The sequence below is a fragment of the Mustela lutreola genome, chromosome 2 (genome assembly GCF_030435805.1).
Source record: "Mustela lutreola isolate mMusLut2 chromosome 2, mMusLut2.pri, whole genome shotgun sequence".
NCBI classification, from domain to species: domain Eukaryota; kingdom Metazoa; phylum Chordata; class Mammalia; order Carnivora; family Mustelidae; genus Mustela; species Mustela lutreola.
Window position 1 is genome coordinate 39,948,986 of NC_081291.1, and position 144,179 is coordinate 40,093,164.

The 144,179-nt window shown below is 42.1% G+C and overlaps 1 protein-coding gene, 1 non-coding gene and 1 pseudogene across 2 annotated transcripts; all 3 read right to left on the reverse strand.

Moving 5' to 3' along the window:
* Positions 1-25,025: 25,025 nt before the first annotated feature.
* Positions 25,026-106,036, reverse strand: RYBP (RING1 and YY1 binding protein). Its single transcript, XM_059161510.1, has 5 exons — positions 105,868-106,036; positions 104,994-105,119; positions 29,687-29,863; positions 29,490-29,588; positions 25,026-29,083 (listed from the first exon to the last, which is right to left on the reverse strand). Exons 1-5 carry the CDS (start codon positions 105,897-105,899, stop codon positions 28,831-28,833), a joined length of 687 nt encoding a protein of 228 aa, XP_059017493.1. The 5' UTR covers positions 105,900-106,036; the 3' UTR covers positions 25,026-28,830.
* On the reverse strand, positions 93,506-93,655 carry LOC131826243 (small nucleolar RNA SNORA62/SNORA6 family). Its single transcript, XR_009351495.1, has one exon. It is a non-coding gene; the product is annotated as a small nucleolar RNA SNORA62/SNORA6 family (small nucleolar RNA).
* A 12,310-nt stretch (positions 106,037-118,346) lies between the features above and the next one.
* On the reverse strand, positions 118,347-118,934 carry LOC131825518 (threonylcarbamoyl-AMP synthase-like; annotated as a pseudogene).
* Between the last annotated feature and the right edge of the window lie 25,245 nt (positions 118,935-144,179).

A 144,179-nucleotide genomic window follows, 5' to 3' on the forward strand; every position in this document is an offset into this window, starting at 1 on the left:
AGAAGGTGACTGATGCCACACTGAAGGAGAGAGAGCCCACTCTGCAGGAGGCCTGCAGGCTTTACCGAAGAGGAGGCCTCAGTCACTGCCACCGCAGCGATCTTTCAACTGCGTGCACAGACATTTCAATCAGCCGCCAAGCACCCCAGTGCCAGCACTTGGTGAACTCTACTAACTCCATGTTTTAGAGCCTTTGCTTTACAAACACACTCATACTGGATCGATGTCATAATAGGGCCGCTACGAGCGGACGACCAGCACCTCCCAGTAGCCAGGGCTCTGCGCTCAGCACTTTATCTCCAGTAAGACTCAGCAATTTCACAATGTTTCTGTGAGATAAGGTGCATCCATTCTACGGAGGAGAAAACTGAGGCTGGGAGAGCTTAGATCACTTGCTCTGAGCCACAGTGCTCTTCTCATTTGTGCTTTTGTCCCCCTGCAAGGGGAATCAGGAAACCACTGCCTAGAGGCCAATCTAGTTGCTGCCTGTTTTCATAAAGTTTTATTGGAACACAGCCTTTATGTGGTTGCTTACGAATTGCTTCTGGCTGCTTCGTGCGCTATAGGACCGGTGCTGATTAGTCACGGCCCCACAGGCCAAAAATATTTACAATCTGGACTTTGGCAGAGAAAGACCACAGCTTCTGCTTTATCATCTATTCTCTGCCTGTTCCCCCAAAGGGACCCTTTGTAAAGCTAACTCAAGTCATGCTGCAAACTGTTTAAAATCTTTTGAATAGGATCCAAATTTCCTTCCAAAGCCCATGGGGTCAGCAGGATTTGGCACCTGCTAACCTCTCCCATTCTCACCCCCCACTGACCACATTCTAGCACCTGGGACGTTTTTCCATTTACCTAATGTCCTGGGCTCTTTTTGACCTCAGGACCCTTGCCCATGCTGTTCCTATGTCTGGAATGCTTCACCGCCCCTCCCGCCCCACTTTAAGTCTTAGCTCAAATACCATTTCCTCTGAAAGGCCTCTCCTGCTGTTACTCTGAATCCCCATACCCAGTCTGTTTCTTTTCTAGAGTGGTCATAGTTTGTCATTTTATCTATATGTTCACTTTGAATCTCTCTCCCTTTTTTTAAAAGATTTTATTTATTTATTTGACAGAGAGAGAGAGAGTGAGAGCAGGAACACAAGCAGGGGGAGTGGGAGAAGGAAAGTAGATTCCCCACTGGACAGAGAGCCCAATATGGGGCTTGATGCCAGGACTCTGCAATCGTAACCTGAGCTGAAGGCAGACGCTTAACAACTAAGCCACCCAGGTGTTCCTAGTCTCTCTTTTGCCCTAGACAGTAAGCCCCAGGAGGGCAGGGACTGTCCCTGTGTTGATGAGTGCTTTATCTTCCACTGGCCCCTAGGAGATGATCTATGAATAAATCTATGAACATATGAGTAACCGCAGCACATGCGTGTTGGCCCCTGGGTCCTCAGGCCTCCCAGCCCCCTTCCTAAGCAGACAATCCTGTCCTCTCAACCCTCCCACAAGCACTCAGAAAGCAAGACTCGTAAAAGACTGCAGAGGGACTAGGTAAGTCCTGAGACGTGGACAGCCAGGCCCTGCCCCCAGTGAATTCCCCAGGGACCAAATCCCAGCACCTGAACCTCTTTCCTTCTGTGGAAACGGCTGGCCAGAGAAGAGTCGTCCCCTGGATGGCTGCTCCTCACTCAGGCCCCACCAAGTGCTCCCCAAGATTCCCATCCCTTGAGAGGCTTCAGGACACAGCTGGGCTTCCTTGGAGGCGACCACATGGCAAGACTGGGTTTGGTGCTGAATGGAAGAGGGTTGGATGGGGACCACTGAAGAGATATGTCCATGTCCTAATGCCTGCAGCTTGTAAATGCGACTGTATCTGGAGAAAGGGTCTTTAAAGATGCAGTTAAGGATCTCAGGATGGGATCATCCCAGCTTACTGGGGCAGGTTCTAAATCTAATGACAAATGTGCTTTTAAGAGACAGAAGAGAGGGGCACCAGGGGGACCCAATTGGTTGAGCATCTGCCTTGGGCTTGGGTCATGATCTTGGGGCCCTGGGATCGAGTTCCGCATGGGGCACCCTGCTCAGTGGGGAGTCTGCCTCTCCCTGTCTCCAACCCCGCACTCCTGCTCTCTCTCTCTGATGAATAGATAAGACTTTTTAAAAAGAGAGAGACAAGAGATAAAGAAGCAGACCCAGAAGAGAGCCGATGTGCAGACGGAGGCAGAGGCGGCCACGTGCCCCAGAACACCTGCCAGAAGCCGCCAGAAGCCGAAACCGGCAAAGCAGGAGCCTTTCCCAGAGCCCCCGGAGAGAGTGTGGCGCTGCCGCCACCTTGACTTCCGAGGCCCAGGCCCCCGAACTGTGAGAGAACACAGCTGCCCAGTTTGTGGCTAATTTGTTAGGACAGCCACCGGAAACGAATACACCTGAGAAGGGCAGCCTCCCTTCTTGCTTTGGCCCATGAAGGACAAGCTTCCGGAATCACAGCATCGTCTGCTGGAAGAGACGCCCGGGCCCAGTCACCCGCCATTTGCTGACCCCGGGCACCCCGACTCCGCAGGACCATCCTTTTCACTTCCACAGGCCACTCTGCTCTTCTCTTAGTATTTTTCTTCAGGGGACCCGACTGGCTCCCTTTTCGAGCGTATTACCAGAGAGCTCTTCCCTGATGGGGAAGGGGTCGGCACCCCTTGGAATTCATCGCATCCAGCCTCAGTTCACGTCTGCAGTCCACAGAGCACTTGTGAAACCCTGAGCGCATACTGGACAGCATTCAAGGCTCCAGAAACACAGCAGGGACGACGCAGACGGGACACCCCATCCTGTGGGCCCGGCCACCTCCTGCAGAACAGGTTAAGGGATAATCGTCCAGAGAAACACAAAGCTGTCAAAATTCATGACCTGTCGTGGCATGTCCCCTCAAACTGTGTGTGACCCCCATGTGGGGAAGTGCTGACACAGCCCTGCCCCTGCCCCACAGGGAAGGAGTGGAGGGTGGGGAGCAGGGTGGAGGCAGAGCCCCGGCTTTGAATTCTGGCTGTGCCATTGCTTGGCTAGAGGCCCCTGAGAGCCTCAGTCTGCCCCCTCTCTCTGCCCCACCCCTGAAGCAGAAGGGGTCCAGTTCCCGGGGCTCATGGTCCACTGTGGTCAAGAGCCTGTGCTCCAGTGAGAGCGAGGGGCCTCTCCCCCAGCCCCTGGGGTACGTGGGGGTGTTGGGGCGGAGCAGGCACGGTGGCATTTCCCAGGTGCTGAGCCCGCTGGGCCCAGAAGCTGGCTGGGAGGGCAGGCGAGAGGCAGGCTCTGGGAGAGAAGGCACAGCCTGCCAGCGCTCAGAGCGGTGCCAACCCCATCCTCCCACGGGCGACAGGAAGGGGTGTCGTGTGACTTGTGGGATCTGTGGGCAAACAAACCGTGAAGCTGGATACTCGCCCAGGGAGGACAGGAAGCCTGCTTCTGAATCCTTTGGTTGTAATAAACATCATGCATCGAGTATCTACAATTTGTCAAACCCAGACGACCTGTTTTATATGGTTTACCAGCACAGCAATCCCCAGCTTTACAGAGGAGATGGACACAGCACAAGGGGACATGGCTCTAAATGACAAGGCCAGGGTTTAAACCCAGAGCTTGTCTTAGCGACCTCACTCTATCACCTTTAACTCTGTTTCTGAATTAGTAAGGTGTTTTTGATTGCAAGGGACAATTATCCAATTCACACTTAAGCCCACCTCTATCCCCAAAACAGATTTATTGTAGAGTTTAGGGCTTTCAGGCACAGCTGGATCTAGGTGCTCAAACAATGTTCTCACATTCCTGTCTCACCCCTTGGCTTTGTTTTCACCAGGATCAGCTTCACCTTATGGTACCAGAGGCACAAAGATGGCTACCTGAAGCTCTTGGTTTCTACTCTGTTTTCCAGACTCACTGGAAGCGGGAACTTCTAAGAGTTCAAGCAGAAGTCCTGAGCATTATTCTCATTAGCTCAGCTTGGATCACATGACCAACTGGGAACCAATCATTTGGTCAAGGGGTTGCTGCATTCCCATTGGTTAGAAGTGGATCAGGTGTCCATTCCAGAAGTGAGTAGGTGGGGACAACAACCCCCATCCCCAAAATCACAGAGAATGAAAGGCTCGCGCGGGGGGGGGGGGGGGGCGATGATTTACCCAAGAGAAATCAGGAATCATGTCCCAGCAGAATAGGTTCTTGGCAGGCAGAACCAACTGGCATCCTCTACTGACTGTTTCTCCCTTCAGTCATTGTTGAAGTGGTAAAATCTCCAATTTCATCCTCATGAAAAGAGAAGGTAAGGGCTTCTCCTAGGGCAGCAAGGCAAGGTGGCCTTGAGGTGAGCTACCTTTGTGTGGTAGGTTGGATTGTAGAGGAAGTGGGTCGCACCCTTCTCTGAACTCAGAACCTACCTTTGTGTGGTAGGTTGGATTGTAGAGGAAGTGGATCACACCCTTCTCTGAACTCAGCACCCTTCTCTGAACTCTAATGGCTCAGCATACCATTAGAGCCTTTGGACAACAGGGAATAGGTGAGTGTGTGGGAACACAAGCTGTCGATGTGTTTGTTTCATTTAGTTCGATCTTCGGTGCTTCTGCCATTTTGCCATAATGTCTTACTAAAATTTTACCATAATATCTTACCATGAGACATCCTCTGGATAAGTACAGATCACACAGCAAAGAAATACATGGAACATTCCTGATCATAGACCCAGCCTAAAGCAGAGGTACCCCAGATGACCCACAGTCCCAAGAGCAAGACACATAAATAGTTGTTTTTGTTAAGTTCCTAAGATTTGGGGCGAGTTGCTGGTTAGGTGGCATTCTAACAGGAAAATCTGGAGGTTTCTATGTTGAAGGAGACCACCATTCTTTGAAGTCAACAGTCTCTCAGGAAGTTAGTATTCTGAGCTGTGGCAGTGTATATTCTGCCAACACCCCCTAGGAACCCAGAGAGCCATCATACTTTAACATGGTGGCCATATTTCAACTCCTACCCAAGAAAGGCTCCAGGGGTCAAAAGGACTTCCAGCATATTTCTGGATGGGGTCTCTCAAGATCTTTACCAGCTGTGCTACCTTGGGCAAGTCACTCTGAGCTTCAGTGTCCCCATCTCAAAGAAGGAATAATACTAAGCCTTGGCTGTTGGTGGGGAGGGGACTGATTGAGAGCATACACAAACACAGCTATAGTGCCTGGTGTGGTGAGATGAACCTGGGACGAAAGGAATCTGGAACTTGGCAAGGCAGGTTTTTCTCTTCTGTTTTGTTTTGTTTTGTTTCAGTTACTTGAAATCACATAGGCGATTTATTTACTTAGATGGTTCATCACACAAATAAAAAATAAAACAAGGACATGTGAACAGCGCCAAGCAATTGCTACAACTTGAACCTTTGGGGAGGAACGCCGGCTGGAGGAAAAGTCACAGTTCCATGAACTGGGAAGACCTCGAACTCTCACCCTTCATTTCCACTGGGAATTTACTATCAGGTGGGATTTTAATGCCTGTTGGCCGCCCAGCCCCTTGTCCAGCCTTCTTTGGGCTCTGCCTCTCTCTGCCCCTTGTCCCCAGCCCTACTGTGTGGACCTGAGTGAGATAATGGCCCCAGACCAATATCCATAGCAAAGCAACAGCTAATCCAGTGCCCAACCGGGTGCCAGGCACTGTGTTAGACAGTTAGGCAGAACCCCCTGAGCGCTCACCACATCCCTGCGAAGCCGCTATCCGCTTCACATCGGATGAGAGCTAGGCTTGGAGATTTCAGGTGACGCGTCCACACCCCACGTCCCTATTCTGGGCTGTACTGCTTGGTCCTGGGTGCTGCCAGCCCCAGAGGATGCTGGGTCAGCAAGAGTCACCTCCATCTTGCATGGAACCTCAGACAGAAGTTCAGTGTCAGGGCCTTCCTTCTCCTCATTCTGTACTTCCTGCCACAGTCTGCGAATCTGGCCCTGGCTCCATCGCTCTGCTGGGAGGGATGGACCCAAAGCTGCAGCCTCTTCAAGCCCATCACTGGGCATATCTGGAAAGGGCATCTTTGAAACTCGAAACTCTGACCCCACAGCAAGTTCCCCGTCCAGGCCTTGGTGGCAAGCAGACATCTCCACGGCAAAGCCCACTGGAAGGGGCTGCAGAGCCCCGTCCTGCTCTTGGCATGACCTCTTCCCAGCCGCATGGCCTCAGGCATTCACTGATCTGCCTGGGCCTCAGTTTGACCATCTCTATGGAGCAGCACACACAGTTGATTCAGGGGTTTCCGGTTTTAGGCGAGGATGCCCTTGGAGAAAGCACTGTTGGAGAGCAGCTGTCGCAGGAGAGGCCTGGGCCATGGCTCGCCTCTGTCCTCACGGGAGCAGTGGGAACACTACTAACCTGGCTCACCCCGGGGGCCCCACCCAGCTCCAGCATCCTGTGTGATTCTTGGATCTCAACACGAGTCCCCCAGAAAAGTTTTTCTTCCCAAATGTGTTAGTTGAGACCCTTGGGATTCAAGTGACAAAAACTCAATTCAAACCAAGTTAAGCAAAAGGGAGGGCTCTAAGGGCAGAGTCCCTGGAATTCCAGGGCGGCTTTTTTCAAACTTGGCACTCCCTCGCCTAAAGCCCCTTTGAGTGGCTTTTCCCAGCCTCCCCACCCCCACCCCCGAGAAAATGTGAATGCATTCCTTTAGCTTCTCAGTCTGTACCTGATCTGGCCCCTGGTTCTCACTCCCTCCTGCTGAGCCTCCCCCTCCCTCGTCCAGGCCTTTGCACATGCTGTGCCCTCCACCTGGGATGTTTCTCACCAAGCTCTTTCCTATGGCTCACTCCCCCCCTTTAGGCTTCAGCTAATTTGTCACCTCTTCAGAGAGGCCTTTCTTTTCTCCTCCAACTTCAGCAGCGCCCCTAGCTCCCTTTCGCCTGACCTGGGCCGTGTCTTTGGTCAGCATCGTCTGCAGGGAGTTACCCGCGCTCATCTTGCTGTCCATCTCCCCGCTAGACTGTCCACGGTGGTGTAAGACTCTCTGACTTGCTTCCTGGGGCATCCCTGATGTCTGACACTACTCGCTGTGCACGAGGGCTCCAAAAACATGTGTGGGATGAATGAATCAACAGTTGACAGTAGCTCTTCAGGCTTTATCAAGTCCAGATTCCTTTGCCTCAAATTCAGCAGATTTCTCCTTCTCCCTCCTTCTCCCTCCGGGACAGGTCTGGAAGCCACTGTATCCTTGGTACTTTCCTGCCCCCTCCCACCAAACCATTCCCCCGTCCCCCCTACCACCACACCCCCACCCGGCCACCACCCAAGTCTCCCGTTAATCTTCCAGAAGCTAACCACTTCTGCCCATCCCGTCTCCGCTTCCAGACCAACCTGCCATCTCTCCCCGCAGGGCTCCTGCTGCTGCTTCCCAGGAGTGCTCCCCTTCTGACCACACTCCCACCTCACCCCTGCAGCTCGGCTCTGATTGCAAAGCTTTCCCAGCATCGTCCTGACACTCAGAGGAAGCTCACCGTCTTCCTGTAGGCCCCAGAAGCCCCCCATATGCCTTCTTGCCAGTTTCTTCCTGCTCCAGCCCTGTGTTCACTGGACGCTTTCCCCAGCTTAACAAAGCACTCTGCACTGTTGTCCACACACTTGGGCCAGGGCTCCTGGAGCAAGTCTGCCTCCTCTCCCTCTTTCACACCCCAGGGGCAGAGACACAGCCTGACGTTGCACACGCAGCCCAGCCCTGTTCCTGGCTTTTAGTGGTGCTTGATAAATACTGGTAAATCAATGGTTGAATAAACTCAGTTGAAAACCTATCATATGCCAGATGTTAATCTAGACATGTAAATAGGTTATCTCATTTTCTCAGCAGTCTTGCAATGTAGGCACTATTGTGTTTGTTGATTGAATACATGACTGAACCAAGGAAAGAACTAATGGGGGCAGAGCCACAGTCCACAACCACACAGAGGCCAGGAGGAAACAGCATTTGTGAAAGGCACGGAGCATCAGGCATGAGCGAATGAGAGAGAGACTGTGGCAAGATGCAGCCCCATGGCGTCTATTACCGGTTGAATGGTCTTCCCTTGAAATTCCTATGCTGCGGTCTCACTCCCAGGACCTCAGCATGTGATCTTACTAGGAGGCAGGGTCTTGGCAGATGACATTAAGATGAGAGTGATAGGGTAGCTCGAATCCAATGTGACGGGTGTTCTTATAAAGAGAGGAAATGAGGTCACGAGGTACAGTCACGTGGAGAGGAAAAGGCTCGGGAGAGGGGGCCTGGGACGGATCCTTCCCCCACAGCCCTCAGAAGGACCCCTGCCAGTACCTTGATCTTGGACCTCCAGCCCCATACATAAAATGTATATGAAACCATACATTTCCACCCTTAAAGCCCCCCAGCCTGGGGTACTTGGTTACATACAGCGTCCCTAACCAACTCAGGCGGCCTCTGAAGGCACTGACATTCAGACACACTTTCAAGCCCGGTGGGCCAAACGAGATTTGTCCGGAGGCCGCATCGTGTGGGAGGAGGAGCAGGGAGCCAGTGCCGTGGCTTCCCGTGTCCCGGCCACACTCCGTCCACTGGGAATCAGCTCTGTGGGAAGCTGAGGTCAAGCCCATCAAATGGGAATTCAGTTACGGTTTGGAGACGCATCCTTGAGGTCACAGATTAAATGAGGGCAGGCGATGAAGGCAGGGCCTCCCTGAGGCGCTGGTGCCCCAGGCTCGAGAGGCTGGGCAGCGGCCCTGAGCAGAGCTCAGCGAGGCCGGTTTGTCAAGCATAGGAGAAAACCTGAATTAAAAAGAAGAGGTAGACTGGATTAGTTTAGACATGTCTGTTGACTAAGATCCCCAGCATATGGTAATCAATGCTCTGTAAAGCACATTGAAACTGCCGTTTACACGTATCTGTTTACTGTAAAAATGGAATCTATTTTTTTCCCCTCAATTCAGAAATCTCATGTTACATGGAAAGGTTAATTACAAACCGACTTCTAAGAACCCTTTGTTGGAAGCTTCTGTTTCATTTTCTCCAAGAGGAGTCCTTGAACTCCATATTTGGGAATGCAGACTCAGGCTGGCTTCGAGAAGTCACTTCCTGCTTCTAGCGGCCCCCAGATGCAGCCAACCTCTCAGATGGCCCGACGGAGTTGGGACTAACCAGAAACCACTTCAAATCATCCACAACCGTCTAAAATGTGGTTTTGTTGCTTTTTCCATTTAGGTTGAAGACCACCATCTCTTCAGCATGTTGTTCTGGTTGCAAAAGTAAGAGGGTCTCAAGTTCTGGGACCACAATGAAAGACATACAATACTCCAGTGGCTACACCAATTAGGTCTGTGTGTTCCCAGCGCTGGGGAAGGTAAACGGTCTATTACTCTGTGGGTAATGCATACCACATGGCATTCCTCGGCCTCAAGGAAGCCCAAGAGGCCTCGTTTTCCTAGTGATAACTGCAGGGGCCTGGCACAGAGTAGGTCCCCAGCTCTAAGATGGAGCCCCTTCACCACCATCAGCTTCGCCGTGAACTTCCCAGCTTGCCATGGCCCCATTGCAGCCTTCCCAGAAGGCTCATGTTTTCTGCAGCCGTGTTTGGAAACTTCCTTACAGCAGGTGTGGGCAAGGCTGGTTTTTGTCTGCTTGACCATTTTCTGCTTCCTCTGGTAATAGGTGTCCATGGGGTCTCACCAGGCAGTCATGAAGGTACCCAGCCAGCCCCTGGGTATCATGGCTGGGCCCATCAGAGGACTACATTCCTCTGTTTGGGTCCGGGATGGGCACGTGACCCAAATTCCCTGGGAGTTACAACTGGTGTGCAAAGTAGTCCTCCTCTTTAAAAGAAAAAAAAATTTATTCTGTCCTATAGGGATATACACTTAAGCTTCTAGCAACCAATATTCTTGCCTGATGGAGTGTTCCTGGCTACAGCAGAACCACAAAATAAATCACAATGATAATAATAATAATAATGGTCAAATACTTATGTAGTATTGACTCTGGCAAGCACTATTCTAAATGCATTATGTTTATTACCTCCCTGAATCCCCACAACTTTCCTCTGAGGTCAGCACTCTTATCCCAGATGAGGAAACTGAGGCATAGGAAGGTTAAGTAACTTGTCCAAGATCACAGAACAAGAGAGATTCAAATCCAGTCAATCTGGCTCCAAAGTCTTCACTCTTATTGGCTACCATAGAGCTCACAAGGGAAAAAGAGAAAGATGTCATCGGTTAAGGCCCTGCATCTTGCCATGCCTGAAGCTACTCCTGAATCTCCCAGCATCACAAGCCAATTCATTCCCTTTGGTGCTTAAGCTACTGTGTTTTGTTGTCTGTGTCTTGCAACCAAAGGAGTCCTGCTTCATACATCCCTCTAATACATTCTGCCTGGGTAGAAGACAGACAAGAAGCATTGCAACGAATTTTCTATAGTGCATTTAACAGGGTTCTGACTATGAACACGAAATCCTTTTTTCTATTTCTATTGTTAATCTTTTTCCACAGACTATGAAACAGAGGCTGGAAGAGGTTGAGTCACTCCTCCAAGACTACATAGCTAGTAAGTGACAGGTGTGTCTGAGTCCCCTCAGGTCTGCCTGACCCCCTGTCCATGACCCTGACTACCTCCCTACAAATCCGTAGTGTCATTATGTTTATTTGTTTCTTAAAGATTGATGAATTCATTGATTGATTTTAGAGAGCAGAGAGTGTAAGCAGGCATAGGGAGTGGCAGAGGGAGAGGAAGAGTCTCAAGCAGGCTCCTGCTGATTGGATAGCCCGTTACGGGGCTTGATCTCAGGACCCTGAGATCATGACCTGAGCTGAAACCAAGAGTTGGATGCTTAATTGACTACGCCAACCAGGCACCCCAACATTATGCAGATTTTTTTAATGCACAGCCCAACTGCTCCCAAAATTAACATGAAGGGTCATAATAGAAATGCAGATGGCAGGACTGTTAAAATTGGTGTTTTTTAAAAAATAATCTCTACTCCCCTCCATGTGGGGCTTGAGCTGATGACCACAAGATCAAGAGTCACATGCTCTACTAATTGAGCTAGCCAGGCACCCCTAAATTTGGTGTTTTTAAACAATAGTTTTATTTATATATAATTCCCTAATTCCCATATTACATGATTCAAACATTTAAAATGTACAACTCAATGATTTTTCCCATATTCACAGTGTTATGCGAGCATCACCAAAATCAACTTCAAAACGTTTCATCGCCCGCAAAGAAACCCTGTATCCTTTAGCAGTCACTTTCCATGTCCTACAAATTTGCCAGTTCTAGAGATTTCAGTGCTTTCTTTTTACTGCCAACAATGGAAATTCTATGGAAATATTGCATTTTATTTACTCATTCATCAATTGATAGATATTTGATGGGGTTTTTGTTTGTTTGTTTTACTCTTTGGCTATTCTAAATAATGCTGTGTACATGTTTTTCTGTTTTCATTTCTTTGGCATAAACCAGGAATTGCTGGGCTATATGGTAACCCGATGCTTAACCTTTTGAAAAACCTCCAGACTATTTTCCAAAGTGTCTGTATATACCATTTTACATTCTCACCAAAAGTGTCTGAGGGTTCAGGTTTCTCCACATCCTCAACAACACTTTTCATAATCCTTGTTGTATTATAGCCAGCCTACGAGGTGCATCTCACCAGGGTTTTGGTTTTCATTTCTCTGATAGTTGATGATGGTGAGCATCATCATGTGATTATTGGCCATTTGTATATGAATATTGGAGAAACATCTATTCAGATCCTTTGTCCAATCGTTGTCTTTTTGCGATTGAGTTGTAAGAGATCCTTATATATTCTATAAAGTCCTTATCAAAACAAATATAGGATTTGCAAATATTTTCTCCCATTCTATGAATTGTCTTTTCACTTTTTTGATTGTGTTCTCTGAAGAATGAAAGGTTTTAATTTTTATGGAATCCAGGTTATCATCGTTTCTTTGGTTGCTTGTGCTTTTGACATCAACTGTCATTAACTGTGGATATCCAGTTATCCCAGTAGCGTTTGTCAGAAAGACTATTCTTTCTCTGTTTAGTTGTTTTGGCACACTTGTCAAAAATCAATTGACTGTATTTCTGGACTCTCAATTCTACTCCATTGATCTATATATCTACACTTATGCCAGTATTACAATATCTTGATTATTGTTGCCTTGTAATAAGTTTTTAGTATAAGAAGTTTGAGTCTTTTGGGGCACCTCGGTGGATCAGTGGGTTAAGCCACTGCCTTCGGCTCAGGTCATGATCTCAGGGTCCTGGGATTGAGTCCCACATCGGGTCTCTGCTCAGCGGGGAGCCTGCTTCCCTCTCTCTCTCTGCCTACTTGTGATATCTCTCTGTCAAATAAATAAATAAAATCTTAAAAAAAAAAGTGTGAGTCTTTTAATTTTGCTTTTGTTTAAGATTGAGCTATTCTTTCCATATGAATTTTAGAATCAGCTTATCAATTTCTGCAAAGAAGTCAACTGGGATTTTGATTGGATTGCACTGTGTCTGTAGATCATGGGGGTGTATGGCCATTTTAACAATATACAGTTTCTGATCCATGAACATGGGATATATTTCCATTTATTTAGGTCTTCTGTCTCTTTCAACAATACATTATAGTATTCAGAGTATGGGTTTTGCATTTTGTCTTTTGTTGAAAGTATTCTAAGTATTTTATTATTTTTAATGCTATTGTAAAATGTAATTTTCTTAACTTTATTTTCAGATTGCTTATTGTTGGTATATAGAAATACAATTGGTTCTTTAATATTGTTCTTTTATTTTGTTGTCTTGCTGAACTTAGTTGTAATAGCTTTTTAGTGGATTCCTTAGGATTTCCTATAAATAAGATCATTCCCACTGCAAATAAAGATAATTTTACTTATTTATTTCCAATTTGGGTGCCTTTCATCCTATTCGCTTGCCTAGTTATGCTAGCTAGAAATTCCAGTACAAATTTGAATAAAAGTGGTAAGAGCAGACATCTCTGTTTTGCTCCTGATCTAAGGGGGAAAGTATTTAGTCTTTCACCATGTAGTATTGATGTGGGCTTTATATGGATGCCTTTCATCAGTTTGAGGAAGTTCTCTTCTATTCCTAGTTTGTTGAGTGTTTTTATATCAAAAGGTGAAAATTAGTTTTAAGAAGAGACCTCAAGACTTTCAGATAAAAACAGAGCATTGAGCACACATATCGTTTTGTTCCCTCTTGGAACACCGTTTAAGCTAGAGTAAAAGTTTTTTTGTTTTGTTTTGTTTTTTGAAAGAAAAAAAAAAAAACCACAGGTCTGAAAGAATGAAGAGGAGACAATAAAAGAAAATATTTTAAGCTGGAAAATAGATGGGTAGGTAGCCACTGCCTGCAGAAAGCCAACTCTAAGCCAAGTTGCAAAAACCAACAACCAATCAAATCCACCAAAAAGTCAGGAATTTATTGCTCATGTAATTCCAGAAGCGGAGGTGAAGGGTAGAGAGGATAAAGTAAGGAGGATTGGTTAAAAGCCAAATAAAAAAAAAAAAACAAGTAGATGGCTTCCCACATCTGCTCCCTGGGCTCACCCCTCACTCCAGGATGCAGGGAACACACTCCTCTCCACTCCCCTCCAAAAAGGAGGTTTACTTCCTGGAGAGTGTGAGGCAGAAGATGTGTGACTGTCTACAATGAAGGCTGAGCCCCTGGATTGCTCCCTGTATGTCTCTACCTCCAGGCAGGAATCCCAGAATGAAAAGACCTAGGGACATTTATATTCAGGGTTCCCCAAAAAAGAGTTCCCCCACATCCCTCTGTATTTAACCAGCTCTATTCTTGGCTTGGTGTGTAGAGCCTGTTAGCCCTCCTCTCTTAAACAGGAGATTTAGACATACCTGAGAAGAGCCTTTACAGGACATAAAACAAGGAGCTTAATAGCAGACTAGTCTGAGAAAAGAAAGCTTTCAATCATCATTAACTTTCTCAGATGAGAAAATATGTGGCAGGCATGAAGAAATAGGTGGAAATGACAAAAAGGAAATGTACAGAAGAACAAAAAAATGGCTCTTGGAAATTGGAACAATGACAGAAGATATGAAGAACATCATAGAAGAAATGGAAGGCAAAGATTAAGTGTATCAGTTTCCTGGGGCTGCTCTAACCAAGTTCCACAGAAGTGGGGCTTAAAACAACCGAGATTTATTGTCTCATGGTTTCGGAGACCAGAAATCCAAAATCAAGGTATTGGTAGAGATCTGTTCTTCGTGAACCAGTTCTACGAGGAGAAACTGTTCCTTGAGTCTCACCCCATTTCTGGTGGTCTGCTGGCAATTCTTGGTGTCCTGAATCTTATAGAGATGTCACCCCAATCTCTGCCTTCATTTTCACCCAGTGTTCACCCTGTGTGCGTGTCCATCTCTGTGTCCAAACTGCCCCTGTAATAATGACACCCATCATACAGGATTAGGATGTACCCCATTGACTTCAGTTTCACTTGATTACCTCTGCAAAGACCCTGTTTCCAAATAAGGTCACATTCAGAGACACTGGGGGTTAGGACTTCAACATCTCCTGGGGCACAAGATTCGGCCCACAGCATGGGGTCGTTTCTTTCTAAGAAGAACAAAATCCTAAAAAGAACACAAAACAGAAATCATAAGAAAATCAGAGGAGGTATAATACCTGGATAACAGAAGTTCCAGAAAGAAAAAGAGAAAATGAAGTTGTCAGTGAAATAGTTCAAAGGAGTCTCCCAACACAGAATGACTAAAATTTGGAGATTGAAAGCACCTACTGGACATTCAGCACAGTTATGAAAAAAGGCCCACACCAAAGGGCACAGTCATGAAGTGTCAGTGTACTGGGGACATAGAAGAACTTCAGAGGGAAAGGGAGAGAATACCAAGCAGACTCCCCACTGAGCCCGACATGGGGCTCAATCCAACAACCCTGAGCTAAAATCAAGAGTTGAACATTTAAACCAATTCAGCCACCCAGGCACCCCTACGATTTTATTTTTAAGTAATCTCTGCACTCAATGTGGAGCTCAAACTCACATCCCTGAGACCAACTGTTACAAGCTTAACTGAGTGAACCAGCCAGGCACCCCCAGGTAAGCTTCTTTAAATGCCCAGAGAGGGGAAAAAAAAAAAGTGGTTCACACACAGGATTGGGAGCCAGAGGGCTTTAGGCTGCTCATCACCAGATGTGAGGAAGATAAATGACTTCCAAGATTGGATTGTAGTAGATAGGTATGAAGGAAGAGTAAAGGCATTGCTGGTCTTGGAAGGTCTCAAAGAAAAAAGCTCTCACACACACATCCTTTCTCAAGACACTACTGGAGGATGAGCTCCATTAAAATGAGGGAGTAAAGCAAGAAAGAGGAAGACCAGGATGGCAGGAAACAGGAGATACAGGGGAGAAGAGAAAGCAGGATATGCCAGGATGATGGTCAAGGGAGGTCCCACCATGAGAACCTGGATGGAGACAGGTCAGGAGACTCTAGGAGAAACATCTCCAAGAAGCTACAACTAGGACACCTGAAACCAATGAATCTGTTGGCAAAAAATGAGAGGACAGGCGAGTTAGAGTGTCAATTAGCTTTTAGTTTCACCCTCCCCTCTGCTTCCACCCCCCTCTACCCCCGCTTCTGACCAGCAGCTTCCAGGAGGCTATCCCTGTGGATTGCAACTCTGAGCTTCCTCACCCTTGGCTTCCTATTGGGTTGGCTAATGAGTAACACTGGCAGGAGATGAGAGGGCATGAAGCACAGGACGTCTGTGCCTGCTTGATGCTACCATCTTGGCAGCAGCTAAATCATCTATTCCTCCCTGACCACAAGTCCTGCAAAGCGGCCCCTTCTCCACAGCTCCAAATCTACTGGGCTCCAGTAACCCTATGTCCCCCTTTTGCCTTTCAGGCCTGGCACTGGTAATGGTTTCCCACTGTTGCTAAAGTCTGGGGGTGTCTCTCCATCCTTGTCCATGCTTCTCCCGATAGACCTTTCATGGATAGCCCATGGATTGAAAGCCCATGGCGTGTCAGTGACAAACTCTGTCTGACCAGGACCCTGCTAAGCCTGGGTGTGTTTGTTTTTGAATTGGTGATAAATGCATAGAGATATGAGCAAATAAACAAAAATAATCACTCCAGGAAAATAAACCAAAAGAAAGGAAAGACAAACTAATCATAGTTTTACCATAAAACGTTACTTGTGTTGTACACTTTTATAGTCAAAATAATATACTGATACTGATCTAATCAAATATGACATAATAATACAGAGAGTAGGGTAGAGGTCAGGGAGAAGTCTAGATTTGTAAAGTGAAAATGGGAAGAAGGAAAGAGAGCTAAAAATCTCACCTCCCATAGCAGAAGTTAAGAGGTAACGGGTAAGATGGAAAACGCAGGAAGGAGCCCACTGGGCATGATTCTTATGACACACAGAAAGAACTACCAATGAAATGGTGATAAGGTATAAAAAAGAGTTTCCTCTGAAGAAGGAGAAATGGAAGAGAAGGGAAATGGGAGTGGAAGTGGGAATGCTGTTATTCTTAATGTATTAGGTAGCTAGGACTGCATAACAAAGTACCACTTTAAGGGTGGCTTAAAGAACAGATACTTATTTTTTTCGCAGTTCTGGAAGTTGAAGATCAAGACACCAGTCGGGATGCGCTCTGGTGAGGCCTCACTCCTTGACTTGTAGACAGCTGCCCTCTTACGTCCTCACATGGCCTTTTCTGTGTGTGGTGAGACAGACAGGTCTCTGATGTCTCTATCTCTTCTTATTAGGATACCAGTCTTCTTAAGGAACCCCACTCTTATGATTTCACTTAAAATTTACCTATGTCTTTAAAGGTCCTCTCTCCAAAGAGGTCACATGAGGAGTTAGGGCTTCAGCATAAGGATTTGGGGGACACTTAATATGACCTATTGATCCAGGAGATTTTTTAGAATATGGGCACATGGAGTAGAGTGTATTTAGGGAGCATTCGCTCTATGTTAAAGTGTCCTGATATAAAGACCAGGACTGAGGGCAATAAGAAATGAGCTAAGGATAGAGTATGGAGCATATATGCTTCTTAGGAGTCCTGCCCTGGGATCGCACAGCAGACTCGGTATCAAGGGCGCCAGGGAAGGACCAGACTCACACAAGACCTTCCAGAGCAGAAGCAATTAATATATGTAACTGAAATTTCATCTCTTCCCCAACCCCAAACCTCAGACCACAGAATTCCCAGGAACATTTCCCAGTTTTCATTCTAGAGGAATCAGACTAAAAGCTAAAAGGTGACTGGCAACATAGGGAGGTATTAATCTTCAGCCTGGCTCTCCTGGAGTTCCACATGCCTCCACCTGGTTTCACTTTGCTCTCATTGTTAACAAGTCAGCCAGAAGGGGAAACCTGTCTTTTTCCGCTCAGAATCTCTCCTTGGATACCAGAGGGTGAACGGATTGGAACAGAGGAAGTGAAGTTGGAATTGGTTCTTTCTCATTCTTGGTCAATTTCTGTTTATATTTCTATAGTCCAGCAAAATGGTGTGGTAGAGTAGTTAATGCTCAAAATATTTGCTGCCCCGCCCCGTGGCACCCAGCCTGGGGGATGACTATACTTCCCTATCCCATGTGGTGTATGAGGCTTTGGCTAATAAAATGTGAGTGGAAGTGACGTGTGTCACCTCTGAGCAGAGATTGGAAGGGGCCAGGCATGTTTTGCTATCCCTTCTGCCTCAAGACAGATGTAATATCCCAGAGCGAGCCTGGGTTCCGGAGTAAAGAGGACAAGAAGTGGAGCTGTTTCTCCACTTGTAGCCTGGGTGAGAAACCAACCTCTGCTTTTGTGATCTGTGCAGATTGGAGGTGATTTGTTACAGCCGCAGAACACAGCCTGAGCTGCCTGATTCCAGTGGGGATCTCTGCAGTTTGAAGCTGCCCAACAGCAGCCCATTAACTCATGTCACCACCACATTTCTGCCGAAAATGCACCCTTTGTTCTTCAGGGAGAAAGTCATATATAGGAAGTGAGAGTCATGCCAAAATTGTCTGGATGCTTCTTGGCCTGCAGTGGAGATATATATATATATCTCCTGCTGGTTCTTTTTCTCTGGGGAGCCCTAACTAATACATAGGGGTATAAATAAAAGAGAAGTTTACATCTCACCGGTAAGGGGTCAGTAACTAGGCAGGGCGCCTTAGGACGACAGAGCCATCTAGGACCCAGGCTCTATCTTTCAGCTCTTTTAATCCTTACTATGTAGCTCCCATCCTTAAGATGGGATCATGATCCACGGTGACTAATGGAGTTTCAGCTGTCACCCTGAAGTTCTAAGCCGGAAGCCTGAGCAATCAGACAAAACTAAAGCATGCTTGCCTCCCTCCCATCATGAGAGGACATTAAGAGTCTCTACTGCATTAACTGGAAGATGTCCTTGTTTTTATTCAAAGATTTTATTTATTTGAGACAGAGAGAGAGCACGCAGACTCCCCATGGAGCTGGGAACTCTTACGTGGGGCTCGATTCCAGGACTCCGGGACGACGACTCAAGCAGAAGGCAGTCAGTCACCCAACCAACCGAGTCACCCAGGCGCTCTGTCCTTGTTTTTATATCCAAATACAGCCTTTCTAATTAGACTGATTTCAGTCCGGCTGTGTACTTGGCAACACTGGACAAGGGCTGTCAAGGCGTAAGGACTGTCGTGTTCTTGTACAGTCTGTGATGGTTGCCTAATGGGAGTTTGGTTGGACTCTCATTTCCAGGGTGGACTCCTTGCAGACAAAGACTTAGAGTGGGCAGAATAAAGGGAAATGTGCTGACATCCGATGAACTAAGAGAAAGCAACCAAGCAGAGGCATACAAAACCAGGGAAATAAAAGGTTAAGCCCTGGGACTCCTGGGTGGCTCAGTTGGTTAAGTGCTGTGTTCGACTCAGGTCCTGATCCAAGAGCCCTGGGATTGAGTCCCACATTGGGCTCCCTGCTCTGCAGGGAGTCTGCTTCTCCCTCTGCCCCTCCTCCCTCTTATTCTCTCACTCTCCGTCTCTCTCCAATAAATAAATAAAACCTTGAAGAAAAAAAAAAAGTTAAATCCTTGGAGGCAAGAGGCAGCGGGCTGGCCCCCATCTAGGCTCCCCCTACAGGGCCTGCTGCCTCTTGGGATGCTCACCCCTTCTGTACCCCTGGTCTTGCTACTGGAAAGCCTGTTCTCCAAGAGAGTTGGGAAGGCAAAGCCAGAATCTTCCGTGTGGGGAGGACTCTGGGAAGGGAGGGAGGGTATCAGAGGTGCTCACCAGTGCATGGGAGAGGGTCTCTGGCTGTATCTGCCCACTGCAGGGCCCAGGAACTGCTCTGCCAGACAGACCTCCCCTCCTCCTCCTGCCCCTGCCCAACTAGGCTGCAGGGCCCCTCCCTTTTTGCAATGGACATGACAGCGGGCAGAAAGGAGAGTAAAAGGTCACACAGGTCTTGGGTTTCATTCTTCTGTGTGTGGTCCCACAGCTCCTAGCCTCCCCAGCCCCTTCCCCTTCCCTAGCCCCCAGCCCACCCCCTGCCCGCTCTGGCTGGGCCCTGTAGCACTGGGTAGGGAAGGGTGGCTGGGACCCCAGGCGCAGCAGCATCCCCGCCCCCCAACCCCCAAATCCCCTCCTCTGCCTCCTGGACTCTATTAAGCAAACTCTTCAGATGTCTGGACCACAGGTGGCGGGGACTTTGGCAGGCACTGAAGTGGATGGTCACGTCAAAAGACGGCCAATGCCTCACCTGCTGTCAGGAAGAAAGGCTTCTGGCATCCAGGGAGTCAAGAACTCACTTAAGCAGGAGTGTGACTAAGATGAGAGCAGACTGCAACTGACAGCCGGGGCTCACTGTTAGATGTCCCCAGAAAGGGATGGAGGGGAAATCCAGGAGGCAGAGAGCGAGGGCTGGCCAGCTGGGACCAGGCTGCTGGCATGCACACACCCGGGATGGGGTGATGGTTCTCTCCTGTCCGCAGTTAGGATACCAAACCTTCCCTCTCCTGCACCAGGGGTTCTGTTTTCCAGCCGTGAGCGGTCGGATCCTCATAACTAGTAGGCACCTGAAGGTGACACGAGCTATCCCTTTGGAAGGCGACTGTGGTTCCACATGTGGCCTCAAAGGTAGGAAACGGCAAGTGTGCAGGACACCCCAATTACCCTGTGGAGCAGGAAACTGACATTTTGTACATATCTTACCAGGACCCAGGGACTTAGCAGCTCACTAAATCTTCATGTGCCAGTTACCATCCTACAGAGAAAAAATAAAACAGGTTAGAGAGGCTCAATAGTTTCCTCATGGCCACAGGCCCATCTGTATGTACCCAGTAAGTCTTATCTACAAGTCTTTTCACAAATGCTCTCCCCAGACTTATTATTAGTTGGTGGAATAAGTTTTAAAAACACCATATTAAAGAAACTGAAATGGGTTTCTTTCCTGCGGGACTTCTCAGAACTTTTGATATGCTAACGATCACAGTGGAACTGCAAGAGGGCTTCTATATTAAACAGGATTTCAACCAAATTTATTTGGCCACAGCTAGACATCTGGCCTAACTTGCGTTCAAGGAACATACTTTGAAGGAAGCTGCCCATTCAGCCTCTTCAACACGAAAAGCCAGGACTCTGGATTAGACGGCTTTGATTCAAATTTCAATTCCTCCACTTACTATCTGGGTGGCCTTGGGCAAGTTCCTTAAAATCTCGGCACTCCAAGTTTCCTCATTTGTAAAACAGGCAGGCAGTGATGCCTTCATTCCACAACCATTTATCCTGCCCAGACGCTGCCAGTAACCCTTCTAGACTGAGGGCTATGTCAGTGCTCACCTCATAGAATGTGACAGATGGGAATGTATTCCAGGGAGCAGGACATTTTTTCCTCTAAGGGGCCAGATAATAAATATTGTAGGCTCTGAGGACCTCCCCTGCAACAACTCCACTCTGCCTCGGTAGCAGGAAAGCGGCCACAGACAACACAAGAATGAATGGGCGTGGTTACATCCCAATAAAACTTTATTTATAGACACTGAAATTTGAATTTCATATAATTTTCACATCACAAATACTATTCTTTAAATTTTTTTTCAACCACTTAAAACATGTAAAATCCATCCTTAGCTCACGGGCTGTACAGAAAGAGGCAGTGGGCAAGGATTTGGCCCACGGGCTGTCATTCGCCCACCCTGACTCTACTCCATAGTGTTTCTGTGAGGATTAAGGGAGCTAGTAAGGCACTAAAGTCAATACCAAGAAAGTGTGCTGTTCTTGCTGCTTAAATAAGTTTCACAAAGGCAATGCCCCTCCACGTAGAGTGGGATGGATTTAGAGTCAGAATGAGATGAGGAATTGTCCCAGAGCTGGGAACATGCGAAAGGGTCCCAGGCAACTGTCGTTCCCAGGAACTGCCACATGCCTGCCATTCCCAGTTCACTCAGTACCATTGAGGCCCAAGTTCCCACTAGGGATTTACAGGTTTCCATAGAAGAACCCAGCTAGTTGCGGGCGCCCCGCCTCTGCTCGGCAGCCACTAGAGTGGTCCCCACCTCTTGCTGGCCCATAGGTGAGCTGGCCCATCTGGCCACCAGCGGCCGCTGATTGCTCCCAAATAAATGGAGGTGCTTGCAATTCTCCCTCTTATTAGCCTATTTGTTGGCTGCGTCCGTCGGCATTGTCAGGATGCTCTCTGCACGCAGGCGTCGCTGGAACGTTACAGTATAATTTATCAGAAGGTCTTGCCTCTTGGGAGTGCCTCACATTCACACATTTTCCACTCTGGCAGACTGTTCTAATTCTAGCCAATGAGATAGCTCTTTCTGGAGACTTCTCCAAACGGGTACAAATTCCTTTAAATGTGAAGAGGCAATGAATACAATTTATATATCCGCCTTGCTCCCGCACGCAGAGCTCTCCTGCTTCTGAGGCTGCTATGACGGCTGAATTACTCAGGCTAAAAAACTGGTTTTCGTCTACAATTCACTCTCCATGAGTGTATTTGTGGCTGATCTAGTGGTTTGTAGCTCAAACTTCTCTATGCCCGGAGCTTGTGACATTTACATGTGAGTGAAAAAGCCTTCCCCGTCAGTACGCATGTGCATGTAGACATAGGTATGCACGTATGTGGGAGCAGGGACAGTACATGTGTGCAACCCACAGCCAGCGCTTACTGAGCTCCTCCCACGGAGTGATGCCAGGCACCCTGGGGGTCCCAAATTCTCCCGCTGAGTGGAAACTTTTTTTTTATCACAACAGCACGGTGAACATCATTTAAAAAAAAAATCAAACTTTTAACGAGAAGATGTATTAATTGTAACACGGTTTGTAGATATGGAAACACGAAGCAGCTCGATTTGCATGTGGCTTGCAACCAACTGCTCTGGGCCAGGGGGCAAAGACATATATATTTATAGAAGTATGTATATAATATAAAAAGAAAAAAAGGATATAAATCGGACCAAACCTTTCTCATTCATTCCCAGTGTTGACAGCAGTGAAGTGTCCGAGTGAATGTTCTGAAAAGAAGGTTGCTCCCTACCAGTATTAAAACCATGATAGAGACCACCACGGGGGCACTGGCCCACTGCCCCTGGGAGCAGAGAACAGGGCAGAGGAGGAGGGTTTGTTCCAGACATGAGGGAAATGAACCTAAGGAGACTCACTTGCCTAAGGTAACCAAGGTCAGGTAGAAGTGGGGCTCTAGAATTCTACAGTTCTGACTCCAAGGGTGCATCTTGCTGCTTCCAGGAATCACATCCGTTTGGTGGTTTGCCCTGTTACTTGAGAGTCCCTGGGGTTGGCAGAACCGGTGTGACAGCCTGGGCAGTCCAGCCTAGCCTACATGGTGACACCCCGTCACCGCCAGCAGGCCTATGGGTCTGGCATTTAGAGCCACAGTGCTTAGCCCTGGCCTTCTCCTCCGCAGCCATTCTGAACAGGAAAACAGCCTTTTGAAGAATTGGCGTTGGATACTTAGTTTTCTTTCCTCACTCCTCCAAGCCACTCAGCCAGCCTTCCGTTTGGAATTCCAATGGCCGCAGGGAGTGCCCCACAATTGAAGAGTTGCTTAAAATCAGCCTTGCAGAGTTCTCCAACTGCTTTGGGTGGGATTGGTCCAGGGCAGGAATGGCAAATGAATTTTACCACACCGGAACATGGGCTCATGGAGCCTGCAGAGCTGTGCTGAGGTTTCAGAGTCTGAATTCAGCTGAAAAAGAGAGAGTACTGTGACTGATGCGTGCTGGCAGGCACGGGCTGGAGACGGGGAGACCGGAGCTGGGGCTGCCACTTGTATGCCAGGGCTAGGTCAAAAGCACCTGCAGGAGCGGGCCAGTTGCAGTCCGAATGCACACACTCCTCCCCTTTAGCTGTGTAATCGGCACCACAGAAGCACCTGGTCGCCAGATGCCCCCGAGCCAGCCCCCAGCAGCAGCTTTGTGCTGAATACCTGGAGAGAAGTCAGGGTTACCAGGCAGAACATGACACCTGGGTTAGCCACTTCCACTCGAGGGTCTGTCCTGACCTGAACCCCTCCTTCGTCTTTCTAGACATGTCCCCATGACCTTTCCCAGAGAAACCAGAGCCTTCGCTGCAGTTTTCAGCGGTACATTTCTCTTGCCTGTAGCAGAGCCAGGACTGCCAGGGAGAACTGAGCCTTCCTTAACACCCTGAGGGGCTGCCAGGATAGACTCTTGGCTTCTTTGACAGGACCTCGATCAAGTTTTTAATTCCAATACAAGGACGGTTCTGAATCTCTCCTTGCTGTGACTTTAAGGGTTCAGAGTAACTCTTCAGAACTGCTGGGAGGTCAGGGACGAGACAGACCCAGAGCCTCTCGGATACCCCTCATCTCTTTGCTGCCTCAGGCAGAGGCTGGCTGGGTGCCACGTCACAGGACTCTGAAGGCAGAGCAGAAGCCTGGGCACCTTCCTGCTTTAGAGGTCATCCTAGCCTTGACCAAGACCAATTCAGCCAGTGTCTCGCCACGCTGGTGTCACAGTCTAGCCATGGTGTTCTTCAGTGGGTGGGGTCTAGACATGTGTCAACCCTGGGGTTTAGCTGAGGGCAAGAGGGAATGAGCCTTTGCCTCCCCTCCTGTCGTGACTAGAAAGCATCCACACTCTTTCCCTAAGAGACATCCTTGCACTTTCACTCAAAGGGCCGACCTCTTGCTGTATGCCTCAATCTGGGGTGAGGGGCAGCTTCCATTGTCCCCCAAAGGGTGGAGCCAGTGCCCCAGCAGTGGGGACCCTCATACAGGACTCCTTAGGTACCAAAGAAAGCTGAGGGGTGAGAGGTACAGCCCATCGCCTGTCTGTACCCACACTGGCCCCTCGGAAACAGACCTAATATGACCCTTGCCCTTCCACCCTTCAGATCCCTTCTGAGAAGTCAGACCTGGGTTAGGACTGGGTACTGGAAAAGGAGGACAGGGAGAACATAGTTCGCTTTTTCCTCTTACCAGGACTGGACCATTTTCCAATTCAGCATCCTGCACCACTTTACACAGTCTTCCTTTCAGCACTAGTTCGGGTGCAAACTAGGACAGAGAAGAGTAATCGGGGGCGATCTTGAAGTGTTTTGAGTGGTTCCCATACTCTTTGGAAGGGTACAGCGGCTGCCGTGGCCTCTCGGCAGTCCCGCTTGCTCTGTTTGTGTGGCTTTTAAGCCCGATGCTGCATTTCGCTGACATCCGAGGTACGTCACCACGTACCTAACGGCACTTGGCCAGAAACGGGTTTTCTTCGGAGGGTTTTCAGTCATCCGCTTAACTGTCGTCAGCCATCATCTTCTTTAAATCACCGCAACCGATCTCAAAGGATAAGCTTACACACATTAGCTGCTTTTCTTCCCCCATCTGGACATTCTTTCGCTCAATTATGCTTGCTGCTGCAGCTTAGAGACACGTCCCGAGACATACAAATCTACTCGCGCTTCTGATAAACAACCAGAGTCGTCCTTAGCCTCCTGCTCCCCCTGGAACTATCCCACAAGCTAAAGATTCAAGTACAAAAAGCAACCATTTTCATGGGGCTAAAATCTATACACAAGAAAGTAAATAAAGATTTCCGCGTAAATTTTACTATTTTATTTGTGAAAAAACTACAAGCAGAATTCATAAATAGACATTTCTATTTAAAGCAGGAAAATGATAAAGTGGCTTCTAATAACATAGTCGTGCACATGCCAGTAACAGGAATATATTAACATCTTTTATTTGCTAGACAAAGAGCAGTGTCCAATATAAATTTTCCCAAAACATTTAAGACCTGTGAATTTCTGACCAGTTCACAAAACCACCAACTGACACTTTAGCATGAAGAAAAAAACAAACCTAACAGACTGTCAGCTCTAAAGACGTTACAGAGCAGAAACTTCCGAAAGCGTTATACAAGCTGTCTTTCTGGGCAAATGAAAAATATAGCTCGTATAATACATTAACAAAAATTCACAAGATAAGATTATGTTTTGACATACTTAACAAGCATTCTCTATTTGTCTCCAACAAACAAAGCTAAGGAAATAATGTAACCATCTTTACACAGTAAATTAAGGTTACAAGTCATACACAAGAACAGAACTGCTTGCGCATTAAAAACTGTTCAGCTCCATTGTCATACTCTAAATGTTGGCTCTTAAACCATTTTCGGTTACATACAAGCAAAGGTTATTATATATTCAGCAATTAATAAATTTTCAATAATTTAAGATACGGTAGCTTAAAAAAGTAGACTGAGAATGGTCTTGATAAGGCAGGTGGAACATTTTAGTGGAACTAAACTCACAGAAGCTTCTGCCAATGTTTTTAAAAGATCCAGATTGAAACTGAAAGGTTTTGATTAAAGTATCTTGTGGGTGTCCAGATGTCTTTACCATTTTTAAAAAACTGCATGACTCGAGCAGAGCAAGTCAGGTAAGCTCTGTGTGTGCGCGCGCACGCATGTGAAAGATCCTGTGGTATTAAAACAAATGGAAACTTGCAAGCGTAACACTGTGCTTTTTTGTTTTGTTTCGTTTTTATAACCTGCTTACTGTGCCACTGAATACCAAGTATTTCTGGTCCTCTTTTATATATATCTTTATAATCTACACTAGTGTTTTTACGAGCTGCCTACTAATTGTAGGGCAAACTGCAAATGCAAGAAAGTTACAGGAATTCCATTTCCAGAATTACATGCCTGAGGGATGTCATCAATTTCGGAAATTAGAAGTTTTAAGGTACCTACCGCCTCACTACCTCAACAGACGACGCGATGGCAGCTAGAGGCCCGGCACCGTAACATCTGTTGAGAGAAGTCCCACTGTTAGCTGCAGGTCTATCCAAATGCCAATTTCATCTCACCTGTTCTAACGCAATCCTCCCTTCCTTCACCCCGCCCCATTCTTTCATGTATTGATTTATCACGGAGGCAAAACTAAAAAACCAAGACATTGGCAATGAATTAATTAGCAGCCTATGAGTAGCTGGTTAATCAGCTTTTTCCACTAATCTAGGGGTCCAATCACTTTACATGAAACTAATTTTGAAAAAGTACACAGTGTTTCTGAACAAAGTGCATACCAACACTTATTGGTTCAAAAAGCAGTGCAACCCACGTGAGTTTGGTGGCATTTAAATTTTTTTGTAAAAAATTAATTAAAAAACGTAGCAATTCCTTACATCTCTGGAAAATAAATATGGCTGACTAATTTACCCTCCCTGAGACCCTTAATAAAAGGAATATTAAAACTTTAGAAGGAATGTCTTTGCAATATCCCACTAATATTAAAATGTGGATTTAAAATTCATAGTCAAATCACTATGTATTATATATTGTGATGCTTACAGAAAGCATCGGATTTCCTTTGGTTCATTAATAAATACTTTAAAAATGTATTTAAAAAGATAGCATAGCTTGCATCCCAGATACAAGCATTATTTTAAAAAGAGGGGAACAATTGTCCATGCATTTGAGAATAGGACCACAGCAACAAATGGCACTGCTTTATCGTCTATACCTTTGAGAACAGAATTTGAATTATGGTGCATTGGTGACTATAGAATAGTTTTAATGTAAATGTGAAAGGAACCTTTCCTGTTGGCTACTCAAATCAAGCTGTTAATTGTTTCTTTTTGACTCGTTGCCTCCATAGACAGGTACTTCTGTTCTTAAGCAAACCAGGTTTTCCACACCAAAACGTGGCGCTTCATCACAAATCGGCTGCCCTCCCGTGAGTCCTTCGGTACGATCAAGTAAAGGAAGGTAACACCAAGTTCCCATGCTTGAAATGACTCTGAAGCCTATGAACTGTGTGGATATGAATGTTAAGAGGTAAACGGAAGAGAGACCCTAAATGCAAACAAAGCAAAACAAAACATATGAAAATTAAGGAGGGGGTGGAATCGTTATTAGTGGCCTTTGTTTTTTGTTTGTTTTTGCAAGATAGTAAAAAAAAAAAAAAAAAAAAAAAAAAAACGAGTGAAAAGAAACCTTGAAAGAGTACGCTCAAGCTATCTTTATGATGAGAGAGAAAGATCACAGGCTCGCAGGAAGGATGAGCTCTCCCTGCAATTCTGGCTGCTAGTGCTTACACCATTCACCACTTGAGTTCCTTCCCACAGCAGGGAATTGAGAAATGTCTCCAAATACTGAAAAGCTCCATGTCGGGACTGGATGTGCAGTTGATAACCTCTGTTCAGTAAAGCAAACAAGAGTAGATTTTAAGAAAGAGAAAGAATTCTTGTAACTAAATTGGTAAGGAAAGGAAAAGGAGGGGACACAACGCAAACCAATTTCAATTACAAAAACCACGACTGCAATGTCACGTGCAAAGTGGAGATAGGGAGTTGATTCTGGTATGGACCAAAAATACAGTTTAAATGGTTTTAATTCTAAAACTAAGAGACGATTTATATTTACCTCAGTCATGAGTAGAGGTCTGGAAAATGGATGGAATTCGAGTGACAGAATACCATATTTTCATGAGTGCTTATGGTAAGAACAGCAATGTTAACATGTAACCGGAACTTACACGAATACTTGGCATTCTGGAGCTAGTTTAGTTACTTTTGAATGATCAAAGCCCTCCCAACTAAACCATTTGTGATTTGTCAGTTATTCCATTGCAAATGCAGGCTATCTGGAGCAGTCTTTAAATTTGAGATCACATTGTTTAAAAAATATATATTTTTCTATCGTCCAGTACTCTTTAGACAGATGAGAGAGTCAAGTTCCCACGCAGGTTGGAACATACTTCATGTAAGACTGATTTTAATTTAATTTCAGCACTTTCATAGAAGGGACTGTCCCAGATCTGTAACTGTTCAATGTTGTATTCACTTCACAGTGTATCAAGCACCAGCGTTGCCATGGATTGGTTTCAAATAACCCTTTATATATAATTTTATATTTATATATATATAGTTATATCAAAACTGATAGTACATAGTATAACTGGAAGAAAGAACTAAACTTAAAAGGATATGCTGAAAGGATGGAGTCTGTGAACACAATAAATAAAAGTTCCCTCCCCCTCCCAACCCCTCCCCCCCAACAAAACTAAAACAAAAAACCAGTTGTAATGTACATGGAAAATTGTGCACAGCAGATTTTTTTTTTTTTTTTTTATAAAAAGTAGATTCAGGAGCACATCCAATTATAAATGATTGTTAGGAAAATCATATAAAACAATGGAATACATAAAAGTGTCAAGAGTAATCGTCAGGGTGCGAAATTCCTTGGTGGCCAGATGCCCATGGCAAGCAGAAATTATCCCGGCAGCTTCACTAAGAGGCCGATGTCCACAGAAGATTCTCCAGGGGGTGCAAGCAGCATGGGCAGGTGGAGGATTTGAATTTCATACCCTGATTCATAGTTTTCACAATTCCATGTGCAATTTCAGAAAGATTCATCATTTACTGCTGACATGTCGCCCTTTGGCGTGGAGGAACGGGAGGAGCCCTTGTCTGTGCTCTCCGACCCCGAGCTGCTCTGGTTCTGCTGTTCTGACCCTGCACTGGAGGTCACTGTGGATGAGGATGTCGAGGAGGAGCGAGTCTTTTCCTTAAAGTCTGTGATAATGACGGTGACGTTGCCCACAGTCACTGCCAACTGCTGTGCGGTGCTCCTGTCCACGTTTTTCAGCCGGGGCCTGAAAGCAACACCCCAGGGAACAGCCAATTAAATAAGCTATGGATTCAAAGCAACTTCATCAGGACACACGAGACTTTGTGACACTGTGGCAACGAATCTAAACTGGAGCCATACATACCAAAGCTTACTCCTTTGGCAATAGAAACCAATACTGAACAAAGCTTTGGACCAATGCAAATTATCATCAGTTTATCTTTTTCCTGTTGTGGCCACAGTGATACAGAAATGGCCCAAATACACACATATGTGTGTCTTCAAAGTTAATAGCCCATACCTAGCTCATGCTCCCCCTGCCACACCATTCTTAGCCTGCAAACCCACAGGAACAAAACCACCCATGGGTTCTTGACTAGGACCAAGTAAATCAGAGCATCGGTGCTGTATTTCATTCTAGTTTCAAATACCTTGAGGTGTGATTCGTTTCACTGGTCTTTGTTGTAGCATTTGCAGACTGTATACTGTTTGCTTCGCTAGGAGGATCTTTCAGAATATCAGACTTTGGTCTAAGGTGGGGACATAACAAAAGGCATTTAAAACACAGCTTAGATTCACCTGCAAAATCATTTACAGTGTGCCGAGTTAGCTAAGAATGGGAACTTACTTTGTTTTCTTGTTGGTATTTTTCTTGGTGACACTAGGACTGATTTCCTTATCTTTCTCAGGTTTCTCTTTGTCTTGCTTTTCCACTTTCTCCTTCTTCTCCTTTTTAGGCGGTGGTGGGGTGGCGTACTGTTGTGCCACTTGTTGTGCCACCAGCTGAGAATTGATCCGAGGTTTTCTAGAACATTCAAGAAAAGACACATCACTCTTGGCTTTATAAATTATTTCTCTCTCTCTTTTTTTAAATTTTGGATTTATAGTTTCTTCGGTATTTTATTACTGGTATCTGGCAACTCAAAACTAAACTACTTGTTACTTCTACACTATTGTGTCTGTGCAGTACAGATTAAGCTCATGAAACCTTTCCTCCTTCAAATCCACCTCCCGTGTAAATATATCTACCTTTAATGACACACACACATGTGCTCACAAGTCTTTCAGCCCATAAAACATGACAGTGTTTCTGAGAGCGCTGAGAACACTACTTCTTTTGAGCTGTCAAGATTATACTGACTGACAGCTTTCAAATACTCCTGCTGCAGAGGGTTAATCTCATTTTATTAAATGGACACTGGTAATCCCTTGAAAGGAGAATGAAATTAGAAGTGTGACATTCACTTCTCAATCTAATTATTCCAACTTGCTCGGATCCCCTGCAGCTCTGTGATTGGCATGGACAACACATATAGAGCAATAAAAGGTAACTATGGTTCATACTAGCTCCCAAGGGGGTGAAAGACTGAGAGTCACTATAAAAAACCTCAGACAAGTGATACATTCATTGTGCCATCAACCATTCTGTCCCCGCCAATCTCCAACTGACACTGGCTCTTAACACTATTGTTTACAAATTCTAAGTGCTGCCAAACACTGTGCACAATGCAAAAGCATTCAGACCCAAATGGGAAAGGGAGAAAGAAGAACCTATGCTTATTTACAATATTCATTGAATAAAGACTACACAAGCCTATGCTTATATACAATATTCACTTTCAAAGACATTCCCATCTAGACCGACATTTATAATAGCATAAAGTCTCCAAAAACAAGGTAGGAAACAAATACCCAGATGGGCCATTAATGAGGTGAACGACTGGCTGCCGAATGTAACCATCACCTTCAGACCCTAGAGCTCCCTCTCATCCCTCTCCAGGATGGAGAACTGGGCCAGGAAAAATAACCTGACACCCTAGGTCTGGCTCATCAGTGGGTAGGCCAGTGGATGAACATTGTGGGGGTGGGGTGGGGGAGGGAACAAACCAACAAATTTAGAAAAACAAAACTTAAGAGCTGCTAGATTCATGACATGCTGAAACCCTAAGGTAACCGCTGCGTTCCTTGAGCTCCTGAGTGCGGGTGTGGTGTGGATGAGGAGGAAAGCAGGCAGAGGAGGAGACTAATAGCTCACTCCCATGAGTTTCCCAAGGTGAGCCAGAGCATGGAAGGCACTGGGTTTGCTCTGAGCCTTTCAGTGCTTGTTCGGTGCCCGTGTGGCTTTGCCTGAAAACAGACCAACAAAGGCGCAACCAATCTCAGATCAAGTTTCCTACCGGCCTCCAGCAACATGGGCCTTGCTCATGGGGTGGCACACGTAAAACCCAGTCACAGGTACCCCTCAGCCTGGACCAAGAGATTCAAACACAGATGGGAGGTACCCTAAGGAAAGGGAGGAGTATACTTACTCTAAGCCCACAGTCCCCAAACACTCACAGTCCTTATGTGAAAGGTCACCTTCTCTTTTCCCAGGTTCTGAGAAAGGCAGAAGCAGCCATTCTAACACAGGCTACTCTGCCAAAGCACAAGTTCGAATGTATTAATACTTACAAGGAAGATAAGCACCACTACCAAACATTTCGCAAGCACTCATTGGGGACACAAACAGATCCACTGTCTAAAGGGATTACGGAACAATTTATATAAGTTAAAATAAAATGCCATATACGCTAAACGCCGCTCAGGCGTCAAAATGAGTAACCTGACCAAAATTAGTACTGTTAAAAAAGCAGAAAAACTTTACGAAAAACTACACCTTAAGGGAGAGTTCAGTTAAGCCAGTATGTCCACTTTACTCCAGAGAACTCTGACACGCAAACACAGAGGGGGCCCCTAGACACCTATCTAAGAGAACCTTCCACAGAGACAGAATCAAAGGTAACCACTGTCCTAATCAACAGGCCCACCCAGTCTGAATTAGAGGAGGCTGTCTCACTCTAGAACACCCTACAAAGTTCTGTCATTTGTAACGCTGTACTGAATTGTTAAGCAACTGTATTCTCCTCAGTGGCAAGATCACATCTTCATCATTCTTGTCACCATGTCATTCAGCACAGTGGCAGATACTCAATAAAATTATCTACTGGATGAATAAAGACTAAACAAACATAGCAGAGAAAGACCAAGTAAAATGAGACCGGACATGAGGGTTGAAGCTTTGGTGGTCAGGAGGACGTCAATGCTGACTTCCAGGAGAGCAGGCCACATGGGATCAATAGCTCCAAAGACTTGACGGATTACAGGCCGCACAAGGCCTGGCACAGAGGTGGGAAACAGGAACCCTTCTCTGAGCATCGTGGTGCTGAGGTAGAGGACAGCTCTGGCCATTATCGAAAGCAACAGGCCAGGTTTGAGATTTCTATAGGAAAAGGAAAACTTAAATCATGTTGTATGCTGAAAGAGGGAAAAAGGCCGAAGGCAGGCCAAAGAGGGGTTAACTCATGGGGCAAAGGAGAGACAAGTACAACGAAGAAGAGTCCTGGGAAAGGAATGGGGACACCTTTCTTCTGAGACAGGAGAAAGATGCTACATAAAAAGGGGATTATGAGGGATGCCTGGGTGGCTCAGTTGGTTAAGCAGCTGCCTTCGGCTCAGGTCATGATCCCAGCGTCCTGGGATCGAGTCCCACATCGGGCTCCTTGCTCGGCGGGGAGCCTGCTTCTCCCTCTGCCTGTGCTCGCTCCCCCCCCCTCTGATGGATGAATAAAATCTTAAAAGAAAAAGGAGGGGGGATTATGAGGAGAAATTAGAGGAAGTTAGAGAGGAGAATCAGAAACCTTGGACATTAAAAGTGGTGTATGGTTCAGTGAGAAACAGGCACTAAGAACAGAAAAGAGAGCTAGTTATGATCAGAGAGAGAAGGAAATTGCTAATTTTAATTTTTTAATTTGAGTAATTGGAGTAAAGCTGACACACAGTGTTACACTACTTTCAGGTCATTCAACAACTCTATATGCTACACCCACAAGTGCAGCTTCCATCAAAAAGGAAGTTACTTGTGTCTTGGGTGTGGGAGGGGACATGAGTGTGCGGGCCATAAAGATGCTCTCAACCAGCCTGACATCATGCTTGTCCGGGATGGAGTATTCCCAAACACGGCCGGCCTGCCAAGGCTCTGGGCATACCATGGCCAACAGGTGAGGTGCCCATGTGTTTCTGCCCCTGGTGATCATTCCCTAACACTTCCACAAATACACTATCAGAATTCTTCTTCAACACATGCACCATGATCCAGTACCTACAGGGAAAAAAATCCACATGTACAGAAAAATTCAGCTGTAATTCTTAATATGCAGCACACGTGCATACCAATGGGACTATTCTTACTTGCTTCTAAGAAAATGAACGGTGGAAGAATGGTGAAGTTGAGTGCTATTCTCCAATAGCCTACCAGGCCACAACCTCATAAATGAAAAGGACCCAAGGCTATTTGGGATCTGATAATAAGCAAAAAAGCAAGAAATACAGAGTGTCTGCTAAAAGCATCTGTGTTGTTTCAAAAATATTGCTGTTTTATGTCATATATGCCCTAAAATAACAACCTAGGTCCTCAGGCATTACTTGTACCCTCCCCACAAAAAACCCTCCACAACAGACAAGCATTTATTACTTAAATTACTATAGCAGCTTTTTCAACCCCCACCCAAACAAGTCCCATAGAACTTCTGAAGGGTACTGGGGATGAGGTAGGAAATAAACCTAACCAATTTTTTAAAGACTGTATTTTTAAGTAATCTCTACACCCAAGGTCGGGCTCAAACTCAGAGCCCCAAGATCAAGAGTCACATGCTCTTCTGAGTCAAGCAGGCACCTGACAGCTAACCAATTTTTAAAAGGTGCACAGTGTTTGGGAACGAAGTGCATACCAATACTTCCTGGTTCAAAATGCAAAGCCAATTATTTTGGAAGGGGAGGGTAAAGAAAACTAGAAGGCTCAGCAGTGTGAACCCCCCAAAGTGCTGCTCTGTCAGGACAGTTTCGGCAGCTCCTGCCACCTGTCCCCTTCTTGTTCCCAGGCCTGTGTTGTGACTGCACGTGGAAGAAGGCGAATGTCCAATGCACATGGAGAATGGCACACTCGGCTCCAGCGAGGCCACGCCAGCCTCTCCAGACAAGACACTGAGGACTGCCTGGAATGGCTGAGGCAAGGTCCTTGCATGGCCATCACAGAATGGGCACAGCACTTCTACTGGAGGGATGGACTATCACCACTTCATAAAATAAGAAGACTGAGGAGCTGCAAGATAAATTTGTCTAAGGCTAACAATTAAGTAGCTCAGCTGAGATTTTTAACCCGGATCTATCTGGACTCTCTCTGGACTCCTGCTACGAAGATAACCTCAAATGACTCTCTCTGCTTTTCAAGAGTCCAGACATGTATGTGCATGTGTGTCTGTCTGTGAGAGACTCGGGCCCAGGGTACCAGGGATTTGAAAAGCCCAGGTTATCACCAGACAACTCGCCAAGAATGCCAGTAGCCACATTAGCCTCACCATCCTCGTTCTGGAAAGGCCCCTATGGTTGTCCTTAAAGGAAGAGAAAAGGGCAGGGGGGTTGACAAGAATGCTTTCCACTGTCTATGGAACATTCCCAGGAAGGAGTGAACCCTTATCATGATATGGGACACCTGCAGATCAGTAAGAAATCATTCCCTTCCATAGATTTACATTGCCTAATATGTCTTCTAAGTGTCATACAACACACAGTGCACTTAATAGGCACAACTTTCAACATGTTGAAAGGGTCAATTCTTCAATATGCAGGTGCCAGTCTAAGTTCTTCAAAATTACCTGTTTTTCAACTAATAAACCTAAAATAAGCAATTAATAACCTTCAAAATACAGTGGGAAGCACGAGATCAAAGCGCACAGCTTAAGCTTTAGATGTCCACTAAGCCTTGAATTAAAGCCAATCAAATAACAACAACAAACAAATGAAAAAACCTATCTGAGAAATATTATAAACAGGGGGGCCTAGTTTCCCTTCCTTAGAGGGTAAAGTTGACACTAAAGATTTTTGCATCTTCTTTTAGACTTTTAATGGGAAAAATATCTTAAAATTATTTTATAGGTTTATTATTGCTGTTTCAATAAACATTTACAAAGAAAATATGCTGTGACATTTTCAATAATAGACATTATGAAAACATGTCTATGTACTTGCATTTAAAACAGCTAATATTTTGGGATGCCTGGGTGGCTCAGTCTGTTAAGTGTCTGCCTTCGGCTCAGGTCATGATCCTGGGGTTCTGTGATGGAGTCCAGCACTAGGCTCCCTCTCAGTGGGGTGTCTGCTTCACGGGCTGCCACTCCCCCCACTTGTGCCCTTGCTCCCTCTCTCTTTCTGACAAATAAAAAATCTTGGGGGGGGGGGGAACACCACAAAAAAACCCACACAGCTAATATTTCAGTAAAGAGTCCCTTCCATAAAAAGTGAAGCAAATCTTCATGTATAGACAACCTTATTTTATACTAGGAAAGAAAAATTTCGGAGTTTGAACATATCTGAATGAATGAATAGAAATGAAAGCACAAAACAATCTTTCTGAATTGTTTTTGTTATGTATACTCATGCCACTTTGGGGGAACACACATAAACCTTTTTTAAAAAAATTTTAGTCAAACCTATTTTTAAGAGGTGTTTCCATCATATACCCATTTTTTTGTCTGCTTATGTACTCAGGGGAACATGAGATCTTACCACTCATTTCTCATGCATTTTCTCTATCTCAGCTAGCAAACACACAACAAGACAAATCCATTTTCTTGTGGTTCGGGCAACAAAGAAGAATCTCTAACAAATTTTATCTTTTCCTTGATTACATTCAGCTTTTCCTAAATTATCACTAACAAATTGTATCTTTTCCCTGATTATGTTCAGCTTTTCCTAAATTATCATTTGTGCATTTTGCCAACTTAAGAGAATTCCATCTGGTGTCTCACTTTTCAATTAAAATACCCCCAAAGGCTCTGGAATCAATCAACTCATCCTTTTTTTTTTTTTTAAAAGGTACTTTACAAACTTAACAAAACATCTTCACTAAGCTTGTACTTTCCTCAAGTTCTCTGGATGTTTACAACTCCCCAAACCTTGTCTTGCCTTGGCAACGTGTTAGTTGAAGAACTAGCAACTTCAAGGATTTAACAGTTCTAAGAATGCCTTTCCACTATTAGCTCACTCCTATCAGGAGCCCATTTTTTAATGCTATATCACATAGTAACATAAAAGAACCTTCACACGACCCATTTTCCTGTCCCTATGTGCAAAAGGTCATCCTATACATATGTACTGGGCTAGCTAGGTCAGATTCTACCCCACTCAACAGTGACTGAACTTTTGTATTAATGATGCCCCCAAACAAAAACATACCAGCTAGGAACACAACAATGTCTGTATTTACTTCCAAGGCAATGTATACACTGGGTCAACAACACTGTCCAAAACACAATAATGGCCCCTGGCTTTGATGACTAGTACAGAAAAGAGGCCCTACAAGAACAACCTGTTTTCTGTTCATTTTACACACCAGGTCCTGACCCGTTGTATTTTTTTTTTTTTAATAGCAATGATAACCCAGAAGAGAAATGCTGTGAACAGAAACAGAAGTTAGAATTCTAGCCCCAACATCAATGACCATGAGACCTCAAAAGGTGATAGAAAACTTTTAAAATCTAGAAATGTACAGAACAGATTTAAAGGTAATAGGCCACTTTTAGGGTTCTTTCCCTTTGTGTATACTTGTTTTTTAGTAATTATCATCTCACTTTATCCTCAATAATTCTAAAGGTAAGTTAGATAGCCAGCAAGAGTCTCAGTTTTAAAACAAAATAAAAGGGTTAACAACTACCCCAAAGAGAAGAATCATCTCCAGACTATCAGGGTGATACTCTTTCAGCTACCCATGTAAGCTGAGGCTTTTTTTAAACAAAGGATTTTAATCTCTTAAAAATTTCTGTACTAAGAATCACCAACGTGATCAACTAGCCCAATGAAGAGTAAAAGATGAGGAAATACAGCAGATAATCTGGTTTAAAAATAAATCCCCAGGGAGTTTCTAGTTAAGTGCTTTCTCCAACACTATTTCAAAGGACTGATTATCTTTTTTTTTTTTTTTTTTTTAAAGATTTTATTTATTCATTTGACACAGAGAGATCACAAGTAGGCAGAGAGAGAGGAGGAAGCAGGCTCCCTGCTGAGCAGAGAGCCCGATGCGGGACTCGATCCCAGGACCCTGAGATCATGACCCGAGATGAAGGCAGCGGCTTAACCCACTGAGCCACCCAGGCGCCCAAGGACTGATTATCTTAACAGACCTATGTTCAGCTTTGGGAAAATGAAACCATTCCCAACCCAATTCCTCCCTGATGCAGGAAACACAAGACCTTGTCGTACCCGTTATTAGTCCCAATGACCGGGGTGCCCTTTCAGCTGGCTGGCTGGCTGGGGCCCATGACAACATTACTTAGACCTAGCTGGCTTTGCTGTGAAAGATCAGTACTCGTGGCCTTTCCCAGAGCTGCTCCAGCCACAATGTCAGGCCACGCTGCACCAGGGTGAAAAGAAACCTGTATGATCTTGTGACTTTCACTGAGGCCAATCATAATTTTCACATGGATAACTTTAAAAGTCAAGTATCACTTAACTTTGCTAGGATCATACATGGTATGGCATTATTAATGCCTCTCTGCTTCCCAAACAATATCTCTTCTTGCTATTCTTTTCCTTCTAATAAAGAAAATGTTCTTTCCTCTCTCATGTAAACAACACTTGTCTTCATGAAATTTTTCAAATCCTTTGGCTTATCTTTTAGAATTAGCCATTAAGTGACCCAAGGGGTCTTAGTTCTCATTCTAGGTCACTCCTTACCAAAGTACACAAATTTGACTCAGGGTAACCACTCTACTTTGTACCAGAAAACTAAAAGCTTTCTCTCAAATCTGCCTTCAGCTACCAAGTTTTTTAAAAACCCAAACCAGCACCATAATTTATCTCCTGTATCTTTCCTTCCACCATCTTCCACACTGCTGACAGGGAGAGCACAGACTCTGGAGTTAGGACAGCCTTTGGACTGCATATAGGCCCCGCTACTGAGAGCTAGTAGTAGTAGTTACTCAAAATGGGAATGGGTCAATATCTCATTTAATACAGTTGAAGTCAAGATTAAATGAGGTGAAGTTCACTTAGTTTACCATAGCACCTGTACACAGAATGCAGATACTCAACAAAATAATTCCCCTTAAAAGTTAACAGGCACATTTCAAAACACTACTTTTCCAGCTGCAAATGTGTCTACCACCCTTCCTCAAATACTGGGAAGCAAATGGCAAGATCTGGTAAACCTTGGCCCAGGAAATGGTTCTAGAGATATAAATCCTTCACACATGTTAGTATCCTAAAGTTAATTATGCTATCTAACGCTCTCCAGATACAACTTGGTTAGGAACAACTGGCTCTCACAGAACTAATATAACCATCATTAACAAATAGTAGAATCAGCAATGTTCTATTCTAGATTCAAAATTGTCATTTTGAATATTCATATGTCTCTTAATCCCTGAAACACACCTACTTTACAAATAACCACTAAGTTTATGCACTATATAACCTTTCTAGAACTCAAACACATTCAACAGGTAAAAGGAGCTACAGGTAGTTTGGAGTCTTGAAAGGAAGACATCTATTTTTTTTTTTTTTTAAGATTTTATTTATTTGAGAGAGAGAGAAAGAGACAGTGGGAGAGAACACAAGTGGGGAAGAGAGAGAGAAGCAGACTCTCTGCTAAGCAGGGAGCCCAATATGGGCTCAAACCCAGGACCCCAGGATCATGACCTGAGCTGAAGGCAGACATTTAATTGACTGAGCTACCCCAGGTGCCCCAAGACATCTAGTTTATAGAACAACCTGGCAGCAATTAGTATCTTAGTTTCACGGTTCTCAAACTGTGGTCCAGAGACTCCAGGGGGCGGGTCAGTCCTCCAGACCCTTTCAAGGAGAGTCTACCTATAAAAGCCAAAAACTATTTCCACAGTAATTTATTCTCCATAGTAATTATTTCCACAGTAATTCTAAAACACTACTTGCCTTTTCACTTTCCAAAGATTATATGACATAGTGACATCACTGCTCTGACATCTCATGAAATATGTCCGTACATCTGATGCTTAAAGCAATACAGTTAGAACTATACAGGACTGCTTATACACAGATCTTTTCTGATACAGTACAGTACTGTAAATGTATTTTCTTTTCCTTATGATTTTTTAAAAGATTTTATTTATTTTTTTGACAGAGAGAAAGAGATCACAAGTAGGCAGAGCAGCAGGCAGAGAGAGAGAGGCGGAACCAGGAGGACAGCAGAGAGCGGAGCTGGGTCCCAGGACCCGAGATCATGAACTGAGCCAAAGGCAGAGGCTTAACCCACTGAGCCACCCAGGCAGCCCCCACCCTTATGATATTCTTAGTAAGATTTTCTCTAGCTTACTTTACTACAGGGATACAGTAATACATGTAATGTACAAGATACGTGTTAATCAACTGTTTATGTTATCACAAAGAAATGATAAGAGTAGGCAATCAGTAGTTAATTAAATTTTGAGGGAGTCAAAAGTTATATGCAGATGTGACTGCAGGGGCTGGGCAGGCAGGTCTGTACCTGTACAACCTCCCTGTTGTTCAAGGGTCAACTTTATATAGTCTTGTGTTTTAAACATTTCTCAGTTTTCATTTCTGATATGGAAAATATTTATAGATAGATACAACCAATATGACTGAAAGCTCCTTGGGATCTATAATAATTTTATCAACAGAACTCCTGACCAAAAAGCTTGAGAACTGCTATCCTAGAACTGTGCCAAATTTTCTTACTATTCAAGTCTGCTTTATTACAGGCAAAGAAAGCAGACACTCAGAAAGCAACTTCTAAAATAACTGAAGCTGAAATTATTCCTCAGCAAAACTTAAAAAAAGAAACATGAAAAGCAACATTACCTCCAAATGCAGGTTAAAAAAGTTTGAAAATCAACACAAATTTTATACTTAGTAAACAACAACTTTTAAGAAGTGGGCTTAAAGTATTTCAACTATAGACTAAAATCTGGCTTCCTTCTATTTCCTCTCCCCTGTGGTGCCTAAAATAACAGATTTTTATTGTGGTCATTCAAATATTTTAAGTAAATGTCCCACAATAAATATGCCCTTTAGATCTCCCAAGCCATTTCTCAACCCAATGAGCCACCCAGGTGCCCCTCCCACAGCCATTTCTCAAAAGCAAGCCCATTCACTCATTAAGAATGTACTAGCTGACTTGAAGTAAGGAAAACTATTTACTAAATTGTTTTTAAACTGGACCTTCTTTGAAGATGGCTAACTGAATTTTTTTATACCTCTATTCATAATTTTCAACATACATTTAATTCTACAACAACAGACTTCAGTGTCCAGACTGAAAAGGTTCTTTGGCTCGCTGGAGATATCCTCTGAGCAGTATCTTTGCGCCACTGCCACTCTGGAGGCAGCCTATCATCTATCTGAAGCCACTGTCCAGGACACAACAGGTGCGATGGAGGCAACTCTCCCCAGCCCCTCTTTTAGAGGAGAAAGCCCAACAGGGATCCAATCCCTACCTTCTGGGCTAGCATCTTCTACCTCTCAAACCCCATGTGAGGGAAGGCACAGAGAAATGGCATGCCTTGTGCTGTCTCCTCTCCCAGTTTCGCCTCTGGAATTCTGGTTTTTGTTTTCAAATTCACTGAACGTGTTTTGCCTTGTGTCTCCTATATGCCTAGTCAGGGCGCTGTGCCATCGGGATGTGTGTGGATATATGCTCAGTTTTCCAAGGAACTGAGAATAGATTCCAATGGCCCAGATCGCTGGTAAGGGTCCTGTTTTAGGAGGTGATCACTGACACACAAGCTGGATCATAGAACTTCACAGGTGAGGTGTCTAAAGTCTCCCCCTCTTTGCTTTCTGTATTTTGGAACTTAACTCAGTGTGATCTTGAATGAGTTACGTATCCTCTCTAAACTTTAGTTCCCTCACTGGCAAAGGAGATTAGAGGTAAGTGATCTCTAAAGACACCTTTAACTAAGACACCTGTATTCAATATTTAATAGAGACAACTAGAGTATTTGTTCCCAAGGCAAAGGCAAGTTTTCAGTTTATCTTTTTAGTAACTCATTTAGCCTCTTTTTAAAAAATGGGATTGAACATCATGAGGTACATTCTACAAACTACACTGTTGGTTTAGTGACTGATATGACCTCTCTCTCCTCTTGCAAAAGACACACAAAATTACTTTATAAATGATGTCAATGATTTAAGAGGAATCACAGAAACTACAGATCTCTAAGCAAACCACATTTGCAGATGCAAATAAACCCAATGATGAACCAAGTCCTTCTCTCTCCAAGAAACACTATACTAAAGCAATCCAAATCACTCTGCAAATTACAGCTGTCAAAGATCCCATTTAAAATGCATTTCACTACTTTGAAATTACAGTTCGTGTCACAAAACTGGGCACTTGCAAAACACACAAAAGAATGAGAACATCTTCAAAGGGGAATAAGCAATAAGATAATTCAAAGGAATCTAAGGTCTAGCAAGTCAGTAGCCTTTCTTCAGGTCTTGGTTTTCTCACCAGTAAAAATAAAGGGCTGGGCTTAATTAAGGTAATCTTTAAGGATTCTTTCAAACCTAACCCTTAAAAACAAAGCAAAAATGTACATACCAGAAAATAACAGTTCTAACAAACAAGCTAGTTCCTGGTCAAATTATCATGTTATAGTGGGTTTCGTAAATCACCGGTAATCAAAACTTAACGCCTGCCATCACTTTGGAAGGCTGTCTACTACAGAGTTTTCTCAGCCTCGGCACTATTGATATCTTGGATCTCCTCATTTTTTGCTGTAGGGGCTGTGCTTAGGCACAGGGGAGTCCTTAGCAGTATCCCTGGCCTCTACCTACCAGATGCCAGTAACACCCCATCCCCAAGTTCTGACAAGCAAAAATTTCACCAGACACTGCCAAGTGTTCTCTGGGAGGCAAAATCAAATCATCCCCAGGTAAAACCCACTGGTTTGTACAAGAATGTAACAGAGGAGAAATATTTACAAACACGGGGAAGCGGCCCAGATTACAACAGCACTTCCATTAAAATTTCATGGAATGATTTCCACCAAAACTATATGTAATGTGTTCATGATTCTAGTTGCTGGGGTTTACTTACCAGAGATTGGGATTTAGAAAGAAGAATCTGAAGAACTCTGAATATATTCACTTATTTTTTATAAAGTCGTATGATAACTCTTCTCAAACACTGCAATAATTTTAATAAAGTTTTGTACTGCATAGCAACACAAGGATTTACCCATTGTAAGATATATCATTTACACTGATATTAAACTCAGGTCTTTGGTAATTCCATGCATAGCCAAGCGTCGCAGATTTGGTCAGGAGCACACCAGTTGCTCAGATCTAAGTAACAACATTTTAATATGTACCACCTATTCCAAGGGGAAAGCCCAAGATAAAATGTAAAGCAATTTCTGTATATTAATGACCTTGAGACCAGTCTGATCCATCACCAAAGAGATGCCAGAGGAAAGACTATTTGATGGCCTCTACACAATTTCAACTCTGCCTCTTAAGGTTATCTAGATTTCAGACACTTCAGGTTAATCATGGTTTTTATTTCCAGTAAGCAAAGGAAAATTTTAGGGTATCTCAAACAACTGAAAAATTAGACGTGAATGAAGATGAGGACTCTGAAACCACCAGGAGCTCTCAGCTACAGAAACTAGCAATGGAGGGGCGCCTGGGTGGCTCAGTGGGTTAAAGCCTCTGCTTTCGGCTCAGGTCATGATCTCAGGGTCCTGGGATTGAGCCCCGCATCGGGCTCTCTGCTCCGCGGGAAGCCTGCTTCCTTCTCTCTGCTTACCTGTGATTTCTCTCTGTCAAATAAATAAATAAAATCTTTAAAAAAAAAAAGAAACTAGCAATGGAGTCTCAGAATTCCTTCAACTTGTAACTATGATTTTGTTTTGTGAGCAGCATGTGGGACAGTGTGGCATGGGGTGCAGGCGGGACTTCCAGCATTAACATCTACAGTACAGTGAATCTCTGAATTCAGTGTCTGGTCCTGTTTGTTACACGTGAATGACATTTCTCTGATAACCAGAAAATCATGAGGATTATCTGAATAAGAACAGAAACCTAAATAAAGACGAGAAGATGTCGAGATCCATGGTCAGCAGCCACGTATCACACCCGAACAGGTCCAAGTAGGCTAAGAAATTAGTCATGCAAGTACCAATATCTGCTTTAGATAAAGAAAACACCTGTTGCAAAATATTGATAGCCACTTCTTTCTAGATTAAATCCCTTTAGTTCTGAAGGGCCTCAGAAAGTGACGTTAAGGACATTAAGAAACATTCTTATATAAAAACTCTTAATTCTGTGCACAGCCACTACCTATTAAGTATCTTTTTTTTTTTTTAACTTGGGCAAAATTCTCAGAAAAACTTTCCTATCAATTAAGTAAACAGATGTCATCCAAATCTATCATAATGGGTGCTGCTTAATGTTTTTAGTGTCAAACATTTGTTATTACTGTGTTCAGACCAACAACTCTGTATATTCTCTCCTCCTCATTATTCACACGCTACCATTACCATACAGCACAGCCCACTTGCCTCAATCTCTCCTACCACACTTTTAACATCTTCACTGTCTTCCTCTGTTCTACTTCAGGACCTAAGCACGTTCCTCCTTAGTGTCCTACCAGTAATTTTCAGCCTTCCCTCTAATTAATCTCACACGATGCTATTGAGACCAAGGGTCTGAAAAAGAAAGTTTGGGTATTTCTCTAAAATCTCTGCCCCTGCCAGTGGTTTACAGAAGTAAAACTCCCTAACTAGATGTGAAGGGCTCCCCACAATTCAGTTCCAACACTCCGCTCAAGTTCACTGTTCCTCCACAGTCACCACACCTCAGGTTGCTTCTGACTTCTACATCAAGCTACAGGTACCTTAGCTCAGCCTTTTCAGAAGATATCCTTTACCATTTGCTTTTGCTTATCTACTGATCCCTTAGCTTCGGAAGTGTCCCTCCCCATAACTGATGTGCAAAACCCATACCTATTTGAAGATGCAAACCAAATACCCCAGCTTTTGGAAATTCTCCTGGCTAATACCAGTTAGTGGCCAGATTTTCAGGGTTCCCAAACTGCCTGATCTACCTCTACTACTTAATACTCTACATTATAATACCACCTTATTTATTTGTCTCTTCTTACAAGATGATGAACATCTCTGAGGCAATACTGACATTTTAGGTTTTATGTTGTACTTCCCAAACCTGCTTCAAAATAATTGTTTCCTGACAGTAGCTCCATTATTGCTGGCTGCAGGAATGTTGTCTGTACAACGTGGAGCAGACAACAGATGCTGTATCAGCATGTAACACAAGATTTTAGTATTATAATACTTCACTGAACATTCTCTCTGGGCCTCAGACTGAGGGACTTTGTTCAACTCATCTTTTATATTGCTGTTCCCCAGCAAAAGCCTAGGACACAGTAGGTTTTCAATGAATATAAATATCTACCCCGGGGACGGAACAGCTCCCAGTTTAAAAGGGGAGGAAGAAGCAAAAAAAAGTAATCAGCAATGAAACGCATCCTGAAAAGAGAGACACTGTGTTGTGTGTCCTGCATGGATCATCTCAAATTCTCACAACTTTCTAAAGTCACTGCAGGAACCAAAGCCTGAAGGTCTGACATAAACAGAAGGCCAGAACTGGTAGAGTTTAATCCAAGTTTATGCTCTTTTCCATCAACCCACACTGCCCACCCAGTGAACCTCAACAAAGGAAGGAGGGAACTGAAACCAGTGAGGATAACAAAGGAGAATGGCATACTGAGAGAGAGAATGATTACAGGAAAAAAACAGCCATAATATTTGAAGTTGCAGCAAATGAGGACTGAAAAAAACAGTTCTCTGAATGTTAATCAAGGAGGTGCATTTGCAAAAGGAATGTTTCTCTTCCATTCTTTCAAATTACACAAATGCCCCTTCACCTTTCCTCCTACCTCAAATATCCCAACTATTTCAACATATCCAACCTACACTCACAACTATATAGGTATGAAGAAAGCAGACTCTGACACTGTGCTGTACAATGCCTATTATTTTTAAATATCTAGGGCCAATGAATTGGTACAAAATTCTTAGGAAGTAAAGCCTAAAGAATGCTCTTGATCTTTTCTGTTTCTCTAGCAAAGTAGAAAGATCTATGGGTTAACAAATGACTTCTCAAAGCATTGCACAATTAATAAGTCTGCTTTCTCAGTATTTTTTTAAAAGATTTTATTTATTTATTTGACAGACAAGAGATCACAAGTAGGCAGAGAGGCAGGCAGAGAGAGGGAGGAGGAAGCAGGCTCCCCACTGGGCAGAGAGCCCGACGCGGGGCTTGATCCCACGACCCTGGAACCATGACCCGAGCCAAAGGCAGAGGATTTAACCCAATGAGCCACCCAGGTGCCCCTCTGCTTTCTTAGTCTTACAGGAACCACATTATCACAAGAGTAAGTACTGTGGCATCAAGTGGGATTCTCCTACTACCTGCAAGCTTTCCAATTACACAGATTTATCTAAATCCTTCGCTTATAGGGAGGTATTTGTATAAACTAAGAATATGGTATAGTGCATACATGCCAAGTATCCACATCATTCCAACACAAGAAATTTCCAAGTTGGTACTTTATTTCAAATCAAGTATCTGCATTCAGCATCAATGTAAGCCAATTTGCATACCCTGTAATAAAATTCCAACAAAATAAAGGTAAGGAACCTGTGGTCTTGCAAAAATGACTCTTCAATGCCTTTGTTTGAAAGACTTTCTCCCTCTTAAGCCAAACTGCTGTAACTTAACTTTCTTCAAAGATTCACTGAAAATCTGATTCACTAATTTGCAGAGAAGAGATTTTTCAAGTGCTTTGTTTCAGAAGTCTGGAAACAAGTTTTATATGTTTCATTTTTACTAATTTTAGAGTTGCAAAAATAGTACCAAGTTGGCATATACCTGTCATCCAGCTTCTCCTAATGTCTACTTCTTATATAAACCTAACTATCAAAACCCCAAAATTAATACCAGGGTACAATATTGTTAACTAAACTGGACAATTTTTTTTTTTTTTTTTTTTAAGAGAGAGCAAGTGTTGCATACACAAGTTGGCTGAGGGAGGGGAGAATAGAGAGATAGAGAATCTCAAGCAGGCTCTATACCCAGAGCAGAGCCTGACATCCCTGAGATCATGACCTGAGTCAAAATCAAGAGTCAGACACTTAATCCACTGAGCCACCCAGGTGCCTCTGGACACACTTTTTTTTTTTTTTTAAATTCTCACCCCTTGGGGCGCCTGGGTGGCTCAGTGGGTTAAGCCGCTGCCTTCAGCTCAGGTCATGATCTCAGGGTCCCAGGATGGAGTCCCGCATCGGGCTCTCTGCACAGCAGGGAGCCTGCTTCTCTCTCTCTCTCTCTCTGGCTGCCCCTCCATCTACTTGTGATTTCTCTCTGTCAAATTAATAAATAAAATCTTTAAAAAAAAAAAAAATTCTCACCCCTTGTCCTATACCAATGTCCTTTTTCATTCAGCATCCTGTTTAGGCTCCCCATACTGCATTGTGCTGTTACTTCTCAACAGCTCCTCAGTTTCCTTGTCTTTGATGGCCTTGATAACTTTGAAGAGTACCAGTCACTTATTTTGCAGAAATTTCCTTCATTTCTGTTTTGCTTGATATTTTCTCATGATCAAAATGAGGTCATACATTTTGATAACACCACAGCCACGATGCGTGTCCTCCTGCATGCACTGTATCAAAGGGTTCATGTTTTCACTGTCTTGTTATTTGTGACGTTAATCATAACCACTTGGCTACGGTGATGCCAGTCAGGTTTTTCTAAAGTTACTGTCTTTTAAATCAACCATCTTAAGAGTATCTTGAGATTATACGTAAGAATATGCAGTTTCTCCTCAAACTTTCACCCACTAACTTCGGCATGCAAATGTGGACTGCACAAAACTTACTATAGTTCTGTTTTTGCCTAATGGTGGTTTCCCAAGTCCCTCTTTCCTTCTGTATTTATTAAATAGAATTCTCCTGTAGGTTAAAAGCAGTCTCTTCTCTCCCATTTATTTTTATCAGTATGAATTCATGAGTATTTACTTTTATTCTATATGCGAATAAAACCCAATACTACCCAGGTTGCCTGGGTATCTCGGTCAGTTAAGCATCTGCCTTTGGCTCAGGTAATGATCTCAGGGTCCTGGGATGGAGCCCCACATCTGGATCCCTGATCAGCAGGAGAGGCCTGCTTCTCCTTCTCCCTCTGCTCGTGTGCCCTCTCTATCACTCTGTCTCTCAAATAAACTCTTTAAAAATAAATAAATAAAACCCAATACTACCATTTATTTATTTTGTTCCAGCTTTGGCCACCAGGAGCTCCTTCTTCAGGTTCAGTTCATTTGAAGAGCCCTCATCCTTTTCTGAGCTGTTAAAGTCCAGAAGATTTTCAGATCAACTGTTCCTAGGACTATTTTACATTCCTAAGCACTGCACCCAAAACCATTACGGCCTAGCTATAAAAGGAATAAAACACTCTCACTTATCAGTCATGTAAAGTGATAAATCATTACATCCTATCCCAATCAGTGTTATATTACAGGCAGCACAACTATTAGTAGAAATTGGGTGATGTCTAAGCAAGTAATAAGCAAGTGAGAGCGCAAGACAGTACATTTTCTCCAAATATACTCACTAATCTAATGCTTCTACTAACAGAAAACTGCTGTGTTCTGAAGATATCCTTGATCATTAAACATTTTGTGGCCAGAGGTAAAATTGCCAGGAGGAATGATGATGGATTCCAGTTAGTCAGAAAATGTTCTCTAAAACACAAAACATAAAACTGTTTTTCCGGCATTGGGGGATGCAGGGCAAACTTCAGGCTCAGAACAAAATGGAAATAGGAAAGCATCCAAGAGCCAAAGCTGAGTGCATGTTCCCATGGCATGGGAAACAAAGAAGCCCCTCCCGTCCTCTTTGTGCAGCTCTGTCCACAACTTTAGAAGAAATAACTCCCCACGTGCTTACAGATGCATGATCACCCACCATCCAAACAAAAAACAAGGGAGGCAGGCAGGAAGAGTAACAGGTGCTGTGGTCTGCTAAATAGAACAACTTTTGCCTAGGATACATTTTAAGGCAGCACAATTTACATAAGACAAAATGCACACAGTTTTAAGAGTACAGTTTAAGTTTCGACAAATGTCAACACCCCCAGTCATGGTTCCTTTGTGTCTCCCTTCTAGACAACCCACACTCCCTGCTCCAGGAGGCCATCAATTTGGTTTTTGTCACTAAGGATTAAATCTGAGTTTCATGTAAATTTATGTGAAATTATAGGGCATATATTCTTCATTTGTGTATAGCTATTCTTGTTTCACGTAATGTTCTGATTCACCCATGGTGCTGTATTTGTTTACCGAGGCTCCTAATGATGGACATTTGGGCTGCTGCCAGTTTTTAGCTATTAATGACTGAGGTTGCTATGAACGTTCACCTGCAAGTCTTTGTGTGGACATGTTTTCATTTCTCTTGGTTAAATTCCTATGGCAGGTGTATATTTAAACTTTATGGCAAAAGTGTATTTAACCTTTTAAGAAACCGACAAACTATTTTTCAAAGGGATTGGGCTGTATTGTATTTCCTCCAGCAAAGTATGGGCATTCCAAACGCTCCATGTCTTCAACAACACTTGCTACGGTCAGTCTTTTTAAATTGAGTCGTTCTAGTGGGTGTACAGTAGTAGCTCAATGTATTTTTTTTAAAGATATTTGTTTGTTTGACAGAGAGAGAAAGGGCACAAGCAGGGGGAACAGCAGGCAGAGGGAGAGGGAAAAGCAGGATACTTGCTTAATGGGGAGTCTGATGTGGGGTTCGATCCCAGGACTCTGGGATCATGACCTAAGCTGAAAGGTAGCTGCTTAACTGACTAAGCCACCCAGGCACCCCTTAATGTGGTTTTAACATGCAATTCCCCAAAGACTGGTAATGTTTAGACAACTTTCTGCCTAGGATGTACTTTTATATAAATGCAGTTGGTGTCTTACCAGAAACAATAAGATTTTATAATATTCGGGAAGATCAAGAAGCTTGCCAACCGATAACCGCTGAAGCTGGGCAATGAGCAGGGAGACTGTTGGCTCTACTTTTTTGTTTAAATTGCGTTTGTTAAATACAAAACCAGAAGCCTGCTGGGTTGCATGCCCACAGAATGTGTTGTTTTAACTGATACAGAGGAACTCAGAAAAAAAATGAGGTAAAGATGACTACTTGTCTAATTTTGGCAGAGTAATAAAATAAAGCATTATGACTCTGAACTGAACAGCTTTAAGAAACTACCATGAATGAACTCCTATAAATTATCCAATTGACCCAGAAGAGTAAAAGTGTACATATTACATACAAAGGTTTGTAAGAATACAGTAGTAAAATACAGACACAGCAGACAGGTAACAAGACTGGAAAAAAGAGCTACCACTTTCAGAATGAAATTCTGAGGAAGTTCAACAAACTGGAATAACGGATGTGAGATCAGACAATAAGATTTCACAAAATAGTCATATTAATGGAGATTATCTGCTTGTATTTCTTAACCCAAATATAACTGGAGTAGTGAAAAAATTCCTAGATGTTAAGGAAATGGAATTTAGCTCTGGTTATTTTATCAATTTGCAGAATAACAACAAGAACCACAGCCTTCAGCCTTGATTAAAAAGAAAAAAACAGTCCTGCACTCCTCTCATAGGGTTGAGGATAAAATGTTGGACCAGCGAAACAAACACTTGGGGGGACAAGTATAGAAGACCTATTTTGGTTTTCACACTCACACTTTTGCATACATATTCAAGTTTTAAAAACTTTGGATTTAGTAAAAATGAAAGAATATTTCCCTAAGTTTCATATCAATATATGCCTCAGAGGGTTGATGCTACATAAATACTCCAAGGAAAAAAAGGCAAGCCTTCATTGCCATATTACATTTATTGAGTACCAGTGGGGACAAATCAATTTTCCAGGTAAGTAAATGTGCCCAGGGCCAAACAGTGTTGTTGGTTTTTTTAAAAAAATAGATTTAAAAAATTATATCCTACATTTCTCATATTATTAAATACTACATGGAAAATAATTTAACCTTTTCTGATTATTTTAGGCCATTATAATTAGGTTCCCCGGCGAAGTATGCAGAGATGCTCCCAGTCCTTATAAGCCATGCCACAGTCTTCATGGTCCATGTCCATAAGAGTGCCACAGCAGTGCCGTTTCTGCTACCCTAGCACCTGCCCACTGTTTCTGTCATTAATAATGGGTCAGTAAAGGAGCCTGGAACACACTTAAAAATTGAAAAGCTAGAACTGAGAATACAGTTGTTTCAGAAGCAAGTTATTATGTACTCAGTGTTTGACCACTCATTCAGTATCTTCTCTAAATGAAACTTTTTCTCTTAAGTGAGTTATGACTGTAATAAATCCATCAAACATAAAAACACATTAAAATTATACTTAACTGTTCTTAGTAGGAAGTCATAGCTATATCATCTCAATATGTATACACATCCTAAACCTAAAACCTAAGTAAGGAAAACTTGAAAAAGACATAAACTCGTAAGTCATTCTCATCCTGTAAGTAGGAGCTATCTCCCAGGAATGACAAATACAGGAAACCAAGACCAAAGCTGTTCCCTTCAAACAGCAGCTAGCCAATGTATTTTTAATTGGTAGGGAAATAGGTGAGGACATATGAGGACCAGCCATTAAAGTCTTAATCATACAGAGGTGTTTCCTACCCAACAATGACCCATCTTCTTTTGAAAGAATCAGCAAATCCATAATTTTTAGAAAATTACCAAAAAAATCAGAAATTTACAAAAACTAAATAATATTAATTAATTATCAATTTAACTTTTTTGTTTCACGTAATAGCAGAATGAGCTTTATTCTACCTTTTCATCTGCTGAAGAATGTGATAAGCCCCGTGCTCACCACCTTTTGGCAAAACTGAACAAACTATCTCAATACGTGAACATGCTTAGAATAGAGTGACAGGCAGAGCAAGTGATTCAACTGTGGGGAGAGACATGGCATACAGCAATCCCCCAACCCTAATTTTCTGAATTGTGAATAATCATCCACAGTCCAAGATCCACAGTCTGGATAGGACGGTTACTCCCAACTTCCATATGCACCCAAGCTTCAGATAAGCCCATCTCTTGATCAAAACTATCTTGCCCAAAGCCCCAATTTTCTGCCTGTGCACAACTGCACCACTCAGAGGATATCAACCATACTTAGGGGAAAAAAACCCAGAAGTTTCCTCTCAGTTCTGTTCCCTATGAGGGAGGATGGAAATTCAAGCCTGTACATACTTACAGGTCTATGAATGCAAAATCAGCCCCATACGAAATGTTGCAAGAAAACGAAGGTGAATGAGACAGGGGACAGAATGAAGTACTATAGGACATCTACTAAAAAAAGTACCAAGTACATGTACAAACTACATCAGAGTTTTGTGCAAAAGGGAAAAGACATCCAGTTGGTGTGGTAAGAAATACCTCCAAGGGAGCCTGGGTGGCTCAGTCATTAAGCGTCTGCCTTCGGCTCAGGTCATGATCTCAGACTCCTGGGATCAAGTCCTGCATCCGGCTCCAGCTCCTCAGGAAGCCTACTTCTTCTCACTCTCCCACTCCCTCTGCTGTGTTCCCTCTCTCACTGTGTCTCTCTCTGTCAAATAAATAAAATCTTAAAAATAAATAAATAAATAAAAAAGGAAAAAAGAAGTACCTCCGAGGAGGAGGAGGAGGAAGAAAGGGTTTCGAGAGGACTGTGAAGAATAAACAGGATTTTCAAACTTCTGAAGACATAGGCTGGGCTTCTAATCAAAATGTGACTTTACAGAAACCTAGATCAGTTGCCAAAAGGTGCAAATACAGGCTTCTCAAAGAAACACATTTGTGAAAAACGCCCTAGTATCCTCCTCAAAGTTCACAACAGATCATAAACATCAAAGACTAAAAACCGTACATTAAATCCACGTAACTCTCTCTTTACACAAACATTCCACATTTATTTAATCACAGAAGCACCTCTGGTTTGGGTTTTCCCTGTTCATATTCACTGAATTTCTACGTTTTCAGAGAATCTTCTTTCTCTGTTCCATCTGCCTCACCAGTGAACTAAAGTGTGAGGACTAGAACCTTTTTTTTTTTTGGTGTGGAGGAGAGCAGGGTGGGGGTGGTATTCTGTTATCCTAAAGGAAGTTGTGGTTTGTTTCCATTTTTCTCCAGTAATAAGTTAACTCCAGAAAGTGCTAAGTGTCTGTGAAAAAAGTTTGAATCAATAGCCAATAGAGTAAGGAGTTTAAACATTTAAAAAATTACAATTCCCCAGGGTAATCTTATTGTAGTTACAGGATTACAAATGTCTTCTAAAGATGTTAATACATAGAATACCTGCAGAGGTTGCTCAAGTAAGCTAGATACCCTCTCTTTTATTCAGTTGTGAAGTGCAGAGAGTCCCTGACTTGCAGTGGTATCACTTGATGGTGCGAAAGTATGCACGATCAGTAGCAGCCATACTTCCAATTTCAGATGTGGATCTTTTTCGGGACTAGTAGCACACAGTATGATCCTCTTGTGATGCTGGGCAGCTGCGCATGCAGCTCCCAGTCAGTCCCGGACCACAAAGGTAAACAACTGATACACTGGCAACCATTCTGTTTTTCACTTTCAGTACAGAATTCAACAAATTGCATGAGGTATTATTTTACTTATTTTTATGGGGGGGGGGGAGGGAGAGAGAGAATCCTAGGCAGGCTCCACACCCAGTGAGGAACCCAATGTGGGGCTTGATCTCATGGGCCTGAGTTGATGACCTGAGCTGAAACCAAGCATCAGATGTTTAACTGACTGAGCCACCAAGTGCTCCTTACATGAGGTATTATAAAATACATCCCACTAAAAGAAGGTTGTGTTAGATGATTTTGCCCAACTGCAGACTAACCCAAGTATTCTGAACACATTTAAGATAGGTTGGGCCAAGCTGTGATGTTCCATAGATTAGGAATTATTACATGCTCTTGTAGACTTGATATTTTCAACTCACAGTGAGTTTATCGGGACCCAACCCCCTAAGTCAAGAAGATCTACTGTTTTTTCACAGTAATAAGTAATTTCCTTTATTTTACAGACAAAGAGGCTTAGAGATAACTAGTAATTTTCCCAAGAATCTGGATTGCATTTAACACATGGTAACAACCAGGTCAGTGCCTAACCAAGACTTGTAAACATTTTTCCCAGCTTATTAACAGAAGGGTCACTGCCTAAAACTCCAAGCCCCAAGTGGTGTCATGTTTTCTTAATATTATCAGGTGTCAAAGGGAAACTTTTACGTTTCCCACTTTCTAACACCAACTGAGATGTCAACAATTTTAATGTGTTACTACTTCAGAAAGATTAAAATATGGGAAAGTGATGTATCAGAACAGGCAAAACAGGGTATGATTTGATGTATTCTTATGGATCACTTAACTCTTGCTCAGAACAGTTACCACTGCAACAGATACAGTGTATTTACAACTGAATTAACTTAAAAAAACACTGCAATGTTCTATTTTTTTAAAGTTTTTTTTCTACTTATTTATTTAACAGAGATACACAGTGAGAGAGGGAACATAAGCAGGGGGAATGGGAGAGGGAGAAGCAGGCCTCCCACTGAGCAGGGAGCCCAAAACGATGGGGAGCTCAATTCAGGACCCTGGGATCATGACCTGAGTCCTGGGATAATGACTTGAGCTCAAGGCAGATGCTTAACTACTGAGCCACCCACACGCCCCCCCAACAAAATACTCCCAATTTTCTAGTTCTGAAGTCAAATTGGACTCCCTCCCTCCAAAATAGTTACCTTTTATTAATACACAACCTAAAGCTTCAGAGAAGGGGCTGATGTTGCCATATGACTATCAACTGCCTTTTATTTTATCTATTCAAGAGAGCGAGCACAGGAGTGAGAGTATGAAAGACAGCATGAGCAGGGAGCCCGATGCAGGGCACTCAATCCCAGGACCATGACCTGAGCTGAAGGGAGATGCTTAACTGAGCCACCCAGGTGACCCTGTCAATTGCTTCTTAAAAAGTCACCTTAAAAAATAAATTTCCAAATCCAGGAAAAATACTTTTCTTAAAATTGATCTGCACTTTATTCTGCTGCTCTGGGGCACAAAGAGAAAAGAGCATGGGTTAGTAAAGGGAATTATGGGACACCTACACTAATAAATGTTCCCAGAAAAATACCAGATTTGTGTCCCTGGGATATGTTTATTCACTGAGCTAACTGCTAAGGAAACAGAAATAAAGAACACTACCTATGTATCTCAAATAAATTCTTCAGTACTTAACATGGGTGGAGTCTTCCGTGGAAGCTTTTGTGAATGAAGTAAAGTTATTAACCTACTCAGAAAAAAAGTTTGTGCACAAGTAATTATCTGCATGCAGTTTCAGATTTGTAGATCCCACGATTATGACTGGTCCAACAAATATCAATTTATATAAAAACAAAGAAGAACAGGGATGATTGGCCAAGATTCCATCTGGAACTTGCAGAATCTCAGAATGCTAATGTTCAAGCTGTCTGATTCTTTCTTCTCATCCACTAGGAGAACTACAAATTCAGTAATTAAGGTGGATCATGCCTGGAACACTATCCAAAAACATAGCTAAATTTGAATGGCAGGCCACACACACACAAATGCCATCTTACCTTTTCTTACTGTTTTTGTCATCCTACATTTTTTCTATAAGTCGCCTACAGTATTTCCACTAAGGTACAATATCCACATTCAAGAATCATTCCATCTTTCCCTCTCCATCCAGCCCTGTCACTGCATTTTATTACAGAGAAATTAGCAGAGTTTTTTATTTTTAAACTTATTTATCTATTCTGAAATTGAGTTTTTGCCTGTGTGTTTAAATTCCCTAATTATTTTATGATCAAGCATAGTTCACTTACTCTTTTTTGAAATCTGAACCTCTGTAAAATATGATCTTGAAGATGAAGAGGACTGAGAGAGTTGTGATTCTATTCTCCTACGACACCTTGAACATTAGCCCTGAATTAAAAATCTGTACTCTGAAGTCCTCTCAGACTAGAGATACTTTGGAATATGTTCCAACATGGGGGAGTAAGTCTTTTTAAAAGGGTTTTAGTCAATCTCCTTCGCAAATGAATCCACTGGGCCAATTTGAAAATGTAACTATTATGGGAGATCCCTGAGTTGATGGGGGTAGAATAAAATGGAGTGGCTTGGGTAAGATGAGTTCCACAGGCCTATGTAGCCAGTTCGGGGCAAAGGCAACTTTCAAAAGTAGAGATGTGGCCTCTCCGGGATGCCTCCAAATGAAATCTCAACATCCCTGATAAGAGTCTACTCTTTCCAACCAAGTAACCTACCTTCCAGGTAAGACAGTACTCCAGTGTTGTCTTTTTTGACTGTGGGGCTGCATTTAATGACATCCATATAACAAACCGAATATGACTTAAGTGACTTCTGGCCTTAGAATATAAATAGTGTGGCTTCCTCCTTGCTCACTCTTGGACCACTGTGAGAAGCCAGCAGTCATGGTCATGAGGAAACTTACAAAGCCTTAAGGAGAGGTTTATATGGTAAGCAACCAAGACCTACCTCTAGCCAGCAAGGAACTGAGGTCTTCAGCAAAGTCATTTAAGTAAGTCATTTTGAGAAGCAGACTCCTAACCTCTGGCAAGCCTTCAGATGACTGCAGCCCAGCCCAACATCCTGTTAAAAGCTCATTAGGGACCCTGAGTCAGAATCACTCAGATAAACCATTCCTAGATTTCTAATTCTGAGAGGAGGTTTCAGAATGGAATAAAACTGGTTAAAAGCTACAAACTTCCATTTACAAGACTTAAAAGTACTAGGGATATAATGTATGACATGATGAATATATTAACACTGCTCACAGTATATTTGAAAGTTACTAAGAAAATAAGTCCTAGGGTGCCTGGGTGGCTCCTCAGTTGGCTAAGCAACTGCCTTGGGCTCAGGTCATGATCCTGGAGTCCTGGGATCCAGTCCCGCATCGGGCTCCCAGCTCCATGCGGAATCTGTTTCTCTCTCTGACCTTCTCCCTTCTCATGCTCTCTCTCTCAAATAAATATCTTAAAAAGAGAGAGAGAGAAGAGAGAGAGAAGAAATCCTAAAAGTTCTCATCATAAGGGAAAAACCTTCCCCTTCACTGTTTTTTTTTTTTTTTCTTTAACTCTTCCAGGCAACAGAACTTACTGTGGTAATCACGTCACAATATATGTAAGTCAACTCATTATGCTGTATGCCTTAATAGTGCTGGTATATCAATTATAGATCAATAAAACTTTAAAGGAAAAAAGGGTGTGAGATAATACATTTAAATTTAAGTTGCTATTTAGAGGATAAATTGTTACACAGCTCTAGATAACTCATACACAACACACACACACACACCCCTCCCCGTATTTCCCAAATCTACAGTACTTTATAAAGTTTAAAAAAAAAAAAAAAAAAAAAAAAAAAAGCCTAGAAAAAAGGACACACGTTCCAGGTTATAAGACATCTACTATTTTCTACAAAACTCTTAAGGTTATACATCCCGATCAGATCCACTCTAAAGCAAATAAAGGTTAATCTGAGGAAGCTAAAAGTGAATCTTAATTAATTAAAGTAACCCAGCTCTGACCTCATAGTCGACTCTTCAGATATTCAATCAAATCAAACTGTCAATAGTTACTGTATTCCTTTGGACCATGAGTCAAGCCAATTTTTGACGCAGAAGGCGAAACTGTTTTTGGCTCTGTAGGCCAAGAGGCAAAAATAAAGATTATGAGCATACTTATGTAACAACCATTTAAAAATATAAAGACCATTCTGAGCTTTCCAGACCCTATAAATACAGGTGGTCAGCTTCAGAGCCTAAACTACAAAAAGTCATCATCTCTCATATAAAAGCAATCCTAAACTTTCAGTGTCCGTATTTCAAAGGACTTCCCCACAGGCTGCACTTTATGCAAATATCAGTTTAAAAAAAAATCTTATTAACTGGATTGGCTGCTTTTTACTGAAACAGTAAGGCTTGCCGTTCCAAAGTTAATTATCTCAACCCCAGAGTCAGAAGAACAGCGACAGCATTCCTGTCAAACTGAAAGAAATGCAAATTTGTTTCACTATTAAGGGCAAGAGAGCAATAACAGTAATACTCCCAGCAAATAAATTGATCATTAAATAAGGGGCTTGAGTAGCAAAAATGACATACTGGTTATAGCCAAAACAATAAGGAATTCTACTACTTACCTTCAACTATTACCATTATCACACCCTCTGCCTTTTAAAATTCATCAAATTAGTTTCCTCTCTATATATGTAAATATAATTACTGTATATTTGGGAAATGTAAGCTTTGAGATACAGTTTTGAGATACACATATATATTATACATTATATATATATATATATATATATATATAGTGTATGCTATATATCTATATATAGCTATAGCACACAGCTCTGTAAAATCAGCTTATTTGCACCAATGGCTGGAGTGAGGTTAATCATACTACATTAGCTGTCATTACAATCTAAGAGTCAGGAGACCTCTAATATCTAGCTCTTACACTCTGTGACCAGCTGCTCAATCTATGCCCAGTCTTTTGTCTTCTCTGGGATTAATATTCCACATAACAGAACTAGAATTTATAATATCTGAAACTTCTAAATAGTAAAAAATCTATAACTGATACATATATATATAGACTTAAAACAAGAAGCCTGAAGTTAGTTAATTCTGTCTCCTTAACTGGTATTAGGTATTAAGCAGGTATTATACTGAACAGAAGAAAAGAAAATGAAAAGAAATTAAGGTATGGAAAATACTCCATTTGCTTAAGTTTTCATATTAGGAGAATTCTCTAAACCAATAAAATGTCTTCCAAGAAAATGTCAATCTCCTTGTTAATCTGCCTTAAAACAGTGTTTTATCCCGGTCTCTAACATGCAAACCCATTAATCTCCACATAATCCCCCCTCCCCATAAAGACTTCCTGTTAAATGCACTCTCTTAAGGGAAAATATCACTCTCAAGAACTTGAAATCAGGCTGGCGGGCCAATCAATGACCCTGAAAACTCCTATAGGAAAGTAACAGGATCAAGCTACATCCGCCACAAATGGATACACAGTACTAACTGGGAAATTTTACTTAGTCCTGCACTCAACTTGGCGACAGAGTATCCTGCTTGGTGACTGAACACATTTAGGGATGACATCATCTTATCTTTGGCATACAGTGACAACAAGGATCCAATCTAAATCCATGCATAGTATGTACTGAGAAACTGTTTAGTGTCTTAATATTTTAGATATATTCAGCATAAAGTTGTGAATTTACTTAAGAGTCCATACTGAAGTAAAATTTTAAAAAACTGAAAAATATTAAGCACTTCAGGAAAATTCAATGTTTTAAGAAACTTACATTTTCTTAAATTTATTTAATAAATTTAGCGCTGTGCCATGGCTAATGATCTTCTAGCCAATAAAATCTATTCCACAAAATTATTAAGGGCTGAGAAGAGGAACAAGAAAGACCTGAATGTTTCAAAGTAAAGAGTGGAAATGAAACTAATGTTTAATTGAGATTTGGGACTTGAACAAAATCTGACCATATTCTCCTTCCTCTATGTTCTACAAAAGATGCGATCACTTAAAATTTATTAAAGTCACAGATTATTTATATATAAAAAATCAATAATAAGTGAAAAATAAAAGCAGAAAATGAGGAGTAGGAAAAAGAACATATAATACTGTTGCTATATATAGTTCATCAAACGTCAAATTTTGGTTCACAGCTTCCCAGGGCTCCCTGGGTACATCGGAAAACCACTGAGTAACAGATTCTGGTTGGGGGCCACTTGATCATTACGAGTAAATGGAGTCTCTCTAATCTTCCTCTGGGATCAGTAGTTTTTTTTGTTTTTGTCCATTTTGGGAAGAAGCTAAACAGGATCAGTTGGAAGAGAAATTTTCAGATGAGGGTCTAGATACTAGCAACCAGATAAAGTTAAGTGCTGAAGTATGAAAACAATTAAGGCACTTAAAACCAGGCCATCTGCAAACCAGGCCATCTGCACGCTTGTGGAGTACAACAGAGAAAGCTATAGGCAGTGTTACAGTTTTTTGTTATCTGGAGAGCCCACCTCAGCACATGGACAAGTCACTAAACTGACCTCCCTGAAGTTCTCCATCACAGGCCATGTAAGGTGATTCTCACCTGGAAAATTTTCAGCAAAGGTGCCCACCAGGATCACAGAAAGGTCTTCAGGTTACTGCCATGGATATTCCAGCTTTGCCAATGCTTTCTGGTGCATTTAACTACTAAATAAGCATAAGCCTGGCAAGGCCAGTCATTACCAAAGAACACTGATAAGTCTCTGTGCATTTTAGTCCCTGGACAATTAAAAACAAATAACTAATAAAAAAAAGTCAACCATGATTATAATCTTTTCCTTAGTTTATGTACTAGGATGTGTCTTATTTAAAGCTGTGAGGGAAGTCCAGACAAAAAGAATAGCAGACAATCATGTTCTACTTGTTCTTCCAATTACAAAATTATTTACTCCAATTTCTTTTGTTTTACAGATGACAAAAATGAAATGCAGATATTTAGTGATTTTCCAAACATTTTACTGCCATTTTGTCCCAAGATCCTAACTCTTGGCTAGAGTGGTCTTGCCTTTTTTATTCTATAACACTGCCTTCCTTATAAAATTTCATATAAATATCCTGAATATTATAGGATATTAATATTAATATAGTATTAATATTATAATATTATTATACTCCTAAGTATTAGAAATTTGTCTTACGACTCATCTATCAATAAGCCATCAAAAAAAAAATAAGCCATCAAAAAATTAACGAACAACTGGGTTTGTGTGCCAATTTTGGACTTAAGATTATCTCCACCTCAAAACAACCCACCCAACAGAGTCACAAGTACTTTATTTAAGTCAATGAATTTTGCTGCCATTTGACAATGGTTCCACGACAAAATAACTGCTGTTTATTATCTCTCCACTACAAGTTTTCTCACACTGACTCCTTACCATCCATCCCACAAATAGGAATGACAAATAGCCAGCACCAGTCCCTTCCCTTCCAAACCCAGAGCAAGCATGGGAGAGACCAGATGAGGCTCTAGAATCCTCCAAACTACACTCCAGGAAAGCTATGATAAAACCCACAACCTATTCTTTTCTCAGACCTAGTATTTCCAGTTCCTTCTCTTTTTTTTTTTTTTTTGGCCACCTTAGCCTCTACACTAATGCCAAAATCATCTTTTAAAATAGGACTATGATTTTTCCTCTAAAATCTTCACTGTCTTTCAATTACCTAGAAAGTCAATCCTAAAGCCCACAATGTAACACCAATCTAAAGCCTCCACCTATATACTTAACAAATATGTCTAGCTACTGACCCTGTTCACCCCCCAAAATGACAACTATTCCTTTTCCTATCCTGTTCCAAAGCTTCTCCTGACTGCTCCTGTTCAGAACACTGTCTCCAGCCAAGCAGTCTCGAGTTTCTATTAGCTCTCCTATTCTCCTTATTTGGTTCTATAGACACACATAGCTAATGGAATTTTTTGTCCAGTTACTCCGCACTTTGATTTATTCATTCATTCAACATATACTGCATCTCAAGTGCTGTGCTAAATGCTAGAAATACAACAGTGGGTAGAAACAGGCTCCCTACTACTCCTAAAGAGCTTCATCTGAATAGTCAAACCAGCAAATAATCACAAATAAAAGAGGAAAATATTCCAAAGAAATGTCAAGGGCATATTCAAAGAAAGTAGTCTTGGGGTGGAGTTAATGAGGGATGTGGGGAGGGAGAGTCAAGGACAGAAGTCTCAGGTAGGGGAAAAATGGAAAATGGCACTTGGTATGAAAGAAAGTCTTACGGTGTTAGGTAATACTAAAACAGGACCAAAGTCGCCGATATGCAGAGACCAGGTAGCAAAAGATGAGGCTGGAAGAGCAGGCAGGCAGCCAGACAGGCACTATTAATTACGATCCATCTATTCCAGTCGCCATAAATTCCCTATCTGCTACTATAATCAAAAACTTAAAATGTACTTGCTGAATGAAGTTAAATACGGAAATGTGTTGAAATATTAACAAAATATGCAACTTGCTAAACAAATCAGCAGCCTTGTATAGCCAATCCTACCAAATTCATATCACTGATTCACAATTATGGCTACTTACCCTCAGAGATCTGCAATTCTCAAATCTAACTGCACATCAGATCAACTGGGGGCCCTTAAAGAACAAGAATGCTCTCGCCCTACCAACTGTAATACTGATTTAATGGGTATTTTATGGGGGTCACCTAGACAAATGCATTTTATTTTACCTATTTTCCTGGTCTACATGTTTTTATCTATAACTGAAGTATAACTGGCTTACAAGATCATATGAGTTTCAAGTATACAACATACTGATTTGACAATTATACACACTACTCATTGCTTACAGTAAGTGTAGTCACCGTACAATATTATTGTAGTATTATGGATTATATTCCCTACACTGTACTTTCGATCTCTGTTACTTATGATTTATTTTATAACTGGAAGTATGCAGCTCTTAATCCCCTTCATCTATTTTGCTCATCCATCTCCCTCTCCACCTTCCCTCTGGCAACCACCAATTTATTCTATTTATGTGTCTGTTTTTTGTTCTTTTTTGTTTTTTAGATTCTACACATAAATGAAATCACGTGGTACTTGTCTTTCCTGGTCTAACTTATTTTACTTAGCATAATGCCCATACATCTGTCCGTATTGTCACAAATGGTACTATCTCACTCTTTTTTATGGCTGAGTAATATTCCACTGGCAATATATCACATTTTCTTTATTCATCTATCGATAGACATTTGATTGACTTTCGTATCTTGGCTATTGTAAATAATGCTGCAGTAAACATAGGATGCATTTATCCTTTAAATTCGTGGTTTGTTGTTGTTGTTGTTTCCTTGAGTAAATACCCTGTAGAGTTTTTGGATCCTATGTTATTTCTATTTTTTTATTTTTGAGGAACATCCATACTGTTTCCCACAGCGGTTGCACCAATTTACAATCTCCCCAATAAGGCACGAGGATTCCCTTTTCTCCACATCCTTGCCAATACTTGTTATTTCTTGTCTTTGATTTTAGCCATCCAGAGAGAGATAAAGTGATATCTCATTGTGGTTCTGATCTGCATTTCTCTGATTAGAGATGTTGGAACATCTTTTTATATGCCTACCAGCCATCTGTGCGTCGTCTTTGGAAAAATGTCTATTCTGGTCCTCTGTTCATTTTTAAATTGAAATGTTTTTTGGTGATGAGTCTATATATTTTGGATATTAGATATGCCATTTGTAAATATCTTCTATTCATTAGGTTGCCTTTTTTATTTTGTTGACTGTTTCCTTAGCTGTACAGAAGCTGTTTATTTTGGTTAGTCCCAATAATTTATTTTCGCTTTTGCATCTCTTGCCTGAGAAGACAATATCTAGAAAAATGTTGCTGTGGCCAATGTCTAGGAGATTACCAATGTTTTCTTTTAGGAATTTTATGGATCCAGGTCTCACATTTAAATCAAAACTCCATTTTGAGTTTCTTTTGTATATGGTTTAAGAAAGTGGTCCAGTTTCATTCTAAGACACCATCTTTCCCCAACCATATATCCTTGCCTCCTCTGTCACAGATTAAAGGACCACATATACAAGAATGGGCTTATTTTGGGTTCTCTATCCTGTCCCATTGACCTGTGCCTATTTTTGTGCCAGTACCACACCTCTGTACTATTTCTTCATATCTGGGATTGTGATATCTCTAGTTTTGTTCTTACTCAAAAATACTTTGGCTAGTCCAGGTCTTTTGTACTTCCACACAAATTCTGGAATTGTTTTATAGGTCTCTGAAAAAATGCTATTGGTATTTTGATATGGATTGCACTGAATCTATAGACTTCTTTGAGTAATATGGACATTTTGACAATACTAAGTCTTCTAATCCATGAGCATGGTATAATTCTCCATGTTTATTTATACTGTCTACAACCTCAGTGTCTTACAGTTTTGGGACTATGAAGTTTTTCACTTCCTGGATTAAAATTTATTCCCACATATTTTACTGAGCAGAAGTATTTTAAATAGCTTCCAGGAGACTCTAATGTGAAGTCTGGATAGAGAATCATTGGTCTTAGGGATAGTTCCCCTAACAAACTTCTCAGAGATGGCTTTTGTTTCTCCTAGCTGCTCCTTTTGAGATAGGCCCTTCCCCTATTCCTCCTAGGTTTAACACAACTGCTGGTGTTCCCAAACACATCCGTGTAGCTACATCCAAGGAACCACATTCATTCTTTTTATACCCTTTCGAACAAGTAAGATGCTATAAAAAGCAAAGGGAGTGGAGGTGCTGAATTGGAATTTAAAAACCACCCTGAAATAACCTAGTTCAGTCTTGAATACTCTAGTTAAAATTCTCCTTTGTGCAACAGGGGTAAAATTCCTAAGGTGGGAGACAAAAATGAGTAGATGAGTAAATTCTGCCCAAGACAGAGCAATGTGCCCCATCATCAGCAAAAAAAGGAGAACGAACTGGGAAAGGGTAACCAATTGATTCATGTTTGCTTGCTTCCCAGGCAAAAGGCTCTGAGAAAGTGGAAGAAAATTACAGAGGGCAGGGTCCGAAGAAATAGGGAGGAGAGGCGTGCATTCAAAATTGCTCCTGAGGATGCAGGCACGTATCAGTTAGGAGAACCCAAATACAAGTCAAATGCAGGTTGACTCTTAAGCTATTAAAATTGCCTGAATTTAAGGAGAGATTTTGGCTATAGCTTTTGTTTTATAATAAAAGAATTGGTAATCAAGGTTACCTGTAATAAGGGGACTCTATCCCTAATGCTGCTTATATACAAAGGTAGTATTTAAAATAATTCAAAATTAAATGCATGTTATGGATAATTTTGGAATTCACTGGCTCCCTTAGATTATCTGTGCATGCCCCGTTCTTCAGTTCAGGTTGAGATGCAAAGACAAAGGATATTTTAAATGATTATGTAGGCAGTTTTACCTATTAAAAAAAAAATCAGGATTTTTATTTTTTATCTCAAAGGATACAATTCAATTTCACCTTATGTTTTAAAACTAAGCCCATTCTAAGAACAATTACAAATGACACAATGAGAAAAAATTAGCTCTCTCCAAGAACTTTCTGTTGTAAGATGAAGCTGGGCCAACTGTAAATCACACCATCCTGGCACCATTATTTGAGGCCATTTTTCATTTAAGGAGTCTCACATCAATGGCAGAAGTGCCTTTCATTACCCATCCCACTTAATGCACAAAATCTCCCTCCTGTTCCACTGACCGGAGTATATAGAGCTGATATGAGAATGCATTATTGGGCTTCTTAATGCCTTTGCTTCCTGTTAGCTAAGGGTTGAACACTTGTCAAAGCAACTGAACTATGTAGCACATGTGGAACTGTCAGCCTAACAGTGCTTTAAGGAGAATCTTGAGTGTATGAATGAAATAAACAGTGTCTGCTCAGCAAATGCCTCCCACCTCCAAACTTCTAAATTTCAAACATACATGAAATGGTTTTTTTTCTTTGAATTCAGAACAAGAACATTCCATATTACCTTTTGATGACATAATTTAAAACACATTTCAATCAGATTTTTATTTCCTTCCCCAAACATAATTACACTCTGAAAAAGAAGTCTGACTGAAAAACACCAACCACCGCAAGTCAGTCTTTTAACAATGGCTGCATTCTTGGAAATACATTCTATCCCAGTGTCACCATTAAGGCAATGGTATGTCTTTGTATTTAAAATATTCATTTAACATATATCTTAGACTGGCAGAAGCAATGCAAAATTACTTTATCGTGCATCAGGCAGCGTTTTCAAATATATCTCTGTTCATGTGGTATTTAAAATTATTCCTATAAACTCAGCAATTTAGTACTACCAAACCATTTCCTCTACATTTAGTATTTCTTCTAATTGTAGATGGAAACACACAAAACATGAAACCACCCCTTAATAAACCTGTTTTTAAAGTAATGAGCCTGTTTACAATGGACCAAGCTTAATGCCAATAAAAGAAAGATATTTGGATTCCGTTTTGGAGATTATGATCTAAACCTATAGACAATGCAAGATATTCAGTGCATACAAAGTTAAAAAAAAATATCTGGTACAAGGTAATAGTTCATTCAGTGAACTGGTGAATACATAGGCAAAAGAGTAATAGCAATTTGCTGCAATAAATCCTTAGGACTTCATGCAGAATAGCTGAACACATCCTAATTTTTAGAGAAATCTATGTGCCTCACATCTCTGAGGTTACTCAAGGGAGGGAGGAACAAGCTGAGAAGAGACATTTCAGAAATAAATGCAATTAAAAAGAAACCCTGAACAACAACAACAAAAAAATGAAGTAGCTTGCTGTGTATAAATCTATACCATCTATCGAAGGGAAAGAAGTATGCGACCTGAGATGAAAAAAATGTAATCTGTTCAAGAAAGGGGGGCTTTGGAATATAAAACAACTGATACAATGTGCTCAGCCAAGTACCTGACTGGTAAAACTGCATTCTCATTTCTTCTTTGGGTGGTTAACATAGATAGATAGCTAAGTTACTCGAAGTGGGAAGTTTATTAATGGACAGAGATCTTAGCTTTACTTTCAAAAGTATGTAGTTGTTATTTTTCTCCCCAAATTCATAATTTTTAACACATTACCCATTGTATGAGATGATATCTCTTAAAAATTGTTATTATGCATTTTCAAGTGGTTAAGGATCCTTCCTCTTAGTAAGACATAAGAGAACTTAAAGGTCTGACTTACTGAGGTACTAAATGTTGAATAATCTGAACAAAAAAAATTAAGTTTCCAAAGAATGAAAACCAGCTTCACCTTAGTTCTCCACCAAATTTGGAAAGGCAAAGCCTGAAGAGATGGGTCCACAGTCACGGGTGATCCTTCACAACAACACAACTACCTTCCACTCCCCACTTTTCTTCTCTTCAGTGTAACTCCTCTGCAACTCAAGTCCGCATTATCATACTTACTGTAGGTGTGCTCTGGATGGGTTATAGATAGCCGCCTCTTTAAAATGACAGCACCTTCATGGCTACTGTAAAGATAAAAGTCACCTAAAAATGCCTTGTACCAGGCCTGGGAAACTTACTGGAGATTCACTGGTCACTCATTAAGTAGTTATTATCATCCCACCTCCTGCTGTAGATCAAACTACAGCTCACCTGGGCTTTTCAGTACACACCTGCTCACCTCTGGTATACTCCTTCCTCTTGTTTCTCACAGAGTCTCAAAGTTCATTCTTTCACTCTCACTGATTATACCACTCCCTCACTCCAAAGCATGAGCCCAAGTTCCCACATGCTCTACGGAGCTAAATCTAAGCTGTTACCCTCCTGACCCATTCCATAGCAACACTGGCACTTTGAGTCATTCTTCGGAGATAACCTCTTCCCAGACTACTCTTTCTGCTGCCCAATTCAACCCATGGTGTCATTCTTTTTAATTATACCTTGAGAATCACTTCTTTCATCGACTTGACAAATATTTATTGAATATCCACTATATGCAAGACCCTATGCATTATTAGCCCCTCTGACTGACAAAGGAACTGATAGCTGGAAACCGCTCCATAATTCAAACCTAGAGTTCTCAGTTTCGCTTACACATCACACTGGTACTGTGTTGCTTCCTCACTTTCAACACAGTTATTCATATATTCAAGTAATTCTCACAAAACAACAATTTCACAAATGAGAAAACTACAACAGGTTCAGCAATGGTATGGACCTTTTAAGACCTAGCTAGTGACAATCCAAGTAACCTTTTTTAAGTCTTCTGTGTATACCCCTGAAGCTCTACTGATGTACTTTTCAAAGACATTGCTGGCTTATTCTCTACCATTAACTACACACCTGTGTTTGATGCATTACGGTTTAATATTCTCAGGACATGGTTTAATATTCTTGTGGTCCTGTCAGGCAGTAGCAGCAGCTCTGGGTTCGAGTGGTTTGAGTGTGGTACTACAGAAGCAAAGATTGCATTTCTATCTCCATGTAGACCAAGGTGTTCTGCTGTTTGGTGCCCAAACACGCTGCTGCTATTTCTGCTGTAAGACCTTCCTGTAAATGCCTACCATTACCCAGAGCCAGAGAGTATAACGCTTCATTCAAAAGTCAACCAACACACATTAGGTGTTCACAAGTCAAACAGTAACCTGTCTTCTGAGGATGGATAGGGGCAAGGGGGGACAGACAATCCGGTAAAACGTTAATTTTAAATGGGAAAGATGATGGTGAGGATGCTAGGTATTGTGGCACAAAAAAGCGGGAACAGCAAGTTTGCCCTGGAAGATGAGTGAAGGAAATGAGTCTTCAGTGAACCAAATGAACAAAGGAAACATCCCTAGGAGAGAGAGGGGGAAAAAAAAAAAAAAAAAAAAAAAAACCTACATAAGGAGACAGAGACAAGTAAGTGTGGGAAAAAGTCCCGAATCATTTGGACAGCAGGTGCTCACTAAGTACTCGGGTTACTGGAAAACTAAAAGCATATGGCTGGTGGTGATGTCTCCAGCACAAAGACCATCGCTGCTGCCAATTTCAGTTTGCAGGGATAAAGTCACATGAGAACAGAGTCTACTGGTGATGTATTCTTCTAGCACCAAAGTCAGTCTTCAGCCTCAACCACCCAACTAAAAAAAATGACTTCAGTGGTCATCTCCTCAATTCTCCCAAGAGCATACAGAACCAGTATGATTCCGAATGCAGAGAGAAGGTAATGTACTACCCTGTGGAAGCATCGAACAGTGGAGCCAGTTCTCTTCAGAATGGATACAGAAAGGCTGTTGGGATAAAGAATGCTGTGTTTGCACTTATCTCAGTACTGAACACAGAACGGATACATAACTCAACCTGAGGTTTGTTCTCTTATCTGAAAGCTAGTACTAAACAGTAAGGAATTTCCATTGCTTTTGTGTTTCTCTCAGAGGGGAGAGGGAAAAAAGCCGAAAGATACACTATTTTCCATGGGTCGTAAGAAGATACCTGCAAATAAGGCAATTGTTAAGACTGTCAGATGATGTATTTATTTAAAACAAAGATTTGTTAAAAAGAAGAAGGAGGAGGAGGAGGAAGAGAAAGAAAGAAAGAATGAATACAGACTGTAAATTGGAGGATTTAGAGCTGGAAAGCACTCCTAGCTCTAATAAGAAGCAGCCTTTCATTTCACAGATTAGAAAACAAAAGGCGGAGTCGGTGTGTGACTTGCCCAGGGTCACAGTGGGTGCTCAGGCAGAGGCCTCACACTGAACTCCAGACTTTCAAGGCATTCTCCATTTCATTACCTGTCCTCTTTTCAAGCAACATACCCCACTTCAAAAATAAGACTTTATAATGGGAGTAATAAGTAGCCACAGCAATCATGGGGAACAAAAAGCATCATTTTAGAATGCTTCACAAACTCAGTATTTATATTCACTTGAACTGGCTGTATTTCAGCATCAGCTTTTTAGCCTAAAAATACTTTCAAACATTTTACTCTATTACTGACATTGTACTAATCACCGAGAAACTGATTACTACCAGGAAAAGTATTTTCTAATGTGCTAAGAACACCTAACTTACAGATAACAGTTTTGTAGTAATTAAAAATTAGATCATTAAGGTTTCTGCAAGAAGATACTTTACGTAAGTTCAACTGTAGTGTCCCATTTAACCCTTGCTCTACCAGGATAAATAATCGAAGTCTGGATTTACTTGACTCAAGCCAAAGTATTTTCATGTTCCATTTAATAGTTGTTGTTAACCTACCTCATGGTTCCTGTGATATATTCAGAAACTTTGAAGTATACTGTAAACCATCTATATTCAGATACCTGAGAACACAAACCTAAGTACATCTTACATATAAGGAAAACAAGTAATCAACTCTAGCACACATGACAAATATTAGGATAGCAAATATTAAAGATAATTAGCCAATTTGTAAATCTGATGACAAACTCTCTTCTTATTTATCTCTAGAAACTAATGTAAAAAGAGGAACAGCCCCCCTCCACCAGGTACCATGAAACCATTTCATAGGTGACCAGGACCACATACACACCTGGCAACTTTCAAGGTCAAGATCTACAGGGAGACAAAAATGAGGATGGTTCACTCTTAACTATGTCAGAAGACTAAGAATGATTCCAATCAATCCTTGTGCAGCCATACTAATGATGTGAATAAGAAACAATTAACACTTTTTTTTTGGTGCTGCACCAAAAGGGATTCCAATATGTTTAGCAAATTTACCTTTCATAGCACATTTATCCTTAAATGTAGTAGAGCAGCCTAAAGATCAGAGCAAGTATACTGGTCAAAGCCAATTTCTTCCCCAAACACCTTCCCCTCCGTATTCCCAAAAACATTGACAAACAACTGTTACCAGAAAATATTCTTCAAAAACAGAAAACCAAAATCCATCATCAACTCCAACTAAATGCTGTGAAGAAAAACCTAATTAACTCACACAGTGAAAATGCAGCCAATAAGCAAAAATATAGTATTGGGGGAAAAAATAAATCAAGGTTAGCTTTGGTCACCTGCTTGTTCACTACCGACCTTCAACAGTCTGCAAACATGCTTTCTGGTTTGTAATCGAAAGCATCCACATCAGCTGGGAGCGGGCCCTGCCTACTCAGTTTCCTAGGCTACGGGTGGCAAGAAGACAGGATCAGATTTTTCCTACACAGCTAGGTGCTTTGCTAGCTGCAGCCTAACTGAAAGCTTGGGGTTAACACAATAGGACCCATCACCATAGAAGGCTTGAAAACTGTTACTTGAAATTTGTTTCTGGCAAACTCCAAGACAGTAGATGTTTAAAAGATTATAGCATGCTTATTAAAACACTTTCCCATATTTTCACTTCTGTGAATCAATTACGTTGGGAGAAAAGCCTGTTAACTAATTTACATGTCTGCAGAAGCAGATACTCCATATCCACAAGATGAACCTCCACACAACTGTGTACAATGTACAGCATAGGAGACACCTCCCAAAAAGGCACAGCTAATTCTCTGATGGGAATGATCTCCCACACCACCTTAACATGTTACTCCACCAACACTCCAAATGCCACACACTTTCTCCCTCACAGATTTCTCGTTTAAGCTTTTCAGTGAAGCAACTGAATTCCTACCAAACTCCCCCCATCTTTTCATTAACTTTAAATATGCTGTTTTACTTTCTAGCAACAAGAAAAATAAAACTTTTGCAAGCAAAAATCTGCCCGTGAAGCTGGAAGTGTGCACTCTTCAGTCCATACCATCATGTCCGGAGAGGTGAACTCAGGCCCCTCCGGTTTCAAGTTCATTCTCAGAGTTGCCTAAATGGTGTGAGCCTGTGCATGTTTATACAATGCCCAAAGCAGGACTTTTCTGTACAGAGAAGATTCCTAAAAGACATGGCAGTGCTAAGTATACTGATGAGGTATTCAAATCTCTCTCTAACCTGGTATGTACCTGAGAAGTTTACTTTTATTTGTCATCGCTGTACTGACTTTTGCATATGAGATGATGAGAGGGCAAGAACTCCAAATCTAATGCCATAATTAGGCATACAGTTTGCATTCCTTCCCTTATCAGATTTTAATAATATTTATTCAAAACCTGCCTTGTATTTGATAATTTTGCTAGTAAGCCGATGATGGCAAACTAAGATGAAACTGAAACGTACAGGTATGAAGGGAGGAAAAAAGACAACAAAAAATTAACACCTCTCAAGTCAGAATTACATTGCAGCAGTTTATTTCCAGATGGCAATTGTTAAAAAGCTTGCTGTAACAATAAAGTATGTATTAAAAAGCCTCAAAAGGAGAAACAGAAGACCCTTTCTATTTCTTCTGCTATGAGCTCTAAACAGCGTGAGGAGAGATAATAGAGTTCAAATGGAGACACTGGTTCCCCACCAGTCTGAATTTCCAATAATAATTGAGAGCATTTGGCATTCATTTTAGGGTGTGTATATATTGTGCATCTCCATCAAGCTCATACTTGTACAGGAAAAAATCCTGAACAGGCCTAGGGTGAAAGTATTTACTGCTTTTTCACTGTCAACGAATGATGAAAACAAAACTGTTCGCACAAGATTTATACTACATTCAGAAGGTTCTGGGGCAAAAAATATAAATACTCTAAGCTGTTTTTCACTGTTGGTTAAGAAAACCAAGAAAAGAAGGCAGTAACCCAGTATCATTTTACCAACAGTAATAAAAGCTCCTAATGTGCATATATCATTCTTTCACTGGTAAAACTGCCTTCTTTAAAAATGTACTTCTATAAGACAAAAAAATATAACTGAACTTCATCAAAATTAAAAACTTTTGCCCTTCAAAAGACACAGGTTAAGAAAAATGAAAAGGAATATGTACTTACTAAAGGACATAATATATCCAGGATGTAAAACTCTTACCAACTCCAGACAGAGAGACAACCCAAGTGAGCAAAATATCTGAATTTGACCAAAATACATACACAAATTGGCTAATAAGTCTAAGATGCTCAGTATCATTAGTCATCTGAAAAATGCAAATTAAAACCACAATGAGGTTCCACAACATAGCCACTAAAAAGGCTATAATCAGAAGTTGTTGGTGAGGACATGGAGAAACTAGAATCTTCATATGTTGTAACATAAAACAATACAACCACTTTGGAAAACAGTTCAACAGCTTCTTCATAGGTTAAACAAGAAATTATCATAAAAGTCAACAGTCCACCTAGATTACCTACTCAAGAGAAACCCATGTCTGTGCAAATGTTTATAGCAGTACTATTCTTTTTTTTTTTTTTTTTTAATAGTAGCACTATTCTCAACAGCCACAGATTGGAAACAATCCCAATCCATTAGCGGATGAATAAAGAAAATGCAGTTTATCCATGCAATGAAGTATTACCCAGCTATGAGATGGACAAATCTTAAAACATTATGCTAAGTGAAAGAAGCCAGATATAATAAAAGACTATACACATAATTATTCCATTGACACAGTATTACTACAAAGACTAAAAGGTATCAGTGGTTGCCTGGAGAGTACAAACTGACTGCAAACAGGCACACGGAAATTTTTGAGGTGATTTAAGTGTTCCAAAACCAGACTATGGCGATGACTGTACAACTGCATAAACTCGCTAAATTGTTTGACAGGTGAATTGTTTATTATAATATTTAAAAAAAAAAAAAAGGCCGCTATAAGTGAAAACCGAACCCTCCAGAAGCTAATTTAATTTTCAAAATATTCTCACATTTACCAAAGGCAAAAGATTATATTTTCAAACACCAATTGTATTAGAATTGAAAGGAACTTAAGACGACAGTTTTCCATTTAAGGCGTATTGTTTAGCCATGTCTAACACAGCAGATATTTCCTTCTTATCTATATGGTCAAAAAAAAAACAAAACAAAACACACAATCAATACATTGCTCAGTAATTGCATTCTTGGGCATTTACTCTAAAGAAAGAAAAACCTGTGTTCATGCAAGAATCTTTACATAAGTGTTTCTAGCAGCTTTATCTGATCATAGCCCAAAACTGAAAACAACTCAAATACCCTTCAAAGGGTGGATATTACAGCTTCAGTATGTCCACAGCATGGAATACAACTTAAAAATAAAAAGGGATTAACTACTAATACACACAATTTGAATGCACCTTAAAGAAATTACAATTAAGTGGGAAAAAAATCTACTCTTAAAAGGGTAACATATATATGATTCCATTTACAAAACCTTCTTGAAATGACAAAATCACTGAAGAGAGACCAGATTAGTGGTTGTGGAAGAGGCAGGGAGCAGAGGAAGTGACTGTAGGGATTCTTGTGATGGACTCATTCTGTATCTTTACTATGATGGTGGCATTACAAACTACTTGTATGGTAACATTACCTGCAACTAAATACGCATGCACACATTCTCTTTCTCTCTCATTTCCTCTATCTTACAATGACACAGATAGGTCTAAGTAAAACTTGGGAATTTAAATAAAGTCTGGATTGTGTCATTGTCAATTTTCTGGATGTGTTACTGTTTTCTACAATCATTCAAGACATTATCACCAGGAAAAACAGGATAAAGGTTATAGGAGATGTGATATGTCTCTAGTATTTCTTACAACTGCATATAAATCTACAATTATTTCAAGACAAAGTTTTTTTTAAGTTAACAAAAATTCAACATAGTTTATTTGCACTGCTACCTCCACAGAATACCAATAGCTCACATATTCTGAGGCTGTATTACGTTTTAAGTCTTGCAATATATTACTCTTTTTTATGGGGTAGAAACCTTCTCCTGCACAGCAGACCAAAGAAAAGTGATTACAATCAATCATTAACTGATTCTTAAATACCAGAGAACAAACATAGGAAAGAAATGCAGCACCTAAAACTTCTACATCAAGCTGCATAAAAACAATCTCTAGAGGTGGATTTAAAATTTTAACCAAACACCCAGGAAAAACCTCTTCCATCAGAAAGGTATCATACAGATGAAGCCAGGCCTTCGAGATTTTAAGACACAAAAAAAGGCATACCCTTCATGATTAATTCCAGGTTTACCAAGTAACTTCAAATCACCAACCTAGGTTCTTAGCACCTTGACACCTTAAACTCCCATCTGATAGAATACCTGGTTAGTGGAAAGAATTATCACAATAAACTTCTTATACTTCAGTCTTTTGGGAGCCTGATTTCATCTTCATCTCTCAACTCCACATAAAGCATGCAAAGCTATACCCTTTCCATCTGGTGACCTACTGATGGCACGCACCCAGCAAGTCTTCAAATGCAATGGACAGCTGCCAGATAAAGGAGGGCTGAGGGTAAAGGTGGAGAAGCCTTCCTTTCCATTTCAAAGTAAAAAGCAACAGTAAAGGAGCCATTTGAAAACTGTAACGTTACCTGACACTTATAAAAGAAAGAAAAACAAGATGGGCACATACTGTGGTCCTTTTGCACCCTGAAATTACAGGTAACAAGACAAAGGACAGAAAACATGAGAAGAAACTATAAAGGCACCAAAAGAAAGTAACACCAAAGTTCAAATTATAACTCAGGGAACAATGTCCAGAAGATTAAACCTTCTTAACATTCCAACACAGTTAACAAACAGAGAAGGATTTCAAACAGCTAACAAACATACAAAAATAAGTTTAAATTTCTGGATAAGGGAAATGTACATTAAAAGAATGAAATACCATTTACCATGGTCCCATTTTCCACTCTCATTTCTAGATCAGAAACCTGATAACGCCAACTGTAGGTATTCTACAAGAAAACTGGAATTCTGCTGTTAGCAGAAACACTTTGGAGACCAATTTGTAATTCTTAATGCTCAAAAGGCCCATATCACATAATCTCGCAATTCCATTTAAAGATCTCTTGTACTTGTCACAAGATGTGTACAAAGATGCTCACAAAAGTGCTATTTGTAATAAGGACAAGGAAAATCCACCTAAGAATAGATAAGCTGTATTTTATCCAAGGGAACAGTATGTAACAGTAAAAATATGCAAGCTAGATCCAGTATCAATGGTTTGTATCTCACACAATGCTAAGCCAAAAAAACCCAAAAACAAACAAACCAAAAAAACCCAAACACACCAAGGTACAAAAAGGTATGTGAAGTACACCATTTAGACAGATTTTCCAAACTAAGAAAAAAGGTTTATACTGATGGTGAATTCATACAAACACGTACCAAAAAACAGGGAACTATGCAAAGGAATGATATGTATCTCCTTCAGTTATAGTGGTTGGGAAAGGCACTGAGGGAGAAAAAGTCAGAAGAGGTGTTCACTGTTTCAATTCCTGCAAAATGTTCACTGTTTGAATATTTTAATCAAAACGATCCAAATCAAATGTAGAAAAAAATGTTAACATTTATTAAATTTAGGGGATGAGTATTCTTTTGTGTTTTTCTATTAGTTTAAATATTGTGTTTTTTCAAAGGTTTTAAAATGGGAAAGTACATTAAGTCAAAGGTAAAAAGGAGATGCAAATTCTACCAGGAATCAAGAAGAGACATCATTACAAGTCTTAGAGACATTACAAGGATAAGGAAAACTTACAATTTGTGTATGTGACAGCTTAGATAAGATGTCTCAAAGAATTTTCCCAACTACCAAAGGTTACATAAGAATAGGAGATGTAAACAGACCTGTATATATTTTGAAAAACTGATTTGTACTTAAAGACTTCAACAATTAAAACAATAAGACCAAAAGAATACCCCCAACCAAGACGACTTCTTTGGTGAATTTCTACCAAAAATTTAAGACAGAACTCTACACCGATTCTTCCTTCCAAAAAGAACACTCTTCAACTCAGTGTTATTAAGTCAGCATTACCAGAACATCAAAAATAAAGACAACACATGAGAACTACAGATCCCTCTCAAGAATATGGAACCAAAACTCCTTAAGAAATTAGAAAACTGAATCCAGCAATACCTAAAAAGGATAACACATAATGAACAACTGAGTTTGTACCATGAATGCAAAATTGTTTCTCGTATCTGAAAAATGAAAATACTAAAATACAATTTTATTGACATATTAGCAACCGACAATTGGAAATAAAACATAAAGTACAACTTAACAATAGCATAAAAAAAAACCATTAACTATTCAGGGATAAATGTTAACAAAATATGTATAAGATCTGTATGCTACAATATACAAAACACTGATGAGAGAACCAAAGACTTAACTAAGAGATATACCATGCTTGTAGATGAGAAAACTCATTAATGTTAAAATCAATTTTCCTCAAAATGATCTGTAGTTATGATATCCAACACAGCAGCCACTAGTAACATTGATATCTACATCTGCGTTTAATTAAAATCACATAAAATTTAGAATTCGTTTCCTCAATTTCGCTAATCACTTTTGAAGTGGTCAAGTCACATGTTGCCAATCACTACCATACTGGACAGTGTAGATGGGAAACATTACCTTCATTACAAGTTCTTATTGCTACTGGACACTGCTATCTACAGAGTCAATGCAATCCAGTCAAAATCTCACCAAATTTCACAGAAATGAGGATGGAAAAAGAGGATCTCATATACTCTAAATAAATAAATAAATTTTTAAAATTCCAAAAAAGTAGTACTAAGCTGAGGGACTGATGTTACTTACTGGATTTCATGAATTATGATTGCTAACAGTATTTAAAGATGGTGTAGTACTGGCAAAAACACAAAGTCCACACACACACACACACACGAGATCATTTGATTTTGAACAAAGATACCAATGTAACTCGTTAGAGAAAGGAGAGTCTTTCAATAAATGGTACAGAATAAGCTGGGATGTCCATATATAAAAATTAAGAACCTCAATCCATACTCTTATCCATATATAAGAATTAACTCAAAATGGATTAAACACCTAATTGTAAAACCTCAAGAGTTATTATAAAACTTCTGAGAAAACATAAAGGAAAATCTTTAGGACCCCCGTCTATGCAAAGATTTCTTGGATAAAACATAAAAAGCATAAGTTGTAAAAGAAAAAAATACATATATTGAGTTTCAAAAAATTAAAAATCTCTATTCTCTGAAAGACAGCATTTCCCCAGTTTTGAGAAATAATTGACACATACCACTATATAAGTTTAAGGTATACAGCATGAAGGTTTGATTTATATACATCATAAAACGATTACCACAAGTTTGGAACAGCCATCATCTCATATAAATACAATAAAAAGGAAAAAAGATCTTCTTGTGGTAAGAACTCTTAGAATGTACTCCTTTAACAACTTTCCTATATGCCATACAACAGAATTATGGTCATGATGCCGTACATTTCATCCTTAGTACTTATTTATCTTATAATTTGGCATTTGTGCCTTTTGACCACCTTCTTCAAATTCCCTCTCCCACTGAAAGACACCATTAAGAAAATGAAAAGTCAATGACTAGGAGAAAAAATAAACAAAATACGTATCTAATAAACTGTTATTTGGAATATATGAAAACTTGTATGAAAGCTGAGTAATAAATGCAATGGGCAAAAAAAAATCTATAGTCATTTCCCCAGAGATATATGGGTGATTTAATGTAAAATCACAGAGATGTATGGGTGATTCATGTAAAAACACATGAAAAGATGAGGTGCCTGGGTGGCTTAGCGGATTAAGACTCTGCCTTCGGCTCAGGTCATGATCCCAGGGTCCTGGGATAGAGCCCTGCATGGGGCCACTCAGCAGGGAGACTGCTTCCCCCTCTCTCTCTGCCTGCTTCTGTGCCTACTTGTGATCTCTGTCAAATAAATAAAATCTTAAACAAAACAAAACACATGAAAAGAGACTTATTGTTAGTCATTAAGGCAATGCAAATTAAGATTACAATGATAGACCACTAAAATCTACTATACTGGTATTACAAAAACAAAGACAAAGAACTGGCAATGTCAAATACTGAGGATGCACAGGCAGGGATTTCTACACTGTTGATGATGAAAAACAAAATGGTCTTCTTGGGGATGATGCAAATATTATTCTTGATGGTAATTACAGGGTTAATAAGTTCATAAAAATTCACAGATCTGTACACCAAGAAGGATTAATCTTATTGTATGTGAATACCTCAGTACGCCTGACCTTAAGTATTTTCTTTAAAATATTTTAACACTTCAGTTTTCCAAACTCAATGCAAACTTCCCTAACAACTCCTCTCATCATGTACTTCTAAAAGCCTCATATTACCATACTGATCAAACCTTAACTCCAAAGACAACCAAATGTTCCATATGACTAGACAATCTAGTATTTCCAATGCACAGTACTGTAGAGCTAATCACATAAACTTCAAAAAGGATAAAAGCATGTAAAGTACTCCACCTCTGCCAAAGTACTATAGGACCTCCACTATCATCTATGAAGAAAATCATCCAAGAAGAATAATCAAATGAAAGGAGTCTAAAAGCAAAGGAAATCTTCGGGAAAGCTATGCATGTGATGGTAACAAGAATAACAAATCACCACCCACATTCATACATCCCTCCCACAGGGAGAAATTAGGTGGGCAGACAAATCAAATCAAGAGAAAGATAATTCACACCTGAATCCCCTCATATCAAATTTCCCTGTCATGCAAACCAAATCATAGGACTTCCTATGACAACACCCAAGTACTGGAAGTCTAAGATAGTTCAGACTGTAACAGAGAGTATTTCACAGAAGTGCTTTACATAGAGAAAAACGAGAGCTGGAAATTGAGAAGAAACAGTTCTTATTTCATTATGAAATACAAACGTGCCTACCACAGTTCTGAATCTTCAATGTAAAGAAACCGTAAAATCTAAGGCATTATAGCACTCATACTGCAGCATACAGAGGAATGCCTCTTATCATCTTCCTAATGCTTGGTCTGTCAGAAAGGTGATACAGCTTGGCAGAAGAGGACAAAACTAATCCAGAAGTCTAGCCCAGGTTCTACTACCACTAACCTGTTTCATGACTTGGCGCCAGTCACTTAAGCTCACTGGATTCTAGTTTTCCTGGATTTAATGACTGGAAAAAATCATCTCTAAGGTCCAATCTAAAGAAGTTTTTCCATGGAGGAAAAACAGTAGCCCAGGGCAATTCAAAGAATTCTAGCTCTTCTTGGCCAGATATAACTATAGTCATTATGAATGTGGATTTAACATTAGCTCATTTTATTAAAATGTTCATTATTTATTTCCCAATAGCCTATAGGCTTTAAGTAGAAAGCACAGTGCTGCTCAACAAACCCTACACACTTGAAACATGTAGAAAACAACAAGGGCCATCACAAACTGCTAAAAGCCAGTGATAAAGAGAAATCTTAAAAGCAACTAAGACACACTTTGTAAAGAAAAAAAGGGGGGATGGCAGCAGATTACTCATCTGAAATAATGAAACCCAGAAAACAATGGAACACAACCTTTAAGGTAGTGAAAGAAATAAACTGAACCTAGAATTCTATACCCACTGAAAACAACTTTCAAAACAAGGACAGAAACTGGAAGCCTCATACACTGTTGGTAATATAAAATGGTGCAGCCACTTTGGAAAACAGGTTAAAGAGTTATCATTTGTCCCAGCAATTCCAATTCTAAGTCTATATCCCAGAGAAATTAAACCATGTATCCATACAAAAATGTGTACACTAATGTTCATGGCAGCATTATTCATTAATAGCCAAAAGGTTGTTTATCTATACAATGAATATTACTTGGCTATGAACAGGAGTAGGTACTGATATATGCTACAACATACAAGTTTCCAACATTAAACATTATAGTAGTGAAAGGACCCAGTCACAAGAGACCACATGTCATTTGATTCCATTTATACAGAATACCCAGAACCCTGAATCTTTAGAGAGAGAGTTTATCAGTAGTTCCCTAGGACTGGGGATGGCTGGGTGCACTGGGAGTGGGGGCACCCTGAAGGGTGACAGGTAAAAAGCAGGGGATTCCTTTTGGGGGTGATGAAATGAGGCCACAGTTCATAATTCTGCGAATATACTAAAGACTAATGAACTGCACACTTTAAATAGATGAACTGTATTATATATGCGTTGTATCCTCAAAAAGCTGTTGTTATCAGAAGAAAAGCAAAATAAAAACTGAGAAATAAAAAACAAAAGAATCAATCACCAGCAGACCCAAACTGTAAGAATGTTACAGGAAGTCCCTCAAGCAGAAGGAAAAATTACCACATGGAAATCTGGCTCTAAACAAAGGAATGAAGAGCACCAGAAATGGTAGGTATGTGAAAAAATAGAAAAGATTTCTTCTATTATATTTCACAATCTCTTTAAAAGATAAGTGACTATATAAAAATTCTCTTAGGGAGGATTACAACAGAACTAACAGCAGAAAGGCTAGGTACAGGAAAGTGGCAGCATACTTCTACTCTTATACTACAGATGACCCTTGAACAACACAGTTTGAACTGCATGGGTCCAATTACAGGTGGATTTCTTTTAAAAAAAAAAATACATGGTACAAAAATATTGTAAATGTATTTTCTCTTCCTTATGACTTCCTTAGTATTTTCTTTTCTCTAACTTAGTTCACCTACATTATACATTATACATTATATAATATATACAGCATACATAATACGTTAACTGACTGCTTATGTTATTGGTAAGTCTTCCTGTAAACAGTAGGCTGTAAGTATTTAAGTTCTGGGGGATTCATAAGTTATGTTTGGATTTCCACTATATATGGGGCTGGTCCCCCTAATCCCCAAGTTGTTCAATGGTCAATTGCTATGTAAAGAAGCGTATCTCTTGAAGATAATCTTAGATATATACTAAAGACATATACTAAACGAACAACTAAAACCAGAGAGTTATAGCTAAGAAAAAAGGATATAAACTGGATTAAAAAAAACAAACAAACTCAACTAAGCCAAAGACAGCAGAAGAAAAGAAGAAAGAGGATGGATGGGAAAAACAGAAAACAAATAGCAAGGCAGATTTAAAATGAATCATATCAATAATCAGAACAACTGAAAATGGTCTTTTTAAAAAGGGCAAAGACTATTGGGACGCCTGGGTGGCTCAGTTGGTTGGACGACTGCCTTCCACTCAGGTCATGATCCGGGAGTCTCGGGATGGAGTCCTGCATCGGGCTCCCAGCTCCATGGGGAGTCTGCTTCTCCCTCTGACCTTCTCCTCGCTCATGCTCTCTCTCACTGTCTCTCTCTCAAATAAATAAATAAAATCTTTAAAAAAAAAAAAAAAAAGGGCAAAGACTACAATAGTTACAAAAAAGAAACCCAATTATATCTGCATAATAAGAAATCCACGTCAAATATAAAGACACAAACATGGAAAAAGGTATGTTATGCTAACCCTATTCATTTGTTCAATCTACTTAATACACGACAAAGTAGTATCAGAGCAAAAAAATTACGTGATAAAGGTGATTTCATAATGACAAAGGGCTCAATTCCTTAAGACATAATTCTATATATTTAATCCATCTAATAAGCAGAAGAATTAAATTAGAAGTAAAAAAATAGCAGGATAACCGGAATTCTCCCATATTTGGAAATGAAGCAACAATTCAAAATAAAGCACCAGCCAAAAGAGAGAGGGTCAGTCAGAAAATATTTTGAGCCAAATGAAAATGAAATACATTATCAAATTTTATGGACTGTAACTAAAGTAGTACTTGAGAGGTTAATTTATAGCATCAAACACCTATACATGAAAAAAATAAATAAATAAAAGGTCCACTAATCAATGACCACACTAATACTTTAGGAAACTAGGAAAAGAAGAGCAAATGACACTCAAAATAAGCAAAATAAAGACCAGATCTGAAATCAAGGGAAAACCAGATAAACAAAGAAAAAAACAACAAAATCAAAATCTTGTTCAGATAAATAAAATCAGAAAGACACAAATCATCAATAAGGACTAAGAAAGGGGACATCTCAATAAATGCTACAGGTATTAAAATAAATGTACAAGAATGTACAAGACAGCTACAGGTATTAAAAAGAATGATATGAGAATATTATCAACACCTTTACTTCAGTAAAATGGGCAAATTCCTACATTTCTTGAAAGGCACAAACTGCCAAAACTCATTCAAGAGGAAACAAATAATCTAAATATTCCTATACACTTTAATTTGTCGTTAAAACCTCCATAAGGAAAACTCTAGGCCCAGATGGCTTCACTGGTGAATTCTAACAAACACTTAAGAAATAATATCAATTCTATACAAACTCTAAATGAGAAGAAAAATTATGCGTTCCCACCTTATTCTAGGAGAGACACATCAGTCTAAATACAAAACCAACTACGTTGCAAGAAAGCTAGACCAATCTGAGAGACAAGAGACAGAGATAAGGAGAGAGCAGGAGCACTGAAGAGAGTGAAGAGAGCTAGAGAAGCAGGGTCCCTGACGCAGGACTGCTGGGATCATGACCTGAGCTGAAGGCAGACACTTAAAAGACTGAGTCACCCAGGCAACTCAGATGCAAATACTCTTTAGAAAGAAAATAATCTAACTCAGATTACTGCCAACAGAATACAGAGTGGGATTTTTCCTAGGAGTGAAAGGTTGGTTTAAACTCCAAAAATCAACCAATGTAATTCAGCATTAAATATGAAAAACTGTATGACTGTCTTAAAAGATGCAGGAGATGCAGAACAGGGAAATGTACCTGACAAATCCAACATCGGACTCCCAGCTCCATGGGGAGTCTGCTTCTCCCTCTGACCTCCCCTCTCATGCGCGCTCTCTCTCTCTCTCTCAAAATAAACAAATAAAAAATATTAAAAAAAAAAAAGAAAAGAAAATGAAAAATATTAGTAGTCTTTATACTCCTTGATTTCAAGACCTTAAAAAACAACACTAAGACAGTATAGTACCAGTGTAAAGACAAAACAGATTGATGGAACAAGACAGAGTCCAGAAACAGCATCAAATACACAGTCCATTGATTTTCACCAACATGCCAAGGCAATTCAATGAAGAAAGACTAATCTTTCCAAAAAATGATGCCAGAATAACAGGATGGCCATATGTTAAAAACAAACAAACAAAAACAAAGAAAACAACCAAAAACCCCAAAACCAGCTTACCTCACCCTTACAAATCTGTATACAAGTATCATTTCAAAACAGACTACATACCCAGACATAAGAGTTAAAACTGTGAAACTTCTACTACAAAAATCTGAGAAAATTTTGGTAATGTTGGGTTTGGCAAAGACTTCTTAAATATGACACAAAAATAAAAGTTATAAAAGAAAACAAACATACATAGAACATACATCTGAATCTAGAATAAAGAACTCTCACAATTCAGTAAGTCAACCAAACTTAAAAAGGTGTAAAAGACATTTTAAAAAACTTAAAAGATGGCATATAAGCATATGGAAATAACAATCTTTATTAGTTATTAGGAAATACAAAACCACAATGAAATACCATCGGACACCCTCTATTTGCCTAAAATTAAAAAGGCTATATCAAGGCTGGCCAAAATGTGGAACAACTGAACTCTCACACACTGCTTTGGGAATTTAACACACACAACCACTGAGGGAAAAAAAGATTAAAAAGAAAGAGTTTGGCAGTTTGCTACAAAGTTAAAACACCAATGATTCCACTGCTTTACTCAAGTAAAATGAAAGTGTATGTCTACACAAGACTTGTTCAGGAATGTACAATACAGCTCTATCTGTATTGGCCAGAAACTGAAAATTCAAATGTCCATCAACACGTGGATAGATAGAACGGCAAAATAGGCATATAATGGAATAGTACCCAGCAATAAAAAGGGATAAAATAAACATGGATGAATCTCAAAATAAGCAAACTGATTTAAAGAAACCAAAGGAAAACCCAAAAGTACATACTGTAGAATCACAGTTACACAAAATTCAAGAAAATGCAAACTGACCTGTAGTTACAGAAAGCAGATTAGTGGTTGACTTGGGATAGAAAAGGGTAGAAGGAATTACCAAAGGGCAAGAGAAAATTTTGGAGGGTGACAAATATGACAATTATCTGTGGTGGTTTTCCAGGGTATTCTTTAAACCTGAGTATCTTACAGGCCAATTAAATTTTAATAAAGCTAAAAGAAATTAAACCCTGATAACAAGATGTTCTTTTTCTCCTGATTACAATACTTTTTAGGTTTTTTTTGAGAGGATTAATACAGATAGAGAAAATATACATTACTGTATAAATTAATCTACATGTTTTACTATTCATTTTTTAAAATTAAGAGATCAGATCTAGTTGTTTAGTTCTGTTTGAGAATGTATTCTAGAAATGCTACAAATACATCATTTTTTTGTAGAGGAAAGTATTTTCTCACTAGCTTTAAGTATTTTCAAAATGCTTTATCTTCATTCCTAGTAATTTTAATTGGCAATTAGAGCCTAACATTTTAGCTGTAAATTTAGTATTAATACCGTAATTACCATTACACACACACACACACACACACACACACACACAACACACCACATAAATTATAACATGCATCTTTTCAGAAACAATCTGTACCATCAGTGTTTCACCAAGGCATAAAGTGGCTTTCCTGATGGTTCCAAGAGTTCATAAATCTAAGTTCTTTACAACTTTATGTAATTTTGGGGTCACTGTGCTCTTATATTCCCTATAGAAGAGTAAGATCCTACTCTTCTTCCCGATCTCCATACCAGTATCCAGCAAAAAAACACAGCCAGGCTAAGTTTAAAGATCAACATTCTAGTTAGCTCGTTCTTGCTTCATAGCGTCTTAAAGTTTTTATGGGGCTGGACACAGGGAGATGTGGGACTTGTTTTCACCACTTTTGAATCCCTGAATCTTGAAAAGCCAGAGGTAAGGGAAGAAAAGGAAACCAACTATCACTTGCCAGAAGCCTTCTTTTTTACATTTCAGGGCTTGGGTTTGTTTGTTTGTTAGAGCTGGGGCTGAGTGGTGATAAAAAGGTTTAAACTAATGATTAAAATGAATTTCCGGGTTACATGAACAAAGTCTAAATCATATAAATTCGAGTGGAAAATGGCATGAACTGCTCTGCATTCATCAGCTGTTCTTCGCTGCAAAGCAGAGGAGGCCAACAAGATAGCTTTCTTGATTCTAAAGTGGCAATTCTTAAAAATGTGTTCATTCATATACAATAAATAGTATTCCACAATTTTTAATTTTTTTAAAAAGATTTTTATTTATTTACTTATTTGACAGAGATACTACAAGTAGGCAGAGAGGCAGGTAGAGAGAGAGAGGGGAAGCAGGCTCCCCGCTGAGCAGAGAGCCCAATGTGGGGCTCGATCCCAGCACCCTGAGATCATGACCTGAGCCAAAGGCAGAGGCTTAACCCACTGAGTCACCCAGGCATCCCAGTAGTCCACAATTTAATACAAGTATCTGCAAAACTGAAGGCCAAATTATAATCCTCCAGAATGGACCTATAGAAAAAGTCTGATTTATCTGCAAACTACAAATATTCTACTCTGAAGGACAATCCATCAGCCCAAAAGCCTGTTCTTTAAAGGAAAGAAAAAAAATTAAAAAAAAAAAAAAAACAAGAAAACCGCATTCTATAGCTTACTTTTTACAATCTAGATAGATCTGCTCAATTGCATAAAGGTAAGAGAGTTTTTTATGATGCAAGACTAAGTAGCAAATACCACCCATGAAGCCTCAGTTGTAAGTTTAGCTCACACCTCTTTCCTCAAAAATTGATTTGTTTGCACTAGGGTTAGAAGTTAAAATGACACAAAAATAGTCAAGATATGTCTGTCATTATGTTAGAATTTCAAAGATTTTTCACCACTTTAACATACTATTACTAAGACTTTGGAGAAAACTACCATAAATGTAAATTTCACTGTAGAGATAAGACATTTGAAAAAGTAAAGAGTTAACAAATACAACCCTCATTTCTAAAACATCATTTCATATAAAACTAGAGGGCCTGGATAAAGGAAAGAGGAATAAGAAAAAATAATTAGACCTATTTACCTATTTACTTGACAAAAATCAATGAACTGGAAACAAAGCAAACTTCTGGTGATTGCAAAACAAAACAGAAAAGTAAAGATTATACTGGTCACTGAGAAGAACAAAGCAAATATCCTTATACAATATTCTGAGCATGTTATGAATAAAATTAATTCTGAAAATACACCTTTCAAAACCACAAGAGGATCACAATGATTCATCAAGTTACCATTAGCTGGTTTAACTAATGCGATTAAGCCCAACACTAAATTTAGCAGAAGTTCCCCAGTTAGGGATCAACATGTTGCTGTGTACTAAATTTACTCATGTTTGTATAGGACATTTCCTGTTTGCAAATGTTTTTACAACTAGGTATGGATTTTGTAAGGTTGCATGTAAATCTCTTTAGAAGCCAATTTCACAGTTCAGCATCAGTCTCTATTTTCACTGAGAATTTAAATATTCGCAAAGTTTGTGTTCCATTAATTAAAGGCTTATTAATAGTTACCAAATTTAAAATGTCACAAATTCTTATTTACCAGAACATTCCAACTCACCAGATCTATCTTCTCTCATGAAATTTATTATTAGATCAATGATTTTTGGAAATACTGATATACGGGGCACCTGGATGACTCCTTTGGCCTAAGTCATGATCCCAGAGTTCTGGAACTGAGCCCCACATCGGTCTGTTGGGCGGAGAGCCAGCTTCCCCCTCTCCCTGCCACCTCCCCACCGTCCCCCCAGCCCGGCCTTCTGCACTCAATTCCAGGCACACAGGCATTCTCTGTCAAATAAACAAATGAAATCCAAAGAAAAAAAGAAGATGAAATATCCAATTAAGAGGCTTCATTTATAAAACAGTACCAACTCAAAGGGAAAGATCACCTAGGACTTCAATCCTGAAAAGTAACAGATAAAATACCAGTATCTAAATTACTAATAATTCAAAAGACTGTCCAGCCCACCTCTTGAAAATCCTTTGCTAAGTAAGGGAAGCCCAGTCATTCTGAGTCCTATTCAGCTGTAAAATTTCCAAGAAAAACAGACTTCATGATCTTGTCAATTTTAATCCTTTTCCTCCTTAAGCCATACTGTATCTAGACCACTCTAGCCACTGTTTTACAAACGTTTCAAGATAGCTCTGTTTCTAAAACCTTAAGCCAGCAAGCACAGAACAAAATGGAATGTAAGAGAAAGGCATTTTCTAGTTCTCCTGAGGTGACCCTTTTTAAAACAGACACTGGTTGTGGAGAATTCTATTTTGCAATAAACTGTTGTCTCAGCTGTGAGCAGAGGAGCAGGTATGAACTTGAAAAGGAGATGATCAAGAGAGCTAATGTTAAGAGACTATATGTAAAGGGATGCCCTGGTGGCTCAGTCAGTTAAGCGGCTGTCTTTGGTTCAGGTCATGATCCCAGGTCCTGGAATGGAGTCCTGCATCAGACTCCTTGCTGGGTGGGGAGCCTGCTTCTTCCTCTGCCTGCCACTCTGCCTGCTTGTGCTCTCTCCCTGACAAACAAGCAAACAAACAAATAAACAAATAAATAGAAAGTGAGAGGCTATGCAAAGAGGGGCACCTGGGTGGCTCAGTCCCTCAGCCTCTGCCTTCAGCTCAGGTCTTAATCCCAGGGTCCTGGGATGGAGCCCTGCACAGTGCTCCCTGGTTGGCAGGAGGGCTGCTTCTTCCTCTCCCAATCCCCCTGCTTGTATCCCCTCTCTCACCGTCATTCTCTGTGCCAAATAAATAAATTAATAATCTTTTAAAAAAAGAGAGAGAGAGAGGCTATACAAAGAGTAAAATTAAAAACTAAAGAGAGGAAGTAAACAAATGTTGGCAGTATTTCCAAGTCATTCGCCAAGTGCTTTTTAAAAATTTTAATAGACATACCCTATTTGCAGAAAAACTGATCAATATATGACATTATTTTAAAAAGGAAACATTTTAAAACTAGAGATTGGAAGAATGGATTATACTTTTAAAAGTTACACCCAAGAGTACATAAGCTGTAGCACATTAAGACCTTGCCTCTGAAAATTTAACTGTGTCAGTGGCACTATCCTTGGTCATGTGGGCTTCAAATTTAAATCTGGGGCAAAATGTAAAAAGGAAATTCCACTACAAAATGAAATGCACAAAGTTCTTCAATGACCACAGAAAAAAAGAATCGAGAGTTTTCCCAAAAGTTTACATGAGCTGAGTCTTACATCTAAAGGTGACTTTTACCAACTAAAACTAAGAGGTAGAACGTCTTCAGGCAACACAGTGACAGGAGAGAACATGCTGAGGAACACAAGTTTGACCAGAAGGCACATGGTAAGAAGTGGCAAAGATGAGCTGGTAGGTAGCACAGAGCCAGACCATGACAGGTATCGCAGGTCAGGTCGTTTAAGGAGACAAGGCAATACCTCCTCCGGCAATCAGGCAGCCATGAGGCAGCAACCAAGGATTCTAGGCAGTCGAGCTACACGATCTATCTATTTTCTAGAGAGATCACTAGATACCTGGCTGAGAAAAGCTACTCCAAGAGTCCAGGTGCAGGTCTGTACTGTAGAGATTTGCAATTAACGAAGTTCACAATGAACTGAAAAATTAAATAATGAGGACCTAAATTAAGGTGGTAGTGACAGGAATACAGGAGGAATAAAACAACAGAATTTGGCATCTGACTGCCACAGTTGGTATCTAATGATGCCTATAGACTGGTGGCTGTAGAGATGGTATCACCATTTTCAGAAAAAAGTTTATTATAAACAGTATGAATGTGAAGTTGGAGAAGATCTGAGTCAAGCGCAACCGTGCTATATAAACCCAGCTGGGAATGTAAACTCTAAGGCTCATTTCGTTATCTGTAAAATGGATATATGTATCATACCCTTAAAAGGATTAAATGAGACAATGTATGAAACAGTCTTAATATAGTGCCTATTTGTTAAATGCAGGTTAAATGTTGGCCCTTATCAGCATTACTATTAGATTGAGTGCAGGTTACAGATGAAGACTTTGATGAGGTGTCCCACTCTTCTTCCTGTTACCCAATTAAGCTCCTTCTAGGTCTGTGTTCCAATCACTCCCTCAATAACGGCCATTCAATAAATAGTAAGCATAGAAAAGTACAAATGTACACCTGTTCTAATAGAACCAAATTTTACCTTGGGGCATAACACAGTATTAACTATTTCAGTAATACACTTTCCAAAAAAAAGAAAAAGAGAAGCACTGAGTCTTTCTTTTAATTAAACAACAAAGACTATGAAGACCCCTAGGGCTGTAGTGGACATTTCTGTAGTTAATACACCTTCCACATCAGGTGTTTTGACAGAAAGCTCTTATCTTAAAGATGTGTAATAGGAGAATAACTGAATCTAGTCATCTGGTCAGTCTGTGAGGAGTTTAAGTTCTTAGACTGGGAAAGAGAAGAACAAAGATTTTTAAGTCCATAAATGAAGGGCTATTAGTGAAGGGTTTCAAAATAAAAACCTCAATTATAACTTAAATAAGGAAATTTCAACTATACGTACTTTTTTAAAAAAAGATTTTATTTATTTATTTGACAGAGAGAGATACAGCACAAGCAGGCAGAGTGGCAGGAAGAGGGACAGAGAAGCAGGCTCCCTGCCTATCAAGAAGCCCGATGAAGGACTCGATCCTAGGACCCTGGAATTCATGACCTGAGCAGAAGGCAGCCGTTTAACCAACTGAGCCACCCAGCATCCCACAACTACACATACTCTTGCCAAAAAGTTTTAACAGATAAAACCTTCTTATTAAGAGACTCTGAAATGTATAAATATCCTGAGGGTGGAGGAGTGACACATTACAAATACATTATTTTCAATAAACTTTAGACAAGTAATTTGGCATCATGATATTTCATTATTACATTAGAAACTGCCATAACTGACATAAATCACAGTATAACTGGAGGAACAAAGAAATCATCCAGTTCCATGAATTTCAGGAAATTCAATTAACTGCAACCCACGGTTTAAAATCTCAACCCCGCATATGTATCTACACACACATAATATTGTTCAATGTGACATTTTTAAACCTTTACTCACAATATAATTGCAGTAAACAGACAATGTTACACTGAAACTTTTTTTTTTTAAAGATTTTACTTATTTACTGGACAGAGATCACAAGTAGGCAGAGAGACAGGAAGGGAAGCAGGCTCCCAGCCAAGCAGAGAGCCCGACTCGGGGCTTGATCCCAGGACCCTGGGATTATGACACGAGCCGAAGGCAGGGGCCTTAACCCACTGAGCCACCCAGGCACCCATATACTGAAACTTTTAAGACATCCTAAAGCACTGAGAAAAAACAAAAATTTCTGAAACGTACTTACATGAAATTTCAGTTAGTCTGGATGGAGAGCCACATTCCATAGCCCTCACAAATAAACAAACAAACAACAAACAAAAAACCACTCTAACTAAATTCTAACAGAATTCTAACAGAATTTCCTGTTGCTAAGATTCACCAAAATCAGAAATGAGTTCTTCATAAAGAATTATGAGGTGTCATTAATACATTTACAGGTTCAGCAGACAAGAAGAGAGGCACTGTCAGGCACATAAGGAGGAGGCTGGTGGATGGGGGAGAGAAAGAGGCAAAGAACACTCTACCTACCCACCTCCCCCTATTATCACTCCTGTCTTGAGCACCAAAATGCAATCCCTGCTATTATAAACAAACATCAATGATGTACACCAAAAGTATAGGTCATGGTAAGTTCACTGTCATACATTTTGTTCCAGAGTACTCAACAACAAATTAGAAGACTTGTGACTCCTTCAATTTCCTTAACTGGAGGGAAAAAAAAAAAACCAACACAAATAAAGACAGCAATGCATACACTGGAAAGCAGAATCTACACATTAGAACACAGAGACCAAAGGCCTAATTGTATGTGCTCCTGTATCAGACCCTGTCCAGGCACCACTGCCTTGGGAGAGTCAATCATTCCCAAACTCAATGCTGCCTCTGACTACTGATTTTAATGATGGCATGCCATGTTCTTTCAAAGTATTGTGTAATTTTCTGAATGAGTAAAGTAATAAACAGTACTTGAAAAGTGATTTTAAGACAGTCACCAGTATTATACTGCATATTCTCAGGCCATTTTCATGAGTATATTTTCATCAAGAGACAGAGTGAGAAAAACTCAACATTATAAACAGAAACATCACAACAAGCAAAATAAATCGCTTAACCTAATAGGCTTACATTAACCTTTTTCATCATGGATGAGATGATTAATATCTAATAATAGCTAATAATCAGGATAATTCTAAACAAAGTAGATACTATATTATTGCCCTTATCTAATTTAAATGGCCCTGGAAAAGTGTCCTCCCCTGAGACAGCAGAGGAAGAAGGAAAGAAATTAAAAGAATGCAGTTAGAACACTTTGGTTCCCTATTAATTTGTCCATTTAATTATGTCACCTTTCTATTTCTTCTATTCTACTAACTGGGTATGAAATCAACTAAGTTACTTCACTTTTCTGAGTCTCAACTTCCTCAACTGTGAAAGTTGGAAAACCAACTCTATCTCAGAATTGTAATTCCAGTGTTACACTGGAAAAACAGACAAAAAACTAGTATGATAAATGTAAAGTGCAGTGCAACTGCATAGTACTTGAGAATATCATCTTGAGACTTAAAGTCTAAATGCTCAAGTGCCTGGTGAAATACCCTGCACACGAGTGCTCAAATATTTGTCCCTTTATTCCATCATCATTTAAAACTCAGGTCCTAAAAGTTCAATTCTGGAAAACAAAGACTATCTCATGTACTACTTATGTATTTTTCACTAGTAATATTATTAAGAAATCAGTTGTGCCTTTAGTCTGATGAGTCATTCAATCCAATACAATACAATCCATCAACAGCTTCATTACTTTTAACTATGTGTTCTGTGTTAGGTCCAGTGCCAAGTTCCTTCAAACATTCTCTTACTTAAACCTTATAATACCCCTATGGAGAAGTTATTATTCACAAATGAAACACAAAGCACAAGAGTAACTTGCCCAAGGTTACCAGGTTAGCAAATGACATGGCTGGTGTTACTCAAACTGAGGTCTGACACCAAAGCCTTGGCTCTCAATGCCAACTACTACTCTCCAATATGGTTGTCACATGTGGCTACTGAGCACTTAAAAGGTGGCTAGTCTGAACTTGGTTATGCTGTAACTGTAAAATGCATACCACATCACAGTATGATTTTTATCATAGTATGATAAAAAGAATGTAAAATATTTCACTGCAATTTTATACTGATTACATATTGAAATGATAACATTCTGGATATAACTGATTAAATGAAATAACTTTCTTAAAAATGATTTCACCAAAGGACACCTGGGTGGCTCAGTTAATTAAGCTTGAGCTCAGGTCATGATCTCAGAGTCCTGGAATCAAATCCCGCATCCAACTCTTTGCTTAGCAGGGAGCCTGCTTCTCCTTTCAGCCTGGTCAGCCTCCTCTGCCTGCCCGCCACCCACCACCCTGTCCCCCGCTTGTGCATGCACTCCTTGTCTCTCTCTCTGACAAAGAAACAAAATAAAATCTTTAAAAATAATCATTTCACCTGCTTTTTACTTTCTCACTGTGGTTAATGAAGCCTAAAATTTCATGTAGCTTGCAATGTATATACTTACACTGGACAACACTGAGTCAGAACATCATACAGGACATTTGTAATACCAAGAGCAAAAAACAGCTTTAAATTTACAAATACAACATGTTTTAAATATATTCTCTAATCTCAGCTAATAGCTACTGAAATGCTAAATCAGTATAACCAATATAAACAAAACTTTACAATCTCAATGTAAATGTTATTTAAATTTCAACATTCCAGAATTAGATTTTTAGAACTTATTATGAATACTGGTTTTTCCAACTACCAAAGTGATACCAACTCATCTAAACCACAAAAATTACAAAAACGCATACACACACACAAAAGAATCCAAAAGAATCCATCATGCTACTGCTCAGAATAATTTGATCACTTATTACTTTCAAGTAAATATATTAAATTAAGTGGTGTGAAATATTAAAGTGGGATCATGTTTTATCATTTTGAAACTTGTTTTTTTCTAATACTGTGAACATTTCCTTTTATTATATATTCTTTCTAAAACTTCACGTTTTATTTTGAAATAATTACAGATTCACAGAGTGTTGCAAAAACAGTATGAAGTTCCATATAATTTGCACACCATTTCCCAGACAGGATTGCATCCTCTGGATTACAGTACATCAAAACCAAGAAACTGCCATTGGGACGCATGTGTACCGTTTTAGGTTACCTTATCACATGTGTAGATTCATGTAACAACCACCACAATGAAAATTAGATTTAATTAACACAGAACATTCCCTCTCAGTACCCTTTTATAGCCACAACCACCCTCCCACCCCGCTGGGTGCCTGTTAATCTAACTTTGTTATTAGAAAAATGTTAATGGCTGCCTAAAGTGTGTGACCTGTACAGATTGGCTTTTTTCACTCAGCATCAAGCCCTTGAAATCCACATCAGTTGTTGTATGTATCCAGAGTTTGTTCCTTCATAATTGCTGAGTTATATTCCATCTGGTATGGATGTACCACTCATCTAATCTACTGAAGGACATTTGGGTTATTTCTAGTTTTAGGGTATTACAAATAAAGCTGACATTTTTAAGAGCTGCAAAATATTTAGAACTATTGCATAGTTTTTAATCAATTCCGTGACTTCTATGTAGGCATTTTTTTCTTTTTTAATTGCAGCAAGAATTACTATGAAACTCCACTTTTTGGGCCACAGATCCTTGTGGTCTTAGCAAAAGACCTGCCCCTCATGTAGCACTCTACCAACACTTAATGAGTTCATCAGCCAGGCAGCTATTTTTTGTTATAATAATGATGTAACAAATGTATTTACACAGAAATTTTTACATGCAGAAAACACTAATTCCTAGTTGAAATGTTAGGTCACAAGGTACAAATATTTTTAAAGGAATTGATACCAACTGGCCTTCAGAAAATTTAAAGCAACTTATCTAGCACCAAGGCTCTGTTACAATGTCCATTTCTTCCTAGACTAAAAATTTTTAGTCTTAAAATTCAACTTGCCAAAAATGTTGTTTTGTATTTAAGTAATAGAAGTTATACATTTCTCATGTTTCCTGCCTTAATTTGTAATTCTTTTATTGACTACCTATTCATATTCTTTGGCCAACATTCTACTGAAACACTAGTTTACTGACTGTCAAACTTGGTTCTAACATATGTTACAAAAAAAATAGCTTTTTAAAAATACATGTGTCTGAAATCCAACACACATATTAATAGCCCAAGAGAGTATCTGATTTTTCAGTGTGGAAGACACAAATTTAGTTGATATGGTCCCCCAATTTATAAGTACTCTTCTACTAGACACAATGTTATTTATTAAGAAATCGCCTCTAATTCCAGCTCTAAGTTCATGTACATCCCTACATTGATGTGGGGATGCCTGGGTGGCTCAGTCAGTTAAACAACTGCCTTCAGCTCAGGTCATGATCCCAGGGTCCTGAGATCGAGTCCTGCAACGGGCTTCTTGCTTAGCAGGGAGCCTGCTTCTCCCTCTGCCTGCCGCTCTCCCTGCTTCTGCTCACTCACTCTCTCTCTCTCTCTCTGACAAATAAAATATTTTAAATAAATAAAAACATGAATGTAGATCACTTCTCTTAAATTCACTGCGAAATGTCAAGACATAAATTTTCTCTAACATCAAAACTCTCCCCAGTTTCATTAAGAAACATGGCTGGCTTCTCTTTAGAATTGAAGGTCATCTAACCAATAGTTCTCAAAATTGTGCTCCCTAGACCAACACTAGCAGCACTAACATCACCTAGTAACTTCTAAGAAATGCAAATTCACAGGCCCTACCCCAGGCCTACTTAAAAAAAAAAAAAAAACAAAAAAACCGGAAGGTGGTGGGTAGAGCCAGAAATTAAGCAATGTGTTTCAACAAGCATTCCAGGGCATTCTGATATATACTAAAGTTTGAGAACCACAACATTAAACAAATTTAACAGAAAAACATTAAATCTGGATTGCCTTACACACTTATTCTTTTCATTTAAGACTTCGGCAAAGTTAATCATGCCACAGATACTAAGAATTCAAAGATATATTTTCATTCTCCCCCAAAGTAAAAAAAAACCCCAAAAAAAACTGGAAACTGGATGTTAGCTTTATTTCCTACAAAAAGGAATCCATAAAACCATGAAGTGATCACAAAAAATTTCCTTAGAAGAAAAACCCAAAATGAACCATATAAAACCAACAGGTCAGAACTGATGTCTTTCAAACCAGAGACTCAATTAGTTTTGTATCGCACACTGCTTGATACTCCCATTCCTACATGGAACTACAACCTACAACACTTTGAAAATTCAATGAACTAGCATATTAAATAGCACCTGGAAAACTATAATTACTCAAATATTTGTGGTCCAGGGAATAAATAAATAAATAAATTGGTCAAATAAAAACAATTCTGTATGGCAGAAAAAAAGTGACCTTTATGTTGTTTTGTCCCCTAACTTCTTATAAGCATGTATTACCACCTTCACAACCAAAATAAAGGAGAATCATGACAATATGTAATGATACAGGAAAACACCCTACATCAGTTATTTTTAAGTTTTACCAATGCACTGATAATCTCTCTCCTTCGTGTAATAAAAATTTATAAAAGGCTGGGTTAGTACCAGATAAACAGAGTTCCAGCCTTCATGCTTACTAAAGTTTGAAATTCAAAGTGAATACATTGAGTATTAACCCCATTACAGAGGTGTCTTACTATGGTAGCTACTTCCTATCCAGCTGTGTAAGTGTCCCATTTTCCTCCAAGTAAGACCTGAGCAGGGAGCCCAATGAGGCTCAATTCCCAGGACCTCGGGATCATGACCTGAGCCAAAGGCAGATGCTTAACCAAATGAGCCACCCAGGCACCCCAAGACAATAGAACTGTTTGGTTTTGACTGAAGGTAGTTTCAGCTGAATTTTTATTTCTTGAAACCTTGAATATTCCGGCAGACTTATGCTATTAAACAACTTTTAGTTCTATAAAAGAATGAACAGTGTAAAAATCTTATACCCTATATATGAAATCTGATCTCTTCTTAGAAACAGTCACCAGGTTTATTTTCTCCATGACTAACCACCAAGTACTCAATAGGTTTTAAGGTCCAATACAGGCTGATAAAATTGGCATCCTACATCACCTTTAATTTCCTGTCCCTCCTAAAAGCTACTTCATCTTAAAATGTATTGCTAATGCTCTTAAATTATAAAGTTCTAAGTAAGTTTTTTTTTTTTAAAAAGATTTTATTTATTTATTTGACAGAGAGAAATCACAAGTAGATGGAGAGGCAGGCAGAGAGAAGAGAGAGGGAAGCAGGCTCCCTGCTGAGCAGAGAGCCCGACGTGGGACTCGATCCCAGGACCCTGAGATCATGACCTGAGCCGAAGGCAGCGGCTTAACCCACTGAGCCACCCAGGCGCCCCCTAAGTAAGTTTTTTTTAAAAACATATCCCTTCTACCTGTTTCTTTTCTCAACCAAAAGATCATTTAAATAGTTTTTCTAAAATGATAAAGGGAGGGAAAGAGAGCATTATCTAATCCTATTGAAAAGTCAAAATTTCACTTGTTTACCTTTTGATTTCAACTATTCATGATTTCTGACTAACACTGCAGTTTTCTTGCACTCTTTATTGACAATTCTTCTTTGACATAACAGTCAATCACTGCATAGAACTGAAATTAAAGCTAAATAAATGAAGTGAATGATTAACAGAATTAATCCAGATTACTAAACAGAATACACTCTATGCACAACTTCCAACTTATAGGTATATTAACACAAGAGAACTTACATGATGGACAGCATAACCTCTGCATCAATACCCAACACATTCTGTACCCATTTCTAAACTACTTTTTAGATGCCAGGTTACATGCACACCCATCTAGTTCCTTAAAAGTGATTTTGCACATGACTGATCCTCTGCTTCATTATCCGATTTATAAGACTTTTGGCTGCTTAAATAACCAAATGGGCAACCAATAAGGATCAGGAATCATCAGAGTTATTGTTTAGGTAAATGTGCTCATGCTCTGAAGCTCCAAACCACTCCAGGAAGTACTTTAAATGCACTGCCCTACAGCGTCCAAGACTCAAGTTCTGTGTTTAATTTCCAGCACATGTTTAGAAAAACAAAACCAGAAAAACAGGTATATTACTTTTAAGGACATACTTCATAAAGACAACTTTCCCCTAAACTAGTAACGTTACACACACAGGATTCAAGCCCCAATATGAAAGCTTATTTATTACATAAAACTTTTAAACTAATTGGAACAGTTTTAAGGGGGATTCCAATTGAAACTCATCTTCATCTATTCCATATACACTTACTGAACCCGTCAGTGCCAGGCAATGCACTACATTATTAAGAAAAATAAAGCTGTGAAAAGAAAGGCCCTGACCTCAGGGGGGCAGCTTGGTGGCTCAAGTCAGTTAAGCATAGGACTCTTGGTTTCCACTCAGGTCATAATCTCAGGGTCATCACATGGAGCCCCACATGGGGCTCTGAGACTGCATGGGGACTGCTTAAAACTCTCTCCCTCTGTCCCCACCATCCCTCCCCCTCTCTCAAATTAAAATAGTAAGTTTTTTTTTTTTTAAAGGTTCTACCCTTAAAAAAGGTAGAACATAACAGGTGTTATGTTCCAGGTAAAACAAGTAAAAACATAACAGGTGATCAAATAAAAATTCTGTTCAAGTGTTAAGTGAGTTATACATGATTTGGAGGGGGAGGCAATCAAATAAAAATACAATTCAAGTGTTAATAATGAACTACACCTGACTGGAGTGATGAAAAGGCTTCCTGAGACATCTAGTACAAACAGTAGTGAGGCAGGACACAGAAGGAAGGAAAAGCATTTCAGAGAAAATCCAGAGGTGTGAAGGTATGGAAATGAGGTATCATGGTCATGCCTGGGAAACAAGCAGTTTGGCAGAAAGCACACACGCGCGCGCTATATGTGGAGGGCAGATGGGGTTTGGTGGCAGTCTGCTTGCAGAAATCCTAAAGGGACTTGAAAGGACTAAATCAGAAGCCCCTTGTGATGCTTAGTACTTGAACTTTATCTTAAAGGCAACGAGAACTAGGAGGTAATTTAAGTGGACCAAGCAGAGAGAGTTGGATCTGACTGCCATGAGCATGGATGCATAAGGCTGGTGACGGTTATTATACAGTAAATGGGAATTACCAGCCTGTGGGGAGAAGTGGAAAGGTGTGGATGACATCTGAAGTGAAGGAAGAGCTGAAAAGGATGTAGGAGGGAGCAAACTACTAACTTGTATCAGCCTGCACAACAAACTATATCTAAGAATCATGAATCCCAGATTCAGTAAAGCCTTTCCCAAATACCCACAAAGACCAACTACCTCTACCATGTACTCATTTATTCCATGCCTACCACCACTGGGTGCTCCTCACACCACTGAAGATCTTTGTCTCGCCTTTTCAACATGTTAGGTTCCCTGAAAGCAGGCATTTTTTATTTACTTAACCAATGACTTGAAATATAAATGACTGATAAAACACTACAACTGATGAAGCAAAAGTTTACTTCATTTATGTACTGTAGAAATGTTCCACACACCAGCCTTTATCCTTACACTCAATGATGTGTGAATTTACACTACAGCTGAGAGAAAACACCTATGTTCAAGTATGTAGGTAATAAAAAGATACCAAGGAGATATCCTATTTCTAGAATGTGTAAGGGTCTACACGCAGAGTTGAGCTCTAAAATAGTCTTAGGATGAAACAGCAGCACTGGTAAATTCAGACCCATGCACACAAACACAGATGAATCTCAGTAAGGCTGGCCCAGGAGTGCATCTAACTGGATGACTCCACTTACACCAAATTCAGAAACATGCAAGAACAGTGGCTGAAGTGATTGTCAAGAGTGTATCATAGGGGCGCCTAGGTGGCTCAGTGGGTGAAAGCCTTTGCCTTCAGCTCAGGTCATGATCTCAGGGACCTGGGATCAAGCTCCCTGCTTAGCAGGGAACCTGCTTCCTCCTCTCTCTCTCTCTCTCTCTCTGCCTGCCTGCCTGCTTACTTGTGATCTCTGTCAAATAAATAAATAAAATCTTAAAAAAAAAAAAAGGAGTGTATCATAGACTCTGGGGTCCTGGGTGCAAGTCACATGGTGTGTTTACCTTGTGAAGGTTCCTCAAGCTTTTGCTTATTGATTTGTGCACTTCTCTGTACATATGCTACAGTTCAAAAATTTTACTTAAAGGGGTGCCTGGGTGGCTCAGTGGGTTAAGCATCCAACTCCTGACTTTGGCTCAGGTCATGCATGATCTCAGGATCCTGGGATGGAGCCCTCAGTCTGGCTCTGGGTTCAGTGCAGAGTATACTTAAGATTCTCTCTCTCCCTCTGCCCCTGCGGAGAGGCTCTCAAATAAACAAGTATCTTTAAAAGAATAAATAAACCTTAAAAACAAACAAAAACAAAAACAAAGCCCTCCTTACCTAAAAAAGAAGGAGGGAACTTCCTGAGGGGGAAGAAGACTCCACAAACAAAAAGGCCCTGGTGACAGAGCCAAAGAGAAAATGAGAACCAAAAGACTGCAGGACGTTTCCGACTGCAAAGAACTGCAAAGAATGTTCAGACTGCAAAGGAGACATTTAGGGATCCACTATTACCTGAAGTTCTAATGAACTGAGGTAGTGCTGACAACCTCCTCAAGTAGCTGCCGTTTACCAATAGTTATTAATCTTGGAATTTCTTCAGCACTGACAGAAGCACAGGATAAATGTATGCCTCATGAGGAATCCACTCCAACCTCCCATCCCAGTAACTGACAGGATACACTGAGAAGTTAGCTGGCCTGGCCTCAGTATATAGCAGGCAACTAAGGAAAAGCTAACTAGCCTGTATACAAAGGTTCAACTTTAAATTGTCCCCAACTCAATGAGCTAAATGGCAGGGGCTACAGAAATAACCTACAGAAGTAACGATCCCTTGCTCCAAAAGAAAGGAGCATGCATGCTGCCTAAAAAGGCCAATGTGTACCTTAACACTGTCTAGAAAGAAGTTCTCATCACTCCGCAGTTCAACATTCTGCTCTGATTTCTCAAAACACTTGCCACTGGCCAAAATTATTTTATTTTTCTGTTTACTTGCTTATTTTCTCTTCTTCTCCATAGTATTTCAAACCCCATGAGAACAAGGACCTTGTCTGTTTCTCCACCACTGTACACCAGAGCCCATTTGGCTGTGTGCTCAATAAAAAATTTGTCAAATAACCACAACTACCCAGGTAATTTACTTTAAGGTCACCCTGTATACATAAGATCAAGTCAGTACCAATAAATCAGTAAGTTCAATGTAATAGCAAATACAAAATAAATTATCACCGTTTCTGGATAAGAGTGATCTTTAAAAAACCTACCAGCTTTGAGGCCAAAAGGTTTGGTAAAGTTTGATGGTTCAGAAGACATGTAATTTTTCCATGTATTTAATGTATTTATACATTTATTTATAAATGTAAAAATGTAAATGTTTATACATATATTTATAAATAATGTATTATTTCCATGGATTTAATGGAGAAATTTTATGAAAGGCAAACACTACAGTAAAACCCACGTGACCTAAGGAGAAAAACCACGGTGGTGGATGATCTGAAACCATAGGAAAGAAACCTGGCTCTACTCCAGGTTAGGTACACCCCACCCCTGCTTTCTGGGAGTTTCTTACCTGAAAATTATCATCTCCGGGAGATGCACTTCTGAAGCAAGATCAGAACTTTCACGTCTCGCTAAGTATGTATGTTTTCCCCTAAAACTTCTAAAGTATTTCATGACTATTCATGGGCTATTGAGTTGTCAGGCTACCTGAACTTGAGGAGAGAAATGTCCAAACTTAAAAACTACAAAAAATGAGGGAGTCGGGGAGCCTGGCTGGCTCAGTGGGTTAAGCCTCAGATCGAGCCCCACATCAGGATCTTTGCTCAGCAGAGAGCCTGCTTCAGCCTCTCTCTACCTGCCTCTCTGCCTACTTGTGATCTCTCTTTCTGTCAAATAAATAAAATCTTAAAAAAAATTAAAAAAAAAAAAAAAAAAGATGAGGGAGTTCCAGAACAAAGGAAATGTTTTCCAAACAAAACAGAATACCAACTTCTAATTCAGCATCCTGAGTACCAACTTTTTTTTTAAGTGACATAATTTTATTACACATCTAAAGTATTTCCTCACTTCTGTCTGCAAAAGCTCTAAAAACTTTTCAGAGATGGTATGCAAATAAACATGATTTGAACCCAGTATCACAATAAAATCTGGCTCTTAAGACTACACAAGTTCTAAATCTATGGTAATTACCCAACACAAAAATTTACCAACTTTCAAGTGAGTGTCATTTAAGCAGTAGTTGAGGGTCAAAATGCAGCACTATGATCAAAGAGGCACGAATGAGCTCCCCCTGCTGCAGCAGTACCCTGGCAATCTTTATTTCCAACAAAGACATTATTAGATTCAGAGAAGTAGCAAGACCGAAGCAAAGAACATTGAATCTACCACCGAGTCTAGGAAGTTACTCTGCTCACACTCAAGAACTTCCACTTAACAAAATGGTTAAGTAAAGTTGTTAATATGCAGGGGGTTTTCATTCTAAAAGCTGATGGCATCATCTTTCATGAGACTGGCAAACCCTACTTTATCTATCTCCTATTATCACCTAGGGAAGGGAAAGAGTTTCCTCCCCACCCACAGCCACCTTAAATATACACTCCTTTATTTCCTGTGTTGAAAGGCTTAGGGTAGAGTTCTCTCAGCATGGTGAGGAGGCAACCTTCCCGGGAGCAGGTAACCCCTCCATGTTTTTAAGTTGTATCACAGAACAAACAGGAGAAAACCATAGGATGTGATGGAAATATTCCCAAACTGATTTGTGGTGATGGTTGCACAAATCTTTAAAATAGCTGAAATTCAATGAATCATGCACTTACTATTAGTGAATTCTACAGTATGTAAATCATACCTCAATAAAACAATACAATAATCACCAACAAGGAGCAGAGTGCGATGATATAGTTAGAAAAAGGAATGTATCTAAGACCCAAAGAGACCCTCCATATAACTGACACATCTAATATAGACCACTGTTTCCTCCTGAACGTCAGTATCCTATTAAGTATATCCTCCTCCTTCCCTTAACACATTCCTTTGGAGCATCTGACCTCCTTCCATTCTGCTCTGTGCTGCTCCAGTAAGAAAAAAGACCTTATGAATCACTTCCATGAATCTACCTGGAGAATTCAACATATAAAGTACACATGGCAATAACAATGAAAAGTTGGCAGGTGAACTTATAGAAATCAATTCCCTTTTCAGAAGAAATGGGAAGGAGGAGGAGGCATCCTAATTGATTCCCCAAGCCAGACTGCTCCAATCTCCCACACAGCACTTTATTTATACCTCTCTCAGAGCCTTTAAAACTTGGATTCTGCTCATCCTTGTGCATTTCTAACCAACCCCCCCCCACCCCTCACCAACAATCTTGACTAGTATCTTTCACATCCTAGGAATTTAATAAATGCTCTTTGGGTAAGAGTTATTATTCTCCTCATTAAATTAAGTGACACCAATTCTATCCTCAAAGGGTAAATACAGTTCTGTGTCCTGCTGGACCTACTACTAATTAAACTCTGACTTCCTTCTTGACTTGGTAGATTATGGCAATAAAGACAAAAATGATGAACAAACTCCAAAATGACCACTGGCTAGGCCAGCAGCTAGGCTCTTGTTATAATATGAATAAGAAACACCAGCTCAGAGCAATAAAAACCAATTTCTACGCCAGCCAGCAAGTTAACATAACCCTTTTATTATTTTTAAAAGTTATTCTAAAATCACAAATTTTTGCCTATTACTCACCATCCAAACCCAACAAGTTTTCTACTGTCATCTAATTAAAACTATGCAAGACAAAAAGTATTAAATCTTTGAAGTACCAAAAAAATTACAGGAAAATCACAGAGCGATAACTAGTATGGCAGGGAAATTAACCAACAGTTTCTACACCTCATAACCCCTGGATGAAGACCTGTTGAAAGTCGCCTTACCGCATGAAATCCATTTCTAGCCTAAGAAAGCCAAAATGTTGTCTGTTTTCCAATTAAAGATGGCTTCAAGAATAGATCTCAAACACCAAAACACTGACAATAACCAAGATGAAACAAAAAGGCCACGTAAAGGTATCGCAACTTTTAATAAGAGTGTTAAGTCCTCCAATCTTGGAAATCTGTGTTCAAATCCTACTCAACCAGAGACCTCAAAAAATTACACGAAAACCCTTAAAGATAAGAGATAAGTATCCTGGTTCCTGAAATATTTTGTCTTTAGTAATTTAATAGATCTGTTAAAAAACTGAATTTCACTGTCATCATCTGTAACTCTGAAAAAACATCTCTATTGCTTTTAAAATCAAAACCTCCCACATGCTTCCAAAAAGTTGATAAGTCAGATTCTTTTAAAAACATGCAGAAACTGAAATGCATTTCATTATAAGATAATTATTCCCAGCAATACATCAGATGTAAACTTGAATTTGGTTTTGCTCTTCACCAGTTAAGTTCTCAAGTTCTTAGGAGTTTCCTAGTCATTTACTTGAGCATCATCTACGGTAACACTCAAAGCAAAACCACAATAAAGAGGTTTGGCCTCTGAGGGATTCTACATGTAAAAAAAACATTACTCATAAATAAAATACAATCACTATTGCTTTAAATAACAAATACATTTCTAAACTTTCATGCCATTTGATGGAATTCCGTTTCAGAGAGCAAAACAAAATCTATGAAGCTCCCAATAAGTGCTTTTTATTTTAGCAAAATTTATTCTATCGTAATACAAAAAGTGACATGAATTTGCTGTAAAAACTTCTGGAAAAATATTGTTAGTTCTTGAGTACTTTCATTCAAAACACTCTTTATTGAAAGAGTATAAGTCGCAGAACTGCTCCACCAGTAATTGGACCAAATCATCCCAGAATTATCTTCTTTAGGTTACCCAATATCCTAGGTAATCCCAAGTATAAATAAAGCAGTGAAACCCTGGAAGGATACGTTTAGTCAAAGAATAACATCAGTGAGAACTATGAAGTACTGCAACACAATCATACTGGACCACCACCGACTCAAAAACAAGTACCTGATGAAATGAGACTTCTGGCAACCAACTTATATCTTCAAGGATCCTCTAGGCACTCCTCCCCAGCTTTCACACCCATATACCCCAATGCCTTTCTATGAAATGACATCAAGAGTACCTTTACTTCAAACTCCAACATTAAGGACACAAACTGCAGATTCAATTTAAAAGATGACCAGAAGGCTATAGAATCAGCTTTGACATTTTATCCAAATATATCTAAACATTAAACATGGAGTAGTTCAACTCGTTTTGATACCTGATGCGATTTACTACCCTCACAAAAATGAAAAGGAATTCTTTCAACATTCTTTTCATTGTAATAAGACTTTAAACACAGAAAAACTTCAATAGTCTATTCATTTCACCATTTTGCAGAATCGTCCTCCATCACCCCTCTGCATAAGATAATCAGGAAAAAAAAAAAAACCACACACAAACTGACAGTTCAGCTTTCCAAAAAAATGCACTTGCTTTATCAAACCCCAACATTTATTTTCCAGCACAAGAAAGTAACAAGACAGTTGCAGCTCAAGACAGGAAAAGCACAACAACAGCATAACTGTACGTCCACCACTAAATCGCTCAAAGAAAAAATTCAGGGCAGGCAAATTAAAAACATTCTACACATGGTGAAAATAAAAGGTCTAAACTCCTACAATCCATAGCAAAAGCACTGCTTCCTCTCTTTTTGAGCCAATACCAATAAGCCAATGGATACAAGTGTCAAATAAATCCAGCCTGTTCGAAATAAGACGAAAACCTGGAAAAATTCCCGCCCATAAATCATTCAGTGAATAAGACCGCTTTGCACACAACACAAAATACACACAACCAAAACCACACGTCAACCACCCCCAAATGCAAAAAAGCCATAATCAACAAGTTGGAAAGAGGGCTTGAAGTATAGCTCTCCACCCTCTCCCCGACCTTAAAAAACAAAAGTCCTTCAACAAAAGCTAACACAGATCTTCAAGTACCTGGTGGAGGTGCCTTTCCTCACATCGCAGATGCTGCATTTAAAGGCTTCAGCGCTGTTTCTGAAGGTGCAGACGCTACAATCCCAAAAGCCTTCGTCTGCCGCAGGTTTCGCTTGTCTTTTTGGCCTTCGGAGGAGTGAGGAGTGGGGGAAAGGGGAGGGAAGAGACAGGGAGCAGGAAAAAGGGGGAGAAACAGCAAAACACAGACGCTGGTGAGCCGTCGCAATTTCGCAGGAATCTAGTGCTGGAAACTTCGCTTGGGCGACCACCCACCCACCCTTTCCGGGGACCAAAATAGGGACTGGGGAGGGCACGGGGCGCCCCCACCGGCACCCTGCAACCTCCGGGCCCGGACCGTGCTGCCTCGCACAGCAGGCGGCGGCGGCGCCCCGGGAAAGGCCGCGGCGGGCGCAGGAAGCGGGCGGACTTGTGGACTTGAGCGTGGGGCTGGGGGGGCCGGCAGGGGAGCCGCGGGCCGGATCTGGAGGGGGCGCGCAGGGGCAGCCCGAGGCCGGCGGCGGGGAGTGGGCCGGCTCCTTCCCTCTCCCCTCCCATGCTCGCGCCCTCCCTCCCTCCCCACCTGGTTAAATCTCCCTTTGTCTGGGAGGAGTGGCGGCGGCGGCGGCGGCGGAGGGCGGCTGAGGAGGAGCCGCCATGGCTGCGGCGCGCACGGCCGCCGGCCCCGAGCGGGAGCGACACCGCCTCCCGCCGCCGCCGCCGCCACCGCCCGCCGCCGCCGCCTCCCCCCACCCCCGGATCTCCATCTTAGCAGCGCCTCCCCCCGCCCCGGGTGGCTCCGGGGCCTAGTCGTCGCCGGCCCCCGCCCGCCCCCAGCCCTCCCTCCCCTTCCGCCCCCTCAGCTCCGAGCAGGTACCTGGTCGGGCTCTTCTTGTCGCCCATGGTCATGGATGGGCTGTACCCCCGCCCCCCCCAAAGCCGAAACCGGCGCCGCTCGGAGGAGAAACGCCGTCCGGGGAGTCGTCGCGGACCGGCCCCCCTCCCTCCCCCGCGCCCGCCCGCCCGCCCTCAGCCGCTGGGGCTCGAGCTCCGGCCGCCGCCGCCGCCGCTGCTGCCAGTCTCCGGACGAGACTAGTCCCCGCCAGCGCCGCCTCCGCCGAGTGACTGACGAGGGGCGGGGCCGGGCGCCGCGCGTCACGCGCCGTGTAGCCAATGGGAGAACGGCGGCCGGCGCCGCGAGGGCGGGGGCGGGGCGCGGGGGAGGGCGTGGCGTGGCGGACGTGGGCCGGGCTGTCGGTGTGCGTGCCCGGGAGTGTGTGCGCGCTGGGAGCGCGCGTGCCTGCTGGTGGCCCGGCGGCCCGGCGTGGCGGAGCGTGCGAGCCCGGCGGGGCGCACGTGGCCGCGCCCGGGAAGCGGCGATGGGCTCCAGACCCTGCGCGTCCACCTTAAGGGACTGTCGCGGCCACTGGCCCCAATCGGCCCCCAGGGAAGTAGTTCCGTGCAGTTTGCGCGTGCCACTGGGGCTTGCAACTGCCGCGCCGCTTGCTATGCCTCGAGGCTTGTAGTGCCCCGGGGGCCGGCGGGCCTCTTTCTTTTGGCCCGGGTTCTCAAGCTCCCTTCCTCTCTTCTGCCACGAGGAGCTTTGTATCAGCCTCTCCTAAAGTCCGGGCCTCCTGCCAATACCCCAGTCCTAAGCCCCCTTCCAGGCCCCTGAGGCAGGAGAGAACTGTGCTGTAAGGGTGTGGCACAACTAAAGGTTCCCCGAGCCTACACTCAGGGACACCAACTCCCGCTTGAGAGCCCCCCTACCCAACCTAAATAGGGCGTTTCCCTAGGGAACTTGCTGTTCAAATCCTGATGGCCACATGCCAGCAGTCTAACCTTGTGCCTCAGCTCCTTCATCTGCAAGGTAAGGCTAACAATCCTCCTCCTGGGGTCGTTTGGAAAAATTCAGAAATACAATGCACGAAAAGCACGCAAGTGAGTGCCTGGCACTGAGGAAGGACCAATATAAAGTATTGGGTTAAGAACTATTGGAACTGGGTCTGGGTTGAGCACCATTTCCCGCCGCTTTGGACAATTCTTGAAGGTGAGGAACAGGCAGTACTGGTTACTTTCTGACCACCTTCAAGAATGATTGCCAAGGGGCACCTGGGTGGCTCAGTGGTTAAGCCTCTGCCTTCGGCTCAGCTCATGATCTCGGTCCTGGGATCGAGCCCTACATTGGGCTCTCTGCTCAGCAGGGAGCCTGCTTTCCCCCCATCTCTCTCTGCCTGCCTCTCTGACTACTTGTGATCTCTGTAAAATAAAATCTTTAAAAAAAAAAAAAAAAAAGAATGCTTGCCAAACTGACTTGAACCTGACTTAGACCCCTTTGCCCTCAGGGAGTCAGGACCCTAGATGGTTAGCTAAAAGACTTGGCTAGGTGGAAGCTCTGGGTGCCGGTAGGGAATTGGTCAAAGAATGATGTTAGAAGTTGGAAGGTGCGGGTAGGGGTGAGGAGGGAAGATAAGACCCACCCACAGCATCCACTGAGATATGTTTATATGCAAACACAGTGTGGGTTATCAGGACTGCGCGGGATGGAAGGAAACGAAGGAAACACCAAGGCACAAGATGAGAGAAGCTCACTGGGACTAAATGCCCAAGGAGCAGGAAGTCCTAGGATCATTCCAGGGAACAGAAAGGAGAGAATAAAAGAGGGAGGGAATGAATGTGTCAAGGATAAGCTTGATCAGCACATGCTGTCCTCTCCAGGCAGGCACACCCTGGAGAGCCAGGAGCTAGAGCGTTATTTAGCAAGGGTCAGCAACCTCCTGGGCCTCCTTGGCTTCCCCTCTTGTCTTCTGAGGAAGGGAGGGAGAAAAGGAGGAGGAGGAGGGAGATAGAGGGTTGGGGGGCCAGAGAAAGCCAAGGGGCATGCACACAAGCCATGGCCCAATGCCCCCATCCTTGGTCCCTGGTGTCTGCCTGGCTTCCTCCCAAGACTGAAGGTATTGAAAGAAAAGGGCCATTAAGAAATCCCTGGAGGAGTGGCCTCTGTATAGGGGAACTGGGTAGCTGGGGAGCAACAGATAGCGGAATGGAGACTGACTAAATTATGTACACAGAATAAAATGCACAAATCGGTTTTTAGCTTCATGAATTTTTGTAGATATCTACTACACGTTTGTATCCACCATCCAAATCAAGATACCGAAATTTTCATCCTTCCAGTGAGTAACTCCCCTCCCCACAGGTAACCTCTATTCCAGCTTCAGTCACCAAAGATCAGTTTTGCCTGTTTGAGTGTCATAAGCATGGGTCATAAGGTATGCACTCATGTGTCTGTCAACTTATTATTTGTGATATTCCTCCATCTTGTTGCCTATTATCAGTACCTTTTTATTTGCTTGTGTAAGAATGTGGAATTCCATTGCAAATACATGGCCATGTAGTTATCCCTGAGAGACAAATTTTTTAGTGCATTTTTAAAATTCTTTGACCTGTTTCACCTGTTCAAAAATAAAGTTTTAAAAAATGTTATTACGGGGGCGCCTGGGTGGCTCAGTGGGTTAAGCCGCTGCCTTCGGCTCAGGTCATGATCTCAGGGTCCTGGGATCGAGTCCCGCATCGGGCTCTCTGCTCAGCAGAGAGCCTGCTTCCCTCTCTCTCTCTCTCTGCCTGCTTCTCCGACTACTTGTGATTTCTCTCTGTCAAATAAATAAATAAAATCTTTAAAAAAAAAAATAAAAATAAAAAATAAAAAATGTTATTACGAAAAAAAGTTTCAGAATAGAGAACTAATTTCTAGGAATGTATCAGACCCACACAGCACCATGTGGTTATAACTGTACAGGCTCTAATTTCACTCCGTTGTTGGAGGTAAATATCTACTAAAAGTCTCCTTGTAGGTACAGGAGCCAGACAAGACTACTTCTGGAACAATGGGCTGTAAAATATCTTGGCTCTAGGCAGAACATCAGACCATCATTCTAGAGTAGTGGTTTGCATCTGAGCTATGTAGGAAACAAATCTTCCTCCATGGCATTGCCTTGAACCACTGTGGGATGTAGGGATGAGTTGGATTTGACAGACAGCCCCTCCCCTGCTTTTCTTTCTCCTATTTTGAACTTCCATTTCAAGTTTCATTTGAAGGAAGGGTTCTGCTTTAAAATTTATTTGAAATCCATGGTCTTTGGAATAGATGCTGGCTAGAAGCACTCCCCAAGAAGTGTCTGATGTAAATGATTCCACAGATACACAAGACAGATTAAAAGACCCATTCTGCCTCCCTTCCCATCATTCACTCTACTTCAGTCACACTGGCTTCTTTTGCTGATCTTGGAACATTCATGCTCCCACCTCAGGGCCTTTGCACCTGCTGTTCTGTCTAGCTGGAATGCTCTTTCCCTAGATAACCACATTCTTAGCTGCCTCACTTCCTTCATGTCTTTGTTTAAAAGTCACATTCTCATTGAAGTTTTTCCTGGGGCCCTATCTAAACATACCACACACCAATCCATAACCTGATACCTTAACTACTTCTGTCCCCCTTAACTACTTTACTTTCCCCCCCTTTGAGTACTTTAATTTCTTCTCCTTAGCACTTATCACCATCTACATACCGTGTAGTTAGTTTACTTATCTTGCTTAGCAGATCTTTGCCCAGGAGAATATAAGTTTCATAACAGCAAGGATTTTTTTTCTCTTTTTTTTTTTTTCCCTTCCCCCTCTTCTATGTAAGTGCCCCGGAGAGTGCCTTGTAAGCATGCATTGAAGAAGTGGGGTCTTTATCCTGAGTGCCATAGAAGCCACTTTTAAGTTCACCAAGAATATTTGTGTACCTGAGACTGTCTGAGGTCTGCCTTAATAAGTGAGATACTGAGAGAAAGCAGACCTCTGGAGGGAGAGGTTGTGAAGGACTTTCATATTGGCCTGACAGAGCAGGAGTGCAGTTCCAGCAGGCTTCCCTTTGTTTGCTCAAGAAAGAAGCAAAAATTATTGATCCTCACCAAAGAAGGGTCTGGAATGTTAGCAACTTTGCTACCTCCTGTCTTTAAATTTGCAAGTGCTAGTCCTAGACAGAAAACCCACATATTCACTAGGAGGAGGACTTCAAACCTTAGGAATACCCAGTAAAGCTATTATAAACAAGTCAAGGGGTGGGGGGCCTTTCTCCAAATACCTCATGGTTTAAGCCATCTCACCCATGTGTCACCTTCTGGTCCGAGTCCCAAACTGCAATTCGGTGTGAGGTTTTCACTGGTCTGCAGTGAGAGGAAATGAGAAAACTAACAGTAAATGTATGAACACTTTCTTATATTCAAATAAATTACCAACAATTGAGTCTTGGGAAAGAGTATTTTTTATAATGAGATCATGTCCTTCCAACTTTTTTCTTTTCTTGGAAGGCTGGATAATTGAATGTCCCTCCCTTCCCCCCTCCCTTCTCCCCGCTCCCCACTCCAGATTTCTAGGTTTATTGACTTGTTGGCTTTCAAGATGTTCTGGCTTATAGTTGAGTAAGAGCGTTAGATTCATGCACTAGACTAATGCAAAAAAAGGTTTTGATATTCGTATCTTGAGTTAAAGACATAACATTCTTATGGAAATAGTGCTAGACCCCTTCAAATAGTCTTGCTTTTTCTGCTTCATCATTCTTGATGTAATATATAAATGCCCTTTTTAATAAAGGCAATAGTAGACATTAGTTCTCTTTCTTAAAATGTTCTCAATTGACCACATCACGAGGTGACAATTCTGTGTTGACTTCTTTTTCTCATGTGATCTCTACTCCCAGTGTGGGGCTCAGACTCACAACCCCTGGGATCAAAAGGGGCACATTCTATGGACTGAGCCAGCCAGGTGCCCTTATGTTGACTTTCTAACCTTCTCTTGTCATTTTAAGTATTCCAAAATCTAAACGATTTTAGCAAAACCTTCAGTGGGAGTGTTACTGAGGAGAAGAGGAAGAACAGTATGATTTGGTGACTAAGAAGCCACCCAAGCAGGACAGAAACTAGGAAGGTTAAGATTCCGACCCTAATTGCTAAGATTGAATGCCCTACTTCTCACTCAATGTTCCTTCAGTGGTTCAGAAGAAAACATTGTTTCTTTTTTTTTTTTTTTTCAGATTTTGTTTATTTTTTTGACAGAGATCACAAGTAGGCAGAGAGGCAGGCAGAGAGAGAGGAAGGGAAGCAGGCTCCCCGCAGAGCAGAGAGCCGGATGCGGGGCTCAATCCCAGGACCCTGGGATCATGACCTGAGCTGAAGGCAGAGGTTTTAACCCACTGAGCTACCCAGGCACTCTGAAAACATTGTTTCTTGAAGCAATTAACTACATAGAGTGTTTTAGGAACTGCAGAGAACCTAGCGCACTTTACACAAAGACTGGGGCTTGTGCTGGTATCACTAGGGACATCTGCAGAGCGATACTGAGGATAGGAATGTCTAGAGAAGCAGCCTGGAGTCAAAAAAAGGTGGAGCTTCCCTGACCATCTGTGTTTGAACCTTAACCAGATTTTGCAACCAGCCTGTGTCACCTGTGCACGTGCTTATCAGAGCTATGAAGTTTTATTGATCTCCTTCTGGCACAGTAGGAAATATCACCAGTCGAAATCGTCCTGGGTTAGACCTTATGCCATTTATAAAAATTAATTCCAAATAGATCATAGACCTGAGCATAAAACCTATAACCATAAAACTTGCAGAAGAAAATACAGGAGAAAACCTTTGTGCCCCTGGGTAGACAAAGATTTCTTAGACCTGATACAAAAAACCATGATCCATAGAAGAAAGAATTGATAGTTTGAACTTTATCAAAATTAAAAACTGCTCTTTTAGAAAGACACTGCTAAGAAAATGAAAAGACAAGTCAAAGCCTGGTAGAAGATATTTGCAAAGCACATATCTGATAAAGGAATCATATCCCAAATATATATAGAACTTTTACTATACATGAAAAGATAAGCAATCTAATGAAAACATGAGCAAAAGATCTGCATGGACATTTTGTTGAGAAGGATACGTGAATGGCTAATAAACACATGAAAAGACACTCGGCATCCTTATTCATTAGGAAAATGCAAATTAAAAGCATAATTAGATACCACTGCACATTAGAATGCCTTAAATCAAAAAAATCCTGACAATCCCCAGTGCTGGGGAGGAAGTTCAGCGACCCTCACAATGCCAGTGGGAGTGCAATATGGTACAGTTCCTCTGGGAAAACGGTTTGGCAGTTTCTTATAAAGTTAAACATACACTTACCATACGAGCCAGCAATCCCACTTCTAGAAAGTTACTAAAAGAAATAAAGACATATGTTCACACAAAAACCTGTACTTGGATATTTATAGCAGCTTTATTCATATCACCAAAATCTGGAAGCAAACCAAATGCCCTTCAGCTGGAGAATGAGAAACAAAAAGCAGGTCCATCCCTACCACGGAATACTACTCAGCAACAAAAAGGAACAAATGACCGACATACGCAATACAGATGAGTCTCAGATACGTTATCCCAAGTGAAAGAAGCTGGTCTCCAAAGGTGACATATTGTGTGATTCTATTTATATGATATTCTGGAAAAGGCAAAACTACAGGGATGGGCAGATCCGTGGTTGCCAGGGGTTGGGGTGGAGGGAGGGTTTGACCAAATGGAGGGGCAGCAAAAGGGGATTTGGGGAGAAGATGGAAGTAATTTTCATCTTGATTGTGGAAATTGCTACAAGACAAAAATGCACTCATCAAAACTTGGGCCTGTACGCCACAGAGTTTTATTATATCTAAATTACTTTAGTAAATCTGACTTTTGACCATTCTGTCATTCTAGAATGGAAAATTCCTCAAGTCTCTATGCTCCACACTGCCTGCCCCAGTGATATTAACCACAAGAGCTAGCATTTTGTAGTCTAGCTGCGTGTCTAGCACTTGGGTAATCCTTGCTTTCCTGAGTGTTCTCCTTAGTAATTCACCCAATTATTCAGGCCCTGATTCTTAGACTCATCTTTGACTCCTCTGTTGACCCTATACCCTACATCAATCCCATTAGTAAATCTTTTGCACTTGACCTTCAACACACACCCTGAATCTGAACACTTCCCATTATGTCTCTTGCCATCACTCCAGTCCAAGCTAGGATCAGCTTTCAGCTGCCTAAATGGCCTCCCTACCTAAATGGCCTCTTGCTCCCTGCACCTGTCTGGATGGGCTAGGTTATGTCCAGAAGTGGCATGCCCACTGTGGGCCAGTTGCAGCTCTGTTCCACATCTTTTCCCTCCAGAACCCAGGAGGATGGAGCAGTGTCCACGTTGAACACTGCTGGTCACAGAGACGGTGGGTAAGGACTTCTGGAGAGACTCGCACTGGCAACTGATTAACAGCTTAGCCTTTAAGTGACACTCCTGACTTCTGTTCAGTGGTCACAGCCCATGGCCCCACTCAGCGACAAGAAGTGCAGCCCACCATGTGTCCAGGAGGTGGAGAACTGGAAGTATGTGTCCATCAGCTTCGTGACAACCATGACTCTTTAAAATCTCTTCTCCAAACAGTGCTCAGAGGGATGTCCACGACAAAGGCAATCCCCTGCTCAAAATGCTCTCATGACTTCTCCTGACAGTTAAATGAAAATCCAGAGTCCTGACTCTGGCCTTCAAGGCTTACTAACTTCATCCTGCTTCCAGCCTAGCTCTGGGCACACTCTACTCTTATGCTTTCTTGCCAAACCCAACCATCTCTTAGGGCATTTCTCTGTGTTCTCCCCCACATATTGCCATAGTGCCATCTTTCTCATTGTCCAGATGTCTGCTACCTCTTCCCTCTTCAGAGAGGGGATCTCCCTGACTGAGATATCATACACAGCATAAACCCCGGTCAGTTTTCCCCTTATCCAGCTTAATTTTTCTTTTCATCATTCTTATGCCCTGCTATTACATGCTGTATTATTTGTTTTTGCCTGACTCTCCCACTAGAATTTAATTTCTATCTATCAGGACAATGACTTGGCTTTGTTTCTCCATCCCTAGTGCCTGGAACAGTGTAGAGAATATTCCTCCACAGAGTAGGACCTCAGAAATTCTTTGTGGAATGAATGAAGCACTTTTACATCTATTACCCCATTGAAACTCCTAAGTGACTCAGTGAGGTAAGAACTATTATCATTGTCCTCCTTGACAAAGGAAGAATCTGGAGGCAGGAAAGGGATTTGCCTGGATTCAGGGACAGGGTTTGCATTCAATCTCAGCATCTGATTTCCAGGCTCCACCTCTTATTTTTTTTTTTTTAAGATTTTATTTATTTATTTGAAAAAGAAAGAGAGAGAGAGAGAGAATGGGAGTGAGAGGGAGAGGGAGAAAGAATGTGAAGAAGATTGCACTGAGCCCGACACAGAGCTAGAACTGGAAATGGGGAGATCATGACCAGAGCTGAAACCGAGAGTCAGACACCGAACTGACTGAGCCACCCAGGTGCCCCCTAGATCCCCTCTTCATCTCTGTCTTCACTATGCTGCTTGTGAAGCCCAGCTTTCACTGACGAAAAACCAGCCAGTTGTGGAGGGTGCCTAGGGAAGGGGAGCAGATGTGGAAGTTCAAGCAGTCCTTTCTGACTGAAGATCCCAGGGTCCTCATAAAGGCAGAGAGGTTTGCCGGCCCTGGTACACCTAGTCTGTGGGCCCACATTATGGTGAATTCTTGCCAAATCAGATAAGAATTGTGTGACGGAACCCAAGGAATGCACAATGCACTTTGGCACTGATCTATTTGGGACCTTAGAAATATGCAGAGCAGGGGGTCCCTACGATGGTATCATTTCCTGCATTGTCTCAACAAATATCTATTGATCCCCTGGATCCCGAAATTGCTTCCCTAGCAGCTGGTCCTTGATACCTTTAGAGAATCAGAGTCACAGAATTCTGAGGGTAGGAAGGAGAGTCAGGACAAGCAATCCGTCTACTTGTATCCTTTTAGTTCGGGGCAAGACCTCTGGGGGCATGGAGATTACAGAGGGCTTTCTCACACATCCTCGCCCTTGATCTTCACAGACCCCTTCTCTCGGTGAGAGTCACTGTCATCCTTCTCCTTAGGAGGAAGATGTGAGTGCTGAGGCTCAGGCAGAGCACAAGACTTGCCTCAGGCCATAGACCCACAAGCAGTTTTGAAACCTGAGCTTCAAAACCTGCTTTTCTGATGGCAGGTTCTCATTACTAGACCACAAACAGGATCCATGGGACCCAAACACCCTGGGATTCCTTAAGAGTTAGATTAGGAAAGGGGCCCCCCCACAGGAACATCTAATGTTGGGGTCTGTTTATACTTGATCATGGACCGAACTATGTTCTTCCTCAGATTCACAGAGTAAAGCCCTAACCCCCAGCATCTCAGAAAGTGACTGTATTTGGAGATAGGACCTGCAAACCAGTAATTAAGTGAAAGTGAGGCCCTTACAGGTGGACCTAGTCCAATGGGACTGGTTTCTCTTGTAAGACAGGAGGAGACATGAGGGGTGTGTGCGTGCAGAGGAAAGGCTATGTGGGGACCAAGTGACAAGGAGGCTCTCTGCAAGTCAAGGAGAGGCGAAACCAACCCCACTGACATCATCATATGGACATCCAGCCTCCGTAATGAGACACAACAAATATCTGTTGTGTAAGTCACCCCATCCGTGGCATTTTGTTATAGCAGCCCGGGCACACGAATAGTACACATGTCATGAGTGTGTGCATGGCTACAGAGAGGCCACCCACAGGATAGGAGTGTTTACTCTGTGGTCTGAAAGCATGAGGTGTTTTCACGAAATGAATGCTAACGATAACCCTGTGAGGAGGGTTCGGTCATGGTGCCCCTTTTATGACTAAGGAAAGTAAGACAAAGTAGAGTCACTTGCCCTGAGCTGCACATTTGTAAAGTGTCAGGGCTAGAATTCGAATCCAGGCAGCCTGGGCTCCCAAGCCCTTGTCCCGAAGGATCTAACTGAGTTAGCTGTCATCATTCCCAACATCCCAGAGCCAGGTCACGGTGGACCCAGAACTCCAACTTCTTTGTATATCATCACAGACGGAATCCCTGGAACTCAAGAATCCTAGAAGTCATTCACTGGAGGAAGGGAAGGGACCCAACTTGAAAGAGCAGAAGCTGAAATCTATGTAGGCATAGAATGAATCTGTTGGGGGAAGAGGCATGTGATAGAGAGGTCTGGGCCAAGTAAAAGGTGAGGGGAGAGGGTAATGTGGAGCCCGAATTTGGGAAGGCTAGGAGGGGGGGAATGTAGAAACCAGAGACCTTTGAAGAGCATGGGGTCCCCCACCCCCTTTTTATAACCTCTCCTCCCTCTTGCTACTTGCCCATGGATAGAGAAGTGAAGTAACTTGCCCCAGGCCACGTCACAAGGCAGGTAGCTGGCAGGTGTCCTTGAATCTCAAGTCCACTCCCCTCTTACTTCCTTGATAGCTACTCACAAGGCACCTACTACGGGCCTGGTACCGGAGGCTGACAATACCCAGGCGAAGGACACGGCAGGCCTAGCCCTGGGGAGCACACAGTCTGGAAGAAACGGATACATGTGCAGATCAGTCCCAGGGTGATGAGGACCATGGTAGACAGGTGATCGTAATCATCAGTGTTCTATCGCCTCCCGGTAGCTTCCTTCTTTCCCAAGCAGTGTATTGGGCCTGTGCTCTCTGCCTTGAGAAATCTGATAGAGTAGAAGGAAAAAAGGCCCGTTGGTCTCTGCCTCTCGTGTTCCATAATTCTAAACTCTTCAAGTTCCCCTGGGGCAACCCAGGGCAGGTAGGGGGATAGATAAATATCCCAGAGAAGGAAGTGGAGGGGAGTGCTTTTTCCAGACAGGAAAACTCTTCACAGGTGCTGGGGGAGGGAAAGAAGACAAGGAGTTAATTAAGGGGAGAGAGCTGAGAGCTCGAGAGCAGAGACTCTGTTCACAAAGGGGGTCCGGGGAAGGCAGCAAGACCTCAGAACAGGTGTGCTGGTGGTAAGATCCATGCAGACAAAGTCACGGCCACCTTGCAGAGATTTAGAGACCCAACATGGAGTGAGCATTGCCTATGTGATGCCTGAACTTGGAAGGGGCCATGAAGAGAAAACCAGGGATGTCTTTAAGGCGACCTGTAATGAAGAGATGCCCCAGGACCGGGGAGACACCTCCCTTACCACAGCAACCCTCAAGAATCTAGAACATAGATTCACCACTGGAGAGAGGGGTAGCACCACACTGAGGGAGACTGACTTGGGATGGGGTTCAAAATACAGATCAAGAGGGGAGAGATGAAGATAAGGAAAGACATGCCTGGCAGGCCTGAGATGCATGCCTGCCCCATCGTAGGAGAGGCGAACTGAAGTACGTGAGCACATGCTGGCCCAGGACGGGCAGGGAGAGCATCCCAGGCCCAGGGAACCGCACATGCAGTAACACTGAGGGGCAGTGGCTCATGGGCCACAAGGAAATCAATGTGTTAGAACTAGGACGATGTGGAGCAGTGGAGGTGCCAGTCCAGAGAGGGAAACCCTGTCTTGATGCAGCTTACACACCGGGTACATGGGCCCGAATTCATCTTGAACATAGGCTATCGACACATTATAATCAAGGAAGCTGGAGGATTAGTACTGGGTCTTTAAAGTCTCTTTAGGAGCAATATAGATGTTGGTGACCTCTTAAAATGAGGAAGTATGCAAAAGGACAGCAAAAATGGCAAAGAACTGAAAAGAACAAGGAGAGGGTGAATGGAAGAAGAGATCTTCAACAGCAGAATCTCCTGGACTTTTTTTTCTTATTTTTTTAGAGAGTTTTATTTGACAGAAAGAGCACAAGCAGGGGAAGCGGCAGGCAGAGGGAGAGAGGGAAGCTGGCTCCCATTAAAGCAGGAAGCCCAATGCTGGGCTGGATGCCAGGGTCTGCCATCATGACCTGAGCCAAAGGTAGATGCTTAACCGACTGAGCCACCCAGGTGTCCCCCACTTCTTTGAGAAAAATAACAGAGATTTGTTTTCCAATTTTTAAATTTATTTTTATTTATTTATTTTTTTGGAGAGAGAGAGAGAGAGTGAGTGCAAGCAGGGGAGGGGCAGGGGAAGGAGAGAAAGAATCCTAAGCAGGGTCCACACTCAGGACAGAGCCTGATGCAGGGCTTGATACCCTAAGATCATGACCTGAGCTGAAACCAAGAGTTAGATGCTTAACTGACTGAGGCACCCAGGCTCAACTCCTCCCCCTCCCCCGACATTTTAAAATTTGGACCTCCCTGCTCTCACCCCTGCCAACTGAGCTCACTTCCCACCCTTAGTCTGAACTGATGGACTCTCTCCACCAGGCATTACAGCACGCTATATCACCAGCCTCCCCAGTCAGAGGAAATAGTGTCCGGGCTGGGGCCTAACAATCTCTATCCGGACCTTCTGTTAGAGGATGAATGATGTCACACTTTCCAGATAGAGACAGTCAACCATAGTCGAGCCTGGGCGATACTCAGGGCTCTGGCCATCCTCAATTGGTCCCTCATCAAAGACCAGAAACAACTGAGGCCAGGGGTACTGGAATTCAAAGACATTCTGAGAACCTGCCCGAGAGCTGAGGTTGGCACTGGTGAGAGAGCAAATGGTGTCCCAAACACCTGAGCCAAATCTTGCATGAAAGCATGATCAGGACTCCAGATGCCTGTAAGAGGAGTAAAGGGTTCAGGTCCTTACTGAGCTCCTGGGAGCGTTCCAACACCAGGGTTACTGGTGCCGGTAGTAAGTCTTTCAGGAGCCCCTTGGGTACTTTCACATGGCAATATCTGAAGACATTGGCCATGTGCCCCAGACAGAAGACTGGCAGCTGGGCCTGGCTGCAGCCTTGGAGGAGGTACACAGTGCCCTGCTGGCCAAGCAGGTCAGGCCAAACAGTGTGCTGGTGGGGACAGCCACCACGGTGCCAGGGCACAGCTTGGCCATGGTGGCCCAAAGCACCTTGGTCCAGAGTACATGATCCAGGCCATTGGCCCACATGGCCCAGCTCCTGGGCAAGACCCAGGCCCCCAGCGCTGCCTAAACTGACGACTGACAAAGCTCAACCCGGCTGTGGCCCTCAGCCACCTGCAAATCTCCTGGACTTAATTCATGATTGGACTTTGGGGGTGAGGCACACAGAGGAGTCAAGGATGATGCCCAGGTTTCTGACATGGGTTAATGAGTCAACCATAGTGATGTTAATAGAGCTAGAGTTACAGGAGAGGAAGCTATTTGGAGGAGGAGATAGTGAGTTGATCTGTAGATATGACGAATTTGCTATATCACTTAGGAAGCTTTTGGCTGCAAGTAACAGCAAAACAAAAGAAAAACCTATACCAACAATAATACATTAATGAATTATTGATAACATAATTGGAAGCCCCTGTCCCAGATAGGATTCAACTGGCTGGTCATGAAGGACCCAGGTGCCATTCTTCTCTTGTTGGATTTGACCTATTTCTCATGGTTACAGATGGTTGTCATGACTCTAATATTACCAAGCACAGCAATATCTAGAAGGAGAAAAGAAACCATCACTCATGTGTCTATCTAAGAGAGAGAAAAGTTTTCCTAGACATTCCCAGAAATCGTCCCGTCTGGGTCACATGCCCACTCCCTAAGCAATCACGGGCTTCCACCGATTGTCAGGCAAGGATTGGCAGCTGAGGAGTCGTCCACGCACCACTCCTACTAGGTGACTGTGGCACGTGCAAACGGAGATAATGTTGGAACCAGTTGGAGAGGAGGAACGGAAGACAGATTTCGGCTGAAGATAGCACAGAGCTTGAATGAGGAAAGCTGTAGATGAGCCCCTGCGGGGACAGAGCAGAAAAGAAAAAGAAGCCAAACACAGAACTCTGGAGAATACCACTATTTAAGGCAGTCCCTGAGGAAGAAAAATTGCAGTGCTATGGTTGAGAACTTGCCTCTGGATTCCAGCAGACCTCGATGGGAAGTCCAGTTCTCCTGCTTATTAGCCATGGTCCTAACAGGTAAAGATCCCTTCATCACCCTGAGCCTTCCGTCCTCATCCATAAAATGGAACCAGGAAGTCCCACCTCCTGGGGCTGCTGCAAAGAGTTGATAAGAAAATGCCCACACAGCCTCATGTGGCCTCAGCCCACAGCAGCTCTCATGGGCACTGGTGAAGAAGAACAGCCTAGACAGTGTCTTGAGGGGTGAAGGGAAAAGCCAGAGAGTAACCAGGATGGGATGGTGTCATTGAAGGCATGGAGCGAGAGGATTTCAAGGAGGAAAGAGTGGGCAATTATGTCATCTGCTGAAAAGAGGCCGGGTCAGAAGTGGACTGCAAAATGCCCTTTGGATTTAGCAATTAGAAGGTCACTGGCACCCTTGACAAGAGCACTCTGAGTGGAGTGCTGGGGTTGGGAGCCAGGATGCAGAGGGTCAACAGTCAAGACCAGAATTTGACTTGCCTGGCTACGAACCAACATCAATGTTCTTTCGCATGATGCCAGGAGGCGCTTCGTTTGGAAAATTCCCGTTTTAAGTCATGCCTCAAAAATACTCATTTGGAGAGCCATACACAGTAGGATTCCACAATCTGTGAATGAAACGGCCCCTCTTCATCATTTTTAATTTTTTTGTGGATACGGGGAAGGTGGTTGTTTCCTTTCATTAGAAATATGTTGCGTGCTTTTGGAGGATTTGTGTTTACATTACCGTCTTATTGCTATATGGTTCTTTTTTATATAACATATTTTACAACCATAAAAACAAACAAACAAAACAAACAAAACCCAAACAACATATGTGCTTCACATTAAATTCAGAAAGTTCAAACCCCTCACTCTGTGCACGTTTTTTGAGGCAAAGTGTGGGACTAGGAAAACCCTCTGAGAAACGTGCAATTTGACAAATCCGCCTTTAAGAAATGATAGCAGTTGCTTTCGAGACCGGTTTGGTCATACGGATCGTGTTTGTCAGGGCTGTCATTAAAAGCCTAATATTTTTCCCATTGCAGAATGTCTCCAAGTGATTCAGACATGGGCAGAGGCTAAGCACAGTCAATTTTGTGACCTCCCTCGTGCTACCCACCCCCTGTCCTGGCTATCTCAACTCCCCAGTGGATGATCTCTTATCCCTAGCAACAACTGCAGCTGCTACTGTTTCTTGACTCTGGCGAGGAACGTAGGCTTAAGGCCAAGTCTACTGTCCAGGGCTCCCCATGGAAGATGCTAGAAGAGCACTACACACTCTCTCACCATCAGTGACCCAAGTTCACCATCTCGGCCGAACATCTGGATTGCAACACACAGAGTTCAGAGGTCTGGCGTGTGTGTCTGCACCTGGTCTAGCTGTTTAAACGGAGCTGACCTCAAACCAAACACCCGGCCTCAGTGCTGTTATGTACACGAAGGCTGGGATGCCAAATATAAATATTAACTTCGGCATCTTCTCCCTGCAAGACTCTGTGACTCAAGGATGCGTATTAACCATCCAACTGTGCACAAAAGCTACCGCATTCTATTCTCTGAGTACTGAACTCCTCTCCAAGGAAAGCCGATCTCCTTTCTGACCATTGTGAATGTTTGTTTGCTTGCTTTAATAATATCACAGCACCTTTCCACTGAGGGGTTCGCTGTCACCTCATCGGGTGGGGGGCACGCTGCAGATGTGCTTCCCATCCCCAGGAGAGGCTTGTGAGCAAGCACCATATGTTATTAAGACCTCTCAGAACTCATTGTCATTGCCAGGAGCACAGTCAGGGACACGAGAGGCAAAATGGGGCCATGAAGCAGACCTGGGTCCTCGATGCCCAGCAGCTCTGAGCTGTTACTCGTCTTTGAAGTCAGCTAAAGAAGATAGATGAGAGGCACGGGGGGGGGGGGGGGTGGCAGGTGTGGCTGAGAGCAGCCAGAGGCAGAACAGGTGTAGTAGTTTAAGGAAATGGTAGAGCATGACATTCCTGGGCACAGGAATGGACCTAGTTTTTCTGTTTCAAGAGAGACCTGAAGATACAAAGAGCATGATTTTTTTTTTTTTTTCTTTTTAGAGAGAGACTGTGCGTGAGTAGGGCGGGGAAGGGCAGAGGGAGAAAAGAAGAATCTTTTTTTTTCCTTTTAAAGATTTTATTTGCTTATGAGAGGGAGCAGGAGCAAGAGAGGAGGTTGGGGCAGAGGGAGAAGGAGAAGCAGGCTTCCAGCTGAGCGGAGAGCCTGATGTGGGGTTCAATTCCAGGACCCGGGGATCATGACCTGAGCCAAAGGCAGACAGTAAACAGACTGAGCCACCCAGGCCAAAGAGGGAGAGAATCTTAAGCAGACTTCATGCTGAACGCAGAGCCTGAGGCAGGGCTCCAACTCACGACCCCAAGATCATGACCTGAGCCAAAACCAGGAGTCAGACGCTTAACCAACTGAGCCACCCAAGCACCCCCCAGAGAGCATGGTTTCATTTCCATAAATGTGTATTACCAAACTGATGATAATATCCAAGGTAGTAAGTGCTGGGGGACAGAGGCGTGCACAAAATCCTATGGGGTTACGAGAAAAAAAGACCAACCTTAACTGGGATACTAATAAAAGTTTCACAGAGAAAGACGCATTTGAATGGAATGATCAATCATTCTTTCATTTGACAAATGTTTTTTGAGCCCTGTATGTGCCAGCACCACCCTGAGCACCCCAGGGAGGACAGACAAGGTCACTTCCATCAGGGAGCTGACTCTTTCAGGAAGGTAGACCACATGCGTCGTGGGTACTGGTCCCTGGGAGTTGCCCTTTTGGAGACAACATTCTGTGGGAACAGATGAAACAATCAGACAAGTCACTTCAAAACTGTGCCATGGGGGTTATGATCAGAGAAGGACAGGAGGCTATGGGATGGTAAGAAGGGTATTTGGTACTTGGAAGAGGGGGCAGTTCTGTCCTCCAAGGACGATTTCACAGCACCTGGACACATTTTTGGTTGTGGAAACTGGGGGAGCGGGGTGCTGCTTGCATCCAGCAGGTCAGGGCCAGCGATGCTGCCAGACACCCTACAATGCCCATCTGACAAGAGACTCCAACAGTCTGCTTTTGAGAATTATCCCACAGAGAATCATCCACCCTGAAATGTCAGTAGCGCCAAGGCTGAGAAACTCTGGCTTAGCCCTAGGTCAGGGGATGCTTTGGGGAAGAAGTGCAGTTCGATTTGAGAAATGGAGGATGCTGGAAGTTCAGAGGCTGAGGAAAAGGAGTCCAGGATCTAATCAGAGTTTGAAATAATGATGAGAGAGAGTCATCCCTGGGAACTCCAGCCAAGAAGGCAGGGAAGGTGGAAAGGAGTTGGTAGGAGATAAAACACAGAATCTGTTCTGTTCCCAAAGTAACTAGACAGTCTTCTATGCTGTATGAGAAAATGCGGGCTTGGTCTGGAGGGCATGATGGCTAATACAATCTCCCCACTGCCACCTCTCACACACATCTACCCCTCTGGAAAACTTTAAATCCAGTGATGTGATTTCATTTGTTTTTAGAAAATCCTCTCTAGGGGCACCTGGGTGGTTCCGTGGGTTAAAGCCTCTGCCTTTGGCTCAGGTCATGATCTCAGGGTCCTGGGATCGAGCCCCACATCAGGCTCTATGCTCAGCGGGAAGCCTGCTTCCCCCTCTCTCTGCCTGCCTCTCTGCCTACTTGTGATCTCTGTCTGTAAAAAAAAGAAAAAAAAATAGAAAATCCACTCTAATGGCAGTGCAGATGACTGGAGAAGGATGGGGTGGGGGGAGAGATTGGAGGCACAGAAGAGACTGCTACAAGAAAGAAATGATGACCGCAGGCCATGACAGTGAACATGGGGAAGCTGCAACAGACTCCTGAGAATAGACTTTTTATTTTTGATGATTAATTGGGTGTAGGGAAGGAAGGATTTGCTTAGGATGACTGTGAGCTTTCTAGCTAAGGGCTAGTGTGAGCAGTGTCGTGTGTGACAGGGAGGAAGTAATGTGTAGGGGACATAGTTCAGTTTACAAATATGGTGCTGATGGTCCTGTGGGGACTTCCAAGTGTACACATCATGTTCACAGGGAGAAAGGCAGATCTGGTGTGGAGGAAAGGCAGGCGCTGGAGACGTGGTTTAAGACTGAAGTCTTAAACATGGAGAAGGGACTCAGGTACAGCGCCTGGTGAAAGATGAGAAGACAAAGGGCAGAATGCCGGAGTTGAGGGGCAGAAAAAGAAGGAACCACAGAGGATGAACCAGAGACATAGGAAGGGCAGTGACACCCACTGAGGAAGGGCCTCACTTGGAAAATAAGAAAGTGGTCAGGCTGTCCAATGCAGTGGAGTTTAAGTAGGATGGGAAATTAGATGAAGCCATTGGACATGTCAATCAAGAGGTCATTGGTGACCTTTTCAAGAGCAGTTTCACTACAATAGTGAGCATGGAATTTACTTAAAAACACTCGATTACCCAAATGTAGAGGAAGAAAATGGGAAATGAATGTCTTTATATCTGGACAGAATTTGAATAGCAGACATTCTGTAGAAAAGGGGTAAATTGATTAAGCCGAAAACCAGATTAACAACAGGCCAAATAATAAGAGTTATTGTATAACAAAAACAGAAGTGTGGAGGCAAGCAGCCTCAGAGTCCACTCTGCAGCTTAGCAATGTCTTAAAGAGTCTCGACTCTTTCTACTTTTTTGCTCTGTCACTCTCATGCCGGTGACCACATGGTCACAAAATGGCAGCTGCTGTTCCAAGCTTCACATCCTTACATACATAACAGTACCTAAAGCAGGAAGGAAGATGCCAGGGACCAAATCTTCCTTTCATTGGAAGATTTTCCCTTCCGTCTTGTCCCATGCCTTCTCTTAGACCATTGAAGATGAAGGTAAACAGGACTGCCATTAAGTGGCTTGCACCCAATCGTGATTCTTGTCCTGGGGTTAGGCCCATGGCCACTTGAATAGAACTGAGATTCTGTTCACAAAGAAGGGGACCTGGCCATTGGGGTGACAACCAGTAGTGTCTGCCATAGGAAACCATCTTTTCATAGGGAGAGGGGAAATGAACCAGCGACCTTACAGAATGGGACAAGCCCTTGGGAAGCTTTGAAAAGAATGATTAGCTTTCATCGTTAATAGTCACAGCTGAGACATTATAGAGAGATCCCCCACTAACTGACCACGCACTTTGAGCAGGCGTCCCATGGCTCTGGAGACCTTCTGTATCAGCGACATCAGGATATAGGTAACAACTGGGAGGGCGATGTTGGCGATGAAGTATACTTATTGAGGGTCTATTATGCGCCAGACACTTTATATTCATATTCTCAATCTGTAAAACACAGTGAGTTGGATAGATGCTACTCATATGGCCGTTGTGTAGAGGAGAAAACTAAATCATGTGGAGGTTCTGTGACTTGCCTGAAGTCCCTCAGCGGGTAGCAGCTGACCCAGGACCGCCTCACCCTGAAGTCCGTGCACATGCTGATGACCCCTTACTGCTGCCCTGGATAAAAAGAAGCCCCTGGGAGGTTTTGTCACACCCTGGAGACGGAAGCAGTCACGTGTGGGAACAGAAGCTGCAATGCCGTGAGCTTTTCCCTTTTACCAGTGTCCTGAGATTTCAGCATTTCATTTCCCCACACAACATTGCAACTAAAGCACATCCAGCCGACGGCCCATTCCCTCCAGCTTTCCACCCTCATTAACGAGCTCGCTGGTCTTAGCCTGGCACCTGTGCGACCCAGAGACCGAGGTGGGAAGGCACGCTCCCAGGCTAGGTGCAGGGCATGGGAACTAGAACTTCTTCCTGGTGGGAGCAGTGTGGACGGGACAGTTTGGGGGACTCGGATGATATTCTGAGGGCACTCATATGGAGGAAAGGGGGACCTTCCACAAACGAGGACGGAAACTCTTGGGCGCTCAACAGGTTCTCAACTGGAATTTAGGTTCATGTCTTGAGGCGAGAGAAGTAGAACTTAGGGGACTAACTTTCTCGGCTCTGTGCTCAGCATTCCAGGGGCATTATGTCCCCGAGCCTTACAGTGAGGTCATGGAGAAGAAACTTTTATGATCTCTGTTTTATAGATGAGGAAAAGGAGGCTGGGAGCATTTAAGCAATTTGCTTAGGGTTGTATAGCTAGTGAGTGGCCGAGATGAGATTGGACCCACCAAGATCCATCCCTCCACACGATCACCTGTAACCATGATGCTTTGCTCCTTGGGGATTCCTTAGGTACTGCTGTGAAGACACAGCTCCAGGAACTGAGTGAACCCAGGGCAGGAGCAGGAGGAAGGGGTTCTTGGAACCTACAATCTTTCTGTTTCTTTAAAGTCCTATTTCTGTTCCAAATACAATCCAAAGTGTGTATATTTCAGGAGGAGCTCACATACATAATTTAAATCACAGCAGCATGTTGGAAAGGCATTTTAACAGCACCACAAATAAAAGCAAAGAGGCCATAAATACTATATAACCCCTTCGTGAGGCCTATCGTGCCCTGGGGGTTGGGTGAAGGGGCCTTGTGTTTTTTTCCAAAAGAGAGAACCCTAAGGCAAGCCAGCCTTTCTCACAGTTAATACAGGCCTGCTCTAGACTGGGTCTTGACTAAGTCCTTTCACTGACCAGAACCCAGTTCCAGGCACTAATGTCAACCCCTCTATCTCTTGAAATTGCTAACAGAATTTGGATTCCTCTTGCCAGACACTAGAGCTATGATCCAGAAATGGCATTATCACAAGTCATAATCAAAGCTTAAAGCAGAGTTGTGCCTGAGTGGCTCAGCTGGTTGAGCGTCTGCATATGGCGCAGGTCATGATCCCGGAGTCTTGGCATTGAGCTAAGCATCGAGCCCCACATTGGGCTCCCTGCTCATGGAGAAGTCTGCTTCTCCTTCTGCCTGCTGCTCTCCCTGCTTGTGCTCACTCTCACTCTCTCTCTCTCTCTCTCACTCTATCTCAAATAAATAAGTAAAATCTTAAAAAAAAAAAAAAAAAAAAAACCCACAAAGAAAAAACCTCAAAGCAGAGGGACTCCAAAGCAATAGTCTACCCATCCGACCCTCCTCTAGCCCACAGTGCACTTATAGGGTACCCTAATATGTGACTTAGAAAACTGCATCTCTCAGTCTGAGTGATACAACCTTGCGCCAGGGTACAAGACATAGTGGGTGGAGGGCAGCCTGGATTTCACTCCTCGCTCTGCAAAGCACAATAAAAAATGGCAGCACTGACCCAGGTCTGGCCTCAGATTCCCAGAATGTTTTCCAGTGTTTAAAAGCAGGAAGCTGGGGGACATGTTCTCACCCAGCTTAAAGGGAAAGAAGGAATCTGAGAACTCTTTTCTTGTTGAATTACTTAAATCCTGCAGCTCAGCTTAGAAAGACTCAATTAAGAGGAGTTGTTGGAAAACCTCAGAACCATGAAAGGCCCAAGGCCATGTTCAAAAAGCTTTCAAAAACTGTTAGCACGGAACAATTTTGTTTAGTTCACAAAATTGGCATTGACCCGGCCCACACCTCTCCCACTAGCTTCATCTCAGCCTCATTCCCAACTCCTCATAACAGAGGTAGAAGGAAAATGCAAGGCTTTGGAGTGTGGGTTCTATATTTCGGTTTAGAATTGGTCACAGTACTTTTGAGCTGTGTGACCCTGGGCAAGTTACTTAATTTCTCTGAACTCCAATTTTCTCACAGGTTTATCACAGTGGATAAGTGGTATAGTGACATATACAGCACTTTATATTATGCTTGCCCCTTGGAAAATGGAGAATGCATAATAATTACTATTAACCCAAGCAGTGCTGGAAGAAAGAACTCAGGAGTGGTCAGCCAATGCGACACTTCCTCTCTTCTTGCCTCAGTACCCACTGAGGTAGTGACCAGTGTGATAAGAAGTATGTATGTACGACTAGAAGTGGGCATGACCAACTCTATCTTTTTTTACTTGTCGAGCATCTATCGATGAGGAATTGACCTAAGTGTGTTGGTGAAGATAAAGATGAAAAAAAAAAAAAATCCACTACCCTTAAAGAGTTTGCAGATTGGTAAGAAAAGACATGGCAAAAGGGCATCTGTTATTATCAGTTCATAAAAAACTGTGCAGGCATCTGTCATTTATCTTCTCTCTGTTCCATCCATCACCTGGAGGGGCAGCCCTTCCTGCATGTCTTATGACACCTGATTCATCCTGGGGACAGCTGCCTGGACCAGAGCTAGACACTGGACTGGACCAAGCCAGTCAAATTCTTTCCTGGGAATTTAAAACTGAGTGGCTTAGAATTCAGACTCAGGAGGAAATTAATCATGATGGTCTGTCTAATATCAAAAGCATTATAACCTCAAGGCTGCTAGAATTCTCTGCCTTGGGCACACCAGTGACTAAAAAGAGAATTTCAGAGGAAAGGAATAATGGGATGCCAGGTAGCTTTAGAAAGACATGGCAGAAAGAGACCGAGGGAGTAGTCTTCTAGGTTCCTAATGGCTTTTCAGTCCCTATGAGTCTCAGCTATACTTACCCCTGCCCCAAATGGGACTTCAAAGTCTTCTCTTCTGATAAACCCCTTTTTATCCAAGCAGTGGATGCCCCCTGGTTCCACAGAAGAGCTAAATGTGTAGGACCCACTGACTGGAGATAAGAAGCTGCCAAAGGCCACTCAGATAGGATTCTTTTAATCAAAATAACTGCCTCTTGAAAGTCTGAGTAAATTAACCGTTTGGTTTTAATCCAAACAACTGTTTGGCAATTGATCTCATTTGAACAGGTCCAGGAAAACAGGAGTATCCTCTTTTGCTCAGTACGCCAGGATGGTAAGTGATGGTGGGCCATTATGAAGAGTTCCCTGAAAAATACATACTTCTGGGGAAATAAAATTCCGAAAGTTGTGGATAAAAAAAGAAGTGCAATTAGTATTATTTTAGGCCCTTTCAGCCCTTGTGATTTTTAAAGGGAGCCAACCACTTATTTTGAGGTCTTGGGTTTCTTGAGTATGTACTTAGTGGGCTTAAGGGACACTCTGTGTCCACATCACACATTGTGTAGAAGACCGGGACAGCCGGTCAACGACCCAAACATAGTGTCCACCCAAAAGATCTTGTAAAAAAGCATAAACACAATTACTTTTATCTAAGCAACCTTTCTGAATATCCTGGGCTTGCCAGTACATTAGCAACATTACTTTGCCATCACTGAAGCCTCTAAAATTTAATTCAGGGAAGTCTATGAAAGGGGTATTGTGTTTGAGGAATACGTATAGAGCCTGTACATCAATTGGCATCTTGGGACTGCTCTGGGGCATTGAGGTCAAAGTTTAGTGATGCATGGAGTTGTCGTCCTAATGGTAAGTATTGATCAGTAGCCTCAGAAACAACCAGCACACACGCAGCCTTGCCCCAGCCAGACTCCAGCCTCCTGAGAAAGGAGTGTCTTTCCCAGAGATCCTTGAAAAACAATGCATGGAACACTCAAGCCTACAATACAGAGAGGCACTAAGATAGTGAATGACTGTTTCAGTAGGATAATTGGAAAATGATAATACCATGCACCATCTGCATAGCTATGATACCTAGGACGAAGAGACTGAAAACCAGTAAACATCATCTACACATAAATATGTACGTTTTTCTATTGCTCCCATAACAAATTACCCCAAACTTTGTAACTGAAAGTAAGACAGATTTATTATCCTACCTCTGTAGATCCTAAATCCCAGCTGGCTGAATGGGTTTCTCTGCTCTAGGTTTCACAAGGCCAAAATCAAGGTGTCAGCAGGCCTGCATTCTTTTTTGGAGACTTTGGGAGGATGAATCACTTCCAAGCTCATTTGTGTTTTGGTTGAATTCAGTTCCTTACAGATGTAGAGTTGAGGTCCCTGTTTCCTTACTGGCTGTCACCTGGGTGCTGGTCTTTACTCCTAGAGCCTGCCCACATTCATTCTCATGCTTTACTCATTGCCCACCACCCTCCATCAGTGCTGGAGTTCCTTCCAAGACTTGAAATCTCTCCAACTTCTACTTCTGCAAAATCTCTCCTCCCTTTGGCCAGAGAAAGTTCTCTGCTTTCAAGGGGTCATGTGGTTAGATTGGACCCATCTGGATCATCCAGAACAACGTATTTTAAAATTTGTAATTTTTTTTTTTTAAGAGAGAGAGGGAGAACATGAGCAGAGGGAAGGGTAGAGGTAGAGGAAGAACTAAAGAAAGAAGCAGACTTATTGCTGAGTGGGGAGCCCAGTGTGGGACTCCGTCCCACGATCCTGAGATCATGACCTGAGCCGAAGTCAGACTTAACCAACTGAGTCACCCATGTGCCACTAAAGTTTGTAATATTAATTGCATTTCTAGTCCCTTTTGCCATGGTACATACCATATTCACACAGTCCAGGGACATTTTAGGGGACCCGTTATTTGGCTTACCAAAATATACATACAATTTTATATCCTGAGAAACAGGATTGTAGTCAGTTCCCTGGTGAGTCTGCATGGTAATATAACTGAGCAAAATGCATCTGATGGTGGATTAGTTAGTTCTTGCTGCATAGCAAATTGCTCCCAAAGTTAGCAGTATAAAACAATGAATTGTTACTATGTCACAACTTCAGTGTGTCAGAATTCAGATGCAGCTCAGCTGAGTACCCCTATCCCAAAGTCACTCATGAAGCTGTTTACAAGGGCTACAGTTCATCTGAAGTTTTAGCTGGGGCAGGCGGTGGGGGGGGAGGTGGTTAAGGATGTACTTTCAAGTTTATTTGTATGTTGGCAGGCCTCAGAAGAGTTCCCTGAGGTGTTACTAGCAGGCCTCTGCTCCTCACCTCATGGGTCAGGAGAGACTGACCTGAGTGTCAGTCTGCCTGAGTGTCTGCCTGAGTGTCCTCCCAACATGACAGCTGGGCATCAGAACGACAGTGTGGGCTGGAGGCAACTGGGAGAGGGTGTATCAAGAGAAAACAAGAGCCTCCGATGGAAGCCACAAATTTTATTTTATTTATTTATTTATTTATTTATTTTGAGAGAGAGAAAGAGCACATGCCTCCTATGGGGGCTGAGGAGAAGAGGGCCAGAGGGAGAGGGAGACAGAGAACCTTAAGCAGGCTCCACACCCAGCGTAGAGCCCGATGTGGGGCTCAATCTCACGACCCCGACATCATGATCTGAGTGGAAATCAAAAGTCAGATGCTTAACCGATTGAGCCACCCAGGTGCCCCCACAATTGTTATTTAACCATCTGAACCATTTTTAAGTGAGCAATTGTGTAGTGCTAAATATAGTCACATTGTGCATCAGATCCCTGGAACTTTTCTGTCTTGCAAAACCGGCACTCTACACTCATTGAATAACTTCCCATTCCCCTCCACCCCTGGGAACCAGCATTCTACCTCTGTCTCTATGAATTTGACTACTCTATGTGCCTCACATAAGTGGAACCATACAGTGTTTGTCTTCTGGTGACCGGGATATTTTACTAAGTATAATGTTTTCCAGTTCATTCATGTTATTGCATGTAATAGGATTTCCTTCCTTTTCAAGGCCCCCAAAATACCCTGTAATATGCATTATACCACACTTTCTTTATTAATTCATCTGTCAGTGGGCATTTGAGTTGCTTCCACTCCTTAGCTGTTGTGAATAGCGCTGCAGTGAACACAGGTATGCATGCATCTCTTCAAGATTCTGCTTTCAATTCTTTTGGGTATATACTCAAAGGTAGGATTGTTGGGGTGCCTGGGTGGCTCAGTGGGCTAAGCCTCTGTCTTCGGCTCAAGTCATGATCTCAGGGTGCTGGGATCAAGCCCCACATTGGGCTCTCTGCTTAGCAAGAGCCTGCTTCCCCCACCCCACCCCACCCCACCCCACCCCCCACCTTCTGCCTCTCTGCCTACTTGTGATCTCTTTGTCAAATAAATAAATAAAATCTTAAAAAAGAAAAAAAAAAGCAGGGTTGTTGTATCAGATGGTATTTCTATTTTTAATATGTGAGGACCCTCCATACTGTTTTCCATAGCAGCTGCACCACTTTACATTCCCAAAAGTGCAGATGTGTTCTGATTTCTCCACATCATCACCAACATGATACCTTTCATTGTTTTATTTTGTTTTTATTTTTATAGTGGCCATCCTGCTGGGTATAAGGTGATATCTCACTGTGGTTTTTGCTGTTTTTTTTTAAGATTTTATTTATTTGACAGACAGAGACCACAAGTAGGCAGAGAGGCAGGTAGAGAGAGAGAGGGGGAAGCAGGCTCCCCGCCGAGCAGAGAGCCCGATGTGGGGCTTGATTCCAGGATCTTGGGACCTGAGCTGAATGCAGAGGCTTAAACCCACTGAACCACTCAAGTGCCCCTCACTGTGGTTTTGATTTGCATTTCTCTACTGACATCGAGTGTCTTTTCATAAGCTATTGGCCATTTGTATATATTCTTTGGATGGAATCCACAGTCTTTCAAAAACCTAATATTGAAAGTAATAGCCATCACTTTTGTTCTACTCTATTCATTAGAAGTGAGCCAACAAGCCCAATAGTAGGAGGCATCATCCTGGGGTCGGTCCATCTTAGAGGCTGCCAACCACAGAGCATCAAGCGTCCAAGCAGAAGGATGACTCTGGTCATCAGTGTTCCAAGGAGCTTCTCCTAAACTTCCCTTATGATAAGTATCACTTGGAGCATTTATTAAAATCAGATTCTTTGGTTGTTCCCCAGAGGTGCTAACTCAGTGGATCTTGGATACGGCTTGGGAATCTGCTTTTTTAAACAACTGCCCGGTTGGTTTTTTGTTTGGTTCGTTGGTTTTTGTATTTTTTTTAAGACTTTTTTTTTTTTTAATGGGGTGCCTGGGTGGCTCAGTGGGTTAAAGCCTCTGCCTTCTGCTCAATTCATGATCTCAGGGTACTAGGATCAAGCCCCAGATTGGGCTCTCTGCTCAGTGGGAGCCTGCTTCCCTTCCTCTCTCTCTGCCTGCCTCTCTGCCTACTTGTGATCTCTGTCAAATAAACTCTTTAAAAAAAAATTTTTTTTTTTCAAGTAATCTCTACACTCAACGTGGGGCTTGAACTCACCACCCTGAGATCGAGAGTCGTGTGCTCTATCGACTGAGCCTGCCAGGTGCCCCTGTTTCTCAAAGATATAATTCACATGCCATAAAATTCACCCTTTTAAAGTATACAATTCAATGATTTTAACATATACAAAGTTATGCAATTATCACCACTTTCTGAGAACATTTCATCACCCTTAAAGAAACCCCTGTCCATTAGCGCTCACTCTGCTTTCCTCTCTCCCACCAAACCCCCGGCAAACACTGATCAACTTCCTGTCTCTATGGGTTTGCCTACTCTGGACATTTCGTGTTAATGGAATTGTACATGAGATGACCTTTTGTATCTGACTTCTTTCACTTAGTATAATGTTTTCAAGGCTCATCCATGTTGTAGCATGTTCTCCATCCTTCTTTTGATGGCTGAGGATTATTGCATTTTACGGCTGCATCACATTTTATCCACCATTTGTTGATAGACTCAGGAGATTCTTATCATAAAGGAAGCCTGAGAAAAGCTGCACACTTAAGTTTTACAGTTTAGATGCCTAAGGATGCATGGAAAAAATGCAGGTTTCTGGGCCTAAACCAAATCTCCTGAATTAGAATCAGGGGAAATGCCCAGGAACCTGTATTTTTTTATTTTTATTTATTTTTATTTTTATTTTTATTTATTTTTATTTATTTATTTATTTTTTAATGTAAGCTCTAGGTCCAGTGTGGGGTTTGAACTCACGACCCCGGGGCACCTGGGTGGCTCAGTGGGTTAAGCCTCTGCCTTCGGCTCGGGTCGTGATCCCAGGGTCCTGGGATCGAGCCCCACATCGGGCTCTCTGCTCTGCGGGGAGCCTGCTTCCTCCTCTCTCTCTGCTTGCCTCTCTGCCTACTTGTGATCTCTGTCAGATAAATTAAAAAAAAAAAAAATCTTTGAACTCACAACCCCAAGGTCAGGAGTCACACACTCTACCCACTGAGCCAGCCAGGCACTCTGGAACCTACATTTTAAACAAGCATCCCAGAAAGATTCTTTCACACAGTGAAACTCAGACTTGGAGCAGTAGCAAGAAGAAGTGGTAGCAGGAAAAGTGAGGAAAATTATTCCCTCTAAGAACATTATTCCCAAGAAGCACCTTTCCAGCCATTTTCAAAGGTAATGTGGTAAGATGGCCATTAGCCATTTAGCAATATGACTGACAAAAAGACCTAAACAGGGGCGCCTGGGTGGCTCAGTGGGTTAAAGCCTCTGCCTTCTGCTCAGGTCCTGGGATCAAGCTCCGCAGGGAGTCTGCTTGCTTCTCTCTGCCTGCCTCTCTGCCTACTTGTGATCTCTGTCAAATAAATAAACAAAATCTAAAAAAAAAAAAAAAAGACCTGAACACCTGAGCAGAAGCCATATGAACAGCAAATCTTGACACACAGGTAGGAGGGGGTCAAAGGTGACACTTCTTCTTGTGCCTGTTCTGTTTTCTGTTTTGTCCTTCTGCAGACCCAGCACTCAGCCAGACCCTGCCCCCACACCAGTTTCTTCTGATATAGGAATTTAACCACCTAGGTCTGATATCATAGATTCTTAAGAGTGGAGAAGGACTTAGGAGTTTATCCTGTCCAAAGGCTCACAAACACAGCTAATTTTCCAGTCAATTTTAGGATTCTTTAAAAAATTCTGCTTTCCGGCAGCACCTGGATGGCTCAGTGAGTTAAGCGTCTTACTTGTAGTTGTGGCTCAGGCCATGCATAATCTCAGGGTCCTAAAATGGAGCCCCTTTCAGGCTCCATGTCCTACGTCAGTCTCCTCAACAGCACGGAGTCTGCTTGAAGATTCTGTCCCTCTGCCCCTCAACCCCACTCTCTCTTTCTCTCTTGCTCTCTCAAAGAAATCTTTTTTTTTTTTTTTAAATCCTGCTTTCCACAAAAAAAAAAAAAAAAAAAAAGTCCTGCTTTCCAACACTGCCTCCCACTCTTCTTCCCACATACATACACACACACTCCAAAAGTTTCAACGGGTAGCTCTGGGTCCCTGAAATCTGTGGTTTTGCAAAGCCCTCCAGGTGAATCTGACAGTCAGCCAGATTCAATAACCACTGCTCCAACACCCTCGTTTTTCACAGCAGGAAACTGACCCAATATCAGACAACTCCAGGAAAGAACATTTCCTAGAACTTAGGTCTCTTAGATCCTCATCAATATCCTTTTAAACCTGTGTTGTCAAAATGTCTCATCACTGGAGTAAATACCATATAGAATTTGAGAATTCAGTATTCACACCGGGGTACAAGCTACACATAAGCTTTCAGGATTTAGGTCTGTCCTCGGCACCATGAAGGTCAGCTGACTCATGTTAAGCAGCAAGAGAATGAAGGATGAATGAAATTGCCGTTACCAAGTTAATACTGTTTGGAATCACAGCCATTAATATTTCAATTTGGGGGGTATCTCCAGGTGGTTTGATCATCATTAAGATTTAGAAATTAGAAAATCTGGACTTGAGCCATATCATAAATATGGAGAAAATGCTCACTCACATTCATTTACCATAAACCTGGAAATAACAACTTTCCAGTTCAGTGGCTCTCCAATCTCACTGTGTATTAGAATCACCTGGGAGTGTTTAAAAATAAACCATGGCCCAACTCCGACCCTGAAGACCTCAAGAAATAGAGTCCAGGGCCAAGCCCAGGCTTATGTATTTTAAAAATAAAGTTCCTAAATGAAGCTCCCTCAGGTTGCCCTGATGTAAGCAGGGTGCACAACCGCTATGCTAGCCCCTTCAATGTCTAGGAAATGAGAATAATTACAAAACTTTAAGTTTCACATTATATTCCGGAGAAACATTTTCATCCTGAATGGGCTCATGAAGGAGCTCGTTCTGTGATCCTACAGGCTGGGAATTATAATCAGGAACATTTGTGCACCGGTTTATAATTTGCTAAGTGCTCTCACACACATGTCACCACCCAGTTATGATTATTTATTAAGTGTCTATCATACCTTTCCTGCTACAAGTTCAAGGTGGTGGATTCTCCTGCCCATTCTAAAAAGAGCTCCATTAATGAGGCTTTTCTTTTTAGAATTTTAAATAAGGTAAAGGGAAAAAAAAAGTCAGAAAACCGGGCAGAAATCTTTTCTACTGGAAAATTGTGCCATATTAATGACGCGAGGACTCCTTGAACATGTTATGTTGAGACTGGGCTAAATTCAGCCTCAGAGGTTCATGGACCCTTGAGGTTGAAGTAATGATGAGAAAGGAAACGGGGAAAATGTGAGTTCTAAACCAGTGATTTTCAGATTCTAAATGGCATATAAATCAACTAGGGATCTTGTTAAAATGCAGATTCCTTTTCAGTAAGTCTCCAGTTGGATTTGCGATTCTGCATTTTTAACAAGCTCCCAGGTCACACCAATGCTGTTGGTCTACACATCACATTTGGAGTGGAGAAATTCTAGAATTAGGGACAGGCAGGTGGAAAGAAGTCAGGAGATTTGTCCCCCACCTCCCACTCCCCAAAGTTCTGTGATAAAGTGATCATGAGACATTAGAGAAGTCTCTAAAATCTTAGATTTCCCATTCATAAAATGGAGCCAGGAGATGGCTCTAGATCAGAGATAATAAATACTTAACCCTCATGTCCACTTTCCCAGAGGCCATGGAAAGACAGAAGATCCTGAAGGCAGAATGGACATGATTTCTAGTTCCATAGCCCAGAAAATACAGATGGTATCTTCAAGAAGCACCTAGCTAATTTAAGGTGTAACGTATTGCAAATGGTGATCCCTGTTTCTCTTTCATATGAGTCTGACTGTCACAAGAATGAGGTTCTGAGAGTTGTTCCAGGTGTGGACAATTTTTTAAAAAAAGATTTTATTTATTTGACAGAGAGAGAGAGATCACAAGTAGGCAGAGAGGCAGGAAGAGAGGGGGGGGGGGGGAAGCACGCTTCCTGCTGAGCAGAGAGCCCGATGTGGGGCTTGATCCTAGGACCCTGAAATCATGACCTGAGCTGAAGGCAGAGGCTTAACCCACTGAGCCACCCAGGTGCCTGCAGGTGTGGACAAGTTTTGATAGGGAAAGAAGTTGTCATAGTGGGAGAGCCTGAAGCACCACAAGTCTTTCTGACAAGAGAAAGCCAAAAGGGAGGAAAGGAGTCCAGCAGGAGACTGGCAGAAGAACCACAGTGGGCAGGCTGAATCCACTCCCTAGTGTCCTGGTCCTTGGATTATCGTCTGGAATCCTGGTCTTCCTAGGATTTCTACTTCAGCCCCCAAACCTGGACTCAGCCAAGAAAGGACCTCTCTGACCCAGCCCATGCAGAGGAAAAAGACTCTTCTAGGGAGAGCCTGCCTACACACTCCATTAAAATAAAGGATAGTATCCTGCCAGCCTTGAGGGGTCATGCCCACTGCCGGCTTTGTGCTCCTGGGACTCCTGGATGGCCTCTCTGCCCCATCGCCTGTGGTAGTGCTCTGGTATCTCCTAATATCACAGGGAGATGGTTCTGTATCAGTGAATAGAAACACTATTCAGTGGGCGGTCATCATGGGTAGAAGTTGGCAGTGCACTCCTCATGCAAATACCTTGGGGGCTGCAGAGCTTTTAGACTTTCAAGGTGAAATGAGATTTTCTCAGAGAGAAACATGTATATTCTTAATACACAGATGATGCGCTAAAATACTGCACTCGGAGCTTTCACTTCTGTCTCATTTAAGCCGTGCAACACTGCACGTTTAATGTTCCCATTTCACAGATGAAAACACTGAAGTTCAGAGAGGTCCCCCAAACTCCCGCAGTTCACACAGCTGAAATGTAGATGTCCCAGCATTTGATTCCCAGTTCATGAGACTCCGAGCCTGGTGCTCTCAACCCTGCCCCTCACTACCTCCTGACACTGTTCTTGAAGGGAGAATTCTTGAGAAGCTCAGATTGAGTGAGAATGATGAAGTAGAGTCAATTTCCTTCAGTCTTCCTAGTTTGGGACAAAATAAGTGCACAATACATTGGAATGCTTCTTACAGTTCATGGAAGAAAAGATGTGGACCTGGCCTTTCTGTTTCCAGGTGCTGGCGACCTCCTTTAGGGGTCCTGAGTTACAGACAGATGACATAGAGAAGGTGCCGGGACTTTGACTATCCCCTTGAGTGGGGTCTAGTTCCTTCTATATACCAAGTGCAGATGCCCTTAGCAACAATCTTGTCATATCCCCAAATTCTGTAGTCAACTCAAGCATGTTGTGAGTAGTACATCATGCCAGAGAGGGAGACAGGTGCTAGAAGGTAGAGGCATGTGAGCACAGCAAACGAGATGAGACCCCCTCTCCAGGGCTGCTCTTCTGCTTGGGGGAGGGATTGGGAAGAGAGTCACAAGTAAGACATTTCATGTGCAAGAAAAATGATGCAGAGGAATCCTGCAGTGCCCTGGGACCACACAAGGACCCCATCCCTCAGCAGAAGTCTAAGTGAATTGAATTAAACATAATCAACCTTTCCCAGCCTATTGGAACTTGAACCAAACCAGAGGGCAGGCCACTTCTGTCACCTGGAGTCATGGCCACTCTGCCTCTCATTTGAAGAAACACTCTCTACAAAGTTGTAGTAAATTCCCTGCCAAGTTGGCTAAGTGCTGCCGTGCCAAGCCCTCTCTTGGTCTGGGCAGAGAAGTACCAGGCATGTACACATATGTGCACACACATGCACACACACGCAGAGGCTGCTGGACTCATGACTTTCCCATTTCACATCCTTCCTCCTCTCTGGTGTAGCTGAGGATGGATTTCCTTCACAATTTGCCCAGCCGATGCTGTTAATGCAATGTACTCTAACACCATTTCCTCTGTTCTTAGCGGAATACATGAGGTATTAACAGCTGTAGATTTGGGTGGGTAGAATTATGAGGAATGTGTTTTCTTTGTCATCTTTTTTTTTTTTTTTAAGATTATATCTATTTGAGGGAGAGAGAAAGAGAGCATGCACGCACACACAAGTGGGGAGGAGGGGCAGAGGGCCAGAGGGAGAATCAGACTCCTGCTGAGAAGGGAGCCCAACAAGGGCCTTGGTCCCAGAACCTCAGAATCATAACCTGAGCCAAAGGCAGATGCTTAACCAACTGAACCATCCAGGCACCTCTCTTTTCTTCTTCTTTTTTTAAAATTATTTTTATTTTGTAATTGTGTTCATAATAAGCATGGATCACCTGTGAAATAATTTTTTTCCAATAAAGAAAGATGAGGTCTCCTACATTACCATTGCTTTCTAATCCACATTTGCCCTGGAAAATAAGGAGCCATGTGGTGTCTTTGAGGTTCGTTGGCATAGTGTGGGATGATAAGGACATTGGACTAGGAACTACAACATACAAGTTCAGTTTCCAGCCTTCCAGAACTTTCTAACTTTGGGACACCAAGCAAGTCATTGAACTTCTCTGAGCCTTCATTTCCTCATTTGCAGCATGGAGCAGTAATAGCTCCCAGGAGATAAAAATGATGCAGTAATGTCAAGTGGGATTATCATTATAATTATTCATGTAGCTGAAAATTGGCCAATTTCGCACTCATGTAGAAAGAAGAAAAAGCAATGATTTTGGGAGTTGCAACATGGTTGGATCTCAACTGATACCAGAGTCGGGGGGTGGGGGGGAGATTTGGGAGGGTGGAAGCCAGCCTTGGATGGTCCCCTGTGATTCTCACCTCCCAGTACTCATGACTGCCTCCCATGAGTACAGCTGACCTCTATGACGAGGACATTGCAGAAATGACAGCATGTGATCCTGAGGCCGGGTTATAAAAGGTATTGTGATCCTGCCTTACTGTCTCTTGGCTCACTCATTCTGGGAAAAAGGAGAAACTAGCTGCCATGCCAAGAGGACCATCAAGGGACATCCTCAGGGTTGAGGAATGAAAGCGTCCTGCTGACAGCCAGCACCACCTTGCCAACCACGTGAGTGGGCCATCTGGGAAACCATGCCTTCATCCCTTCCGAGGGGTGCGGCCCGGGGGGGACATCTTGACGGTAACTTCCTAAGCAACCCCAGGCCACAGTCACCCAGCTAAGCCACTCCTTCTTTCCTGACCCGCAGAAACCCTGTGAGAGAATAGAAGTGTACTGTTACTTAAGCTGTTAAAGTGTCTGGAGATCTCTTTGGCAGGAGGCAACGATCAAGCCTTCAGCTGGCAGCCATCTAGGAAGGTTAAGGACCTACACGTGTGGCTTTGGGAAGAGCAATTCATTCCAAGCCCATTTAACTTCTCTTCATGATGAAGTGACCTGGGATGTGGATGGAGGGAGTGTGGGCAATAAGTGTATCTCTTTGGTCTCAGGAGAGCCTTTAATAGGATACCACACGCCACTCTCATCCACACACAGGGAGGCAGGGTCTTAGTGGTGGTTCATTGATTTGGCCCCAGGAGAATGCATGCAACAGCTAATTCAAGACTTGAAGGGGTGGTGGGGGAGTATACCAATACCAATACAAATATCAGTGATAATAGCAATACTCTTCGCTAAGACTCATATTAACACTGCTAATACCCAAGGTCCAGACACCTCCCCCTTGAAGGGCCCAAATTCTTCGAAATCCAGTAATCACTCATTCCTCTAATACACAAGGAAATGGCTTCAGCCTCCTCTGCAGTGCTTTGACAGGTCTCCTTCAAAAACTCCACAGATTTTCAGAAAGTTCTACCTTGTCTGGTCAGTGGGGACTGCAGCTTTGGTCCGTACTGTTCCCTAGTCCTTAACCCTCATCCTCTGCTCTTGAGGCCGCCAGACCCGGTCTCCCTCTCCACTGCTGTTGGAGCAGCTCACTTCCTCTGTGCCTCAAAGCATTATGAACACAAGGCTGGGCCCTAGAAGTTGGTGAATAATGAGACGGGTATTGCAGTCCTGCACAGCAGACTGACTAAAATGGAGTCTCTAACAGCTTGGTCCTGGGGATCCTTGGTGGTTGCTGTGACAGGGGCTTCCAATGTCCTGTGTGCACCCTTGCTGACCACTGCTTTCCTGAACTGCCTCCATTTTTCTCTGGATTCCACCCCACCCCCACTCCACCATCTTCTTTCCTCCCATTACCAGTCACCCCTCGCCTCCTTCTCCCAGGATTGTCACCACCACCTCCAAAAACCTGTTACCTTTCCTGTAGACAAGCTACCTCTGTGTGTCACCCTTTCCCACCAGGTGGTAACAACATAGCTACACAGGTGGGCTGTGTCACAGGACAAGATGGCTGCCGTCGAACTCCCAGGTCTGCATGAGCTCTCCAAATCTTTCCCATCCCTGTTTTACAGGTGACAAAACTGACTTCCAGGGGGATGGGGTTTTGTGCAAGGACCCAGGGTGAACAGAAAAGATCTGGGACAATTCCCAGGCCTCTTCCAGGCAGAAGGATAACTAGGTTGGAGATCGTTAGTTGAGGGCACCTGCAGAAGCTAAATTGAGACTGCCTGAAGCTTAGGGGGAAGGAAATGTATGTAGAGTTAGTTCCTAGAGGGCTTATAAATAGGACCATTGCTCATGAGTCCTGAAAAGTCCCAGGGTCAGCCTTCCTGAGGACAGGGAAGGGGGCGGAGTCACATGCCCTCCTGAGGTCATTTCTAACTTAATGATTCAGGCAGCAAAATCCCAGTGTGGGTTCAGCTCCCCTGACTGTACTTTCATTTTGCATTACGATTTGCCACTCGAACTGATGAGAATCCAAACTGATGTCATTTCCCTCCCAAAAAGCTCTTGACCAGAAAACATCTATTTCTCCATCTAACAGGGAATTTTTTTCCCCCACCCAGTTTCTACAAAATCACATGGCAGTTTGCCTCAATATTTTCCTTCTTTTTTAAAGATAACGTTTATCAGGGCTTCTCTTCTGGTTATAAAAGTAATGTAATGTTCACTGCAAAAGAAGATGGATGACGTAGAAAGCTAAAAGAAGAAAAAAAATTATACATAATGTCACACCCATAGAAAAACATTAAAAATTATAGTATGTTTTCTTCCTGTCTTCTCCGCATGTGAATGATTTTTTTTTTTTTACCATAATTGGATCAAATGCCTTTTTTAAGACTTCTATTAAAAGTAGGAGAGGGAAGGATCTTATATTCTGGCTTTAATGAAAAATGAATTTATTAATAGCTTACGCTGATCAAATACTCACAATGATCCAGGCACTCTACAGGCGTTGTTGCCTTAACGCACAGAAGTATTTTATCTGCATTGCCTTACTGAATCTTCCTAACACCCCACTGAGGAAGATGCTAATGCCATGCCCATTTTACAGATGAGGACACGAAGGGTCAGAGAACTCAAGTCACGTGACCAAGGATAGCTAGTTCATAGCGCAGCTATGTTTTGTTTTGTTTTGGTTTTTTTTTTTTTTTTTTTTGCCTCTACAGCCTGGGCTGTTAACCCTTAAGAGTATATAGAGAGTTTATCTCTTTTTTAGCCATAACTGCCACAGCTGGAAAGACGATAATGAAAATGCTGGCACACTTCTCATTTAACTGGGAATACTTCAATGGAACCACAATACATTCATGGAACAAAGACCATGCTCCCTGCTGACCTTCCATAACACTTTGCTCTTAAAAGATACAGGGAGAAAGGAAATCTAAGGAAAATGTCAGAAGTTTATTAGCTAGTGCTGCTACAAGCTTACAGGGACTCTCCTATAAGTTGTTGCTATCTTGGTATTTGATGGCCATCTAACATGTCCCTGGGCACGGGGGCAGCTGACAGATGCCAGGGCTCAGCACACAGGCTGTGATGTGACTGCTCGTTCTTTCTATGGTCATCCACTGAGCACCTACTGTGTTTCGCTCAGGCGCAGAGCTAGACATGGACTCCGCACGCAATCTGTATAAAACCAGCAGCCATAGGTTCAGTCTAAGTGGTGAAGTGGTATTACAATTACCTCCCAACCCTACCCCAGAGTCAGGAAATGAAACATTATTTCAAAATAAGACTCAAAATGTTATATTGGTTAAATAACGTAACTGTTAGGGTGCTTTGATGGCAAGCAACAGAAACTGACTCTGGCTGGTCTAGGCAAAAAAAGAGTTTCTTGGAAGGATATTGAAGAGTACTCTAGAGCAAAGGGAAGGCTAAAGACTCGGGCATGGAGCCATCAGGCACCCAGCATCTCCAGAAGGTTCTTGGCAGCAGAAAATGCTCAAAAATCTCACCCAGCTGCCTTGGCTGGAAAGAGAACACTCCAACTGTTCTCAGTTTTGGGCCTGAATCCATGATTCAGATTTTAGAGCGGGAGCCCTCATTGGCCTTGCTGGCGGTCACGTGCCAGGGAGAAGTGGGCACCTGGCTAACCACTCTGTCAGACAAAAATGGAGAGCCATTAGCTGGAGAAGACAGGCTAGAGGCTGGGCCACTGACAAACCCTATCCTTGCATTTCTTGAGAATGACGAGGGCCAAGTACAGAGGCTGCAACAACACTTATCACAACCAAACCAAACCAAACCTTTTCTTTTCTATCCATTTCTCTCACAGGTTAAAGCTACTCTACAGAATTTCTCTCTCTGGTTAAGTGCAGCCCTCCTGGATATCCAGTGCTATGTGCCCTCGTTGTGCAGCATCTCTATCACCTGGCAGCGTGTTAGAAAGGCAGAGGGTCGGGCTCCACCCCAGATCTACTGAATCAGACTTGGCGTGTTAGTAAGATCCCCACGTGGTTCCTCTGATGCAGGTTAAGTTTGGAAGTCCTCATTTATATACCTTGTTCTGCCCTCCTCTCTCCATTTCTCTATAGATCAACGCAGTTTCTCGCCCATCTGAAAGAACCCCTCCTCTTCAGCAAGAGGGAGAAGGGCTGTCAATTACAAGGTTGCCTCTGGTATGGTGAGAAAGAAACGAGAACATTTGTATGCCAATAATTTTTGTCCTGTAAACAAGGACCAAGCAGACACAGTCTGTGACCTTGGAGCGCTCATGTTCTAGAGGGAGGAGCTGGCCAGGCAGTCCAAATGGATGTTGAGGGCTTCCAAGGGCCATGGCACCATTCTCGGGCTGAGCTGGCTTTGGCCCAGCCCGATCTGGTAAGGATCCCAGGGACAAAGGGACAGAATGGGAAATAATGTTTTACTGGGCTGCACCGACACATGTGGAGGTCCAGTGGTATTTGGGAGTGCCCTCTCAAATGCCACGCTGAGATATAAAACTGTGCCAGGGTACTCATGGCTGGCCTTTCTCCTACTCAAAGAGCACCGGGAGCGGCTCCCAAAGTATGCACAGAGGGGTGGGCAGGTGACTATAAAACGTTAAGTTTTGAATGTAGAGT

What these genes read in the sequence shown, in the direction of transcription:
- RYBP (XM_059161510.1), bottom strand. Translation starts at nt 105,899, where the DNA reads ATGACCATGGGCGACAAGAAGAGCCCGACCAG. An exon ending in AGGAAAGGCACCTCCACCAG is followed by an intron (nt 29,864 to 104,993) that starts GTACTTGAAGAT and finishes TGAATGTTCTAG; the next exon opens with AAAACCTCGGATCAATTCTC. An exon ending in GAAACGAATCACACCTCAAG is followed by an intron (nt 29,084 to 29,489) that starts GTATTTGAAACT and finishes TGTTGCTTTCAG; the next exon opens with GCCCCGGCTGAAAAACGTGG.